The sequence below is a fragment of the Pocillopora damicornis genome, chromosome 8 (genome assembly GCF_964200805.1).
Source record: "Pocillopora damicornis chromosome 8, jaPocDami1.2, whole genome shotgun sequence".
NCBI classification, from domain to species: domain Eukaryota; kingdom Metazoa; phylum Cnidaria; class Anthozoa; order Scleractinia; family Pocilloporidae; genus Pocillopora; species Pocillopora damicornis.
Genome location: NC_142677.1, coordinates 1167471 through 1290000, shown reverse-complemented (window position 1 = coordinate 1290000; position 122530 = coordinate 1167471). Strand labels below are relative to the sequence as shown.

At 37.3% G+C, this 122530-nt stretch overlaps 20 protein-coding genes, 3 long non-coding RNA genes and 2 pseudogenes across 34 annotated transcripts in view; 11 read left to right on the top strand and 14 right to left on the bottom strand.

Annotated features, from left to right (window-relative positions):
- The window catches only part of LOC149040869 (uncharacterized), a 4794-nt gene extending 3958 nt beyond the window's left edge, over nt 1–836 (bottom strand). Inside the window, exon 1 of the long non-coding RNA XR_016179140.1 lies at nt 643–836. This is a non-coding gene — a long non-coding RNA (uncharacterized LOC149040869). The remainder of the gene's footprint in view (nt 1–642) is intronic.
- A 162-nt stretch (nt 837–998) lies between these two features.
- LOC149040868 (uncharacterized) lies at nt 999–9485 on the top strand. The gene is made up of 3 exons (XM_089180334.1): nt 999–1339; nt 5499–5871; nt 6735–9485. The coding sequence occupies exons 2-3, from the start codon at nt 5520–5522 to the stop codon at nt 7238–7240; spliced, it is 858 nt and encodes a 285-aa protein (XP_089036460.1). The 5' UTR covers nt 999–1339; nt 5499–5519; the 3' UTR covers nt 7241–9485.
- Nucleotides 8022–9488, bottom strand: LOC149040867 (uncharacterized; annotated as a pseudogene).
- Nucleotides 9489–10108: 620 nt separating this feature from the next.
- On the bottom strand, nt 10109–12391 carry LOC149040866 (uncharacterized). The gene is made up of 5 exons (XM_089180335.1): nt 12254–12391; nt 11690–11866; nt 11149–11208; nt 10448–10624; nt 10109–10226 (listed from the first exon to the last, which is right to left on the bottom strand). The coding sequence occupies exons 1-4, from the start codon at nt 12330–12332 to the stop codon at nt 10452–10454; spliced, it is 489 nt and encodes a 162-aa protein (XP_089036461.1). The 5' UTR covers nt 12333–12391; the 3' UTR covers nt 10109–10226; nt 10448–10451.
- Nucleotides 12270–23091, top strand: LOC149040863 (uncharacterized). Of its 2 annotated transcripts, none has more exons than XR_016179138.1 (2): nt 12270–12409; nt 22081–23091. It is a non-coding gene; the product is annotated as an uncharacterized LOC149040863 (long non-coding RNA). The 2 variants fall into 2 exon arrangements; XR_016179139.1 differs by lacking the exon at nt 22081–23091 and adding an exon at nt 13725–14449 and having other exon boundaries at nt 12271–12409.
- On the bottom strand, nt 17398–19091 carry LOC149040865 (uncharacterized; annotated as a pseudogene).
- Nucleotides 18985–21340, bottom strand: LOC149040864 (uncharacterized). Its single transcript, XM_089180336.1, has 5 exons — nt 21230–21340; nt 20665–20835; nt 20116–20175; nt 19324–19500; nt 18985–19102 (listed from the first exon to the last, which is right to left on the bottom strand). Exons 1-4 carry the CDS (start codon nt 21306–21308, stop codon nt 19328–19330), a joined length of 483 nt encoding a protein of 160 aa, XP_089036462.1. The 5' UTR covers nt 21309–21340; the 3' UTR covers nt 18985–19102; nt 19324–19327.
- A 2758-nt stretch (nt 23092–25849) lies between the features above and the next one.
- LOC149040862 (uncharacterized) lies at nt 25850–28505 on the top strand. Of its 3 annotated transcripts, XR_016179135.1 has the most exons (6): nt 25850–26033; nt 26587–26625; nt 26855–26893; nt 27149–27175; nt 27365–27441; nt 28359–28505. It is a non-coding gene; the product is annotated as an uncharacterized LOC149040862 (long non-coding RNA). The 3 variants fall into 3 exon arrangements; XR_016179136.1 differs by lacking the exon at nt 27149–27175 and having other exon boundaries at nt 25876–26033; XR_016179137.1 differs by lacking the exon at nt 26587–26625 and having other exon boundaries at nt 25895–26033.
- Nucleotides 28506–31701: 3196 nt separating this feature from the next.
- LOC113685832 (uncharacterized) lies at nt 31702–34141 on the top strand. Its single transcript, XM_027203394.2, has 5 exons — nt 31702–31860; nt 33005–33043; nt 33559–33600; nt 33785–33890; nt 34030–34141. The coding sequence occupies exons 1-4, from the start codon at nt 31773–31775 to the stop codon at nt 33874–33876; spliced, it is 261 nt and encodes an 86-aa protein (XP_027059195.2). The 5' UTR covers nt 31702–31772; the 3' UTR covers nt 33877–33890; nt 34030–34141.
- Nucleotides 34142–36111: 1970 nt separating this feature from the next.
- Nucleotides 36112–43492, top strand: LOC113685814 (uncharacterized). Of its 3 annotated transcripts, XR_016179134.1 has the most exons (12): nt 36112–36308; nt 37162–37415; nt 37919–38003; nt 38409–38459; nt 38764–38814; nt 39523–39588; nt 40069–40191; nt 40798–41060; nt 41487–41601; nt 41697–42037; nt 42250–42378; nt 42525–42664. XR_016179134.1 is itself a non-coding variant. In XM_089180331.1 (11 exons), the coding sequence occupies exons 1-11, from the start codon at nt 36248–36250 to the stop codon at nt 42711–42713; spliced, it is 1599 nt and encodes a 532-aa protein (XP_089036457.1). In that variant the 5' UTR covers nt 36114–36247; the 3' UTR covers nt 42714–43492. The 3 variants fall into 3 exon arrangements, 2 of the variants coding, with proteins under 2 accessions (XP_089036457.1, XP_089036458.1); XM_089180331.1 differs by lacking the exon at nt 42250–42378 and having other exon boundaries at nt 36114–36308; nt 42525–43492; XM_089180332.1 differs by lacking the exon at nt 42250–42378 and having other exon boundaries at nt 36115–36308; nt 37919–37997; nt 42525–43492.
- Nucleotides 43351–47407, top strand: LOC149040861 (uncharacterized). The gene is made up of 3 exons (XM_089214655.1): nt 43351–43359; nt 45127–45276; nt 45847–47407. Exons 1-3 carry the CDS (start codon nt 43351–43353, stop codon nt 46033–46035), a joined length of 348 nt encoding a protein of 115 aa, XP_089070781.1. The 3' UTR covers nt 46036–47407.
- A 2434-nt stretch (nt 47408–49841) lies between these two features.
- Nucleotides 49842–51769, bottom strand: LOC149040860 (uncharacterized). Its single transcript, XM_089214654.1, has 3 exons — nt 51428–51769; nt 50911–51324; nt 49842–50879 (listed from the first exon to the last, which is right to left on the bottom strand). The coding sequence occupies exons 1-3, from the start codon at nt 51767–51769 to the stop codon at nt 49842–49844; spliced, it is 1794 nt and encodes a 597-aa protein (XP_089070780.1).
- A 26-nt stretch (nt 51770–51795) lies between these two features.
- On the top strand, nt 51796–62431 carry LOC113685822 (von Willebrand factor A domain-containing protein 7-like). Its single transcript, XM_089214653.1, is given in 10 exon segments — nt 51796–51813; nt 54795–55717; nt 56944–57101; nt 57415–57519; nt 57994–58626; nt 58955–59179; nt 59451–60031; nt 60360–60533; nt 60536–61174; nt 61407–62431. Coding segments are annotated over 10 exon segments (3897 nt in total). The 3' UTR covers nt 61848–62431.
- Nucleotides 62185–68604, bottom strand: LOC149040859 (sodium/hydrogen exchanger 9B1-like). The gene is made up of 6 exons (XM_089179962.1): nt 68475–68604; nt 67684–67827; nt 64717–64792; nt 64038–64146; nt 62976–63532; nt 62185–62857 (listed from the first exon to the last, which is right to left on the bottom strand). The coding sequence occupies exons 2-5, from the start codon at nt 67728–67730 to the stop codon at nt 63378–63380; spliced, it is 387 nt and encodes a 128-aa protein (XP_089036088.1). The 5' UTR covers nt 67731–67827; nt 68475–68604; the 3' UTR covers nt 62185–62857; nt 62976–63377.
- LOC113685821 (uncharacterized) lies at nt 65611–67086 on the top strand. Its single transcript, XM_027203383.2, has 2 exons — nt 65611–65784; nt 66716–67086. The coding sequence occupies exons 1-2, from the start codon at nt 65715–65717 to the stop codon at nt 66979–66981; spliced, it is 336 nt and encodes a 111-aa protein (XP_027059184.2). The 5' UTR covers nt 65611–65714; the 3' UTR covers nt 66982–67086.
- On the top strand, nt 68451–76956 carry LOC113685812 (uncharacterized). Of its 2 annotated transcripts, none has more exons than XM_089179956.1 (9): nt 68451–69727; nt 71505–71662; nt 72029–72133; nt 72594–73220; nt 73536–73760; nt 74032–74612; nt 74974–75151; nt 75461–76092; nt 76355–76956. In XM_089179956.1, the coding sequence occupies exons 1-9, from the start codon at nt 68880–68882 to the stop codon at nt 76817–76819; spliced, it is 3819 nt and encodes a 1272-aa protein (XP_089036082.1). In that variant the 5' UTR covers nt 68451–68879; the 3' UTR covers nt 76820–76956. The 2 variants fall into 2 exon arrangements, with proteins under 2 accessions (XP_089036082.1, XP_089036083.1); XM_089179957.1 differs by lacking the exon at nt 68451–69727 and adding an exon at nt 70617–71408 and having other exon boundaries at nt 76355–76955.
- A 285-nt stretch (nt 76957–77241) lies between these two features.
- On the bottom strand, nt 77242–84651 carry LOC113685816 (sodium/hydrogen exchanger 9B2). Of its 2 annotated transcripts, XM_089179958.1 has the most exons (8): nt 83902–84651; nt 81430–81605; nt 81013–81119; nt 80500–80652; nt 79606–79714; nt 78902–79038; nt 78549–78629; nt 77242–78424 (listed from the first exon to the last, which is right to left on the bottom strand). In XM_089179958.1, exons 1-8 carry the CDS (start codon nt 84597–84599, stop codon nt 78239–78241), a joined length of 1647 nt encoding a protein of 548 aa, XP_089036084.1. In that variant the 5' UTR covers nt 84600–84651; the 3' UTR covers nt 77242–78238. The 2 variants fall into 2 exon arrangements, 1 of the variants encoding a protein (XP_089036084.1); XR_016179049.1 differs by lacking the exons at nt 77242–78424; nt 78549–78629 and adding an exon at nt 78642–78771 and having other exon boundaries at nt 78813–79038; nt 83902–84627.
- Nucleotides 84652–85444: 793 nt separating this feature from the next.
- LOC113685804 (uncharacterized) lies at nt 85445–88204 on the bottom strand. 2 transcript variants are annotated; one of them, XM_089179961.1, is made up of 3 exons: nt 88075–88204; nt 86446–86687; nt 85445–85805 (listed from the first exon to the last, which is right to left on the bottom strand). In XM_089179961.1, the coding sequence occupies exons 1-3, from the start codon at nt 88202–88204 to the stop codon at nt 85518–85520; spliced, it is 660 nt and encodes a 219-aa protein (XP_089036087.1). In that variant the 3' UTR covers nt 85445–85517. The 2 variants fall into 2 exon arrangements, with proteins under 2 accessions (XP_089036087.1, XP_027059164.1); XM_027203363.2 differs by lacking the exon at nt 88075–88204 and adding an exon at nt 87354–87617.
- Nucleotides 88205–88206: 2 nt separating this feature from the next.
- LOC113685803 (acetyl-coenzyme A transporter 1) lies at nt 88207–95233 on the top strand. Its single transcript, XM_027203361.2, has 6 exons — nt 88207–88806; nt 89458–89946; nt 91069–91210; nt 91604–91770; nt 92787–93008; nt 93386–95233. The coding sequence occupies exons 1-6, from the start codon at nt 88360–88362 to the stop codon at nt 93542–93544; spliced, it is 1626 nt and encodes a 541-aa protein (XP_027059162.2). The 5' UTR covers nt 88207–88359; the 3' UTR covers nt 93545–95233.
- Nucleotides 95234–97817: 2584 nt separating this feature from the next.
- On the top strand, nt 97818–102525 carry LOC113685825 (uncharacterized). Of its 2 annotated transcripts, XM_027203387.2 has the most exons (4): nt 97818–99940; nt 100935–100997; nt 101327–101416; nt 101556–102525. In XM_027203387.2, the coding sequence occupies exons 1-4, from the start codon at nt 98921–98923 to the stop codon at nt 101607–101609; spliced, it is 1227 nt and encodes a 408-aa protein (XP_027059188.2). In that variant the 5' UTR covers nt 97818–98920; the 3' UTR covers nt 101610–102525. The 2 variants fall into 2 exon arrangements, with proteins under 2 accessions (XP_027059188.2, XP_089070710.1); XM_089214584.1 differs by having other exon boundaries at nt 101327–102525.
- Nucleotides 102526–102664: 139 nt separating this feature from the next.
- Nucleotides 102665–103903, bottom strand: LOC113685820 (beta-2 adrenergic receptor-like). The gene has a single exon (XM_027203381.2). It carries the CDS (start codon nt 103792–103794, stop codon nt 102799–102801), a length of 996 nt encoding a protein of 331 aa, XP_027059182.2. The 5' UTR covers nt 103795–103903; the 3' UTR covers nt 102665–102798.
- Nucleotides 103904–103971: 68 nt separating this feature from the next.
- LOC113685807 (uncharacterized) lies at nt 103972–108459 on the bottom strand. The gene is made up of 4 exons (XM_027203366.2): nt 106826–108459; nt 106524–106583; nt 105459–105548; nt 103972–105355 (listed from the first exon to the last, which is right to left on the bottom strand). The coding sequence occupies exons 1-4, from the start codon at nt 107900–107902 to the stop codon at nt 105302–105304; spliced, it is 1281 nt and encodes a 426-aa protein (XP_027059167.2). The 5' UTR covers nt 107903–108459; the 3' UTR covers nt 103972–105301.
- Nucleotides 108460–109277: 818 nt separating this feature from the next.
- On the bottom strand, nt 109278–112060 carry LOC113685810 (uncharacterized). 2 transcript variants are annotated; one of them, XM_089179955.1, is made up of 5 exons: nt 110949–111070; nt 110543–110858; nt 110314–110373; nt 110101–110190; nt 109278–109974 (listed from the first exon to the last, which is right to left on the bottom strand). In XM_089179955.1, exons 2-5 carry the CDS (start codon nt 110819–110821, stop codon nt 109921–109923), a joined length of 483 nt encoding a protein of 160 aa, XP_089036081.1. In that variant the 5' UTR covers nt 110822–110858; nt 110949–111070; the 3' UTR covers nt 109278–109920. The 2 variants fall into 2 exon arrangements, with proteins under 2 accessions (XP_089036081.1, XP_027059172.2); XM_027203371.2 differs by having other exon boundaries at nt 110543–112060.
- A 933-nt stretch (nt 112061–112993) lies between these two features.
- On the bottom strand, nt 112994–116849 carry LOC113685831 (uncharacterized). 2 transcript variants are annotated; one of them, XM_027203393.2, is made up of 5 exons: nt 116614–116849; nt 114637–115760; nt 114416–114475; nt 113777–113866; nt 112994–113655 (listed from the first exon to the last, which is right to left on the bottom strand). In XM_027203393.2, exons 2-5 carry the CDS (start codon nt 115657–115659, stop codon nt 113602–113604), a joined length of 1227 nt encoding a protein of 408 aa, XP_027059194.2. In that variant the 5' UTR covers nt 115660–115760; nt 116614–116849; the 3' UTR covers nt 112994–113601. The 2 variants fall into 2 exon arrangements, with proteins under 2 accessions (XP_027059194.2, XP_089036061.1); XM_089179935.1 differs by lacking the exon at nt 116614–116849 and having other exon boundaries at nt 114637–115946.
- Nucleotides 116850–117334: 485 nt separating this feature from the next.
- Nucleotides 117335–120154, bottom strand: LOC113685819 (uncharacterized). Its single transcript, XM_027203380.2, has 4 exons — nt 119949–120154; nt 118995–119251; nt 118642–118750; nt 117335–118127 (listed from the first exon to the last, which is right to left on the bottom strand). The coding sequence occupies exons 1-4, from the start codon at nt 120016–120018 to the stop codon at nt 117478–117480; spliced, it is 1086 nt and encodes a 361-aa protein (XP_027059181.2). The 5' UTR covers nt 120019–120154; the 3' UTR covers nt 117335–117477.
- Between the last annotated feature and the right edge of the window lie 2376 nt (nt 120155–122530).

The following is a 122530-nucleotide window of genomic DNA, read 5'->3' as shown; positions in this document are numbered from 1 at the left end:
TACTTGACCGATACTTGACCGATACTTGACCGATACCTGACCGATACTTGACCGATACTTGACCGATACTTGACCGGCAGTTGATCGCTACATATCGGCCGATGCATCGGCCGACAGTCGGTCGATATATCGGTTGACCATCGGTCGACCATCGGTCGACTATCGGTCGACTATCGGTCGACTATCGACCGATAGTCGGTCGATTGTCGACCGATGGTCGACCGATGGTCAACCGATATATCGGTCGACTGTCGCCCGATATGTCGACCGAGTCCACCTATAGTACACATGATCCGATTCGCAAATCTTTGATAGCTCCTGTATTTATTTTGCTGTACTTTTTCTTTCTTGGTTCGATATGAAAAGGGTAAGAGAGTGGGATATTATCAATGCTGAATCGAAACAACACATCTGATTCTTTACCACCGACAACACTCTCTGAAATGATATTTGTGCGAATGTATATGTCATCGACAGATCTTGTTATGTCAGGCAAATTTTCACCATAGCTAGTTGATGTGACTATCTTTTTTGTAAAACCGAGGAGACTAGCAAAATTTCCGGTTTGCAGATCGACTTGAAAACCATTTTCTACCTCCATCAAAACTTTGAAAAGCGCTGGTATAAATCTTATTGTGATACCTGTCTTTGAATGTTTTGCTCCCTCGAGTACTCTCTGAACATAAGCGTTTAGTTCAGTGTATGAAAAATTTCCATCTGGGAGTTCAATGGTGTGCCACGTGGTACCCGAATCGTGACTATATTTCAGTGTGTTATTTTCAAATAATCTCTGTTTGCGTCAAGTCTCATCACAGGATTGAATGTTGTTGTGAAATCATGACTCGGTCCTTTATTAGAGTTCAAAGAGCTGAGATATATTGGTGTCTCCATCATGTAAAGCATTTCTGAATAAAGGCATTATATTGTTCTTTCGAAATTTTATTTTTTTTGAGGAGATGATCTAATATTTCTATCGCTTCATTTCTCAACTGAATACTCGAATTACCAGCATTGAAACTCCCTGTCAATTTAAACAATCTGTCTTTCAAATCTTTGAAATCAGAGAATATAGTTCCCCCTTGCCAGTTTGCTTTTTTCCAGACGATTTATGAAAAGGAATATTTGCGAGCTTGCTGAGATCTTTGAATATTTGTATTGCATTTGGTGAATAGTTTCCTTTGGGATTGTATCTCTTTGTCAACAGATCAACGATCCCTTTGTCACCCTGTCTTTCATAAACAACAACGCCGGTCGAAGGATCACTCGCTTCGACAACCATTTCATTTAGCCATCTTAAGGGATTTATCAAGAGACCACCGTACTGTCCTTTATCGATTTTGTAAGTATTTCGCTTCTTCTGTTTATATTTACGTTTTGTGTGACCCTTACCCTCTTGTGGGACAAACATCTTGTCACCCTCTGTGAGCGTATTTATGCGGTTTTTATATTTTACCAGCGTTTGAATTTGACGGTCAGTATCTTCTATTACATCGTTATTTTTTGTCTTATTCTTCGAAAGACCGGCCTTGACATGTTTTGCTCTCTTGATTCGATCATTCACATCATCTTCTAATTTATCAAGATCAAAGTCATCTTCAAGTATCTGTTTGAGTGCTTCCTTCGGTGTGGGAAAGCCGGTTTTTTGAATATAATTAAGTTCGTCTTGGCTAAAATCGTAGTGTGGATCAGGTACTTTTATTTTCGGTTTTGGTGGAGGTTCAAGAGCAGTGGGAGAATCGGGTGGACTTTCAAAAGCGTCGAGCTCTTTGAGAAGAGATAGATCTTCAATAAGAGCTTTTTGATTCTCATCCAATTTCTGAATTAATCTGTCTTCATTACGGAATCGCGCCCATTGAAAAGCGTCGCCCGAGAAAAGTGGGGTACCCATGATGCTTTGCGGGCGCAATGACCTAGGAATGAGGTTGCAAACGCTCACCGCCAACTTCGGTCGCTTTAGATCTGAATTGACAAATTCCCAAACGGGAGTTGTAAAATTTCGCTTTGCGTCCGTTTAGAGACAATGGAGATACAATTGGAGCAATTAGCATTGTTTCAAAGTGACGAAATGCTCTTTTCGTCGGTAAAGAGCGAGGGCCGCGTTTGCATATCAAAAGAGCGTGAAGTGTTCATCCGTAAGCTTATGAGCGTGAGCGTGCACCTACGTGGAGCGGGAATCTACAACGTATACTTAAGCTTTTCGAAAAGTAATTAGACTACCGACGTGTTATCTGAAACTGACGGCAATAATGGGCCAAAAAGGAAGGTAAAATTCCGCACAGCCCCACACTACATTATATGTTCAGTTCTTGGATAGAGTGACAAAAACAATACTTTACCATTGGGAAAACAGATTTGTTTTACGATAGTATGGGGCAGTACGGAAATTTTACTAAAAGGAATATTTCTGTGATGTTTTGCTTTCTTGGCGAAGTTGATGGTCGAACCTCGCAAATCTGCCGCATTTGAGTCTTAACACAAATTGAAAACCCGGCATTTGAAAGGTAATTTAATTTTACATCTGACCGATTTTTAAACAATATAACCTAATCAAGAAAACGCCACTAATTACGTCTATTCTTCTTCGATGAAAAGCGCTACGTTTCGGTTGTCTGCACGAGAAACAGTACTTTCGAACGTAATTTAGTGTTAACAACTGGGTTGAAAACGTAAATTAGCCACCGTAAAGAGTAAAAAAGCTGACGTTTCGAGCGTTAGCCCTTCGTCAGAGCGATTAGAGGAATTGTGGGTTGTGTATGGATTTATATGTAGAAAGTGGAGCTACGCCATTGGTGGGAATATGATGACGAAAAAACAGGAATAAATTAGTTGAATGAAAAGCGCTCGTTGATTCCGTGGGGATTAAGGGTGCCGATTTGAAATATAAATTTTTGTTCTAGTGTTTTACGGCTTTCCGAACTGCCTAGATGTAAGGAAAGGCCGCAAACTGCCATATGCTGTTTAGAATGATAAGGAAGATTAAAGTGTCTAGCAACTGGCTTGGATGCGTCCTTGTCATTTATTTCCACATCGCGAAGGTGTTCTCGGAATCGGTCACCCAGTCGTCTTCCTGTCTCGCCGATGTATAACTTATTGCAATAAGTGCAAGTTATGCAGTAAATAACATTGGCGGAGGTACACGTAAAGTGATCAATGATCTTAATGGATCTTTTGGGTCCCGATATTTTCTGTACGTTGTGAATGAAAGGACAAGTTTTGCATCGTGAGCGAGCGCATTTAAAAGTTCCAGATTGGTCATTGGTTTGAAATGAACTCCTGACTAAAAAGTTACCTATGTTTTTGTCACGTTTGAATGAAATAAGTGGGGGTTGCGAAAAGATAGTGCCAGTCTCTGAATCATTTTGGAGTAATTTAAAATTTTTAAGAATGATAGATTTAACTGCGTGGTTGTGAGGGTGAAATGTAAGAGTAAATGGAATGCGATCCGTGTTCTCCTTCTCGGCCGTTTGTAGTGCTGCCTGTCGATCGATTTGTTGGGCACGGTGGTAGCCCGCTTGAACGACAGAAACAGGATCAAGCGGGCTACCACCGTGCCCAACAAATCGATCGACAGGCAGCACTACAAACGGCCGAGAAGGAGAACACGGATCGCATTCCATTTACTCTTACATTTCACCCTCACAACCACGCAGTTAAATCTATCATTCTTAAAAATTTTAAATTACTCCAAAATGATTCAGAGACTGGCACTATCTTTTCGCAACCCCCACTTATTTCATTCAAACGTGACAAAAACATAGGTAACTTTTTAGTCAGGAGTTCATTTCAAACCAATGACCAATCTGGAACTTTTAAATGCGCTCGCTCACGATGCAAAACTTGTCCTTTCATTCACAACGTACAGAAAATATCGGGACCCAAAAGATCCATTAAGATCATTGATCACTTTACGTGTACCTCCGCCAATGTTATTTACTGCATAACTTGCACTTATTGCAATAAGTTATACATCGGCGAGACAGGAAGACGACTGGGTGACCGATTCCGAGAACACCTTCGCGATGTGGAAATAAATGACAAGGACGCATCCAAGCCAGTTGCTAGACACTTTAATCTTCCTTATCATTCTAAACAGCATATGGCAGTTTGCGGCCTTTCCTTACATCTAGGCAGTTCGGAAAGCCGTAAAACACTAGAACAAAAATTTATATTTCAAATCGGCACCCTTAATCCCCACGGAATCAACGAGCGCTTTTCATTCAACTAATTTATTCCTGTTTTTTCGTCATCATATTCCCACCAATGGCGTAGCTCCACTTTCTACATATAAATCCATACACAACCCACAATTCCTCTAATCGCTCTGACGAAGGGCTAACGCTCGAAACGTCAGCTTTTTTACTCTTTACGGTGGCTAATTTACGTTTTCAACCCAGTTGTTAACACTAAATTACCTTCTATACTCTCCCACCGACGCAGCACCACAGTTTCTTTAGAAACTTACCCTTTCAATACTTTCGAACACTGCGTACACGGGGGATTACATGATTGACAGTCGGATTGACAGGCCTACGTGAAGTTACGCATGCTCTCTTTCTCTTTTTTAGCTTATTTGCATTTTCCCGTGCGACGTTTTTCAATGGGCGCGATTCTGTAATGGTTTCTCATCTATTGTCTCTTTGACCTGTTTAACCTCGTCTACAATAGGTTTGAATTGTTCTTCGCGTTGGATAGCAAGACCTTGTTTGGCATCTTTATAATCTTGTATTTTCTTTCTGATTTCTTGCTTCATTCGACGGTTTTCCGATTTCAGGTCAATGTTTTTTTTAAATGCTGCAATATCCATATTTATATTAGCAAGCATTATTTTTGAAACGTGTTGTGAATAAATTATTTTGTCTGTCGTGTATTTTACACGCGGTGATGTGTGTGTTGCGAGAAACACGTGGTGGCACTTTACAAACAATAAAGTATCACGTGCAAGAAACATTCCAGAGCTCCCTATTAACCGAAGAGGTTGAAAAAAATTTTGAAGTCGGTTTCAACCTCCTCGGTTACTAGGGAGCTCTGGAATGTTTCTATTGTCTTGCACGTGATATTTTATTGTCTTTGGTTATGCAAATAAGATGATCACGTGAAACACGTTACATGCGAGACAGCCCTTCACGTCTTATGATTACATCATAGATTACATCATCAGACCGGTCTGATTGAAATTTGCATAAAACCGCAAGTCTTGAGTCACACAGTCACGCAATTGGGTTTGTCACAAAAGTCGCTCTGTCTGCCAATGATGATAAGCGAGTCATTCTACCAGACAGAGTGAACACACACGCAATCGGGTACTAATTCTCGAAAGTTCACAATAATTTAATAGTATATGCATGTGAAATATTGATAATGTTGTTTAAAGAGGTACTACTTATCGAATGTTTGCCATAAATTAATAGCTAAAATAAAAATGAGCCAGAAGCCGCCTTTCCCCTACTGCTGTAAAGTACGATGCTATATATATACTTATATTTCTATTAACTGTTCAGGACAGTGACCTAATTCCCCACATGGAGGGACGAGGAATAAGTGGAACAACCTTGGCGGCTGTGGCGTTTGAAGCTTCGGCGAGCTATGAACAAATTAGACCCACCTACCCATTGGAAACTGTAAGGTTCCTGTTGAAAAAACTCGGAATTCTAGAACACAACAAGATTGAAAATTATACCTTTACCAGAAATCTTCCGCTTACTGTTCTTGAATTAGGATCCGGCACAGGCAAGTTCACTCGAGTTATGTTTGAAATCTTAAGAGGCACCGGGACTCAAATAATCGCGAGTGATCCCACAGGTACAATGATACAGCAGTTCCAAAGAGTTTTACCCCGCATTGAAATTCTGCAGTGTCGTGCTGAGAATATTGGTAAGTCAGGTTTAATTCACTTTTGCGTCACCCTGAGAAATAGCTCAGACTATCTGTAATTGATTGCCTTGTAATAATGCATCAGAAGTAACCTACAGTACAAACTACTTTCAACGACTGACTCTGGAAAGCTGGTTCACTAACTTAGAACAGACGCCTCTCAACAGATGTCAACAATTACCAGCACCTTACAAACGACTCATTAACGACGTGAACAAACCGACAAACAGACCGACAAACAACAGACGGATCGAAACCGACCAATGACTGTTAACAAACTCTACATGAGTCTTCCAGCCAATCACATCACGGCTAAACAGACCAATCACGTTCAACAGACCAGACTTTATAACATCATCGACTGACAACTATTCCTTACTTGACTCTGAAGATGACTATCGCACAGATAGTCGAAACGTCAGTCACCAACAACAGTTCTTTTCAGAACTACACTCACCCGGACGATCACACTACACAAACTAATCTTTAATAATATTACGACAAAGTTAGCAAAGTGGAAAAAAAATGAAAGAAAATAGAAAAGTGAGAAATTAATGAATGACAAATAGCCATGAATTGGGCGTGAGTAAAGAGGCTATTTCATTATCATTATTATTATTATTATTGATAAATCCATTATTTTTTACTGAAACGCTGTCATAAAAACATGTTTTAAAGAGAAGCTTAAGGGAAAACTAAATAAAATGCAGCTCCGATCGCGACGAGTTAGTCTGGCACTAAAATTAAGTTTCCTTTCTCATTCTCCAGCGTCGGGATAACTTTGGAATGGTCTTTCAAGCTGCTATTTTGTGCTTGAATTTTTCGCATTTTGAAATTCCATTATACCTCTTTTGTCGATATAGCTCTCCCAGACTCGAGTGTTGATGCAATTGTAGCAGCGCATTGTTTTCACTGGTTCGCAAACGAAGAGGCTGTGAGAGATATTTGCAGAGTTCTAGTGCCTGGTGGTTCTCTGGGAATGATTTGGATCCTTCCTGATGAATCAGTGCCTTGGGTTAAAGAGTTGTTGACATTTTTTCGCCCGTTGGAAAATGGTTTCGAGCACACAACCTCAGAAGAAACCATGAATAAGATATTTCAAGTGGTCGGAAAACTGTTCACTGTCCAAAAGGATTCGACAACGAGGAAACACTGGCAGCTTACTTACGATGAATGTTACAATACACTGGCTTCTAAAGGTATTTTGCAAAGTAGCCCTGATGAGGTCAAAGATGGATTCAAGGTTTGGTTTGATAAAGTCATGCGCAAGCATTTTCCTGATATCAAAGAAAACGACTGGATCCCTTGTCCGTCGGTCACGTTGATCTGTTGGTGCAAGAAAAAGGAAATGATACAAAATTTAGAATGAACCTCCCGGTTCCTCTCTGATTTGCTTGATGCTTGCGAACTTTTTTATATGACCTCTAGCTCACTCGTATTAAAAGGTTTAATTAAGTCCTTTAGTCACCAAGTCCACGCCCTAAGGTCTTTCTTGTACTTTCCTAAAATGCTTTCGCGCACGAGGCATAACTTGTCACGACTCATAATGAGTTTAGATTTGGGGCCATTGTATTGAATTTTGGAACTTGGTCCCACTTTCGAGTTAGATTTAGTCATCATAAATTGAAGTGTATACCTATATCCATGCCATGATTGTCACACCCATTAAAATTGGCCGTATTACCTCATCATCACAGTCGAATCTCCAATTATCGCTTGGTTTCATTGTTGAGAGGGAGGGTGTGGAGGGATTCATTGACCTAGCTATTCGAGAAAGATTCCGGACACAGAGAACTTCAGTGGTAAACATGGTTGGTAGAAATATAAAGGATATTTACGTAAATATTGGCAAAATAAGGTATTTTGTCATGGTATCAATTTTCTATCACTAGGATTAATTCCCATTTGATTTGTATATTGTTTTGTCATTATCATCGCTATTTTCATTATCATTGTCGTTATAATTATTGTTGTCATTATCATTATGGTTATCATTACTTTAACGAGCTTTTCCAGATGATTTTACTCCACACTTCCTATATCCTACTTTCCCTTTTCCTCGAAAATAATAATTAAAAAGGAGTTAAATGGTGAGGATGTTGTGACTTTCGACAACAATATGAAATATACAGCATCATTCATGAATGAGCTTAGATGTCCCGCACACTGTTGTTATCTGTTAGGCCAATTGTCTCCTTTTTCTCTATATGTGCATTCTTGTTTCCATTTTGCTTCAGTATAATCATACAGTTAACAGCTTCCTCGTGAATATCAATGGATTCGTTGTATACATTGATCAAATCAACCGTATCAACATCACTAACATACTGGTCCACGTCAAAGTTGTCATAATCACGAAAATAGAATGCTCTCTTATACCTTGATATTTGTCGATCAAGCACTGGTAATAGAACGATCTGAGACATCAACCGGCGCAATGCCGGCATTCACACTCAAATTAGAATTTGCGTGAATGTGGTCAGTCAGAGTAGAATTATGATGAGCGAGCCTGGTTGGTTTTGTTATTAAAGGTAGTAGATTGTTAGAATAGAGCATCTTTAGGTACTCTTCAGATAATAAATGTTTACTATATTCCAGGAGATCTTTATTAAGATCCCCAAGAATGTGTATTTCATATTAAATTGCCTCTTTAAGCAAAGTTTGAAATTCAAAAGTAAAAGCTGGTAAATTACAAGTAGGATGGCGGAAAAAGGAACCAACAATTATATCAGGTCTCCCATTCCCTGACGTTATTTCTCACCAGGATGATTCATTCAATGGTATAGTAAACTTTAAATCAGGTCCATGAATGGCATTAGGATTTTTCGAGACATAGCCCAGAACCGCTAGTCTGTTTTAGTGGGTTGGTGTGGAAGAAATCATAGTTGAGGATATCAACATTTTTTACTGTCCGGTTTGATGGTCTCGTTTCGGTAAAAGCTAAGATATCAGGCTTGCGGTTGACAGAATGTAAAAAATCGTTCAATAGAGACAAATGCTTTGGAAGACTTCTGATATTACAATGAAACATAGATAGACACTTTCAAGTGGTATTATCCAAGAGTTGATTCAGATGAGTTAGGAAATAATAATTGGAACGTGGACAGTTAGGGATGTTATTAGAATCAATGTCACACCACCAGTTACCAATCACTGCTAATTTTTTTTTTTAATTTTTTTTTTAATAAAAACTAGTGAGCAGCACACAGCAGCAGATCTTGTCAACTTCGTTTATTATCCAACCGGTTTCGTCTGATCACACAGACTTCATCAGGGATTTAACAAGGTGAACAAAATTGAACTATGAATTTTCTGGACGTTTACAGTACAAATTGAGGTGAAAACTGCTAAAAACACCTACAGACAGGAAACGTTACGCAGATCTAGCGCAACAATTTGTAAAATGTTACGCAATTCCAGCGTAACAAGTAAGCAATGTTTATTTTTCATTTTTGGGGTTCACGTTAAATCGTGAGCCCCAAACGCCAAATTTAACACTCTTTACGGCTATCAGTTTACATTATCAACAAAGCTGATAAGGCCAAATGATCTAGTTCTACTCCTCACAGACGCAGCACCACTTTAGAAATTCACCCACTTTATTCACTTGTTATCATTATTGCTCATCGTTTAAGCACTTTTAAAAACTGCCACGGTATTTTATTGTTAAACGAGGGCCAGAGTAGTGCTCCATAAGCCTTTGAGTGATGCTCTATAAACCGATGAGTGATGCACCATAAACCGATGAGTGATGCACTCATCGAATATACAAAAGGATGATTAATACGATCTTTATTTTCAGGCGCCGCTTTATCCTGCCTTATTCCTTGGAGTTAAGAGCTTGTATAATAGTTATAATGAGGGATTAAATTCAACCCTGATAAAAATCACTCCAAACTATTTACGTTTCCCCAGCCTCGCGACTAACTCAAGCCTCTAGTTCAGTTTCATTTCTATTTTATCACGTACAAGAATGGACTGAAGATTTCTTATCTTATTTTCCGATCAAGTATCACAATGTTTAGTCATATATGACTTTTGTGGTTTTTGGAAACCTAGCATTATTTTCTTTCGCAGGAAAGTAGTGATAAAGCGTGCTGATAAACGTTTGGGACAAGATGAAAATATTCAAATCATTTATTTCAGAATTTAGTCAACTGTGATGTGGATTGTGTAGCTTGCGGTTTGCAGCGGATAAATAAATAAACAAAATGAAATAGAAAAGAGAACAAGGATGTCAATTGAACCAAAAAAGTTTATTAAACGCTTTTAAAGCTACAATTTCAGCTATGACTTTAAAGCAACTTTCTTAATCTTGTGTGAGTCTTGGTCCAGTCTAATCATTCTCGCCAAACCTGAAATAGAAAAAAAAAAGTGAGAAAGAGTCCTTCATAAAGTTACTTAAGTGAGTAATGAGGCCAGTTGGGACAAGCGTACTTATCTATAGCATGTCACAAGTAGTAGAGAGAACTCAACAAGGACGAGTACATGCATTTCTTGTTTAAAAGATGCCCTCAATTTTCTACGCGATTACAAGCTTGTAGCAATCCTTAATCGATATTTGTGAAAGACTCACCATTCTAACGACCGTAGGGGTAGTATGGGTAGCGGTAGCTGTAGCGGTAGCCGTAACCCTTTCCTTTTTTTGGGTAGTAACCCTTTCGGACACGATATTTCCGGTAGGCTTTACGGTAGCTTTTCTTAGGCTTTTTTCGGTACTTGCGGTAGCCTTTTCCTTTCCAATACAAATAACCTTAAAATAATTACGAAAAAAAATGCTTTAGACCATTATATCAAACTATGGATTATCGATCATAAAAATATCAGAATCAGACAAAGGGCCCATTCATTAACATTTCTCTCTATATTTTATAGGATAATTGTCTGATAATGTAATGATGTTGCTTTAGTTATATCTTAGCAAGATGGAAACAATAGCCTCTACTTGTCGTAAAAATATACAGGAATGTTTATCCTCTTATATAAAATTGCGTAAAATATAGGCTTTGTAACTATAATCCTTCAAACATTTGGCAGCGCGCGCCGAATGTTTTCTTTTGAGCGTTCTCCAATACGATTTTATGAACAAACAGATAATTCCCATTTTCTGCTATATCTTCTTGAATTAAAAACTATGGACTGCGTGATATCCTTGACTATGCCCAGTTTTAGCAGGGGATATTCGGCCACCTGACCGAATATCATTTTTGCGGGAGCAAGAACGTTTCATGGATCATAAATCAAAATGTAAGATCAAGAAATGTTGAATAACTTTACCATATTTCTTTTTTGACTTTCTTGGTACCGGTCTTGGATCCTCAGAAACTTCATCTTCACCTGATGGAACAAAAATCATAACATTTGGTTAGAAAGTGCTTTTCTCACTTCATTGATAGTTGTGTCACCATGTCCCACGTAATTGATCTTTTTTTCCAAAGAAGTAAATCACCCGGTAATCCCTATGATAAGACAAATTCAGACATTATATGGATCCTGTTGGTATAATCAGCGTAGTGAGCAATATTCTTTTCTTTGATTCTTATGTTATTAAAATAAAAACCTCACAAGAGTTGAGCTTTTGTTCCTTCCCATACTACATTTCATGCTAACTTTCAACTGTTGTCAACCAAAACCTGCTAAAAGAACTTTCTCGATGCAGAAAATAATCATTAAAATCACCCCTGTTTTATCCTAAACTGTTCTTTCACGAGTTTCTTCCCAATGAGAAGAAAAATTCCAAACTCTCGTCATTGACGTTATAACTTGAATCTCATCTCCGAAGTGGAGACAGAACTCGGTTAGCAGGATCAACACTTGCCTGTCTCTTCGTCTTCATCGTTCATTTCTTCTAATTCCTTAGCATCCCTCTCGTTTTCTTCATCTCTTAATTCGTCAAATGCTTCATCTTCATTTTCCAGCTCCTCATCATTCTCCTCGTCAAATTTATCAGAGGCAGTGTCGAAGTCTTCGTCATTCAGATCTCCAACTTCTTGTGCTATTTTAGGGGGAAAAGAAGGCAAAAAAAACTGGTTAAAGGTGAAAATCAAAGTAAAGTACGCTGGTTTTCATTTGAAAACAACCAGACCGGTAATTAAATGGAGAGAGTCTCGACACTTCCAAGGAGGGTTGCTTTCTTATCCACATTCGTGAGAACTGTATTGAAGATAATTCCTATGAGTATTCTATTCTTTTCTGGGAAAACTTTTTTTTAATCAGGCTTCAAAAAGTAACTAAGTAGCCTCTTAAAGTGACCTGTATCCTCACTCAGAGGAGCATCTAGGTAAGGAAAAAAAGAGTACTTAATAAAAGTAACACCATTGGACTGATGGAAAAAAGAATGGTCTGACAAAAAAATCATGCTCTTGTAATTTTGATCCAATACCTTCCCGCTTTTCCGCTAGGTAAGAGGCTGTACAGGCTCCTAAAAGGAAACAGCTGACCAACAAAAGTTTCATCTGCATGGCTGAAGCCGTTTTAACTCCGGGCAGAGAATGGCTCTGGTGACATCCTCATCGGTCCATTTATGGGTTTCATACAGGTGCCAATACTATAGAACCAAAACTCAATACATTACATTGCTTGCTTTGCACGTAATTTATTAGGGGAGGATTAAAAATAGGCAAATAGAAGTAATATTATATGGTGCAATGGATGATAAGGCAAAGGCATTGAGGTGTCGGAAATATGATTCTTAAAGCACTCTTAATATTCTAAGGCTAAAAATAGAGAGGTTGAGCTTGAAGTTAATGCGCACGGCAGACAATAAACTGCATCAAGAACAATTCTACGGGACAAAACTATGAAACAGAAGCCTTGGGGATCTGAATAATGTTGTGATACTAGTTGCTTCGCTTTTCGTTTTGATTATTTTTAAATCTCAGCCGAGAATCGAACTTCTAAATTAAGAACAGTTATATTTAGACTTACGAATACGTCAATTTCATGTTACATGGTTGGACAATTTACTCGTCTGATATTTTTTCATTTTTTTGTCTTGCGTAGATTTAATAATAGGGCCTCACTGATTAGCATCCTACCAAACCAAAAATTTCCCTTTTTTTCTTATGGGTTAAGCATGTAGTCAGGGCGAATGGCAAAAAGTCAACAGGAGAAACTAAAATAATTCTACGGAACAGCATCATTTAACAGAAGCTTCAATAAGTAGAATAATCAGATGTAGAGTTTTGATACGAGAGGACGCTCTTTCTGGGTACATTATTAAAATCTCAGAAAAGACTGAGCTTTCAAAATTCTAAAAAATTGTATTTAGAAATCAATATGTTAAATTGATGTTACATATTTTGGCAATTTGCTGGTCTAATATTTTTGATTTTATGTCCTGGATAGTTTCGATTACAAAGCTTCACCAAGTAGTACTTCGATGAAAATGACCTGCTGCTTAGATATTGCAGTTACATCATTAAAATTTGAACTCTTCCCCAATTAGAAAAAATGTAAAACTGTTGTCCATCAATAAGAAGATTGTTGAGAGGGCAACGTCTTAAAGAACAAATGATTGATTTTTAATGCTTGACAACGACGTAAGGAGCAAACAAATTAGTGGAAACCAAGTGCGTAAAATAAGATCTATCAATAGATTAGTACTTAGGTCTATACTGAATACATGTAACGATATTCCTGTTGATCACTGCTGTGTTGGGATATCAACAGTGAAATTGATCTGAAGAGCATGTAAATCTTTCTTTATACATAAAGAGAGGAAATTTTACCTTTTCTGACTAAAGTAATTTTAAGGAACCAAGGTTAAATTCAGTACAAAAGACTAATATTGGGGTATAAAAAAGAAAATGTATTTTGCAAATATTGATTCCTGTATTTTTGTTTTTCTTTAGAGAAAGAAAGACTGGACTGTCTACAGTATCACCATTTTTTGCTCTTTCTTAAACTCCTCCAAATATATCTAGAAACAGTCGTGCCCATCTTAATTGTATTCTAAATATTGACAAGTTCCGACAACCTTTTAACTTGACGATGATTTTGTGAGACTTTTACACCTTTAAAGCGTTGAAATTATTCAGAAAGTTTATTCTGCGCTGCCCTAAATGTTGTCTTAAAATCTTTACAATTTTTTAAAAGTCTTTGTAGGTATGTTTATTATAAATACGAGGAGGATATCTCTACTGATATTATTTATTGTAAATACTTGTAGAATATCTCTGCTGATATTATTTATTGTAAATACTAGGAGGATATCTCTACTGATATTATTAATTGCAAATGGGTGTGGAGGGATTCATTAACCTAACTATTCGAGAAAGATTCCGGACACAGAGAACTTCAGTGGTAAACACGGTTAGTACAAATATTAAGGATATTTAGGCAAATATTGGCAAAATAAGGTATTTTGTCATGGTATCAATTTTCTAGCACTAGGTTTAATTCCCATTTGATTTGAATATTGTTTTGTCATTATCATCGCTATTTTCATTATCATTGTCGTTATAATTATTGTTGTCATTATCATTATGGTTATCATTACTTCAACGAGCTTTTCCAGATGATTTTCCTCGACACTTCCTATATCCTACTTTGCCTTTTCCTTGAAAATAATAATAAATCAAAGTGCTCTGTGAGCAAACTCGTGAATTGACGCACAATTTTTTGGACTATGTTTATTGATATCTGGTTTAGGGAATTTTGTGGTTGATTGTCATATCTAGAGTACGAGCAGTAGTTCAGTGTTCGCAGCAAAGAAACAAAGTAACGTCGGGATAAGAAGGGGTTACAATTGAAATGATCATGCTATTACATTTGCCAAGGGTAAATGATGTCATGTGTTTTAAACGTATATCAATTTTGTTTCTGGTTCAAAAGAAAAGGCTGGAAGTAAATGTGGGTGAAAAGTGAAATTAACTGTCTATCATTGTAAATATTAGAAAACCAAGGCAACACTGTCTTAATGAAAACATGAACGATTTCCTCTTTAGCAAATGAGACAAACGGGAACGACTTTGAGTGATACTAGACCCTGTGAGCAGGATAACTGGGATACCTGGATGGTATTGGATCCTTGGAATCAAGTGTAGTGATACTACGGGTGTCGAACTAGTATACTGAAAAAGTGCCCTCAAGTCTGGCCAAGGGCATACACCTATTTCAAAACATAGGCATGCTATGCATGCAAGAGTTACTTTTTTGTAGGGTGGGTGGATTACTTGAAACATTGTGAGTGATGTCTACATTCTTACAAAAGGAGAGAAGAATATTAATGTAGGAAAGAACGAAAATGTCGAATTACCTCACTCACAGGTATTTTGTGGTAGATTATGTGTGTTTTGCGAATAAATGTAACCAAAAATAAACTGTATTGGTGCCACAGATACCTGTTAGTATAAAATGCAGACAGCAGACTGCAGACCGTATACAAAATATAGACTGCAGACTGCAGAGTGGGTACAAAATGCAGACTAAGACTCTGAAGAGTTTTTACGTCTAGTATATAATAACATGTCATCTTACAGCTTCCCGAGTTGGTTGGTGTGATGTCTGTACAGATTTTACCAACGTAATAAAAGTAAATGACGTAAATAACAGTGATGGTAGAGCAAGCTTAAAACGGCAGAAATCGCCAGAAAATACAACGGATACACAGGATATGAGTAAGTTTTATTGATTTTATGAGAATAATGTTCATATTTCGAAATATGCATCGTTGTAAATCGACCATACTTCGTTCCCTATACTATTCCTAATAACGTGCAGTTCCTCTCGTAACTTAACACCGAGTCACACAACGCGTGACGCGTTCATGAATTTATCGTTGACTTTTTCTCGAGACGTGACCTTGAGCTGCCTGTGACAAGACAATTGCGTAAACAATATTTAACATAATAACATTATACACAAAAAAACACAGGGTTTTGGATCACGTATTTATTAAAAAAGACTATCTATACAACTACAATGAAAACAAACATAAGATTCACCTTTCTGATCGTGAAATTAATACCATTCGTACTGGTATCGTAGCCACGTTCCTTGCCATCAGGTGAATCCAACATGTCGTCTTTCTTCACAAGCAGTTTGCATCCATTATAGTTATGTTCTTCAGTCTCACGGTAGTAGTGTTGTTCAATAGATTGCATAGAGTATATACAGTTTGGTTTCAGATTTCAGATTTTGCTTTTTACAACAAGTGAACGTTTTTCAACTAAGACATTGGCATACTTAGCATACAAGGCATTCAAGGCTTTCATGGCTTTCAAGCGTTCGTGACTCAATCCGTTCCAAAATTACCGCTCAATAACATCTTTCAGTGAGGATTAGCCGCGATTAATACGACTTGTATATGCGTCTGTAAGTATTTTGCGCGTTTGCGCCATAATGCTCCAGGAGATCGTAATCCAAATACGTTGATATACAAAACAAATTACCAAAAGGTTTTATAGGCAAAATCTCGTGATTCGTCATGTGACCCGGCCCTGTCTGTGCATGACAACGTCAATCATCATCAAGATAACATGCCTGATCAGCATGTGAACACCTCATTGGATCACAGTTAGTTGTCATGGTGTTGAGGGCCCAACTTCGGACCTCTACTATTGCGCAATTTTTCCATTTGGTGGCGGAGGAAAAAAAAAAGAAGACGACCAAAAAACAAAGGCATTTTATGACTGGGGTACCACAGGTATCCCAGTAATAATTAAGCCAAGACTACCACCGTCATTTTGGGTCTCCGCCTGGGTAGATTTTAGTTACGTGCTAGGCAACGTATAATCAAGAACAAGATAGAATTTCATTTCAGGCCTATTTATCAATTTTGTGGTGTATAACTTTCGCATTTTAGTACGTAATATTTATTTTGAACCTTCAAATTGTCTTGAAACTTAAAAGAAAATTGTTCTTTAAAAATTCACTGAAAATCGGTAGCTAAAATTGTTTGTTTAGGTGTTATTTGATTTTCGAGATAACTTGTAATTTCGTCACTCGCCGGCATCTTATGTTGCTTTACACAGGAAAAACACACGATACGAAACGTAATGATCGATTTTGTCCTCAACCTCACGCCATAACAGAAAAAGCTTTTGAACATCTATAAACTCCGAGCGCTTCGCAGTAAGTGATATTTTCAATGAATCTTTGGATTGTTTTCAAGTTCAAGGATTGTAAATTACAATTTTATGAAAAACGAAGGTTGTTCTGTTGTTTTAGTGTGAATCCTTGCATGCCTGCCAGTCGCCGGCGCCGCTTGTTGAAACTAAAACGAAAAAAAATACTCTTATTTTGGCTTCTTTTTCACCCCACCACTGTTCTTAGCAACAAAGGTCGCCATTTCGTTTGTGTATTGCTAGCCAAAAACTATAAAATGCACTCAAAAGCCTAAAATGGAAAAAAAAAGGTTAACAGGAATCGACCAATCGAGCGAGCGAGTGCCCTTCTCCACATCACATCTACAACTCGCCCTTGCGCATGCGCGCAATTCACGAGTTAAAAAGGAGTTAAATGGTGAGGATGTTGTCACTTTCAACAACAATATGAAAAATACAGCATCATTCATAAATGAGCTTAGATGTTCCGCATACCGTTGTTATCTGTCAGGCCAATTGTCTCCTTTTTCTTTATATGTGCATTCTTGTTTCCATTTTGCTTCAGTATACTCATACAGTTAACAGCTTCCTCGTGAATATCAATGGATTCATTGTATACATTGATCAAATCAACCGTATCAACATCTCTAACATACTGGTCCACATCAAAGTTGTCATAATCACGAAAATAGAATGCTCTCTTATACCTTGATATTTGTCGATCAAGCACTGGTAATAGAATGATCTGAGACATCAACCAGCGCAATGCCGGCATTCACACTCAAATTAGAATTTGCGTAAATGTGGTCAGTCAGAGTAGAAGTACGATGAGCGAGCCCGGTTGGTTTTGATATTAAAAGTAGTAGATTGTTAGAATGGAGCATATTTAGGTACTCTTCAGAAAATAAATGCTCACTATATTCCAGGAGATCTATATTAAGATCCCCAAGAATGTGTATCTCATACTAAATTGCCTCTTAAAGCAAAGTTTCAAATTCAAAAGTAAAAGCTGGTTAATTATAAGTAGGATGGCGGAAAAAGCAACCAACAATTATATTAGGTCTCCCATTCCCTGACGTTATTTCTCACCAGGATGATTCATTCAATGGTATAGTAAACTTTAAATCAGGTCCATGAATGGCATTAGGATTTTTCGAGACATAGCCCAGAACCGCTAGTCTGTTTTAGTGGGTTGGTGTGGAAGAAATCATAGTTGAGGATATCAACATTTTTTACTGTCCGGTTTGATAGTCTCGTTTAAGTAATAGCTAAGATATTAGGCTTGCGGTTGACAGAATGTAAAAACTCGTTCAATAAAGACAAATGCTTTGGAAGACTTTTGATATTGCAATAAAACATAGAGAGACACTTTGAAGTGTTATTATCTAAGAGTTGATTCAGCTGAGTTAGGAAATAATAATTGGAACGTGGACAATTAAGGATGTTATCAGAATCAATGTCATACCACCAGTTACCAATCACTGCTAATTTTTTTTTAAATTTTATTTTAGACTAGAGAGCGGCACACAGCAGCAGATCTTTATTTATCATTTACTTTATTATCAGGCTCAGCTTCATCCTGCCTTATTCCTTGGAGTTAAGAATTTGTATAATAGTTATAATGAGGGATTAAATTCAACCCTGATAAAAATCACTCGAAATTATTTACGTATCCCCAGCCTCGCAACTGACTCGAGCCTTTAGTTCAGTTTCATTTCTATTTTATCACCTACAAGTATGGACTGAAGATTTCTTATCTTATTTTCCGATCAAGTATCACAATATTTAGTCATATAGGACTTTTGTGGTTTGTGGAAACCTAGCATTATTTTCTTTCATTCATGTTGTATTATGTGCTTGTTGTTCGACAAATGAATGCCACTAAAGGTTGAAACCGCTGGAAAGTAGTGATAAAGCGTGCTGATAAACGTTTAGGACAAGATGAAAATATTCAAATCATTTATTTCAGAATTAAGTCAACTGTGATGTGGATTATGTAGCTTACGGTTTGCAGCAGATAAATAAATCCATAAACAAAATGAAATAAAAAAAGAGAACAAGGATGTCAATTGAACCAAAAAGATTTATTTAACGCTTTTAAAGCTACACTTTCATCTATGACTTTAAAGCAACTTTCTTAATCTTGTGTGAGTCTTGGTCCAGTCTAATCATTCTCGCCAAACCTGAAATAGAGAAAACAGAGTGAGAAAGAGTCCTTTATATAGTTACTTAAGTGAGTAATGAGGCCAGTTGAGACAAGCGTACTTATCTATGGCATGTCACAAGTAGTAGAGAGAACTCAACAAGGACTAGCATATGTATTTCTTGTTTAAAAGATGCCCTCAATTTTCTACGCGATTACAAGCTTGTAGCAATCCCTAATCGATATTTGTGAAAGACTCACCATTCTAACGACCGTAGGGGTAGTATGGGTAGCGGTAGCTGTAGCGGTAGCCGTAACCCTTTCCTTTTTTTGGGTAGTAACCCTTTCGGACACGATATTTCCGGTAGGCTTTACGGTAGCTTTTCTTAGGCTTTTTTCGGTACTTGCGGTAGCCTTTTCCTTTCCAATACAAATAACCTTAAAATAATTACGAAAAAAAATGCTTTAGACCATTATATCAAACGATGGATTATCGAACATAAAAATCTCAGAATCAGACAAAGGGCCCATTCATCAACATTTCTCTCCATATTTTACAAGATAATTGTCTGATATCATAATGATGTTGCTTTAATTATATCTTAGCAAGATGGAAACTATAGCCTCTACTTGGCGTAAAAATATACAGGAATGTTTATCCTCGTACATTCTCTGTTCCAAGATGCGAACAGTTTCCGAGAGCGAAGCTCGAGGAAACCTGATAGCTTAGAGGAACAGATAATGTCCAAACATACGAGTATATTTTTGCGTAAAATATAGGCTTTGTAACTATTATCTTTCAAACATTTGGCAGCGCGCGCCGAATGCTTCTTTTGAGCGTTCTCCAGTACGATTTTATGAACAAACAGATAATTCCCATTTTCTGCTATATCTTCTTGAATTAAAAGCTATCGGTTGCGTGATATCCTTGACTATGCCCAGTTTTAGCAGGGGATATTCGGCCACCTGACCGAATATCAATTGTGCGGGAGCAAGAACGCTTCATGGATCAAAAATCAAAATATAAGATCAAGAAATGTTGAATAACTTTACCATATTTCTTTTTTGACTTTCTTGGTACCGGTCTTGGATCCTCAGAAACTTCATCTTCACCTGATGGAACAAAAATCATAACATCTGGTTTGAGAGTGCTTTTCTCACAGTTTACTTCATTGATAATTGTGTCATCATGTCCCACGTAATTGATCTTTTTTTCCAAAGAAGTAAATCACCCGGTAATCCCTATGATAAGACAAATTCAGACATTATATGGATCCTGTTGGTATAATCAGCGTAGTGAGCAATATTCTTCTCTTTGTTTCTTATGTGCGATTAAAATAAAAACCTGGCAAGAGTTGAGCTTTTGTTCCTTCCCATACTACATTTCATGCTAACTTTCAACTGTTGTCAACCAAAACCTGCTAAAAGAACTTTCTCGATGCAGAAAATGATCATTAAAATCACCCCTGTTTATCCTAAACTGTTCTTTCACGAGTTTCTTCCCAATGAGAAGAAAAATTCCAAACTCTCGTCATTGACATTATAACTTGAATCTCATCTCCGAAGTGGAGACAGAACTCGGTTAGCAGGATCAACACTTACCTGTCTCTTCGTCTTCATCGTTCATTTCTTCTAATTCCTTAGCATCCCTCTCGTTTTCTTCATCTCTTAATTCGTCAAATGCTTCATCTTCATTTTCCGGCTCCTCATCATACTCCCCGTCAAATTTATCAGAGGCAGTCCCGAAGTCTTCGTCATTCAGATCTTCTTGGGCTATTTTATGGGAAAAAGAAGGCAAAAAAAACTGATTATAGGTGAAAATCAAAGTAGAGTACGCTGGTTTTCATTTGAAAACAACCAGACCGGTAATTAAATGGAGAGAGTCTCGGCACTTTCTAGGAGACTTAGAGTTGCCTTCTTATCCACATTCGTGAGGACTGTATCGAAGATAATTCCTATGAGTATTCTTTTCTTTTCTGGGAAAACTTTTTTTTAATCAGGCTTCGAAAAGTAACTAATTAGCTTCTTAAAGTGACCTGTATCCTCAGTCAGAGGAGCATCTAGGGAAGGAAAAAAAGAGTACTTAATAAAAGTAACACCATTGGACTAATGGAAAAAGGAATGGCCTGACAAAAATAATCATGCTCTCGTAATTTTGATCCAATACCTTCCCGCTTTTCCGTTAGGTAAGAGGCTGTACAGGCTCCTAAAAGGAAACAGCTGACCAACAAAAGTTTCATCTGCATGGCTGAAGCCGTTTTAACTCCGGGCAGAGAATGGCTCTGGTGGCATCCTCATCGGTCCATTTATGGGTTTCATACAGGTGCCAATACTATAGAACCAAAACTCAATACATTACATTGCTTGCTTTGCACGTAATTTATTAGAGGAGGATTAAAAATAGGCAAATAGAAGTAATATTATATGGTGCAATGGATGATAAGGCAAAGGCATTGAGGTGTCGGAAATATGATTCTTCAAGCACTCTTAATATTATAAGGCTAAAAATAGAGAGGTTGAGCTTGAAGTTAATGCGCACGGCAGACAATAAACTGCATCAAGAACAATTCTACGGAACAACACTATGCAACAGAAGCCTTGAGGATCTGAATAATGTTGTGATACTAGTTGCTTCTCTTTTTGTTTTGATTATTTTTAAAGCTCAGCCGAAAATCGAACTTCTAAATTAAGAACAGTTGTATTTAGACTTACGAATACGTCAATCTCATGTTACATGGTTGGACAATTTACTTCTATTAATAGATTAGTACTTAGGTCTATACTGAATACATGTAACGATATTCCTGTTGATCACTGCTGTGTTGGGATATCAACAGTGAAATTGATCTGAAGAGCAGGTAAATCTTTCTTTATACATAAAGAGAGGAAATTTTACCTTTTCTGACTGAAGTAATTTTAAGGAACCAAGGTTAAATTCAGTACAAAAGACTAGTATTGAGTATGAAAAATAAAATGTATTTTGCAAATATTGATTCCTGTATTTTTGTTTTTCTTTAGAAAAAAAAAAGACTGGACTGTTTACAGTACCACCATTTTTTGCTCTTTCTTAAACTTCTCCAAATATATCTAGAAACAGTCGTGCCCATCTTAATTGTATTCTAAATATTGGCAAGTTCCGACAACCTTTTAATTTGACGATGATTTTGTGAGACTTTTATACCTTTAAAGCGTTGAAACTATTCAGAAAGTTTATGCGCTGCCCTAAATGTTGTCTTAAAATCTTTACAATTTTTTTAAAGTCTTTTTAGGTATGTTTATTGAAAATACTAGGAGGATATCTCCACTGATATTATTTATTGTAAATACTAGTAGGATATCTCTGCTGATATTATTTATTGTAAAATACTAGGAGGATATCTCTACTGATATTATTTATTGTAAATACTAGTAGGATATCTCTGCTGATATTATTTATTGTAAAATACTAGGAGGATATCTCTACTGATATTATTTATTGCAAGTACTGGGAGGATATCTCTATTGATACCATTTATTGTAAATACTAGGAGGTATCTCTACTGATATTATTTATTGTAAATACCAGGAGGATATCTCTACTGATATTATTTATTGTAAATACTAGGAGGATATCTTTACTGATATTATATATTGTAAATACTAGAAAGATATCTCTACTGATATTATTTATAGCAATTAGTAGGAGGATATCTCTACCGATATTATTTTTACTCAAGCAACGACAGTGTTTTTGTTTTGTGGGTGTCTGACACCTTGGGGATTTTTTTTTCAGAGCTAGAATGCATTGTCGTTTTTTTTCCCTTGCTACATCGTCGAAGTTCGAAAATTTGCTTTTAATTTGATGCAGATTGTAATAGAAGTCCATAAGGAAGCGCTGTAAGGTTTCTCTCCTTGTGAGTGAGTCAAAATTATCAGAATAGATGAACTCAGTGTTGTTAACAATTGCTTATTGATTTAAATGCTTTAAACTGACGTGCGCCTAAAACAAACTAGTGGACTCTAAGTGCTGAATAAATCAATAAGGAAAACTGTCCTTGAAAATCATGTTTTGGTCGAAGAAAAAGTAGTCGCTCTCAAAACAACGGAAACAATGTTTCTTTTCATTATTCTGCTAGATTAGGGAATGGCCCACTAAATATAACAAAACGAAATTAAATCATTGCCAGAAAGGCTAACCTCAATGCTGTTAGGAATTGCTTATTGATTTAAGTGGTTTCTAGTAACGTGAGCCCAAAACAATTAATTTGACTTTAAGGGCTAAATAGATCATCATCTGGGCTACCTGTCCTTGAAATTATTTTTTTGGTCGAATAAGCATTAGCCGATCACAAAAGCACAGAAATAACTACTTCTAAGCTTTTCTTTTTTTATTTTCCGTCTATTTATTTCGCAAGACTAGAAACTGGCCTGCAGAAGGTAACAAAACCAAATTCTAGCGCTTCAGGGAACGACCGATTTTATCACGATTGCAACGTGTCATACTTAACTAAAGACATAGCATACTACAGTGGATATTGATCATCTTCCTTTAATGTAGGTAATTTAGTGTTAACAGCTGGGTTGAAAACGTAAATTAGCCACCGTAAAGGGGAAAAAAAGCTGACGTTTCGAGCGTTAGCCCTTCGTCAGAGCGATAGACGACTTCGAAACGTCAGCTTTTTTACCCTTTACGGTGGCTAATTTACCTGCTATACTCTCCCACCGACCCAGCACCACAGTTTCTTTAGAAACTTACCCCTTTATTACTTTAATGCATGTGTCTTTTGCAGAATAAGTATATTGTGTTAAAATTTAGACGCAATATTAGCCTGTGAGCGAGATGTGTAAGATACTACAGACTTTAAAAAAGCCTTGGAAGTAGGGACCATTCGTAACCATCACGAAGAAGAGAGGGTAGTAGAGCTTGTTACGAAAAAAGAGCAATCAGGATGAAGAAATTCGAATATTTTAAATTTCAGATTTCATCAGGATGGCGCGCGCGCCAACATTGATTATTACTATTTTTTTTTTTCCTTTCAAAATTTTCCTGTTTTCTATCCATGTGGTTTGAGTCGATTTCTTCAAGTTGTATTAGACTTAGACGTGTCCCTGATCCATTTAGACAAAACTGTGTGAAGTTTGGTTAGGTTCAGTTTTGAGATGGAGATCTTGTTGTGTTACTTGCTGGCAAGTCACAAATCATCTGTACATATTCCCAATATCCGCAGAAAGCAGAAACTAAATTTAGACTACACTTAATTCTAAAAGAGTATTTCTCAATGTCCCCATGCTTTCAGCACAAAGAGAGTGTTCAATGAGCCCTTAATAATGCAATGCAAGATGACTTAACATGTGGGAGGATTCCCAAAACTGTCAAGTGTCACATCTTGAATCGAAGCTATACCATCATGTCATTTGTTACCAGAATACGTGTCTATATGGATTTCCATATTATGAATGGACTTAGTTCATATCGCTCTCTTGTTGATAAGCATTTTATTTCGGCATTGTCCATAAACTCTACCCAATTGGGCAATGATCAATAAATTTCTCTATAAAATCCATGGGAAACTACACGTTAAAAGCCAAATAGATTTTTTGCGTTCTGAAAAGTTATGAAGAGAACCGTATATGTAGAATGATCCTTTTTAAATATGTTTGTACAGCCTTGAGTTCAACGTAAACATCCATCGGTGGATCCGTGACAAACGTTTCGAGATCAGTTTATCGGAAAATTGAATATCGAAAGTTCTTGACGATAATCGTGTCATTTCCAGTCACTTCGTAAAATAAAGTGATTGACGAATAAAAAGATAAATTGATAAATAGAGATAGTGGTAAATATCACCCATAAAACGTACCATCATCCTTCCTTATCGATGGACCAGCTGCTCAGCAGCCTGTGTTTGCTTAGTTTTTTCTCATAGAACGGTTCACTCGTTTTTCCCAAGGCAAGAACAAAATACATCTTCCTTTTCTCGTTTAAAATATTTGGAGCTAAAATCGAGCCAGCCGTTTTCCCTTAGGGGAATTTCTGGATAAGGAAGGTTAAAAGCTAATATTTATTTGCAAAATTTTGCTTGCAATTCTAAAAATTAAAGTCAAACATTAAGTCAGAAAATTTAAACGGTACAGAAAAGATGTCTAACGATTTTAACGTTTAATTTATCCACATGGGCACTAATCTTTTTTATTTTTTTTCCAGCCTTTTGACCTTATTAGTTGTTATTTAATTTTATCATATTTCATTGCATCTTATTATATTTTCTCTTTTGTTTGGTTGTGTTTTTCTGGGGTAAGGGGGGATTAGGGTAAATTATTAAGATCCTTTACTCTATCTAGTCCTTTTCTTTTTCATTTGAATATGACATCGAGCTGATATCGAAGCGTTAGACGATTCTCCTAATTGTGAGGAAATTCTGAATGAAAAAAGAAAAAAAGAAAAAAGGAAAAAGAAACCTCAAAGGCAAGTGTCCGTTATGATGCCACGAGATAATAGTCAAATAAACAACTAATGGCTAGAGCAGTTGATTAAACATTTGATAAAAAACCGTCGTCAACTTGATTTATCTAGATATCTGATTCATCGCCATGACTCGTGAAATGAACTAGATATATTAAAACTTTAGAACAACTAAGACTATGAGCTTCATTTAAGTTTTTGAGGCGTAAAAGCATCTCTTCTCGTCTTTATTAGATAATGCCGGGGAGGTCGATCTGGCGACTCATTACGGACTCCAGCAGTTGTTCAAACGCACGCACAAAATTAAAAGCATTACGTTAAGGCACCTTAATTATTTGTGTCATTCAACTGCCACTTAGAATCCATGAGATGATATATAAAAAAGTCAAATAAGGGAGTAAACTTAATTCGTGTTTTGTCTTAACTTCGAGGCGCATCAAAATGTTTCTGAGACTTTGTCTTGTTGTCTTTTTGCTTTCGGTTACTTACGCAAGGCCCTACCTAACAGAAGAACAGCAGGAAGTTAGAGGTTAGTTACTGTTTAGAAGCTGCAAACTAAGAGAATATTATGTGGTTGGGTAGGGCGATATTATTTTGCCTTTTATAACGACTACGAAAACGACGTGCTTCGCTGTTGAGAGAACAGTGCCCTAAACCTTATCAAAAAAACTCCCTGAGAAGTGCATGCAAATGAAATTTCATTGAACTGCGCGGGATTTTCTTTACCCAATTCCTAATTACTTTTTCGACGTGTTAAAAGTGTTAATTCCCGTATAATGCAAAAAGATCAGCAAAATAACCCGGTGCATGAGGGACATGAACAACAAAGGCAACAACATTAATAGAAGGAATGACAACAACAGTAACTGTAAGTACCTCCGTCTTTTTTGTAATTGACCAAAGCCGTTTTTTTGGCACTTGGACCTCAATTTGAGTAAACGAAGGTCCTTGAAAGATAAAAAATGTAAGTTGGTTACTCCCCACGCAATGAACTTCGAGGCTAACTGATTATCATAATTTTCATGATCATTCTCCTTCTCTGCCTTCTAATTTGTCTCATCTGCTTTGGTTTATGCTGGAAGATCCGGAAGAGGACCTTAATGATGAATACATGGAAAATGGTAAACATCAAAATTATAATGAAAGTAAAAAAATAGGTAGTAGCGTAATAGTGTTTAAATTAGATCCCTTTCGCTGAGCATAAAGAGCTGTCAATATGTGTGATAAGGCATACACGTCCGCCGGAACTTTTAGTACAGCTGCACATTGTCACGTTTCACTTTCACCCTCTATTTTCAATGTTTCTTTTTATAATTTGTTTTGATTTTTTTTTTTACTTCCTACTCGAAGATCAGGAGGATGAAATCGGCGATGATTACAAGGAATTTGGTATGAGTAAAAATAACTTCCTTATCGTATAAATTTATTTTTTATTCATGTATTACAGGCCAAGGATAACTATCACTCCAAGTTAAAAAATGGCAACGGCAAAATATAACTGCAATCTGTTTATTACAGGTGGATAGGTTCTGCGCGTGTTGCAACACTCTCTCATTCCCAGTCAAATACGGACAGAATTACCTCCGCGCCTCTGCATCTTTGCTGATTGTAAGACTAAATGTTTTTTGTCTTTCCCCTCTCTAGAATTGGCAGACCCGGCGCGTACAAGTGGTATGTAGACAAGAGTTACAAATTGTTTGAAAGAAATAACCGACTAAACCAGATAGTTGGAAAAATCTGTTCAACCACCCATTAGCACACGGACACTTTGCGCTTGCTCCCTTGGTTGAATTTATTTCCTTAGTTCAATTTAGTGTTTGTGTAACAATTCATACCGAATGTGTTCCTTTATTTCGGTAGAAGGAGAAAGGGACGAGCCTGATGAAACGTTAACCAAGAAAACAACACTGCACAAGATAGACGAGGCTCCTATAATTGTAGGTTTCAGCAGCAGTAGCCCTATTTTTTTTAAAATTGAACATTTTTCTTCTTCTTCTCGTGTTTTCGTTTTGTTTAGTTTTTTTTTGTTATATATATATATATATATATATATATATATATCTGTATAAATATATATATATATATATATATATATATATATATCTGTCTGAGGAGCGCTTAGGCGCGAATCTCAGAGTCACAGAGAATCGATGCGTCCTCTTTAATTCTTATGTATACTTAGCTCAGCTACCACAGCATTGAGCACTTTATGCCAAGGTAGACTCTACCCTCACATTCATTTATATACATACATACATACATACTTACATATATATATATATATATATATATATATATATATATATGTTCATTTATTTATTTATTCATTTATTTATAAATGAATATAAATGAATTACAAGTAGACCAAATGACTCAGTTGAAAGGTGCGAATTCATATATCAATTTATTAAAATTTACCTTACAAATTAAGATAAACGTAAGGTTTCATGGGCCCAGTGATTCAGTTCGAAGAAGTATTTCATACCAGCATCAGAAAATCCGTTTCATTAAAGCTTTTAACAGCGAATACCTTCCACGTAATGGGACGCTTTGTAATCAATCTTTATCCATATATATTATGTAGCACTTACTGTCACCAATGTTAATATATACCTTTTTATTTACTTAATGGAATTGTGATCGAGCTCAAAATGTCAGTATAAGTGAGTAGTTTCCCTTGCCATCTTAGCGCGGATAAATGTGAGGGAAGATTATGTAAGAACACGAGGATGATTGAGAAAATTGGAAACCTTATTGGCAGATCGAAGCTGGAACTTACGATTTATAATGTGTACAGTTGTGTTATATGAACTCAATGATTAATTTTTGATTTTTTTTTTCTATGCAATAACAGCAACTGCAGCCATAACTGAGCAAGGCAACTAAAAGGCAATTGGGAGCATAATAATAAAGTTATAAATAAAATAATGAAAGAATAAAAAAGATAAAGGATTGGTCAATTGATTATGTTATTGATTAAATAAAGAGAAACAAAACATTGGCCGATATCTCTTGTTATTATATACTCAACAAAATATCGCGTTTCTGATTGGTCAATGATGAATGCATAAATAGGTTATAGAGTGCAATAGAGGTTATAGAGTGCAATACGGAGAAGTTTCCATGGAAACACCGATGGAGTAATTTTGTCGAGAATATAATAAATAAAAAATCGTATGAACCTGCTCGTGCATTTCGTGATTTATGGTCACTCGTGATGTTTTGAAAGTTCTCAAATTGCACTCGCCTACGGCTCGTGCAATTTTGAGAACTTTCAAAACATCACTCGTGCCCATAAATCACGAAATGCACTCGCGTTCATACGATTTCCTATACTTATAGTTGTGTTTCGGTCGCTATTTTTTTCCAGTTCAACTAGTTCAACTTTCCTTTTAAATCACAAGGTCTTCTCTGATTGATATGAATTATTCTAAGTTCATGGATTACAGTGTCTCTTGAATTTTTCTCGAACGTCCACTTGGTTCAGATATTTTCGCACCGCACTTATCCACAGAACCTAAAGGTAGGCAAGTACAAAAGCACAGGTTCACGTTCATCAACAGCAGTAGTGGAAGAAAATGAGATCTGGTGAGATAACGAACGGGAAATAACTTTTCAGCTCATTTTTCTTCCGCAACTTTTGAATATGTCGCGGTAACAATGGTCTATTGGTTCCTTGCTGATTCGCTTTAATTCCTTAAGAGCCGTGAAAATTTTATTTCAACCTATTTAAATAGTATAAAGCACTCTAAAAGTGCAAAACGAAGTAGTGGGTTACATCTTAGACTCAAATATTAAGGCACTCAATAAAAACAACAACACAGAAACAACGCTATTGCCATCGGCATACATATACATGTACCGAGCTGTAAAAGCAAGTCAGCATAACTAAAATTAGTTACCGCGCTCCTTTGTTAATCTTAGGTGGTCTATATTTATCCATTAATGAAAATCTCCGTACCCTGGAGAGTCACCGAGAAGCCAAATTACGAAAGTTAATGTTTGTCAGTAGCTCCGTTTTACGCAACCCTTAAGAGTACATTAATCTAAAGAATAAATATTCTAGGGCATTGCGTGAGCTTCGATGATCCTGTGGGTTTAAAAGTAATGCATAGCACCAATTGAAAAGAGCTATAGAATCAGCACACTGTTATAAAACACGAACGTGTAAATACAGGTACAAAGGATCTTTTTTTTGGGGGGGGGGAGATCAGATGTTTACTAAATTTCATCAGTAACTGAATCCCTCATGATTTGTTATTTATTCCTTTATTTATTTCTTTAAAAAAAACCTTAAACTGTTGCACAAAGGACAATAATACAAGAAAACTGCAAAGGCATGAAACTAATTTTAATCCCAAATCTACCTATATATCTTGTTTATCTGCCGCAAACAATATTATACACCCTACTTGGGCGTGCGTGATTTCATCGGAATTAAATTTCCGATACAATCTTTCAAAATTACAATATTAGCCTTTCTGTAGGTTAAAGATATCCAGTACTCTATGATGAATATGCAAGAAAGGGCTGAATCTATCACGAATGTGCGAGGAAAAGGAACACATTGTCATGTGAATGATCTGCTGGGATGAAGGAGTTGGAAAAGAATGGATTTTAAAACACTCTTCTTTTCAAAATTTTGAAATGAATCCTTTTATGGAATTTTTTTTCCGTGACACCCTTGCCTACTGTATCAGTTCACATAGTGATATTATCAATAATTATGTTACTAAAAGACAATCACATTTTTTTGTTGTTCCTGTTTCTGTTTTTTTGTTCTTTTTTGTTCTTTTTTGTTCTTGTTCTACCTTAGATGGTAGCTAGGTCATGTTTATAAAACAGAATATCGTAATTATTTTTCGCGAGCCACTGAGCATACAAAGTGTATTAACTAAGGCATCACGTTCCAATACTTAAAGAGATGATAATCTAACATCGACAAAAAATGCTCGTGCATTAGATTGAAACCAAATCGGCACCAAAGACATCATTATTTGCATGCTAAAACTTGCATGTTGGGTGTCCTCTTCTTTCATGAATTGATTTTGCACGTTTCATTCTTTCGGTAGACCTAACCTGATCACAACATGATCCAATTCATTTGCTGAGCACATTAAGAGCAATATAAGGTTTAGAAGCTTAGCCGTATGCATGAATGGGTGTGGAGGCAAAGATGAATCGATATTTTTAAATCTGTCTATGTCAACCATTAAGCCTTCATAAGGATTAGTTAGAATATGACTGACGCGTATTTTGGTATAAATTATGCACATTGTCCACAAATTGAATGTGGAATGTTGTAGATTCAGAAATAATTCAGAAATAAGTAAATGGATGAACTAAAATGAATGCAAAGCAACCCAAAAATTTCAATTTTCCCTGCTTCCAGTTTTCCTGTAATAGATCTCATCTTTGATTATCTCATATAAAAGAAACTGTTTGATTTGGTAACACCTCGCACAATGGCTGTAATGTTACTCCAGGACTCAAATCACTATTGCTATTGCGAGATAGCATTCGGTCCATGTTGTTAAATTCAAGGGCAAACAGTCGCTACAAAAACGAAATTTGGCTGCAATACTCGTTCGATTATGCAGCCTATATCAGTTATATCGGCCAAGAGATGGTGAAGAAAAGTGCTGTTCTGCAAAAACACAAATTTCCCAGTCCCTCTAAGCGAGCATTAATTATGATGCTTTTTGTTTAGATATTCACATGGAACTTTTTTCTTTTCTTTCATCTTATTTTAGTTCGTCGTCTTTTAAATTTTCATTAAAGTATTTTAACTTCATCGTTGGAAAATTTTGATTGTTGCTTCTGGAACTTCTGAATAAGAAAAAGAATTCGTCACTCGATGTGGATATTAAGAGATATTGGCCAAATGAATAACTAAATGACCCCATCAGTTGTTCAATCAGTTAAGAAATTACCTCGGACCTAATTTCTTTTAAGTAATACAATTCACTTCTTTGAACCCCAAAGCAGATGAAACAGCTTCATTAGGAAATTTTACGAATAACTTTATATATTTGAAGTTATGCTCTTCTTATCTCTTTGTGGAACGTGGCCAGATACATCGATAAGATAACTAAAACATGGCTCTTACAGTTGTTCAAATACGGACACAAGGTCAAGAGCATCACCATATCAGGTTTAATTTATTTGCATCATTCAGTTTTAAGAGCCGCTCGGTGTTATATAAAGAAGTTTTTGTAGGGCTTCTGTCCATTGGCGTGCACGAACAAACGTAGACCGAGACAGCAGAATGTATCTGAAACTTGGCTTTCTTCTTGTTTTGTTCTCCATCGTCTTTGCGAAGACCTACTTTGAGAGGGAGGATGGAAAATTAAGAGGTTAGTTTCTATTTCACAGCATGAAACAAATTGTTTTGTCATAATACTTGACCTTTTCTAGTAAATCTAACTTCGACTTGTTACATGTCGTCAGCGAGTGCAACGCCCACAACGATCTCTCCTAAAAGTTTCCGTTGGTTGTTTTACCATTTTAATTTGCACTACTGAGTTTCTTTCCCAGGGCTTTTTCATAACGCTTCGCTGCATTGAAAAAAGTAGCTAATCCCAATGGCAAAACATGCATTGGGATTAATTTTCCGCATCTGTGCAGGAATCAGAAGATAACAAAGACTACAACAATAATAGTAACGATAATAATGATGGCAAACATTTTTTTCAAGTCACCAATATCGTAGGTTTTTGACGCATAAACCATCTTTTGAATGACCTGTTCATGGCTATTTTTGGGAAGATAAGAAGTAAGATGAAAGAAAAAATGGTTGCTGATGCTCCGGCTGGGTTTTAAGATACTTCTCGTTTCATCACATTCTCCGTTTGAGCCAGAGAGCATAAGCTTAATTATAAAAATGGAAAGCATTTATATTCATTTATAATTTGCAAGTGATTGAGACTGGAGGAGACCATTTAAGGGAAACAGTCACGATTTACGCCAGGGGGAACGCGGGGGACCGTCTTATTTTGTAGGGGATCACATGCTTTTCAGGGAGAACGGACGAGGTCAATCTTCGCCAACACAATATAAAGGGAGTGCCAAAGGAAATTGACTGCCGATGAACCGCCAATGAAAGGAGATCAGAATAATATTACAGAGCCTTATAAGGGGATTAGGTAAATGGGTTATATTGACACAAACAAAATCCTCCAATAAATATCGACCCCTTACAAAATGGAATTCGTCCGTATAGTTGCTAGAAATCTATTGTTGCTGATGATATGTATTGTTGTTGTACTATTACTGAGTAACGTGATTATAGTGTTAAATATTGTGTTGTCAATGATGTGGCATTTTACGATTGGACATACAACGAATAAACGTGCACATGGACTTCAAGTAAAAGTTAATGAATGACCCGCTTAATTTTTATGAACTTGAAACTTTATCTAAAACATGATTTTGTGAGTTTTCTGCCTTTTTTAATTCTGATTAATTGTTCATAATCATCAATTTTTTCCCCATTGGAAGATCCGGAAGAGGAACTCAGAGATAACTTCATAAAAACTGGTAAGAATCAACATAATTTTTATTACTAAGAAAATTTTGCAATTTTACTTTGTTGAGATTTCTCTGATCTGTCACGAATAACAAACAAGTTAGACCTCCCCCCCTCCCAGAAAAAAAATATATATAAGGGTGCACTAAATTCCACGACGGACCCCTTTTAAAATAAATTCTGTGTAAAGTAATACTGCATTCACATCATCAGAAATAGTACTGATAAAGTGTGTTTTCCATAGCTTCAAGTAGTCACTAACTTTTTTCTTTAGATTGGTTAACTGTGAACTCAACAAACGTCGCTTTAAGAAGCTTCTTTGAAGAGAAAAGTTTTCATTGGGTTTAAAACATACTCAAGCTTTAGTGGATATAGCTGAACGGATGGTTAATTTAAGTTTCACAATCCGTTTTTAGTCTCAGGCAAACACAACTACTCCATCACCGCCTCTCCATCTTTCCACTCCTCGTCCCGAAACATGAAATATTATCTTTACAAACAGATGTTTTATGACTTTTTCCTCTAGAATTGGAAGACCCGGGGCGATATAGATATAGATATCGAGCTCGTAAGTAAAGTGTAAAGGCAGATTAAATTGCATGCATCTGCTCTGTTTTCCTTTTTATTTCCACTTTTGTTTGCTTTTTTTTTTTTTTTTTTGCTTTTGTTTGTTTGTTTTTGCTTATGTTCTTTTTTGCTTCGTTTAATTTGTTTTGATTCATTCGTTTTCTTTCTTTCGAAAATCTTTTCAGGACGTCTCGGTTGTTTCAAAGGCAAACGCAAAATATGTAGCAGATACTATACAGATAACAATACATTGAGGTGGTCCTGCAGATGTGTATAAATATGGATTTGAAGGTATAAATATGGATTTGAAAGAACAAATATGATTTAAAGAATTTGGAACTGATTTGGGGAAAGTGAACCTATAAATATAAGTCTATTAAGCACAATTGTCTTTATCTAAGCTCACAGAACTCCTTTTGTTCATTTCTAGGGATACTCGGAACGCAGGTACTTAACAGAACGAGTCGAAGAAAAGCCAATTGGGGAATAATTAAAGATCAACTTATGAATGAAACAATAAACGAACGAGTCGATCAACTGAATTGTTGTGGATAAATGATTCTTGAAAATAAAAGAAACTAACCAGTGGCTAACAAGTGTTCGAAAATGTATGGTACAGACCCACTGCAACATAGAATCTATCTGTTTATTGTTACAAAAAAGGAAAAATGTTGTTAGCGGTGACGTCATCTATGCGTCTGTCCTCTTTTATAACATATATAGGAACCAATCAAAACCATTCAACTCATTATATAACATTTCAATATATCGCCCTGTGGTGGACGTCTCCGTGGACTTTTCGTCAATGAAACGATATCAAACAACGGGTTTGTTTTGTTTTGTTTTGTTTTTTTACATTATACGCGTTATCAGGAAGATTTTCCGCCTTGCAAAACAATAAAGCGAGATGCAATGACGACTGCCTTATTAGACGGTAGCTTGAAAACAGTGACGAAAAACAGACAAGAACAAAAGCAGAAATGATGCAGAAATGATGCGTAGCAAACTGCATAGGTAAGAAAACATTCCCAAAATTTCAAACGATATAAAAAAAAGCACGTCACCAGTTACCACTTTTTCCTTCTCAAACTTGGATCTAAGAATTCATAAACGCACTGGGCAGCGGTAAGTACCCAGTTGAGTACAATTAAAACGATCATGGCAGAACCTAACGTTGACCACTCTATCAATGCGTGGGTTTTGGCATTTTTCCACTTATTCCATGCAGTCTAGGAAAGCAGATAGCACATGCTAGATGTTGAATAAAGAATAATCGAAACTACTTTCACTAAATTTTTTTTTATAAATATTTCTCTCTAATAACACGAAAAATGAAGAAAATTTTGTATATTTACCACGATTATTTTAGATTTTGGTAAGAAATACTCTGAACGACAGTATGTACCCATAGACAACAAATTCGCGTATCGGGCAACACACAAACCAATCATAACTTGCGTCATATGTCAAGTTGAAATTTGAGGCAAGCCTCAGCACCGGGTGAAAAGAACCATTCAGCTTCGAGTCCTGGTAAATCTGACAGAAAAATACCGAAATGCTTAAAATATGAGAATCCTTAAAAAAAGATTTTAAAGAGGAGGAGTTATTGTGCTGCCTCTAAGAGTCCCTCCTTATTGAGAATATAACTCTTTTTCCTAATAAAGTAGTTGAGTTTGTAGGATTGTTGTGTTCTTTCTGTCGATTAAATTGCACCGTAACAATATAAAACGCATTAAGAAAAAGACGCACGCCACTGCCTATAGAAAACTGGCTGTTTTGGAAACCTCAGAATAATTAGACTCTGCAACGTTTCAAAATTATCGTTTCTAGATGGATTTGTCCTTTCTCCAGTACATCCTCATCATAAAATAGACCATACTGCCTGCCAACACAGTTTGCAGCATAGCAGTAAAGTATAACCTGTACGAGACAAATGTAAATAAAACATAAGAACTCCATTGTAGACACGTTTATGCCTTTCGGCTTTGTTTATTTAAGTTTGAGCTGTTATACACCGCGTCTTTTGTGAAGAATTGTTTTTTTTTGCCATCACAGATTAAGACTGACAAGTACTTGTAATAGAGATATCTGCTATGAGAGCGAAATGGTACGAATTCCTATAAGGACAGATTTACTAAGCGCGACTTTATTGTAACCTGCTATTTTCATTTAATTTTTATTCATGATCAAAGTGAAACCATTGCAATATTTAATCTTTTAGTAGTTGTCATCTTTTTCGTCATGTTTGCAAACCACGTGGTAAAACTCATGCGCTAAAAGCAAATTAGATCAAATTCGATTTGGGGAAAACCTCCTGATATATCGCACAAAAGAGCGAAGAGCTCCAACAGGGATTTCACGGGAGAGACCATTTCTTATTTATAGCCAGTGCCAAGGCAATACAATTTTTATATTCATATTTCAATAAACTAAATCAAAAATTAAATGTTGTAACACATATTGCATATTAAGAGGACACCACCATCTTATTAATCTATTGTGTATGGTAGTTTGTCACTATAGCAGCGTTTTTTCATTGGTAAATGAAAATGCAATTTGATACAAAGAAAAAGTGTTTTAAAACAAAGTCTTTGAATTAAGCAGGTAGAATTGTTCTCAAGACTGGTCGACGTGCTTTCTTTCTCAAGATGTGTCGCCTCATTTTTATTCTACAGCTATACTTTTGCATAAAGACTGTAGCTCAAGACGGTATGATGCGCTTCAAATATTTAACCAACTTTTGTGTTGAGTCGAAATACAGCTTAAATTCGTATTTATACACGTTAGGTAATCGGAGTTTTAGGAGTTGTTTTCGCAGAGAACCCGGCTTTAATCATGGGAAATGTTTGACATCAGTTAGGGATTATCTTTGAACAGATATTTTAAGACTGAATATCATCGCTGTGGAAGCAGAGATCGTCAACAGAAGATAATCTATGATGACGCACGTGTCCTTTCCACAAACAAGAACTTTTACTCGTTTCAGGAAAAGAAACTCATAACTTAACTGCCCTTAGTTTTAACAGTTGCAGTCACATATCAAGCTACTACCACTTCTACTTTCTTTTTCTTGCTTTTACGCTTTCATTATTTTCTTGATATTGAGAGTATACACATTGCTTCTTCAGTTAAAAATCATGTAGAGAATGCATTTGGGTTTTTTTTTTGTATATGTGTGTGTGTGTGTGTGTGTTTGAGAAGAAAAAATTTAACCGACAATAGCTGAACATCATCTTAGTTTGCAAAAGATGTTAAGTTTGAAATTGCGACGGTCAATCTTCAAAAGTATTGATTAGCGTGAGATAAAAATGTAATGAACATGTGCCCCGATTTTATATACTTCCACAGCTTGAAAGAGCCACTACAAATAACTTAATTTTTGGCTATTGTTTGTGTATTTTTTAATTTTTCTTAATCTATGTTTTGTTTATATAGATATATTACTAGTTTGGTTTGTTTTGCTTTCTTTTGCTATGATTTGTTCTGTTTTGTTTTTTTTTTTTTTTATTTTTCATGAAAATAAGGGGGTGTGAAAAATATCAAAATTCGCGAATCTTTGCAGGTGATTGTCGTATTCTGGAATTTAAGCCGGATTTGAAAGATTTTTCTTTGCAAGGTTTCGTTATCAAGAGCTTCGAGGTACAAAGAGAAAGCGACTGTAAAGCGAGGTGCTTTCAGGAACACAACTGTGTTTCTCTCAATATTGGTCCCTCGGGAAACAATGGAGCTTATTTGTGTGAACTGAGTGATTCTGATCATGAGATGCACTCTGAGGCGCTCAAGCCAAAAGATGGCTTCACCTATCACTCGACTGAGGTTAGTTTCACAAGCAAGATGGGAAATAATTCTTCCAGCCTTATTTTGCATAGAAAATTTATTGAACGCGTTCGATATGATATAATGGAATCAATATATAGCGCGTTTGCTATCATTATTCATGTAATATATATATATATATATATATATGTGTGTGTGTTTTTTTCTCATATTTTTCACTTTAGCATAAACTTCTTTCTATCCATTCGTATGCATCGTATCGTATGTAGCTTGCCGGACTTTAGAGCACTTTACAGGTCATGTAAGGAAATTTGCGAAGCTCAGCGTAAGACCTCAGTAATTTGTTATGACAAATGGAGCAAACACATGACAAACAAGTACTTCGAATTCGAACAAAGCAGTGGTCATCGCAGGTTAGCTAAGATCTAAGCGATTGCAGAGTAGAAACCTGTGGGGGAAAAAAAATCAGGCTTAGACGGGATTCGAGCCTATTCCTCCCAGAAACTGATTGGTTGCTGCATGGTTGTATTTTAAATTTTTAGAACGCTTGTGTGAAGAATCCCTGCCTTCTTCATCAGTATTGTCAAAATGGCTTCACGGATAAAGGCTACCGGTGTGTAGGTAAAGGTAACATGACTCAGCTATTCTTAATCCAGTAAAAGGTGGACGGTAAGGCTGCCGAAGCAGAGCACTTAACGATTTATTTTTGGCAAAAGATGGCGGAAATGTTAAAACGAAATAGAGGAAGCTTGTGCTTGATAACATTGCATCCTACATAAAAAACACGTTGAATAACAACAATATCGATAGAGAATATAAAGAGCTTTTTTGTATCGAGTGTTACGGAAAAGCAGTCTAGGAATATTTTTTCTTCAATTGCCATTTTTATCTACCTTTGCCTTAGATTTAATTTTTTTTTTTCGGTGACATGCTCGGTTAAAAACATTTTCATGAAAATAATAATCATAATAATAATGATAAAGAAGTTTCCTCCAACAGGTTCACCAGTTATTCCTCATTCTTTTTTTCCAGAGTTGCCCAATTCAACTCCAAATGAGCCAAAAACCTCTACAAACCCTATTGGTAATAGAACTAACTGTTTTCTATATCTTTGTTATTTTACTGAATGTGAAACTTATTTCTCCTCGGGATGTTTCAATTTAGTGGCATTCAATAGATAAAGCAAATACGGGCGACGTTGTCGCCTGAAAAGGATTGGGAATAAATATAAAAATGGTTATGTTTCATAATGGAACTGACAACATCAAGATGCAACTATAGTATTCATAGCAAGGGCGTATTTATCACGATAAATAAACGAAATAATTTGTTACGAAATCAAGCGACTTCTTTCTTTCTTTTTCTTTCTTTCTTTTTTTTTTTCTAGAGTTGCCCAGTACAACTCCACATAAGGCAGATACCTCCACGAAAATGAACGGTAATACAGATTCTCTGTCAATAAATATTTAAGCAAATATTTTGAATTGCATGTAGCCTCGCTTTTCCGCATAAAAAAAATCGATCAATTTTCATTTCCCCCGAAGAAGTCCCAATGCCCTCCATAAAACATTTACAAGCTGCCTGTTGTAAAAATAACCACATTTATCATGTCACTTGTATCATAACACTTTTGTCGCTCCTTTTGTTAAAGAATGAATTGACAGCATGCAGCAATTAACAACCAGCAGATTACGAACTCCAGATTTCTATTGCTTGATAGTTGACGAGAAATAAAGACCCAACTAAGCTGCCGGCTTGTTTGACACTTTGTTTACTCAATCAGTCGAATTATGTATCACCAATGTATTATTTTCCTTTCATCTAGAAACTCCAAGTCCAAATTTCTATTTGAGCAACCGGTTATATTTAACCCTTCCAGTTTGAAGCCAGACAATTTGAAGGAGATATTTTCAATTCACCCTTTGCTGCTTATTCCTTTTAAAGTCTTCCAGTTCGCTTGAAACCCTGCCAAAAACTATCTCCACGAAGCCAACTGGTAATACCATCAAAGTTCTCTTGCACACACTGAAAAATAATGAACTCTCAATCCCACTTTTGTTTCTTCTGTCTTTTTATTTGTCAATCTATTCCTTCCTTTGTTTCTTTTACTTTATTTTCTCTCATTGACTTTTTTTTTTTTGTCCAGTGTTACCACCAACGGTATCAAGTACTGCTGCTTCGCCTACCATATTCGTTGGTAAATTAAAAACAGGTATTACATTTTTTGTCAATGTTGCTCATAAAAATTGAATTTAGGATGAATGCACCTTGCACCAACAGTGTAGTATTGCCTCTTTGGGCTGTTTTGTGGGTCTGCATGTGGGTCTCACTATAGTCAAGCCTCCTCTTATGCGTAGAAAATTAATCCTAAAATGGACATTTTTCGGTCCTTTTTTGTTAAAAAAGAAAGAGATGCAGGACCCCCTTGCAATACCATATATTGGGAGGTGGGTTTTGAGAAATTTGAGTTAGTCACGATAGAATTTACCTGATCACCCCTGAAGGCTCTGCTATAGTCTTAAGATTCCCCCCCCCCTGCCCATTAGCAATTTATTGGCAGTTAACTGACTTATCCTCACTCCGCTTCCCTGAAAAACATGTAGTTCCCCCAAAAATGATCCCACACCCCCACTTACCCCCCACCTCCTCCCTAGCGATAAATGTTTCCTGACCTGACGACTTTCCTTTGAAGATATGAACCGGTGCACTAATGACAGCAAAGTATGTGGTGTGAATGCGAGGTGCATAAAGACTGATCACTCTTATGGCTGCACCTGCAAAGAAGGAGTCACGAGAGCTGGAGGGTTTTGTTCAGGTAAATTGATTCTAAAGCATCAAAAATGTGCTTCAAATGCCACCAAATGGTTACTTACTTCTTTGAAAAACTAGAAGATAATGGATTAGAATAAGAAGTACGAGGGACTTAAAGTAAAATCAATTTTTGACGTAAACATAGAGAATTTGAAGGGGAAAAATTCTTGATTTCGCTATATTTGGCAAATGGCGAAGATGCTTGCTGATAAGTGGGTAGAAATGCTTTTTAAGTTTTCTTTTGTCTTAGAATTAATTTGCTTATCTTACATTTTCTAAATTATTGTCAGATGACAAAATATTACTAGATCTGCGTCAGATCATATTCATATTAATAGAACGATTTTAACTGTTTATAGAAGACAATAGTCTGACGAAATATCACTACATTTACGTCTCTACAAAACATCTCCACGCAACGAACAAAAAAAAAAACACCTACAACTAGACAAAATAAAAACGTTATCTACCAAGATCGATTCTTAAAGAGAAAAGTTGTGCCCTCTGGTGCTCGAGGCTTGGGATATAGTTCTATCTAGGACGACCTTCCCCTTGACAAGTGACACATATTCCACTGTGAATATAAACCAGATATTCAATGCTTAAACAGATGACGAATGTCGCACCATTATTTTCCAAACACCAATACACAACAAAGTCATAGAGGGCAATGTCATCAGAACTGAAGAGGTTTCACATCAGGGGAGCTGTAATGAAATGTGTTATATGGAACCTAGCTGTGTGTCCATGAACTTTGGACCCAAGGTGGGAGGAAACTTCACCTGCGAATTGAATCAGGATCATTCTTCGGAGGGAGACCAAAGCCCGCCTGTTCCACAAAGTAAAAATGGTCACATTTATCTCGCTATTGAGGTAAGATGGGCGATTTCTTAGTCAGCTTTTTCCTTCTTTTAAAGTGAGTAAGTTTCTCAATAAACTGTGGTGCTGTGTCGGTGGAGGAGGAGGCCTGGTAATACAAGATAAATTTCCCTCTAGAGCTGACGGTTGTAGCGTAAGTACATCGTGAGAGCAAAGGGCAAAAAATTCACACATTTGCAATGCTTTTACGAAAGACTAACGCTCCTAAACATCAGCATTAACAACAGATTATCCAGTAATTCCCATCTAAAATTACTCGCGCAAGGGATTAGGAGAAAAGGATTATAACGGTTTTCTATCGGGTACGATGATTCGAAGGCATATGCTTGGTATTGGTATGATTTGACTCTTTAAGAATTTCGAAAGTCCAAGGATGATAACAAAATAATTAAAGGGATAATCCATTTTGTCTTCAAACAGAATCCCTGCAGCAGCAATCCATGTTCAAACAATGGCACGTGTCAAGCTGGATACACTGATAAAGGGTTTCGCTGCAAATGTCCTTCAGGGTTCACTGGAGCACACTGCAATAAAGGTAGATACAGAACTGTAAAGGGGAATTTATGATATCGAATGATAGTCGTAGAGTATTCTGAGGGATAAAAATTTCCTCTTTTTCTTTCTCACCAGCTTGCAGCTTTGACTTTGAAGATGGAATCGGTGGATGGGAAATGACAGGCGCAGCTTTCATTCACCAACCAACATTTGGTGACAATCCAGCAGCACGCAACAGAGAAAGCGCCCAGCAGCAAGGGGACTGGTGGATAGGGGGGGTGGAGTATCGACCCAGTGAGAGCGATACCGCAGGACGGCACAACCCAGCAGGATGGCAGAAATCAGCTCGTGGCGATCTTCTCCAGGGAACTCTCATTTCTCCTTGTTTCCGTATCGTTGGCAGAGATATCTCGTTTCTCATCGGTGGAGGATGTTCCATCAGTGATATTCGTGCGGAGCTTATTGTCGACAACCAGGTGAGATTACTTACTTTGACCATCATGTTTCATTTGATTCTTTTGAAACAGCCTGGGTAGATTTTTTAAATAATCAGAGATTTGGCCTTTCAAAATTGCGAAACCATTTTGAGCTTCGTGATATCCATGAGATTTGTTTAGGTTTGCAAGACACTATTTGAAAGGAAAAACTATATGTTAAAAAATGAAAAGCCAAACGTTTTCGACATTAGATCATCATCAGGATAAATGATGGTTTCCGTGAAAATAACTCATTCTGAGTTTCCTCAAGAGAGGCTCCACGAGGGAACCGAGCTCGCGTCTGGCGCACATTGAACATTGCAATCAGCACATTCAATACGGTAATGTCTTGATTTCATTGATGTCTTGATTCTAATAATAGGTTGCTCTTAATTTGAATAAATGTATGATACGGTCATGACAGTTATATCAGTATTCATCGAAACAAAGGTTTAAAACTGTTTGCTATGTTTGTGGTTACATGCAGGTTGTCAGAAATGAGACAGGCAACTGTTCCGAGACAATGTACCGTAAGAGCTGGGATGTAAAAGAATTCATCGGACAATACGCGCAAGTCAGACTAGTTGATAAGAGATCTGGTGGTTGGGGTCACATTAATTTTGATGACCTTAAAGGAGATATCATTTGTCCTCACCATTTAGGGGAAAACAACTGAAGGGAAAGTAAGGGCACAAAGGATAAGCGTTTTTCAGGTTTTTGCAGATAGTCACCTTGTGACTATACAGTAAGGTTTAACAGCTTTTGATGTTGCATGCTTCTTTTGAGGAGCACTTGCTTTGTGTTAGCATCGATAGGCACACTCACTCTGTTTATAGCAACAGTAGAAAAGTATTATAAAACAATTTTATGCGCGTGGCAAACAATGTTACACATATCATCCACTTATTATAGTGTATTACCGCGACATTTTTAAAAAATGAAAGTCTTTTGCTGTAGATGCTAGCAATCATATCTTAGAATGCTTCTTTTTTGTTGCTGAAATATCTGTTGAAGCTATGAATACTCAATATATTCTCTTTGAAAAGTCCATAGCTGTAAAAACTCCCGGTAGATTTTGTTCAGGATTATAGATTGAAGTAATTCGAGTAAGCTTCCAAAGGCGGTTTTTCAAAATTGCCAAACTTATACTACATTTTTTAAGTGCAATCCATTGCAATCAGCACACGCACCATATAAGAACTGATTGCGACACACAAAATTCCTTTCAATACATTTATGCTACCTACGTCAGTGTCGATGGAAACAAGGGTATAAAATTTTTTGTGCTTGTCATTACGTTAAGGTTGTCAGAAATGAGACAGGTAACTGTTCGGAGACTATGTACCGTTAGAGCTGGAACGTAGAAGAGTTCATTGGTCGACACGTCCAAGTCACACTAGTTATGTTAATGTAGCATGTATTGGGTAGCATTTTGCATTAATAAAACGAGGTTATTCATTTGTTCTTAGTCTTGGAAACCTCGCAAGATCTTGTATCGGACCATTTTGATTTTTTGCATTTTGTTACTTTTACCTTCCTCTCTGTTGCACTCAGTTCAACCAATGAATTCTTGTACAGCTGTGAGTCTCTTCCTTGTAAGCAAAACTCTTGGATCAAAGTTGCTAAATTGTAAATACTAGAATTTTAAATGTTTCGATGGGACGAGAGCCTACTTCCAGTTAGTAATATCTTACGAAACGTGATTTTAGCTCATACTGGCGGGAGTCAAAAAAACCTGACATAAGTGTTACAGAGAAGCACAATTCCGAAATAAAGAGAAAAAAAATTGTTTGGTCTACAGAGTTGGAAACAAACTGTCATTTGGGTAATGAAGTTGATTCGATTAAAACGTCTCCAAAAGTTCACATAATCGAGAGAACTCTATTACATTTTCTTGTTTGCCTCCTTGGAAGCGTTCATATTTGGGTCTTGTAGTTCTTAATATTCGGTAAGTTATACCGTAGCATATTGTAAGAACTGATCACTTATCCCCTGAAAAGCTATCAGTACTTCATTATATATTAGCCTTCCAAATTTTCACAAATGAAAAGATATTTAATTCTATCTTTTTAGCGCAAGTATCATTTTAGAATGTGTACATCACAGTTTGGTCAATCGATTTTAACCATGGAAATACAACATTGTAATTTTCATTTTAAATCTTAGTGAGGAATATTTACTTGAAACGTGCATGCACAGAGTGTGCTATGAGTGAGGCAATTAGAATACAGAAACTTTATTCCTAATAAAAATACACTCCAAAACATCGAAACTTAGGACTTGTATTCTTCTGTTTCATAATTTCATCCCTTTACAATGAATTTTTTCCAAACCTCACTCCATTGATAGCTTTGCTTCGGAATTGGAAAAAATACAATAAAACGATGGGTAAACCAAATGATGTCTTCGTGACCTGGACCATGTAAAGACATTTTTTAGCGTCCGTTTTTTTATGTCGTCTTAAAAGAAGAAAGACCCGCCATTACACTATATATAAGCTCAAGTCGTTCTGTCAAGTGAGTTATAATATACGTGAAAAAGTTACGCGCTTCTGATTGGCTAAAGAGGAGTCCAATTTTTTTTTTTATGTAAACCGGAGCAACGTTGTAAAACGTGTGCAAATTACAAACAGAGCGCGCACTATCCAAATTTCGTCTGCTTGATTTTTTTAAATGCATTTTTGAATTATATAAGCAGGCGGGAATTTTTAACAACACGAGAAAAGTGCGGAGGAGCACGAGCCGAAGGCTAGAGCCTCTCGCACTTCTCGAGTGCTTATATAACTCAACAATGCTTTAGGAGTTTTTTTTTATTTCTTTTAAAAGAATGCCTCGTGAATTGCGCGCGCTCGTACCGATGACGTAGGTTGCGTGCATATTAGAGTGTTTTAGCAAGAGGACGGGAACGTCATTTCAGAACGGGAAAGCGCGCGGATAGTCTGGACACGACTCTATTTAGACATCCGGTGTTGGCGTTGCCGTTCTCCCCAACAAGTTCAGGACGTCATTACCCTGGTTTTCCCGTCGCGATCAAAACGTTGGGATTTGCGTAAATTTTGCGCTTATAAACGAGATAATGCTGTTTGAAAGAAAGGATGGCAGCACCCAGCTGATGCCGACCCACCCCAAGGAACTCTCATTTCTCCTTGTTTCCGTATAGTTGGCAGAGATATCTCGTTTCTCATCGGTGGAGGATGTACCATAAGTGATATTCGTGCGGAACTTATTGTCAAAACCCAGGTGAGATTATCACTTTGACCATTATGTTTCCTTTGATTCTTTTGAAACAACCTGGGTAGATTTATAAACGTATCAGATATTTGGTCTTTCAAAATTGCGAAACTATTTTAAGGTTCGTGATATCCATGAGATTCGTTTCGGTTTACAATAAGCTATTTACAAGGAAAAAACATATTTAAAAAAAAAGCCAAATGTTTTCGACTCTTGGTCATCATCAGAGTAAATGATTGTGACCCTAAAAACGATCTATAGCTAGTGCCGAAAACGTCTGGTTTTTACTTTTTAAATATATTTTTGCCTTTTCGATGGCTCATTTTGAATTTCCTCGAGAGAGGTTCCAAGAGGGAACCAACCTCGCGCCTGGCACATTTTAGTTGTCTTTGGTTGTCTTTAGTTGAAACAAATGTTATTTTTTTTCTTTGGTGCAAAGCTATCAGCACATTTAATGCCATAATATATTGTTTCAATAAAAAAGCGTCTGCTCCTTATTTGAAATAATCATTATAAATATGTCGGCATTCATCAAAACAAAGGTTTAAAACTGTTTGATATGTTTGCTGTTACATATAGGTTGTCAGAACAGAAACAGGCAGTTGTAGCGAGACAATGTACCGTAAGAGCTGGGACGTAAAAGAATTCATCGGTCAATACGCCCAAGTCAGACTAGTTGATGAGAGAGATTGTTGTTGGGGTCACATCCACTTTGATGACCTGAAGGGAGATATTATTTGTCCTCACAATTCAGACGAAAACAACTGAAGGGAAAGTAACGGCACAAAGGATAAGCGTTTTTCAGGTTTTTACAGATAGTTGCCTTGTGACTGTACAGTAAGGTTTCATAGCTTTTGATATAGTATTGTTCTTTAGAACTTGCTTCGTGCTTGCTTAGATAGGCACACTCACTCTTTTTATAGGAACAGTAGAAAAGTGTCATGAAACAATTTTATGAGCGTGGCAAAAGATGCTATAATCATGACATCTACTTGTTACATTGGATTACCGCAACAAAATGCTTTAGATGCTAGAAATCATATTGCATTAGAATGCTTCCTTTTTTCTTGATATTTCTGTTGAAGGTCTTTTTGAACACTCAATATTCACTTTGAAAAATACAAGCTGTAAAAATTCCTACTGTTTTTGTTCAGGATTACATTTTCGAGTAGGTTTCCAAAACAGACTTTAAATTGTGCAATAGTTTTCCCTAGTTAAAAAAAAATAGTATCGAAGTTGCAGGAATCAAGTTATTGAAACAGCCAAGGTAGATAAATAAACGTATTTGAGATTTGGTTTTCCAAAATTGCCAAACTTACACTGCATTTCAGTAAGTGCAATCCATTGCAATTAGCACACGCAATGCCATATTATTACTGTTTGTAACTCAAAACATTCCTTTCAATACAGTCATGCTACCTATGTCAGCATTGATCGAAACAGGGGTATAAAGGTTTTTGTGTTTATTACGTTAAGGTTGTCAGAAATGAGACAGGTAACTGTTCGTAAGCTATGTACCGTAAGAGCTGGAACGTAGAAGAGTTCATTGGTCAACATGCCTAGCTCAGACCAGTTGATAAGAGATCTGCCTCATTTGAACTTTTAAGCACTTCCTCCAACTTTTTGAAAATGTTTCCTAAAACGGTTTGGGGGGGGGGGGCAGTGGGTAGTCAGATTGTGCGAACTAGGCTCCAAGTCCTTTAAGCACTTAGTATTTGTATGTAAAGAAGTTATTAGTATTAATATCATTCTGTTTATATGCAATTTAGTAGAGCCAGCAAGTTGTGCACCAGGTGAAATAGCGAAGTGTTCCAACATATCAAATTCATCTGCCACTTAAAAGATGAGACGGATTCGCTGACTGTAAGATATCTTGAAAACTGCAAAGGCAGAGATGAACTGGCTATGATATCGTGACAGATTTATGGATGAGCAGATAACTTTTATCTGAGTGTAAGGTGATAAGTGTAGTGTTGTTTATAATGCTATACTAGCCACAGGCGGCCTAAGCTCCAGCTGTCAGATGATCATCTTGCGAAATTATTTATGGTAAAATTATAAGAGTTTGTATGGGAATATTTACGACCGCTCTAAAAATAAACAAAATAAGTCAAATTCAATAAAAATACCTCACCTTACTTCTACAGGGCATTGCTTGCTATCTGACCGCTTACTAGGTTGAAGGGAACCCATGTAGCGAGTTATCCATTTCGAAGTTTTTTAGTTACATAAGAAAAGCCTAAGGCTGCACACTCCAGTCTGAACGCCCGATCCGAGAAGCGAGAACTCCAAGCTCAAATGACCGGTGGCCACAAATCCAAAGCAGCATCCAAGCACATATATTGTAGTTTCATTTCAACTCACTACAAATTCAATCTCCCAGTTAAACCGTCGCTAAGCCGCAGTTTGCTTAAAGAATTTCCAGTTTTGGCGTTTCTAGTGGCCCGCGTACACATTCACCTTGACACACGACCATTGAAACTGACGACAACACCCGTGGTTCTAAAACTATTTGCTCATGCCAAATGAGGGTGTACAGGAGTTTCTGATTGGTTATTTACTATTATAGAGAGAGGTAAAGGCTGGAGCACTTCTTATTAAACATTTTTACCAGTGCAGCCTTTGAATTAAGCGTTCAGGACAGATTTATTATGCGCGTCTCGCGATGATTTTATTGTATCCTACCAATTGCATTTATAGTGAACCTCTGCTTTACGACCACCTCGTTAATATGACCACCTTATTATTGCAACTACTATTTTACGGCCCGGCAAAATGTGCATACATTTTCTTATAAAAAACACCCCGTTAATGCGACCAACGACCACTTTTTTAATTCCCAACGTGCATATTTATTTTGTTTTTAACCTCGTCAATACGACCACTAATACGGATAAGCGGCAACAGAAAAGGATTTCAGCGATTATGATGATAACGGCGTTCAAGGGCCTGTTTTACTACCGAAACTGGGATCTTATGGACAGGCGCTAGCTAGTTTGGAGGATATTCTGTGTTTTTTCAGTCTGAGGGAAACTCTAAAACATCAAATGAACTCGCGAAAGTGATTAGTCAGGTGCAGATTTTTTACCAAATCATCTTCATAAATGAAACTGAAGCCCGCTCCATGCACGTCATCTTGGTTTTGTAAATACGTGCGGCAGTTCGTTCCCGTTTGTTTGGTTTCAGTCGCTCATGTTTAAATGGTTCTGTTTTAATTTAAGTATATTTTATTATTGAAATGCAATGTAAATTCTTGAGAACAGTTGTTTGAAGGTGAAACTTTGATACGCTTGGAATACAAGTCATCATCAACACGCCGGCTATAAAAAATGACCCTACCCTGGCAATACGACCACCCCGTTAATACGACCACTTTATTTTGGCCCGTTGTTGGTGGTATTAACAGGGTTCTACTGTAATTGTTACTCATGATCAAAGTAAAACCATTGTAATATTTAATTTTTAGTAGTTGGTATCTTCTTTGTCATATATATAAACTATATGCTATGAAGCGAATTTGACCGTAGAGGTCAAATTAGATTTGGGCAAAACCTACTGAGAGAGCGAAGAGCTCCTGCTGGATTCCACGGGAGAAATCATTTCTTTTTTATAGGCAGTGCCAAGGCATAACAATTTTTCTATTCAGATCTCAACAAACTATATCAGAAGTAAATGATATAACATATACTGCATATTTAGAGGAGACCACGATCTTATCAATCTATTGTGTCTGATAGTTTGTCGCTATAAAAGCTTTTTTTTTTTCATTATTAGTTGAAATGCAATTTGATATAAAGAAACATGCTTTCAAAGCAAAGCCATTGAATGAAGCAGATATAGTTGTTCTCGAGACTGGTACACTGTTTCCCTTCTCAAGATGTCTCGCTTCATTTTTGTTCTGTGTGGCTCAAGACGGTATGATATGCTTTGGATGTTCAACAGACATTGTGTGTTGAGTCGAAGACGGTCCAAACTGGTGTCTGTGCATGTTGCGTAATCGGGGTTTTAGGGATGTCTTAAAGCAAGGAGAGCCACTTGCTCCCATAGACCACATTGCTACCGTCTGCTGTGCCTTACCTAATTTATCAGACTCAATTGTAAGCTGATGATGATTTATACAGTCTATATAAATATATGTATAGATATGACTTTGAATTATCTTTTAAAAATATTTTCATATTAATCAATTTTTGATGTTATTTTTATTATACTATTAATTTGTTTAAATATAATTCAAAGTTATATTGGTCGACCTGAATTAGTATCAAGCACTTTGTATGTATTTTTAATTGTATTATTATATTGTATATACATGTATATATTCATCTTTAAAAAGAGAAGACTTTTCTGGATTCTAATATATTTATTTTTTATGATAGATGTAGTAGCATTTTAATTTAGTACAATAAGTTAGAATAATATATAAAAATTAATAATTGCAATAAATATATTAGAATCCAGAAAAGTCTGCTCTTGTTAAGTTAATATGCCTTGAAAATTAAAACAATGATTGTAGATTAAGCACTATATTACAAAAATAATCAGAGCACTACATTATTTACATAATCAATTATTTACATATATTTACATGTCTTTATGGCTTGCTGAAACAGAGGGCACAACCATTTATCCTGTGGGATCTCTTTCAGCTGCACACAACTAGGATGATACCATTTAATTTTGCAGTTCATATTGTCACATCGTATCAGAGTACTGTCTTCAATCAGTTGCTGGCAAATACACCAATAGGCGTCATCATCATCTGAAGATGGAAGGTTCTTTGAACATGGAACAAGAGCTCTTGTGTACCACTTTCCCATTATTTCTGGAAGAATTCCATTAACAAAAAATTCCCTTGCTTCTCTTGTTGCAATAGTCCAAAAGTCAGGATCTGGTGCTATCCTTTCAACAAATAGCCCTTTAGTTGTCCAAACAATAAAGTCACAAAATTCAACATCACAGATGTGCAATTGAGCTTGTACTTGATAGTAGTAGGCATGCTTTTTGTCCAATGTAATACAAGCATTCCCGGCAGATTGTTTCAAACATAAATTTTTAATTGTAGCAGCTGCATCAAGAGGATGGACATCACGTGCTTTGTAGGGGCACTTTACTTCGCAAATGCCTGATCCACAACACTTGCAACTAACCATGCCATCTGGTGATGCCCCCATAAAAGGCCACTGTAGATTTACGTGGAAACCACTGTCTGACAAAGTAAAGTCTTCGTGATTTGCTTCCATTTCCCCCACATATGCCTTTCTTGCCACATCCTCATATTTCATGCCCCATTTAGTTGCATCATTTGAGAACTTATGAAGCTCTGGGTAGCAAATACTTTTAATTAAACTTTGTGATGGCTTTTCAACTTTTGTGTGGCACACAGACTTTAGCTTACTGGCTGTGATTCGCCCGGCTCTTTGCTGATACCATATCCTTGAATTTGATTTTTCTCTGGTAGAACTTTCAATCAGTAAGCATTGTTCCTTGTTTATGTCAATGGTAATTTCCTTTCCCTTTGACAGCAAGCTTTCAAAGCCTAATTTCATGTACTCTTCCTTAAAAAACTGTTCAGTCAACGGATTTGGGAGAGCTTCCTCTTGAGCCACAAACAATTCATCGTATGGTTCAATAAGCGACAGGCAGGCTTGCCTTCACACTTGCTAATGTTAAAAAAAAATTGTTTTGTTCCTCTGTTGTGGGTCTTATTCCCCTGTTTTTGTTCACAGGAAGGTCCCTTAATGTCATTGGAACCTTTCCTTTGTCAGTGAGGAGAGCATGTTTTTGTTTAGCAGATGACAAGTCCATTTCTGACACAGGTAAATATGGTATTTCCTTCACATGACATGGCATTAGCCATTTGTTTTCTGATCCGGTACAGGTCACGTTCTGCATTCTTGCGTCTGTTTCACAAGCAAACAGCATAGCACCAATGTGAGAACACGCTTCACTCAGACCAGCCATACAATCGCAGTGACCAGTTAGCACAGTTCCATTTTTTTCTGCTAAAATCCATGCCTTTAAAGGAGTGTCGCGAGCTCTTTGAGAATGATTTACCTGACAATAAGAAAAGGTAACTGTTATTAGCTTTATCTTCACAAAACAAGTCATAATAATGCATGGTTTCTATTACCACAGTGTACGTTTTCGGTTAGCTTACCCTTGCAAAAACAACTACTTTGTCTTCACTAACTTCTTTCATCTGCAGCACATTAACCCAGCCAGATACAAAAAAATTAAATGCATCCATTGATTTGTATGCCTTCATCTGTTGATTGGTAGCCCACGATGTTTGCAAGACTAAATAGTTCACAATGTCCGGATATTCAACCCGAGGAATCATTGCAAAATCTTCAGAAAAATCAGACTTTTTCAGCGCATAAGGATCAAAGCCAATCTCATTTACTTTCTCGCAATATCTGTGTTTTGTTGGACCATCCAACGAGAAGAAATATTCGGAAAATTGAATGTTAGTGCTGAAAGCATTTAGCTTAGACGCCATTTCGTTAATGTGTTTACACCACCAGCATGGCGGACGGCAATGACGTAAGTAAGTTTACTCACGTGTTTGCAATCGAAGAATAGGAGTGCAAAAACCTTTTTCGAATTTTTTTGTGAAAACGTATTTTAGAGTTTGCAATGTCACGCCGACTCGGTAAGATGTTTATTTGGTGATGGCGTTATTTATTTAACAGCAAAATGTAATCGTTTTACCCGAAACCGATAGCAGGCAACAACAAGAACGGCTTCTCTTCATTTCTTTCAAAAAATAGCTGCTACACTCTTTCATTCAAAAAATTTCAAACCTGATAAAAACATCTGACGACAGTGCGTGACTGTCGACTCATTTCATCGATGCTTTGTTTTGATACGAATTATTTAGATCTAAGCACATAATGGGTTTCATGATTTCCGAAACTTCTTTCGTTCGATTAGTATATTCCTGAGAGGTAAACTAAAGTAATGTACAAGAACAAATATGGGTTCTCATTGAAAGTGTTTCTGATCCGCGGTCAAAATTCAATATGCAGGAATTCGAAGCCTACGTCACGCACCACTCCGCTAAAAAAAAATCTGTTGGGAATATAAATAAGAAATTTTCTCTCTCGTTCAGCCTTAACATTTTTCACAGAGATTTTGAGAGTATTTATTTGCCATGGCCTAAAAAAGAAAACTCTTCGACTTCCTCTTTTCTACCGCGAAAATCCGATTTTCGCGGGAAAAAAGCTTTTCAGCTGGCAATTGTTTGCGAAGACAAGATTTATTTTTATAGTCGATTTCTTATTATCATCTGTAACTTTGCACATCGCTTGAAGTGATGTGATTATTATTCTACAGTGCATTTTAGAAACCATCATCCATCGTGGCTCTTTCATTGAATAATTTTTTGTAGCTCTCTCAGTTTCAGAGGAGTTTGAGTCTCCAATTACTGGAAATAATAATAATAATATTTAATACTTATATTGCGCTTTTTCTATAAAAATACTCAAAAGCGCATTACAATATTATTAAAAACTAAATTAAAACCAGTAAAATTACTCGGTAAAATTACAATATTACAATATTAACATTACAATATTAAAAAAATAAAAATAATAAAAATAAAAAATAAATAAATAAATAAATAAATAAATAATCTAACTAAAAGCCTTTTTAAAATAAATGTTTTAACAGAGCGTTTAAAAGAGTCGATTGATGTTTCCTGTCTAATTGGCAGAGGAAGACTGTTCCATAAAAAGGGGGCAGCCATCGATAACGCGCGATCTCCCAAGGTCTTCTTCGTTCTTAGCTGAGGTCTTTCTAACAATATACCATTATTGTTACGGCGTAGTTGGTAACGTGAGACCGGTAAGACAGAGACAAGATCCCTAAGATAGCTAGGCGCAACACCGTGAAGAATCTTAAATGTAACAAGGAGAATCTTAAAATCTACGCGCAAGCGCACTGGTAGCCAGTGGAGTTCTCTTAGCAAAGGAGTAACGTGACAATACTTTGGTGCACAGTAAACCAATCGAGCACTGGCATTCATGACTCTTTGAAGTTTCTTAATTAGATACTCAGGAGCACCGTACAATAAACCATTACAGTAGTCAAGCCTGCTTGTGATGAACGCGTGAACAAGCCTCACGGTGGACTCACGAGACAAATACTTCCTAATGTGCCGGATATTGTACAAATAATAAAACGCGCTAGCACAAGTTTTGGAAAGAGTCTGGCAGCGTGGAGAAATTTGGCCGCGACTCAAATACTTCTCTCTCCTTCGCTAACATGAATGCAATGCATTTTTTTCTAGGATTACGTATCTTCAAAACAAAACGGGGAAAGGATATCAATTAAACATTGCCTTTTTCTTCCTTTCAAAGGATTAAGCCTGGCAATTTCCAATTCTGCATTTCCAAAACTACTAGCGCAAGGGAATGCAAGTTATCCAAGCATGAAAAAATTTTACCATATTCCATCTTTGGCACTCTTCACCGCTGCCGTTTTCATCTGTCGCTTGCTCGTAAACTTACGTCCAGCTTCACAAGAAGCTGTAATTGGGAAGAATTTGACGTACTTCGACTTACTTGGCTGTTTGTTTGTATTTTTTCTCGGTTAAACTTCAATTTAATCGAACCTGTCGAAAATAAACGTTTTTGTGTACATTATCATCGAGAAGAAATCCTAATTACGTCTCTCACAACACCGTAAGCCCGCGCTGTACTTCGTGGAAGAGTGAAAAACAAAGAAAACTTTGTTGGTAAACACATTTTTTGAACAGAAATGAAGTTCACTGACAACTTGAACCCGAGAAAACTTCAAATATGTGACATTTATTGCCTAAAAAGCCATGTACGAAGAAATACTGAATTCTGAATTTTTGGTCATAATGGCGGCCGTTCAAAAAAAGGTTGAGCTTGAACTTTCTTTGGAGAAGAGTACGTTTCCTCGCGATAAATAAGGACATTTGCTGTCAGATGCGATTATTAACCGTGCAATGTACGACTATTAAATCTAAAAGCCAGTCAAACACGACTATTAATGAGTTTGTACGCGATTAATAGTCGTACTTACCACGATTATTATTCGTGATAGAAGACGCTTTCAGACTATTAATCGCTAGAAATGCCATTTGCGATTAATAGTCTTACTTTAGGGACTTTTGAGCCAAATAATCGTAAAATTTGCACTCCGGAAATTAAAAAACACTCCGGAAGTTAATAAACACCTGTTGTGAGCTATATTATTGCAGTCGCTGCGCGCTGGACAATAATGTCTGTGAAATTTACATTTTTGGTCGCTGTCCACACGGTCGGTCTAGCCAAAAATGATTTTTGGCTTGTGGCGACGCAGAAAAAGAGAATTGGAGAAGAGCTTAATTATTTTTGAAATATATGTCCTTTCCGCTTTTCATGGGCAAAAAATTAAAGAAAACTTTTTTCCGACGGAAAGTCAAAAGACCCGCTCACAGGGAGAGCGGCAGTTAAGTCATTTACTGTTTTGAGTTCTTTGCATTTGATTAGTCCCTTGTTTATTTACTATTAAAGAGAGAGATAAAGGCTGAAGCACTTCTTATTAGACATTATAAGCCTTCCACTGTAGCCTTCAAACCAAGCGTTCATCCCAGCTGGAATTATGCAATTTTTTGCTGCGTGTGTGTTTTTTTGGCGCCTTTCCTATCTTTTACTGTCCATGCATTTCTCCCGAGAATTAGCTTGGCAGAAGAAAACCCAGACACAAAGGATCACACTTTGATCACAAGAAATGGGTTGCTAAAGACAGCTATTTACTTTTTCTTCGACAACCCACAGTATTTGAAGGATGAATCTTCGACTGATTTTCTTCACGGTGTCCTATCTGAATTAGGAGAGGAACCGACTGCAGGTAAAGATGCTATGAACACCATCTCTTCGCAAATCAAGTTCATCAATGCCATCAACGCGATTCAGAGCGGTAACGCAGAAGTGGATTCATTTAACAGGAAGGCAGAGGAACACTTTGATGGCGAGCAGTTCCAACAAGGCGCAAAGCGCCTCATCCGATTGCGCCAAGAGCTGATAACATCCCTTCTGAAGGGTGATAAGCTAAAACATGCTAGAAACTTGGCAGGTTCCGCGCTGCACACTTTACAAGATTTCTACAGCCGCTCAAACTGGATAGAACTTGGCAATTCGGTTCCATTAAATATTTTGGGTCAACCTGGAAGCGAGATTTCGAAAGAATTTCTTGGAGGACCGAACGAAGCAACATGCAGAGGCTGTCTCTCAGACCAAGGCAGAAATGATAAATGTGCGACAAATCTGATCACAGGAAAACTTACAAGCGGATATCGGTCAGGACAAGACGTAAAGAAACCGATAAACAAAGAAAAGTGTAGTCATGGTGGAAAGACAGATGACAGCCGTTTTCTATCTGCGACAGGTGGAATTAACAAAGATTCTACGTCGATAGAGGAATCACCCCATGCAAGGTATGAGACCTTTTATAGAGAAATAAATAAATGCCATTTACTATCAATAGAGTTCTGTAGTTCCTGTAGTACAATCGCATAAACTAACACATTGGGCTTAGGTGAAGATCCTTAGAATAAACTCGTAAGATTCATTTTCTTTATTAAAGAAGTTTCTACAGACGTAGAAGAAGGTATCTTTATGCAATTTGGTCGAAAACAAAGTGAAAGTGCTCTGCGAACAAAACTTCTGGGTGCTTTGTTAGCGACCATTTTAAGCACGACAGTTGGTAAACGATATTGAAAGATCATTATCATAAGTAGGACCGGAAGACGTCTGTTCAGCAGGACGGACAGTTGACGCATGACGTAATACAATATAAAAACCACAGGCCTTTGTTATTTGCAGCTGCTTGAGAGTACATGCAAAAAAAGGGTCAAATCAGAAAAGACCTTTAATTTATCTTCGACGAAGTGTGAAGTGAGCTTATGTAAACAAAAGAATTGGTGGAAAACCGTCTGAGTAAAAAACCGAATCGAAAATAACATCCTTCCAAGCTGAGAGGAGTAAAAGAGGAGAAATGTTTAGGTGATACTTGAGGTCTTTCATCTCAGTTTCATCACTTCAGCACCATAGCAGTGGAGCAACACTAATGTAATACTGTAATTATTACTATCGATAAATGTTATAGCTCAGCCCAAACATCACTGGGGTCAAGAAAGATAGATTATTATTCAAGGAAACGAACCCCAGATAAAATATAACCAGCTGTGAGAGAACAGTGAGCGATTTAGCTTTGTAAGAAATAATTCACGCGTTAGGCAAGAGTAATTAAATAATTTTCGTCGATTATTTGAGTGAGCAAACTACCAAACAGGTAGATTTTAAATCAGTCATTGGGCAAATAGGTACGAGCATGATATAGTGCTCGCTTAGAGAAATCATATGTAAAAAACACCAGACCCTCAAATTGTTTTAGTTGATACGTCACCTCTTGGCTCCAGATACTTCGTGGATGGGCAGTATGCAGTGCTAAAGACGCTTCTCTAATATGAAGCTACTTTAAGCAAGGCTATCTCTTGAGTTCTCTTTAGCATTGTGGTTAAACATCCAAGCTCAATCCGAAGGAATGGGCTCAATTCTTTATATAGTACTCAGACTGTTTTTATCTTGTTACGCTCGTGTCAAAATATGTAATTATTTTCTTCAATTTACGGCATACGATCTTTATTTCTCTTAAATGTAGCCTTCATAAAGTCGCGGCTGATCTGGCCTTCGAAGCAACCCATCTTTTTCTAAGCGACATCCGTACGACGGTTGGTGACGACATCTTTGCCAAGTTTCTCAACCTGAATTCAGACGAGAGCATGGCTTTGGTAATCGATGTATCAGGCAGCATGAGCGGTGAGTCCTTGAATAACTGGGGGGGGGGGGGGGGGGGGGGTTCGAGTATGTTATGAAATGGTATAAGTGAACCCTAGTTTGCAATGTCATTTGCTAAGATTATTTTGCTTAATCAATCGTTGTATTTCTCCATGAACTATTTCTTCTCTCAAAATGACACGGTGAGTCTAGGTCAGTGTATGTAATGCAAAGGACCTGGTAAATTAACTCTTCACAAAGTATGCGCGTAACTTTGCAAAATCCTATTATTTGCACAAGTGGTAAGATCGTCGCAATAGTTACATAAAGTATTTCTTTAAATCTTTTAAAATAGATGAAATCGAGGACGTCAAGAAACTCTCTATTGGCTTCGTTCGCAAAACTCTGAAAAAGAAAGGAGCATCCTTCACGTACATACTTGTGCCGTTCAGCGATCCAGGTAAGTTGCGGTCGAGACAAGTGAGTCACAATCGGCACTCTTCACGTTAATGTGGCCTTTAAACCCTGAGTAATACACCACCTCCTGAATGGGATGCTAATCAATCTTAAGAAACCCATTTCCCTAATATTTCGTAAGTTTTTTTGGGAGTGTTCGTTGGTACTCTGGAAATACCTCTGAGTGGAGACAGGCGTGTCAAAATACCTTTCACGCCCAAGTCCCGACACAATAAACCAGGACAGTGTTCGACCTCTGGCCGGAAAATGCCTACAGTTTAATAAGCTAAGAGAGGGTTTTCCGCAAACCAACCACGCTGAGGGACTTAATGAGTTAATAAAGCTTTAAACAACGCGCTATTTTACTCAATTGGACTCATAATGATAAGGGTTGACTTTATGAATTTAACTTGGTCTACGATTTGCTATGGAGAATTATAGATATCAATGTGTTATTAGCTCATACTTTCTTTCACAGAGGTTGGCCCTGTCACAGTGACAAACGACGCCCATCAAGTGATCAACGCGGTAAAAAAATTAACTGCAAGCGGAGGAGGAGACTGTCCGGAGCTGGGAATGACTGGTCTCTATCAGGCTCTTCTCCACTCCCTACCTGAAAGTGTGATCTATTACATTTCGGATGCTGACGCGAAAGACTCCCAGCGTGAAAATGAGGTCAGGTCCCTTGCGAAAGACAAAAAAGTTAAAATATCTTTCATTCTGACTGGTCAGTGTGGCCGAGGCAGGCGCAGACGGGATTTTTCACAAAGTTATATTCAGGACTTAGCAGTCGTTCCCAAAGAGATTCATCGAGTGAGGAGAAATGCTCAAGTTCAAGCACTTTACCAGGCTCTCGCTACTGAGACAGGGGGGCAAGTCCTGGAAACTAGTAAAGCTCAATTAGCTGATGTTGTCAAGGTGATCGATCCTGCTGGTTCATCAAACTCATCCGTGGCTCTGCAAGACGTTGGATTGCTAAACATCAAGGAAACTTCAGCACGGTACTTTAGCGGAGTTGTTTATATTGTTGATATCGATAGCACACTAAAGAGTTTAGTTCTCACACTAACGGCTGCTGGATCGCCAGATTTACATGTAACTAATGTTGAAGGTAAGGGGACAGAAAATAATGGCTATAACATGAAAAAAGTATGGCTAATGTCATCATTATTGTTGCTATCGTAATCCTTATTCCCTCCTATCATTCCCGTCATCTTTACTTTTATCAATGCCAGTATAGTAATGATGATGAAGAGGATGGTGATGTTAGTGCAGGGACATAGTCGAGCGTGCACGTAAAAGCCACTTGAAAAAATCCTTATTCATTCATGCATTTAGGAAAGAGGAAAGATAATTTCAGGTTTTTAAGCCCAGCTTGTCCATGAATGCAATCATTTGGCTTATTTAATATTCAGTAATACTCTTTGTTTTTCTTGAAGGAAATTCAGGAATGCAGGAACAAATCATTAGCTCCTCTAGTAAGCTTCTAATAAAAAAGATCACCAACTTGAACAGCGGCTCACTGAAGCTTATTGTCAGCTGTCAGGCTCCCTATACATTGCAAGCTACTGGTTCCAGTCCAATAGACTTTACATACCAGCTTCTGGACGTAGAGGACGAGGAACGAGGAAGCACAAGACGAGTGCTTGGAAATCCTCTGAGAGGTAAGACAATCAGAGAAACCAATTAGAAGAATGTAAATCACACGCTTTCGCGTCGATAACCTTTAAGATTTCTATAACTGAATTGAAAAATTCTCTTTGAATTAGCCTCCGGGAGGACCTTTCTTCAGGATAAGTTAATGCGAAATATTTGTTGAAACCTCAATTGAAATGATAACTCGCTGTCTGACGATCAAGCTTTCACGGCCAAGGGAAAATTTGAACTCATATTTGGTAGGGAAAAAGCCAAGTCCTTTTGTTCTCTCCATTACAGGTCAAACTTTGCTTCTTACATTGGACTTCGTTGGTCAAGAAATCAAAGAAGTGACCAATTTAACTCTTGTTGGAATTGGAGGAACAAGCCTGGAAACCTTCAACATAACACAAGGAATAGGATTCTACCAGGATTTCTATTACGTCAAATTCATACCATCGGTGGACAGGTTTAGAATTAAATTGACAGGTTTTGACACAGCAGGAGCCAAATTTCAGCGGGTGAAACCAACTTTATTTACTCTTGGTGACGTCAAACTGTCCCAAAACGTCCACAGTAGTAACAGTTCAAACGCCTTTTTTCCAGGGGGATCTTTAGAGTTGGAAATCAGCGTTACAAACACTGGAGATTTTCAGCAATTGTATTTCAATGCTTCAGATGATCTGAACTTTTTCAGAAGTATCAACCCATCCCAACGAAGCTTAGGAAAGAATGATTCGGTTCTCCTTCGAGTTTCTCTGGCAGCTCCGAGTGACGCAAAGTATGGTGTCACCAGCACTGTCACGGTATTCGTATCTCAGGACTCGGGTTTTACTCAACTCGTGAATTTCATGGTCTTATTTGTTACTGTTGCTTCAAAGGTGAGTGAAACGGAAGAAAAGGTTTCAAAGTTTAAGGTTAAAGGTATTTTACGAGAAGAACATAATCAGAAAACTCTTTCAGTGGAAAATACACCTCATTATTTATCCACATCATTATTACCTGGTCCTAAGTCATCATCATTACAACTGCTATTATCATTATTACCATCGTCATTAATACACTGGACTCCTCGTTGAGTGAGTCATTATCTTCTATTGATTAGTTGCTATGTAAGGGAAACGTTGACAAATGTCAGTGTGGGGCAGTATCAAAGAAAAACGTAGAATTAACTTTCATTCATGCGACACCATTATTTGACATCAACAGGCCCCAGACCTCTCCCCACCATTATGTAATATAACGAGTCAGAGTGGATCATGCGCAGGAGTTTATGGAAGACCTGAGTGTGTGTCCAGCACGTGGGTTGTCACGTTCAATGACTCCGGAGAAGGGCTTTTGTCTATTACGTCACGAGAAAACCGTGATGGAACTCTTCAAGGTAAGTGGAGTCATTCCTCTACTTTTTGGGAGCTGCTAACACGCCCATCTCAGCATCATTCACATCCAGCTGTTGCCATCCAAAGGTCATCTTCGTCGGAGTGGATCTTGTTGGAAACATGGGAACTTGTTCTGTAAGCCTCGTCCCTGACATCGTATCATTTAGAGTCAATGCAAACACCTCCGAAGTGACTCTTTACCCAGGAGAAACCATAAAAGTACCTTTCACACTCGTCAACCTTGGCTCCGAAGGGTCCTTTTTATTTCAAGTGACCAAGACGTCCTCGCTCATAAGTTACGTCATCCCCTTCAGCCTCGCTCTGAATACAAACGCAAGTACCGCCGGTCACATGGTTATTGCTTCGCGTGGTAACACTAGCGAGGCAAAGACAATAAGCGTGAGGGCTGTTGCACAGTCAGATACTGTGAATGTTAAAGAGGTGAAACTCTTTGATGTTAAGGTTTTTGTCACACCACGGGGACAACGAATAAAAAGTACACCTGGAACATCAACGGCAGCGCTCGAATACGTCCAGTTACAGTCAAATGTTCCCACTCAGAAATTGTCTTTGAAAACTGGACAAATTTTAAAGCTTAACTTTACAGTTATGAATTTGGCAGCGGCTGAAACCTTCACCTTCAATGTAAGTATATAATAATTGGTGATAATAACAATTAGTCAAAGACAACTTTAAAATCATGTGTGACAATTGCTGCCAGGAAACACGAATTACAATGCCTTGACCAAAGACTTCCTTTCCCTCCATAGAAGCACTGCTTGTCTGAACATATCATTCAAAGCTTGTCCAAAGTTTTAAGAAATGAATCCCACCACGATTGCTCCTGTTTAATCAGTTTGTTGCTTTCTATTTCTAGGTGCTGACATCACAACCTCGTATAAATGGCAATATTGTACCGTCGCGAACATTTATGGATCATCAACAAACTAATTCCTTTCTATTAATCCTTTCATCTGAGCCCAACACCCCTCTTGGCATTGTCACGCAAGTCAATGTCACAGCCACGCTTGCGTCACACAATGCCGAAGTAAAAAAGTTAGTCGTTTTTTCGTTGACTGTGACAACCGACCAAAAGACTTTATCAAAAGATAAAGAATCGGGGGAGAAGAGCCGAGAGAAAGATGATGAAATGAAAATTTGGCAAATTCTTTTAATTACGTTAGCGATTCTATTCATTACCTTTTTGGTAATATTGGGAGTAAGTCGCAGGTATTGTCGCGGAAGAGGCCCAAAAACCACACAGTCAACGATGCAAATGTCAACCTTGAACGATGTGATTGCAAATACGAAAACCTGAATCTAACGCTAAGAAATCCTCCAATACATGATCCGATCTTGTAATCGCTGAGCATATTCATAGCAAGCTGACTGTGCATCACAGTCAATAAGTATGACAGGACACTTGTCTGATTGACATGGAGTTGCGATCTCATCCATTGAGTGCATTATCGTATATTTTATTCTGTTCATCTGTTTATTTTTTCAACAAAGTTTAAAATACACTTTACTTTGATTTATGTTCACAGGGCCACAACTTTACTTTTCGCTTTCGTTTTCCCTCTTGTTCTCTCTCGTTTCTTGATTTTGTTGTTTTTGTTTTCTTTTTTCACTTTTGGTTTTGGTTTTGCTTTCGCTTTTGATTTTTTTGTTTTATGTTTGTTTTCTGCTGATTAGTTAATAACTTAGAATGGTTTGTTTTATGATCGCCTAAAACTTTTTTTAGTTTTTCATTTAGTGGTAGTCAGTCGTGTTCGACACTATGCTGAAGAATAAGAAGTATAGTAGATATATTTAAGATCAGTAAGTTACATGCTTATGGTCAAAGGCTTGTAATAGTAGCGCATTATTTCAATAAACTGTTTAATAAATACATTTAATTCACGCCGCTGACTTGATTTCTAAATACATAAATCTGCGTAAATGTGCACTTACTTATCTAGGCTTTTGGAAATTTAACTTGACATTTTCGATGTCAATTGCGACTGAGAAATAATTATTTCGGGACAAAGCGGATAATCTTTTCCTCTGTCATTTCGGTAAGTTAAAAATACACATCTATGGTTCAGTAATCTTTACCTTTGCTTCGCTCGATATTGTAAAAAAAGATAAAATATAATAATCTTACACGGTGCTTTCTATAATTCGACTTTCCCTCCTTTCATGGGATCCAGAAGGTTTCTGTCGGACACCATCGACCTCCACTTCTTGAGGGAGACTGCGCTATAACATTCGCGGTCCTTCCAAAACGATTCTAATGACGCCTCAGGGTGAGGCGATGAGAATAACCAGAACAGCAATGGTCAGAATCTATCATAACAAATATACAAACAGTGGAAGTATCTTTTAGCTTGAAGATTAATGGGTTCCTTCTAACATGAAATCCATAATCATAAAAGAATTCGTGCACTCTGAGAAAGCAACTCACCTGTATTCCAAACCCCTCTTCAATTTGCCCTGTAAAGCCCTTCTGTCGAGCTAAGTCCAGCGAAACAGAGCCAATGGCAGCCTAAATTAAGCACATGGTTCAATGAATAATTTGAACATTCCATAGATTCCTGCCTTCCTCCAACCTTCCCCCTCCCCTCTCTCTCCCACACTCTCTCCCTCCTTATCTCCCAACCACCATCTCTCCTTTCTCTTCCTACCTCAGCCTTCACCTATCCTCCATCTCTCCTTCCTTTGCTACCTCTGCCTTCACCTATCCTCCATCCCTTCCTTTTTTGGTTCCCTCCTTCTTTATTTTTTCTATGCTTGTTTTCTCCCCCCATGCCTCCTTTCTAAAGGAACTATCGTAATCTGCCAAATTTAATATCTGTTGATGTTCTCTTTATTCTTTGCAAACCTGACACGTAACTTTTGGTGACCACGCTATGGCAATAAACAGTCTCTCCTTCAAATTGAGGTCATTACCGAGCAAGCCAAGATAAGTGGTGAAGAGCCGTATAACCAGACTAACAACCAAACTTGCAATACCCGTTGGTACTAGGAAAAAAAGGGAAAAAATCATTTCTTAGGGTTAGACCCATTGAGATGTTCAGCTGAGTATTCAGTAACTCATACGGCAATCAGCCAATACTGACACTTTTCGTCGACTGAACCCATCAGCAGGCAGGGAAGGGGACTTACAAAAATGTCTGATTCTGCAATGAAGATAAGTCTTTCGCCATGTAACAAGTAAAAATCATCAACTCACTAGACTAATACCACCACCAAGTAACACCTAATAATTTGATAATACAAATTATTAATATTAATAACTTTATTTGTTACTCCCTCGAGGGGTCTTTCAATAGCCAATGTAAAGAAATATTCAAAAAATCAAAATAGACAAAAATTAGCTTAGAGCCATTGGAGACACAAGGTGAAACAGTTGGCTTTTGAGAGAGTAAAGACAAGGAGTTGACCTTAGAGGGATTGGGAACAAAATTAATACAGGTTGTAGCTTCGTGTCCAACATCCTGCCTGTTATTCCACTGTAATAACTCACCGAAAACCTTACTGTTCATGTACTCTACACTGACTTCAGCTCCCACAAGGCCAAACAGAAGTGGTTCAAACACGTGCCACACTAGAGACATCACCATGGCTACATGGGCCTATAAATGTACACAAACTTAAAAAGAAGAATCCATCATCCCGTGTACAATAATTAATAAAAATTATTCTCCTTCAAATAAATTTTTTTTTCTGAAGGAAAAAATAGGGTAGTCCACTAATAATGGCAATAGGGCTGAGTGGACTTCAAATCGATCTATAATCATACGAGTGAGATACAATATTGAACGACTGCGAAGTGGGAGTCTGATTTATTAATCGCGAGTATGATTACAGACAGAATTGGACGACATGAAGTCCTTTTACCAATTAATCAAAACTATAACAAAATTTGAGAAAGAAACTAGGTAAAACTAGACATTGACTTTATGTTTTTACACAATAATATAACAGTTAACACGGCGAAATGGGAGACAGCAGCACATGCACATGAAGTGTTCTGTCCACTTACACAGGCATCAGTGACTTGTTAACTGTCCCTGTAGCTGTCCTATTACACTGTCGAATTAAAACATGGCGCGTACACTGTCCTATTAGTGCTCAAATCGGGCTGGTGATAACCAATCACGTTTGAGTTTTAGACGTTTCTAACGGCCCGCGTACACATTCACCTTGACACACGACCGTTGAAGACCAGCTTGGTAACCCTGCCTCCTTTGCATACTGAGCCCCGCTGTTACTTGGCACCTGTGTATATAAAACAATTTGCTCATGCCAAGTGACAGTGCACGGGAGTTTCTGACCGGTTATTTGCTATTAAAGAAAAAGAGGCTGAATAAATTTGTTGTTTTTCAAATACATCCTCATCACAAATAGAATTTACTGCCTGCCAACATAGTTTGTAGCATGGCACTAAGGACACTGAAGTATTACGTGTACGTGACAAACATTTAAATGTAACATAAGAACTCCATTGTAGATACGTTTATACTTTACATTGTTAAAAAAGGTTTGAGTTTTTATACATCACGTCTTATGTGTAAAAATTGTTTTTTGTTTGTTTTTTTTTTTTTGTGCCTCCACAGATTTAGACCGACAAGTACATGTAATAGAGATACCTGCTATGGAAGCGAAATAGTAGGAATTTCTATAAGGACAGATCTTATAACCGCGACTCGCGATGATTTTATCGTACCCCACCAAATGCATTTACTTGTTATTCATGATCAAAGTAAAACCATTGCAATATTTAGTAGTTAGTATCTTCTTTGTCATGTATACAAACCACGTGGTAGAACTACATGCACTGAAACGAATTTGACCCTAGAGGTCAAATTAGATTTGAGCAAAACCTCCCGATTGGGATTCCACGGAAGAAGCCATTTCTTATTCACAGGCAATGCCAAGGCAATACAATTTTTCTATTCAGATCTCAACAAACTATATCAAAAATAAATGATGTAACACATATTGCATATTTAGAGGGGACCACGATCTTATCAATCTATTGTGTCTGATAGTTTGTCGCCAAAACAGCATTTATTTCATTGGTATTTCATTGGTAGATGAAAATGCAATTTGATATAAAGAAAAATGTTTTTAAAACAACGTCTTTGAATGAAGCAGATACAGTTGTTCTCGAGACCGGTAATCTGTTTTCCTTCTCAAGATGTCTCGCTTCATTTTTATTCTACAGCTATACTTTTGCATAATTCTTTCAAAGGCTGTGGCTCAAGACGGTATGATATGCTTTAGATGTTCAACAAACTTGTGTATTGAATCGAAATACGCTCCAAACTGGTGTCTATACATGTTACGTAATCGGGGTTTTAGGAATGTCTTTCCTAGAGAAAACAGCTTTAATCATGGGAAATGTTTGATATCAGTTACGGAATAGCTTCTAGCGGAGTTTTAATTTAAGACTGAAAATCATTGCTGTAAAAGCAGAGATCGTTAGCAGAGGATATTCTATGATGACGCACGCGGCCTTTTCACAAACAGGAACATTTACTCCTTTCAGGAAAAGAAACTCATAACTTTACTGCCCATAGTTTTAACAATTGTAGTCACATATCAAGCTACTACCATTGCTACTTTCTTTTTCTTGTTTACAATTTTTTATTATTTTCTTGATGTTCAGCGTATACACTCATTGCTTCTTCGGTTATAAATTACGTGGAGAATGCATTTCAGTTATTTTTTTGGTGTGTGTTTGGAAAGAGCAAATTGAACCGAATATAGCTGAACACAATTGAAATGGCGCCGGTCAATCTCAAAAGGCTCTAATTAATGAGCGTGAGATAAAAATGTTATGAACATCTGCCCCGATGTTATATCCTTTTATCCGCACCGCTTGAAAGAGCCACCACCATGAATACATGATTACGCTGTAACTTCTCCCACCAACAGTGTTTTTTAATTGCTAAGTCTTAATTATAACTTAATTTTTTGTTTTTGTATTTTTTTGTGTGTCATGTTTTGTTGATATATCTAGATATAGATATCTCATTATTTCAGCTTCTTTTGCTTTTTTGGGGGCGTGTGGAAAATATATCAAAAGTCACGTATCTTTACCTGATATTACCCTGCTATTGAAATCTCTATCTCTAGACCAAAACCGTGCATGAACTTGATAATTTTATTCTTTTTTGTTATTTTAATACTAAACAGGTGAAGAAAGTCGAGCCATTGTTTTCAAAGAACCAATACGGAATAAAGTCATGGAGGGGCACTTAATCAGGCTTGTAGAGGTACCCCACCAAGGGAGCTGTAATGTGCTATGCTATATGGAGCCCAATTGTGTGTCCATAAATTTGGGGCCTTCGCAAGGAGGCAACTACATTTGTGAGTTGAACAGTGCTTCAGACGAAAGTCCAGGCTCATCCGATCTTCAGAGTAAACAAGATTATATCCATCTAAGCATCGGGGTAAAGTGACTTATTTCAGACAGCGGACAATTATTGTGCGCGATAATTTTGTCGGATTTCTTCTTAAGCTAGCCTTGCAATCCTTGTATTGAATTAAGGTAATTCCTTAATTTTGCATCGCGCATCACGAGAAACTTTTTGACCCGATTTCGTATGAAATTGAATGATTTTTCCACAGATTATATATTTCATTGTTCCATAAGTCCTATTGACTCTCTACCTATCGCTCAAAAGTTTCTTTTTAAACTTTCGTTTAAAAATTACCGCAAAATGTACCGTGAACCGATAGAATAGAGCACGTGATTAGTACCAATACGGGAATGGATGGGGTGATATTGGCCCATCATATTTCTTTGGTGACCAATCTTTTGTATGGTAGTTCTCGATACAGAGATAGGTAGTGAACACTTAAGGAAAATTAGGAATCACCTAAGCAAGGTAAAATACCGAAGTAACGTACACCAGTGGTGTTCTCTGTTCAGTGTTAAAAAAGGGAAAAATCAAAGAACCCGTGGCTAACAAGAGTGGGAGCCATTCTTAATAAATCAACTACTACTTAACCTGACAAAATATCCAGTAACTCGATTAATCGATTTTCTGGTTTAATGATTGACAAAGTGTAACTGATTCTAATATTCAATTGATCTAAAAGCCTAAGGAAGTTATCACTCCAGCAAGACAGTGTTCCTTTTAGAATAAGTAATAACTAACCATGGATATTTATAATACGCAGTCATTTTTTCTTGATCAGAATCCATGCACCAGTAGTCCCTGTTTCAACAATGGCACTTGTCAAGCTGGATACACTGATAAAGGATTTCGTTGTAAATGTCCTTCAGGGTTTACCGGCACATACTGTTAGAAAGGTAATTGAATACAAAACTGTAAAATAGACTCCATACTACATGATAATCAAGAAGCATAAAAGTTTCATACATATTTGATATTTTTGTTGTTACTTGTAGGTTGTCAGAGCAGAAACAGGCAACCGTAACGAGACAATGTTCCGTAAGAGCTGAGACGTAAAGGAATTCATTGGTCAATACGCCCAAGTCAGACTAGTTGATAAGAGTTCTGGTGATTGGGGTCACATCAAAATTGATGAACTTAAAGGGGATATCATTTTTCCTCACTATTTAGACGAAAACAACTGAAGGGAAAGCAAGGGCACAAAGGATAAGCGCTTTTCAGGTTTTCACTTACAGATAGTTACCTTTGGTTTGTTTGTGTCAGCCAAACAAGCGCACCGCACACAAAATGAAATAGAACAAAAAAAAAATAACAAGACTGAAACCTAGAAATTTAAAGAAACCGGAAACAATAACAATAACTAAAAATGTAAACAAAACATTAAACAGCATTTAAACCCTTAAAACGCTTTATAAATCGTTAGAAAGCATTCACACCCATACAGTAAACCAAGAAGAAAGAAAGACACGTAAGAACCGAGCAAAAATTGGACACAAACAAAGGAAATAAACAAACATTTAAACCATTTTTACCTGAATGAACCTTATTTTATGACGTAAGAATGGCACCGTTGACTACAAATTTTCTAAACCTGAATAATGCAATAAAATGAACTTAATCCAATTCTGCTGTTTTCATTGTAAATTTTCCCTCATATAATCAATTGCAATCTCGACATTTCGAAAAGTTTCCGTGCAACAGGTATGTGTCACGTTACTTTCTACACAGACCTGCTGTTTACATGACATTGCAAAATTTAGTTTCAGATGCCACGACTATTAAGTCATTTCCTGTATAGAGTTCTTAGCATTTGAATGATCCCCTCTCATTAATTACCCGACAATCTTTAGTCGTACCATTTACAGGAGTTTAAAACTGAAGCACTACTTACAATTCTTAGACATTTTTACCAGTGCAGCCTTTGAACCCAAGTTTTCATGACAGCTGGAAGTATGCAAATTTTTGCCGCGTGTTTTATTTTAGCGTCTTTCCTATCTTTTACGGTCCATGCATTTCTTCCAAGGATTAACTCAGCAAAACAAAAATCAGAAACAAAGGATCACATTTTGATAACAAGAAATGGGTTAATTAAGACAGTTATACACTTTTTCTTCGACAACTCCCAGTATTTGAAGAACGAATCTTTGACTGGTTTTCTTCAAGGTGTCCTATCTGAATTAGGAGAGGAACCGACTGCAGGTAAAGATGCTATGAACACCATCTCTTCGCAAATCAAGTTCATCAATGCCATCAACGAGATTCAGAGCGCTAACGTTGAAGTGGATCCCTTAAACAGGAAGGCAGAGGAACATTTTGATGGCGAGCAGTTCCAAAAAGGCGCAAAGCGCCTCATCCGATTGCGCCAAGAGCTGATAACTTCCCTTCTGAAGGGTGATAAGCTAAAACATGCTCGGAACTTGGCAGGTTCTGCGCTGCACACTTTACAAGATTTCTACAGCCGCTCAAACTGGATAGAGCTTGGCAATTCGGTTCCATTTGATGTTTTGGGTCAACCAGGAAACGAGATTTCGGAAATATTCGTTGCAGGACCGAATGAAGCAACATGCACGAGCTGTCTCTCAGACCAAGACAGAAATGATAAATGTGGGACAAATCTGATCACAGGAAAACTTACGAGCGGATATCGGTCAGGACAAGACGTAAGGAAACCGGTAAACAAAGGAAAGTGTAGCCACGGTGGAGGGACAGACGACAGTCGTTTTCAGTCTGCGACGGGAGGAATTAACAAAGATTCAACGTCGATAAAGGAATCGCCCCATGCAAGGTATGAGACCTTTGACAAAGAAAAAAATGCCATGTATTAGCAATTTCGTGCTGTAGTTCTTGTAGCACGATCGCATAAAATAATGCATTCGGCTAAGGTGAAGATCGTAGTAGTGTAATTTGATCGTCCGGGTGAGTGTAGGTGAAGGTGAAGATCCTTAAAAAAAAAAAAACTCACAAGATTCATTTTCTTTTATTAGAGAAGTTCCTATAGACGTAGAAGAACGTATCTGTATGCAATTTGGTCGAAATGAAAGTGAAAGTGCACTACCAAGTTAACGAAACTTCCGGGTGCTTTGTCAGCGACTATTTTGAGCACAACAGTTGGTAAACGATAACAAAAGATCATTGCTATAATTAGGACCGGAAGAAGTCCGTTTCAGCAAGACGGGCAATTGACATAATATAATATCTTAAAAACGAGCCTTTGTTATCAGCCGCTACTTGAAAGTACAAATACTGAAAAAGGGTCAAATTAGAGAAGACTTTAAGTTTATCTTCGGCGAAGTGTGAAATGAGCTTATCTAATGAAAAGCATCGGTGGAAAACCGTCTGACGTCGAAAAGACATCCTTTAAGGCTGAGAGGGGTGAAAGAGGAAAGATGTTTATATAAAACCTGATGTCTTCCATCTCAGTTTCGCCATGCCGTATAAAATCAAAGAAGGGGTCTTGTTTAACCATACAGTTTATCAACACTACATAACAATGATGATACTATATAATAATCACCAGCCTTTGTTTATAAGTAATTACTTAACACAACAAACCCCACGGGGATTTACCAGAAGTGTCAAATTGGCATATATTGTAATTCTATTTTTGGTGATATTTCTAATGTGCTTTTGTAAACAAAGCAAATAAAAAAAGAAACCACGAAAAGATTTCATGCGTCTTGCGAGGAGAGACGTGTTCGTGATCTCAGAGCTCTTTCATCTCAGTTTCATCATGGAACGTTGAACATCGAGTCCATGAACAGGAAGCGAAAAATTTGATTTTTTCACTCGAGGAACTGATCTTTCCTAATCGTTCGCACAAATATACAGCTGGCTCATTCGAGTACGAATCGGTTCACAGAGCAGGAGAAGTTTATACGCTTTTATGAATACAATTAGAGTGCTGTGAAGCAAAACTAGTGTAATGCTAAAATTTATATTACGAATATAGTACGAAAATGCAATGGCTCAGCCCAAACATCACTGGGGCCAAGAAACAATAAATTACACAAGGAAACGAACTCAAAATGAAATTTAACCAACTGTGAGCTTAAAGAACAATGCGTTATTTAGCTTTGTAAGAAATAATTCAAGTGTTAGACTTGGGTAATGAAAGAATTTTCATTTAATATTTAAGTGAGAAGACTACGAAAAGAGGTAAATTTTTAAATCAGTCTTTAAGGAAAGAAGTGCGAGCATGATTTAGTGCTCGCTTAGAGGAATCAAATGTAAAACACCAGACCCTCGGATTGTTTTCGTTGATGCGTCACGTCTCTGCTCCAGAGCATTATTGGTAACATCTACGACAAGCAACCTGCGTACTTCTTGGATGGGCAGTATTTAGTACTAAGACGCTTCTCTAATATGAACCTACTTTTAGCAAGGCTATCCCTTGAATTCTCTGCAGCATTGTGGTTAAACATTCAAGCTAAATCTTGAGGACTGCATGGGGCACCTTTCTTTGTATGGTATTCATATTTTCTCTATCTTGTCACGCTCGTTTCAAAACATGTAAGCATTTTCTTTAATTTGACGCGCACGATCTTGATTTCTCTTAAATGTAGCCTTCATAAAGTCGCGGCTGATCTGGCCCTCGAAGCAACTTATCTTTTTCTAAGCGACGTCCGTTCGACGGTTGGCGAGGACATCTTTGCCAAGTTTCTCAACTTGAAGTCAGACGAGAGCATGGCTTTGGTAATTGATGTATCAGGCAGCATGAGCGGTGAGTCCTTTGAGCTTTGCGATTAAATTACTGAAGGAAAAAAAATGGGAGGGTGGGAAAGTACGGGGGGGGGGGACCTTCGAGTTCGTTATGTGAAATGATATAAGTAAACCTTGGTTTGCAATGTCATTTGTTAGGGTTATTTTGCTTGTTCAATGATTGTATTTCTCTATGAACTATTTGTTTTCTCTAAAAAATGACACGGTGAGTCTAGGTCAAATTATTTATAAGTGTATGTAATACAAAGGCCCTGGTTAATTAATTCTTTGCGAAGTGTGCGCTCAACTTCGCAAAATCATTTTATTTGTACAAGTGGTAAGATCGCCACAATAATTACATAAAGCATTTTTAAACCTTTCAAAATAGATGAAATCGAGGAAGTCAAGAGAGTCTCAATTGAATTCGTTCGCAACACTCTGGAAAAGGAAGGAGTATCCTTCACGTACATACTTGTGCCGTTTAGCGATCCAGGTAAGTCTGCGCTTGAGACAAGTGAGCTACACAATCGGCGCTCTTTCCGTTTCTGTGACCTTTAAACCTTGTGTATATTACAACACCTCTTGGATGGGACGCTAATCAATCTTATGAGACCCACTCCCACCCTTGCCTCCAAAATATTTCGTCAGTTATCTGTGAGTGTCCCCTGGTACCCTGGAATACCCTGGAGAGGCATGTCAAAATATGTTTCTCGTCCGAGTCTTAACACAATAAACCAGGAAAATGCTCGAACTCTTGCCGGAAAATGTTTACAGTTTAATAAAAGAAGGTCGTCCGTAAATCAACTATACTGAGGGACTTTAGAAGTTGATAAACTTTAAACAACATGCTGTTTTACTTGGACTCACAAAGATGAGGGCTGACTCCATGAATTTAGCTTGGTCTACGATTCGCTATGGAGAGATGTGTTATTAGCTCATATTTTCTCCCACAGAGGTTGGCCCTGTCACCGTGACAAACGACCCCTATCAAGTGATCAACGCGGTAAAAAATTTAACTGCAAACGGAGGCGGAGATTGTCCGGAGCTGGGAATGACTGGTCTTTATCAGGCTCTTCTCCACTGCCTACCTGAAAGTGTGATCTACTACTTTTCGGATGCAGATGTGAAAGACTTCCAGCGTGAAAATGAGGTCATGTCCCTTGCGAAGGACAAAAAAGTTAAAATATCTTTCATTCTAACTGGTCAGTGTAGCCGACGCAGACGGGATTTGTCAGCGAGTCGTATCCAGGACGTAGCGGTCGTCCGCAAAGAGATTCAGCGAGTAAGGAGAAATGCTCAAGGTCAGGCACTTTACCAGGCTCTCGCCACTGAAACAGGGGGACAAGTCCTAAGAACTAGTAAGGCTCAAGTAGCTGATGTTGTCAAGGTGATCGATCCTGCTGGTTCATCAAACTCATCCGTGGCTCTGCAAGAAGTTGAATTGCTAAACATTAAAGAAACTTCAGCACGTTACTTTAGCAGAGTTGTTTATATTGTTGATATCGACAGCACACTAAAGAGTTTAGTTCTCATACTAACAGCTGCTGGATCACCAAATTTACAAGTAACTAGTGTTGAAGGTAATGGAGCAGAAAAGAATGGTTTTAACATGAAAAAAGTGTGACTAATGTCATCATTATTATGATCTTCATCATCCTTATTCACGGCTATCATTACTGTCATCTTACCATAGTAATGATGATGAAAATGATGGTGATGGTAGTGCAGGGGTATAGAGAGCGTGCACGAAAAAGCCTCTTTAAAAGAAAAAAAACCTCATTCATTCATGTATGAAGGAGAGAGGTAATTTGATTTGATTTGTAATGCCAACAAGTCTAAGAATGTAATCAACTAGCCTATGTAATATTCAGTAATAATCTTTGTTTTTCTTGAAGGAAATTCAGGAATGCAGGAAAATATCATCAGCTCCTCTAGTGAGCTTCTAATAAAAGAGATCGCCAATTTCAACAGCGGCTCACTGAAGCTTACCGTCAGCTGTCAGGGTCCCTATACATTGCAAGCTACTGGTTCCAGTTCAATCGACTTTACATACCAGCTTTTGGACGTAGAGGACGAGGAACGAGGAAACACAAGGCGAGTGCTTGGAAATCCTCTAAGAGGTAAGACAGTCACAGAAACCAATCAGAAGAATGCAAATCACACGCTTGCGTATCGATAACCTTCCAGATTTTTATAACTGAATTGATAAATTCTCTTTCAAACAGCCTTCAGGAAGGCCCTTCCTCAGGATAAGTTAATGCGAAGTATTTGTTGAAACCATAATTGAAATGATAACTCGCTGCCTGACAATCAAGCTTTCACGGCCAAGGGCAAGTTTGAACTTATTTTTGGCAGGAAAAAAGCCAAGTCCTTTTGTTCACTCCATTACAGGTCAAACTTTGCTTCTTACATTGAACTTCGTTGGTCAAGAAATTGACGAAGTGACCAATTTAACTCTTGTTGGCATTGACGGAACAAGCTTGGAAACCTTCAACATAACACAAGGAGAAGGGTTCTACCAGGATTTCTATTACGTCAAATTTATTCCATCGGTAGACAGGTTTAGAATTAAAGTGACAGGTTTTGACACAACAGGAGCCAAATTTCAGCGGGTGAAGCCAACTTTATTTACTCTTGGTGACGTCAAACTGTCCCAAAACGTCCACAGTAGTAACAGTTCAAACGCCATTTTCCCAGGAGAATCTTCGGAGTTGGAAATCAGCGTTGTAAACACTGGAGATTTTCAGCAATTGTATTTCAATGCTTCAGATGATCTGAACTTTTTCAGAAGTATTAACCCATCCCAACGAAGCTTAGGAAAGAATGATTCGCTTCTCCTTCGAGTTTTTCTAGCAGCTCCGAGTGACGCAAAATATGGTGTCACCAGCACTGTCACAGTATTCGTATCTCAGGATTCGGGGTTCACTCAACTCGTGAATTTCATGGTCTTATTTGTTACTGTTGCTTCAAAGGTGAGCGAAATTAAAGAAAAGTTTGCAAAGTTCAAAGGTTAAAGGCATTTTGCGAGAAGAAACATAATCAGAAAACTCTTTCAATGGAAGATGCACGTTTAATAGATTTCTTCTCCTTGGAAGCTATTATTATTTATCACTACCGTTATCACCTGGTCCTAAGTCATCATCACCATCACCATTATCACAACTGCTATCATTATCATCATCATTAATACACTAAGCTCCTTGTTGAGTCGTTTTCTTCCATTGATTCGTCGTTATGTAAGCGAAATGGTGACAAATGTCAATGTGAGGAAATATCAAAGAAAAACACAGACCTAACTTTCATTCATGTGCCACCGTTATTTGACATCAACAGGCCCCAGATCTCTCCCCACCATTATGTAATGTAACGAGCCAGAGTGGGTCATGCGCAGGGGTATACGGAAGACCTGAGTGTGTTTCCAGCACGTGGGTTGCGCATGTCACGTTCAACGACTCCGGAGAAGGGCTTTTGTCTATTACGTCACGAGAAAATCGTAATGGAACTCTCAAAGGTAAATGAAGTCATTCCTCTGTTTTTTTTTTTTTTTTTGAGTGTCTAATAATCTCAAATGAAAGTTATTCTTAAGTCACGCAGGAAAATTCTACAAGGAACCGAAAATTTGCGACTTCCTAGAAGGATTCTGCCAAGACTTCCGATCCAATCTCTCAAAACAGATAGTGATCAACTGGTAAAAATCGCCTAGAATAACATTTCTTTTATTACTTTCCATACGCAGATAAAAAATTTATTTTCCGGGATTGATATTTGCGCAATGCAAATCAATAATTTTTATCACTAATATTACTTTATTTTCGTTCAGTGGCTGCTTTCAACCAGGGAGCTGCTAATACGCCGATTTCAGCATCATTCACATCCAGCTGTTGCCATCCAAAGGTCATCTTCGTCGGAGTAGATCTCGTTGGAAACATGGGAACTTGCTCTGTAAGCCTCGTTCCAGACATCGTGTCATTTAGAGTCCATCCAAACACCTCCGATGTGACTCTGTACCCAGGAGAAACCATAAAGGTACCTTTCACACTCGTCAACCTTGGCTCCAAAGGGTCCTTTTTGTTTCGAGTGACTAAGACGTCCTCGCTCATAAGTTACGTCATCCCCTTCAGCCTCTCTCTGAAAACAAACGCAAGTACTACAGGTCACGTGGTTATTGCTTCACGTTTTAACACCAGTGAGGTGAAGACAATAAGCGTGAGGGCTATTGCACAGTCAGATGCTGTAAATGTTAAAGAGGTGAACCTGTTTAATGTTACGGTTTTTGTCACGCCACGGGGACAACGAATAACAAGTACGCCTGGAACATCAACGGCAGCGCTCAAATACATCCGGTTACAGGCAAATGTTCCCACTCATGACTTGTCTTTGGAAACTGGAGAAAGTTCAAAGTTCAATTTTACAGTTATGAATTTGGCTACGGCTGAAACTTTCACCTTCCATGTAAGTATATAGTAATTGGTAATAAATGACAATCAATCAAAGCCAATTTTAAAATCATGTTTGACAATTGCCGGGAAACATGAAATATAATCTGGACAAAAGACTTCCTTTCATTCCATAGAGGCACTGCTTATCCGTTACCTTTTTTTTAGTAACATCCCTACTTGGTGAACATATCACTCAAAGCTTGTCCATAGTTTTGGAGTGATGAATACCACCACGATTGCTCCTATTTAATCAGTTTGTTGCTTTCTATTCCCAGGTGCTGACATCACAACCTCGTATAAATGGTAATGTTGAACCGTCTCCAATATTTATGGATCATCAACAAACTACTTCATTTCTATTAACCCTTTCATCTGAGCCCAACACCCCTCTTGGCATCGTCACGCAAGTCAATATCACAGCAACGCCTGCGTCACAAAATGCCGATGTTAAAACGTTAGTCGTTTTCTCGTTGACTGTGACAATCGATCGAAATACCTCATCAAAAGATAAAGAATCGGGGGAGAAGAGCCGAGAGAAAGATGATGGAATGAAAAAATGGCAAATTCTTTTAATTTTCGGGACGGCTACGTTAGCGATTCTACTCATTACCTTTTCGGTAATACTGGGAGTAAGTCGCAGGTATTGTCGTAGAGGAAGGCCTGAAAACCACCCAGTAAATAATGCGAATATCAACTTAGGCCATGAACCTGACGATGTGATCGCCAGTACTTACACCTAACTCTAACGCCAAGAAATCATCCAATACATGGCTCGATCTTGTAATCGCTGAGCATACTCTGGAAAGCAGGTAATTTAGTGTTAACAACTGGGTTGAAAACGTAAATTAGCCACCGTAGAGGGTAAAAAAGATGACGTTTCGAGCGTTAGCCCTTCGTCATCGCTCTGACGAAGGGCTAACGCTCGAAACGTCAGTTTTTTTACCCTCTACGATGGCTAATTTACGTTTTCAACCCATTTGTGAACACTAAATTACCTGCTATACTCTCCCACCGACGCAGCATCACAGTTTCTTTAGAAACCTACCCCTTCATTCATACTCTGGAAAGTTGACTGTGCATCACAGTCAATTAGTATAGAAGGACACTTTCCGTCTGATTGACACGGAGTTGAGATCTCATCCATTGCGAGCATTATCGTATATTTTATTCTGTTCATCTTTTATTTTTTCATCAAAGTATAAAATACACTTTACTTTGATTTACCCACGTTCTCAGAGCCACAACTTTAACTTTCGCTGTTCGTTTTCCTTAAGGTTTAATTTTGTTTATTTCTTTACTTTTCTGTTTTGTTTTGTTTTGTTTTTTTTCTTTTTCGCGTTTGGTCTCACTTATGATTTGTTTCTGTTTAATGTTTGTTTTCCACCGATTAGTTAATAACATGGTTTGTTTTATTGTTTCCAACAACTTTTCAGTTTTTCATTTAGTGTTAGTCAGTCGTGTGTGACTCTCTGCTGTAGAATAAGAAACATAGTGGACATTGAAGATCACTAAGTTATATGCTACTGGTCAAATGCTTGTAACAGTAGCGCATTATCCTAATAAACTATTTTATTATATACTCAACAAAATATCGCGTTTCTGATTGGTCAATGATGAATGCATAAATAGGTTATAGAGTGCAATAGAGGTTATAGAGTGCAATACGGAGAAGTTGCCATGGAAACACCGATGGAGTAATTTTGTCGAGAATATAATAAATAAAAAATCGTATGAACCTGCTCGTGCATTTCGTGATTTATGGTCACTCGTGATGTTTTGAAAGTTCTCAAATTACACTCGCCTACGGCTCGTGCAATTTTGAGAACTTTCAAAACATCACTCGTGCCCATAAATCACGAAATGCACTCGCGTTCATACGATTTCCTATACTAATGAATGCATTTAATGAAAGCCGCTGACTTTATTTCTAATTATTTAAATCTGCGTGAATGCACTAGTACTTTTCTAAGCTTTTTGCAAGTTTAACTTGGCATTTTCGTTGTCAATTGCGACTGTACAATAATTATTTCATAGCAAAACTGATAATCTTTTCTTTTATCATTTCGGTAAGTTAAAAATATACAACTATAGTTCAGTACTCTTCAGATTTGCTTCGCTAAGTAGTCTGTTCTCGAAATCGTAAAAAAAAAATAATAATATTACACGGTGCTTTCTATACATCGACTTTCCCTCCTTTCATGGGATCCGGAAGATTTCTGTAGAACACCATCGACCTCAACTTCTTGAGGGAGACTGCGCTCTAACATTCGCGGTCCTGCCAAAACGATTCCAATGGCGCCGATGGGTGAGGTGATAAGAATAACCAGAACAGCAATGGTCAGAATCTATCATAACAAATATACAAACAATGGAAGTATCTTTTAGCTTGAAGATTAATAGGTTCCTTCCAACATCAAATCCATAAACATAATCATAAAAGAATTCGTGCACTCTAAGAAAGCAACTCACCTGTATTCCAAACTCCTCTTCAATTTGCCCTGTGAAGCCCTTCTGTCGAGCTAAGTCCAGCGAAACAGAACCAATGGCGGCCTAAATTTCGCACACGGTTCAACAAATAATTAGAACATTCAATAGATTCGTTCCGTCCTTTAACCTTCCCCTTCCCCTCCCCTCTCTCTCCCACACCCCTCCCTCCTTATCTCCCTACCTCCATCTCTCCTTCCCTTGCTACCTCTGCCTCCACCTATCCTCCATCTCTCCTTCCCTTGCTACCTCTGCCTTCAGCACGCCTCCTTTCTAAAGGAACTCCCGTACTCGGCCAGATTTAATACCTGTTGATATCCTGTTTATTTTTTACATACCTGAACCGTAGCTTTTGGTGACCACGCTATGGCAATAAACAGTCTCTCCTTCAAACTGAGGTCATTACCAAGCAAGCCAAGATAAGTGGCGAAGAGCCGTATAACCAGGCTAACAACCAAACTTGCAATACCCGTTCCTGCCAGGAAAAAAAAAGGTAAAAAATCATTTTTAGGGTTAGGCCAATTGAGATGATCAGCTGACTGTATTCAGTAACTCATACGACAATGAGCCAATACTGACACTTTTTTATCAACTGAACTCATCGGCAATTTGATTCATTCAGGACTGTATACCTCCTGTTTAATTATGACATAATAATAATAATCATAACGTTAGTGTTTGACTCTGGAATACAAAAAAGTCTATCGCCATGCGACAAGTAAAAATCACCAACTCTCTAGAATAATACCACCACCAAGTGATACCTAATAATTTGATAATAAAAATAACCAACAATAATAACTTTATTTGTTACTTCTTCGAGGGGTCTTTCCCTAGCCAATGTAAAGAAATATTAAAAAAAAAGAAATAGACAAAAATTTTGTCATAGCCCTTGCAGGCACAACGTGAAACAGTTGGGTTTTGACAAAGATAAGGAGTTGACCTTGGGGGGGACTGGGAAAAAATCCAGATTGAAGGTGAGCAAAAACCATACTAAAGTTTCAACACCCTGCCTGTAGATTATTCCATTGTAATAACTCACCAACAACCTTACTGTTCATGTATTCTACACTGACTTCAGCCCCCACAAGGCCAAACAGTAGTGGTTCAAACACTTGCCATACTAGAGACATCATCAGGGCTACAGGGACCTACAAATGAAAATAAAGCTTAAAATAAGGATCTATTATCCCATGTCTAATTATTAATAAGAATTGTTTCATGACTCCTTCAAAATGAACTTATTTTTTCTAAAGGAAAAAATATGGGAGTCCTTTTCATTGAAAAAATCAATGCCATCCATAATGGTAATGGGACCAAGAGGAGTCCAATTGGGTCTGTAATCAATAATACGAGTGATTAGCAATGCCCTATTAGTGTTCAAATTGGGCTGGCAATAACCAATCAAATTCAAGAATTTTGTTATTAATGGTTCTGATTCATATAATAATAAAGTAAGTCAAGTTAACCCAACCCTTTACACATTTATTTTTTTGTGAAAGGAATTTCATTTGATGAACAGATAAATATTAAGTAAATCAATGATCCTCACAGGCAAGCTGAAATTTGAGCAGAAGAAGCCTTCAATGGTACTCAGACTTTGACAGGATTTGCACCCCTGCCTCCCAGATAGTAGTTGGTGCTACCACCAACTGAGCTGTGAAGCCACACATTGTATGGAAGCTGGGCACATTTAGAGGGTGCATTGAGGTTGACAATGAGGTTTCCTATGATTTTGGAATTTACTTTCAACTGACCTGCAGCTTCTAGGTTTAAGATAGAGATGTGTATTTCAATCATCTACTCAAGATGTATTCAAGAAGACAGGATAGACTGGCTGGTACACTTGATACCTTACAAAGTCCACATTTCATTTTTCAAACCATTTACCTTCCCATCAATTCTAGGCAGTGTTAGTTGACAAACAGTAATGTACCTTCCCCTGCTGTGTCCAGCCATAAGCAGCAACAGTTGACATGGTTAGGACCCCAAGAGCCCCAGCACCAGAGAACTTTGCCACATTACTTCCAAATACTGATAACAGTGAAAGTGACAGCAGAATCACTACTCTGTTTTGAGCCAAGTTAGTCTAAGGAAACAAATGCAGAGATGGTAAAGGAAATCAGTTACAAATTAAAACAGCTAGGCATTTATCAAAAAGCAGTGTGGTGTATTCAGTGATGGTACACCTTGAAAGTCAGCAAAATTGCAACAAACTTAGTAATACATACTTAAACAAACTAGGCCAAGTCATCAGAAAATGTTTAAATTGTGAAAAAAAGAAAAAGGGGATAAAAAGGCTGTCAACACATCTGCTTTAAATACTATTTTTTCATCCAAATCAGAGCTTAACCACAAAACAAACACAGAAAGAAATAACAACACTGGTAGTTTACAATAATTCAAAAAAAATTTGAATTTTCCATTTAAGCTCTTCATTACTGTTTACCTCATTCTCATTAGGAAAATACCAGCAAATTAAACCAGCAAGGCATCCAAGAATTATTCCCAGAGCCAACTCTATTGGTCCTCGGAATATGCTGAATACAAGATTACCTTAAACATAATGAAATACGAACTGAGTAAACTGTGAGAGTAAAGTCAATCAACATGCCTTGAAGTAAAGAAAGATCCTTGCAGGAGAGATAAATTGAATAAATTAAAAACATAGGCTTTGAGGGGCCCAGTCCAACCCATCCCTCCCAGATACTAGTTAGACAGTTAGGTCTCCTACAGCTGTGAAGTGACCTGTAGGGAGTGAGGCAAATTTTACAAGGTTATTCATTACTATAAAGGACTCTGAATTTCAATTAATTAAAACCTGAAAACCCACAACTGATCTGACTAAACAGATCATTATATTTACCTGAGCCAAATGCTATTCCTAAGCAGATCCCAAATGCACTTATGCAAAGGACATTGTCAAAGGAAGCAGCAGCCATGACAAGGGTTGGTATTCCTTTCTTGACTCCATAATGCTGCTCTTGTAGCTCTAACAAACAAGGTATTACAACAGCAAGAGAAACAGCTGCTTGAACAAATCTAAAAAATGAAAGTAGTGCAGGAGCCTCTTATGAAAAGGTATCTCTTTTTGAACCTGGAAGAAAAGTGTTTTACAGCACTGTTCAATCAGAGTGTGCAAGAAAGATAACTGTGGCAACCTTTCTTTCTTTTTTTTTTTCTTTTTTTTTCTTTTTTCCTTTATCAAATGGAATCCATTGGTGCTTCAAGAAAGAAAATGAAGATGCCATCTTTGCCCAATGATTCTTGCTCTGAGCCCTTGGAGAGTGAGGATGCAAATGATGTGTTTCAGGGACAAGGATATGGGCTTACTGATCTAGAGAGATTCTCCTTGATGCTCTCTGAAGGACATGTTTGTAAAGAAGGTGTGAATTTACTTGGTTCTGTGTAACCAACTTAAAGAGCTCTTTTAGAGGTTTTCATTTCAATTCCCAAAAACACTTATTTTGTACCTCAGGATGTATTAGTTCAATTAATCTGTAATTTTCAGGGCTGTATCCTCTCATTGAGTTGAGTTGGATAAGCAGACAATTTCTCCATAAGTTGAATTTTAAGAAAGTTATTGCGAACTCACCTAATAATTTTGGTGAACTTTGGACGGGTACTGTGCCCATAACATAGATGACTCCCAAAATTCCCCACCTCATCCAAGAGAATGACCCTAGTACTTTGTTTCGACACTAAAAGTACTTGATTTCATGCAATCTTAGTACAGTTATCTTTTCTCAAGTATACCTAGGTTTTTCACACCATGAGGTTGACAGATTGATCTGGTGTCAAAATAACAAATTAGTTTAGGGCAACATATTAGTTATATTCATTGTCTGTGATTCCTAAGCTTTCCTTTGGTTTATAAGTTTATATGGTTCAGAAATATAGTTATTGAGGTAATCTTGTTTGAAAAGAGTGTCTTTTTTCATGTTTACCCCCTCCTTAAGACTAGTCTGAGTCTGATCATAATCTAGTCCTAGACAAGTTAAACACATATATTTTGGTCCTCTTATCTTTGAGTTGCACTGTAGCTAGATTTTTTGGAAAATGAAAATCTCAATACTAACTTAAAATCTGAAAGGAAAATTTTTTCTCTCAGCAGAAGTAGTCCTACCAAAAGAGGATGGGTAATTCTCATTTAGCAATACAAAAAAGTTTTATCATCATTTTTTTAGGTTTGGTTCAGTTTTTCTTTTTAACTTACTATGAGGTTTTTTCTTATGGCCAGAAACCTATTGTCACCTGTGTTGTTTACACCAAGTGAGCATTTAATCCGACCTCTACATCCATTCTTTAATAGTTAACATCTTTGGTGGTTTAGATCATGCTTCATCCCATAAACTTTTCTTTAAGTATGCTTATTTTCTTGTCAAAAGTTTGAAGGTGCCATAACATTCTTGCCAAGATCTTCAACAATCTTCCATTTCCTTGCCAGGATCTTCAAGGATCACTGACATTCTTGTCAAGATCTTTTAGGATCTTCAAATCTCTTGCCCAGATCTTTAATTTGCTTGTCAAAATCTTCAAGGAACCTACTTTTTCTTGACAAGATCTTCAAAGATCTTTCAATTTCCTGCCAAGATCTTTAAGGGTCTTTTATTTTCTTTCCAAGATTTTTAACTTTCTTGCCAAGATTCAGGATCTTGGCAGGAAAGTAAAAGATCCTTGAAGATCTTGGCAGAAAATGAGAGATCCTCAAAGATCTTAACAAGAATTCAGAAGATCCTCAAAGAATTTTCCAAGATCTTTATAGAATCTTCAAAGTTCTTGTAAAGATCTTTGAAGATCCAGAAAAGATCTTCAAGGATCTTGACAGGAAAACGAAAAATCCTTCAAGATCTTAGCAAGAAAATGAAAGATCCTTTAAGATCTTGCCAAGACCTTTGAAGATCCTTGAAGATCTTGGAGAGAAAATGAAAGATCCTCGAAGATCTTAGCAAGAAAATGAAAGATCCTTGAAGATTTTGGCAAGAAAATCAAGGATCCTTGAAGATCTTGGCAAGAAAATGAAAGATTCTTGAAGATCTTGGCCAAAAAAATGAAGGATCCTTGAAGATCTTGACAAGAATTTTGAAGATCTTCAGAGATCTTCCAAAGATCCATGTGAAGATCTTCGAAGGTCCTCATGAAGATCCTGTAAGATCCTTAAAGATCTTTGAAAGATTTTCACTAGGGTTGGTTAGCATGACACAAAACTTGATGGAAGGACATGGAAGAAAAGTGGAGCTTTAAAAATGGGAGGGGGAGTTGATAAGGAGTTGGTGTGAGTAGGTGAACTAATCGACTTTGTAATTCTTTAGCAAGAGAATTAAAGGCATGTACATACCCAAGTTGAAAAGCCCAAAGCCATTTCATGTCTAAGAGAAGATGCACGAGTACGGCAGCCATAACAGCTTCTAGTATACAAGGGAGAAATGCTAATCTAGCTAGAGTAAACTTCAGTCTTCTCAATGCAGCTGTGTTTAACCCGAGTCCTGAACGAACAAGTATCACAACTAAAGCCATACTTCGTAAGGTAGAGGACCAGCGTTTGTCGATGTGGCGAGCCATGTCTACACCGCGCACGTTTCGCAGAAGAAATCCAGCCGCGAGCATGCCCAGCAATGGAGGAAGGTGAAGAAAGGGAATTTTATTAACGACGAATCCACACAAACTTGCCGCAACGATCACTATAAATATCCCGAAAATGTTTCCACCAGGTAAAGCATCGGCACCAATAATGGACCATAGCACTGCCCAAATCAAAACAACTATGAGCCCTCGTGTCAAAACCCGTCCGAAAAATCGGCTTGGAGGTAAAACGAGTCCTGCTGAAACAAGTCGCTTTTTTAATTTTTCCATGTGAGTTGTTGACGCTGTTTCATCGATCGAGGATTGTTGGGCAGCTGATTCATCATTTGTATTCCCAGATTTTGAATCCATATCTTTTCCCCACATACACTGAATTAACGTTGATCTGGTGTGAAAGAAGTAATTCACTATAATTATGTTATTTGCTGCCCCAATGTGTTTTCTTTCGAGCATCGTTTAGCCAGGCGCTCTCTATTCCGTCCCAGTTCTCTGCTGAATAAAAGTTTTCGCTGTGCACAGGACACAGAACAATGCACATGAGATGTCCACAGGACACCCGAATCGACCGCCAGCGACTAAGAAAGAATTCCCTGTTAAAATGCTATTACAATAATAGCGATTACAATAAAATGAAAAAAAAGTGATGAGAATATCATTTATTAGTTCATCCAATACCAAATTATCAGAACATGATAAGAATTATACATGGCAGACAGGAGAATTCTCTATGAGACCTGTTAGAAACAGTTCTACTGCCAGACAAAAAAAGTTCTTTGGCGCTTAAAAGAACTTCTAATTTTGTCTGCATATTACTTATAAACTCAGCTCTTAAAATTGGTGGAGATAACACTCTAATTGTGTAATTCCAGTTAAACTCCTGTCAAATAAACACCTTCCAAAGGTGACCTAAGCATAAAGATCCTATTAAACTAATTCTGCCCACTCTTTTGTTATAGTCATAACAAAAGCTAAGAGTGTTCAAAACTAGGTCGAAAATGCACTGTAGTGGACCATACACTTGTAGTACTCTTGGGCACTCTTCGATTTTGTGACAAAATTGGGAGCGATTTTGGGACTTAATTAGGGAGACGTTTCACGATACAATTTCAAGCAAAAAAATGTTTTTTGGAAGACTTTTTTCAACTGAAATGTGCTTTGTAAATCGCATTCGGGAATTTTCGTTATTTCTAGCAAGTTCATGGTCCAATCTCGTTCCTAGAGGTCCCTTAATGCCTTGCGGGCAGGATTAGGGAGCGAATACAAACAATCGATAAAAATAACCAATGGATCCCATCAAATCTTTGAGAAATATAGTCTTTATTGACGCAAAAGAGATAAAATACTCTGTATTGTACAGCAATTGACAAATCTTCAACTACATTTGCACGATCGTCGACGTTTCTTCGGAATAGCTGTCTTCTGCTCTTCTGTAGTTTGAAGATTTATGACATACTTATCCACCCTTTCCTCGACAATATCCACCTGCAGATCACGTTCTCCATGCACTCTATTTCGTCTTCGCCTTTCCAGTTCTTTGACCAACATTTCTTTTGCTATCTTCCTGAACAACAGCTCTACATTATATCCGGTAAGAGCACTAGTCTCCACATAGGGCACACGAAATAATTCCGCTACAGAACTGGCACAGTCGTAAGAAATCTGTGAAAGAGAATTTAATAGCGTAAGGCGCTGATTTCAAAAGAGAAGCCTAACTTTTTACACTGGTCTTTACTACGATTTTAATGAGTCGGATAACGAAATTCATCCTTCTGTATGATTAAATACAAATTAAGTAAAAGAAATAAACGATTTTACTTTTCAGAATTTTGTTTATTTGTTATTGTTATCACTATGAGGGACATTGAAGCGTATTTTTCAGGCTAAAATGGAGATTTTGGCGGGCCATACACTCGCACGTTTGCGTGATTCTCGAGACTAGTTTTTTGGCTTTCTCTTTTTTTTTTTTTTTAATTTTTGTTCCTCTATGCCTTTCAAAGTGATAATACTTGCAATACGATTTACGTCCTTAGCCACAAATATTTTTTGGGCTCTTTTTTAGAATCATTTAAACTTAGCATTAAACTTAGCATTAAAAATTTAGCCTAAAACACAATTATGACCGCAAACAAAAACTCTATTGTGTTATTGATATTATTATTATCATCACTATTTTTGTTCTCATTATTATTATTATTATTATTATTATTATTACTATCAATCCATTGCCTTTCTACGTGAAATCTCATGCTCAATTCCTCCTCTGATGCAAAATCGTGGTAAAATTTTGAATAGAACCTACCTGCCGATTAGTTTTGTCATCCACTTTATTTCCCACCAGAACAATCAACGAATCCTTTGTTTGACCACATTTTTCTTTCAGTGCCAGCTCAATCCAATCGGGCACATTGTCCAATGAGCCGCAATTCGTCACATCAAAACAGACCAAGATCACATGACAGTCACGGAGATAAGAAGGTATGAGACAACGAAAACGCTCTTGGCCAGCGGTATCCCAGATTTGCAGACGGACAGCAATTCCATCTGAAATTTCGAGAAATAACTTTTACCATTGTAATGGCTCAAGGTGTCCAAAATGTTATTTTCTAGCCAAGATATTACAAAAATTTGCTATTGTTTGCTTTTGACATATACCGAGAGCTACTGTCTTGTGTGGCTGTTTAAAATTCTGGTGAGATGAATAGGTTCTGACTTCCTAGAGACAGGAAGCATATACATTACATTTCAAAGTTTGCACGTGCGCAGATATTTGACAAGTGTGTCTTTTCGGCTGTATACACATCTGGGCAAAAAAAATTAGTGCTGGCCTTTCCTTCACTCGCCCGGTTAGTCTTCATTATTGAAATAAAGCAGAAGGTTGAAGAGTTTGTTTCTAATGGGAATTCTTTTAGTGTTGGAACCAATACAGTTAATAAAGAAGCGAGCGTCACAAAATTAACAACTCCCCTCCCCCTCTCCTCCTACGCAACCCACTCTCCTGTTCGTCCCTCTTCGAAAGTAGCGGTCTTAAAAAAATATCGCATGAAACAAGCTTCTGTCCTTGCGAAAAGAATATGCTTACTTTGGACTACAGAGGGCCGCTCCTGGCTGATCATGTAAATGAATCCACTTTTACAGAAAATTTATTAAGTTCAGCCCTTGGAAGTACTCAAATCAAAATTAATATTTACACTATTAAAATCTGTTCACCTAGATAGCATGTCTTCGTGAAAAAATCTATTCCAATGGTTGGCAGATATTTGTCTTCGTATCCTTTGTAAACGAACTTCCACACCAAGGCTGACTTTCCCACACCTTGATCACCCAAAACAACCACTTTGAACTTGCTGATATTGTCAGATGGGGAGTCTGAGTCGAAATGGCGTCTCGTTTGCATCTTCCCTCACACTTCTCTCATATGGTATAGTTCTTTATGACGTCACACAGAGTGTGAAGCGTGCGCTTGAGGCACGCGCATAAAGACTGGCACAAGTCATGCGTCCTATAGTTATAGCGATTGCGCACGAAGATCAGTTTTGGCCGGTCACGTCCCAATCTCCCACGGAAAATTTCAAAGGAAAACCACCCGATTCACTCGTAATTAACCGCTTACATGTGGATTTAATTAGTATCAAATGACCACTTGTATGCGTTAATTTGATACTAATTAAATCCGCATGTAAGTGGTTAATTACGAGCGAATCGAGTGGGAAAACATGAGAAAAGATCATTGTCACGCACATTTTCAAAAAAAAGAAAAAAGAGATAAAACAGTTCATCGAAATCTGCAAAAAGGAAAAGAATTTAGGGAAAGGAAGATTTCAGACTTTTTGGACACAAACCTTACTTTAATAACGAGTGTCCTTTTTATTAGCCACTACTTTTGACAAAGATGCAAATCCTTGGTAACAAGTGTTTCAGACTAGCTCACCTGTTATCCACGGACTCCGAAAATTGCTTATTCGCCTCAAGCTTTTCAGCTGAGAAAACTTCCTGGAGAGACTGAGCACGATAATGACCTGAAGTACAGCGGATACCTTTCCATTTGTCACGTGCCTCATTTATGACACACTTAGTTTCATCTTCGTCTGTGAACTCGCCACGTTTGGTTACTGGTGCTTCAGAGTTTCTTTTGTACATATGATAATTTCTAAATACAGATAAGAACAGTTCAACAAGGGATATTGCTAAACCAACTACATGAAAGACTTCAAATATGATGACCAGATCTCGATCCGCTGATGCTGCTAAAAGAAGCGTTAGTTCTTCAACAAACGAGGAAGAACTTGAACGAAACAACAGCCATGTAGACTTTCGCTCAACGACAAACGGTGTGGACAAAAAGACAGCTGGCGAGAAAAACATGAAAACTCATCAGGCAAGCCTTAAGGGAGACAGAGGGAATATAGCCGTTCTTACGTTTCTGTATGTTCTTCAAGGAATCCCTCTAGGGCTGGCCGGCGCTATGCCGATGTTGCTTCAAACACGAAAAGTCGCGTACAAAGATCAGGCAACGTTTAGTTTCGTATTTTGGCCTTTTAGCATGAAGTTGTTGTGGGCGCCTATCGTAGACACTCTTTACTTTTCGCGATTTGGCCGAAGGAAATCATGGCTTGTTCCTGTGCAATATTTGTTAGGAATTTTTATGCTCGTACTTTCAAAGGTAAGTTTCTTATGATTGGACGCGCGTTCATGCGGGTACTTATTAATTAAATGCCTAGTCATTCTGCTGATGATACAACCTGTACAGAAATTTGTTTCAAACTTTGCTTGTTGATTGTTCTTCTTAAAGATAATTAAATTTGGAATGAAACCAGAAGATCTCCTCGCCCAATCCTGGGGATGGTGTCTTGCTGTGCTTAAGGAATTTGTCTTTCTCTGTCTCATCACCGAATTTGAGATTTACTTATTAGCTGATCCTAGCATTATTCAGGATGAATGTCACATATGAACCTAGAAATCTATAACCTGGCTCACCACAGAGTTTTCTGTGGCTCAGATTACAGGTTCAGTTCCTCATGGGGAACCAGAGTTTTTTACTTGTCTCATGCTCATTTCAAAACGAAAAACATCTGGGCAAGATTTCCATTAACCTTCATACATCATTATGCTTACAGTTCGTGAATGAAATAAACTGTGGCATAAACATTACATTCGGATTTTCCCCTTAGGAGTACAGCTTTGTTTTAGTATAGTATGGAGTTGTAGTGGAATCTCCCTAACATCTTTCTTTATTTCATAGTACCAAGTTTAAAATATACCTTCTCTCTTATACTATTTGCCCACAAAAACTTCAATATTTGCTTTTTTTCAGCACATAAATGAACTGTTGGGTGAAAGTAGTGAAGAAGGGCCAAGTATCATCTTTTTAACAGGGATTTTCTTTTGTTTGAATTTCCTTGCTGCAACTCAAGATATTGCAGTGGATGGTTGGGCACTGACAATGTTGTCCAGGGAAAATGTTGGCTGGGCATCAACTTGCAACACAGTTGGCCAAACAGCAGGATTCTTTATGGGGAATGTTGTATTCTTAGCTCTTAGCTCTGCTGACTTCAGTAACAGATATCTTCGATCACAACCATCATCAGATGGAGTTGTCACCTTTTCAGGATTTTTTTATTTCTGGGGAATTGTTTTTTTAATCACCACAACACTAGTTGGGTTGCTGAAACGGGAAAAGTCTGAACAAGAGCTCCATGGAGAAGAGTCTGTGGAAGGAGTAGTTGATGGGTATAAAACATTGGGCAAAATTTTGCGCTGTCCCAGTATTTTGAAATTGATCGTTATCTTGCTAACATTTAAGGTAAGATTTATTATCCACTAACACCTTAACATCAGTATGTACATTCTCCATATCATTCTTCAGGCAATTCCTAAGGTGCTGACAAGGAGAATGTGTTAAACAATCCTGAGCCTGTATAGTTGGTGATCATGTACTAAATTCCTGTGACCTTAATGTGTAAATCAGGCATAATATTATATGTAGAATTTAGGAGCTAGTCACTCTTGGTATTCATGTTTCAGGGTTATCATTAGAAGCCAGGAGTTGGCACAAACCTGCTGGCTGTCAGACCATTTTTACTTTGTGAATTGTGACAGAAAAGAAATATATTTTTTAACTATTTTTAGCATCAATGTCTGCCAAAAAAGTGTTACTCAAATATGTCCCAGAATGCTAGAAAACATGGCTAAGAGAGTTTCGATTTTCATATTTCGTGGGGATAGCATGCCCCTGGGTCTCCCTAGAACTTGCAAAACACGTTGCTTGCATAATCTAACTCAATTGAGCCTTCTAGTGTTTAGTTCAGATCATACATTTTCTAAAGACAAGCCTGCACTTTCTCTTACAATGGAACCCCACAGTGCACTGGAAAATGTTTTCTTTTTCTTTGATTTTTTAGTATCTAATGACAGATGTATTGTTTTGCATACTTTATGGTTACAAAGTACATTTATAAAATAAAAATTGATACTGTTCTATTCATTTTTTTTTTCCAGAAAAATAGAAAGCACCACTCTATTAATGTTTTTTTTGTTTCGCAATGAAATTTGGGGTAGAAGTGGATACATTCTGATAAGGGCTATTCTTGTATTCATCTTCTTTATATTTGTGCTGTATCTGTGTTTATTCTTCTTTTGTCTTTTGTAATTGCTCAATTTTCAGTTTGTTTTTTTATCAGACTAATTTTGCTTAATACATACATGCATAAGTAAGTTACAGTAACCTTTTATCTCCACCAACATTTCTACTCTGCCAATGATCAGTTACTCTTCTACCTTGAAACTGTGAATATAATATTATTAGGGGTGCCCATTATATAAAAGCCCTGTGGTTTCTCATGTTTAGGATGTGGAATACATTAGTAGATTCTATGTACTGGGAAAATACTTGACTTAAATTCATGTGCAAATTCTTGACATTCAGGTAGGCTTCTCTGCAGCTGACTCTGTGACTGGCCTCAAGCTGATTGAAGCTGGAGTTCCCAAAGAGAATCTAGCTCTTCTTGCTATTCCCATGGTTCCAATACAGATTTTATTGCCACTTTATATCAGCAGATATACAGCAGGTTGGTAAATATGAATGTGACTCTTCAAAAAAATGTGCAGATGACAATACTTACAGGCATGTTCATAAATGCATGATACTTGATGTTTATTAATTTGATTATTTTGAGATGAATGCATACATATCAATTAAGTAATAACAGTTTAATTGTAAACAGTTTTCGTTGTATTGAGGGAGATCTCAAAATTAGTAACAGCTGATATGAAAACTAAAGGAAAACATGCCCCATAGGGAATAGGAAAATATGAAGAGAACAGTGTGGAGAATTTGCATTCTGATGTAAGAGTGTGAAGGGTTAATGGTTCATTCTGATGGAGGGGGGGGGGGAGGGGGCAGGTGGGGTCTGAAATTGTTGTGTTCTTTCTTTTGTGAGAATCTCTGTTTCTCTTCACAGGTCCGCGTCCTCTTGATTTGGGTCTTAAGGCCTTTCCTTATAGACTGCTTATGGGTGTGGTCATCATGATGTGTGTCTGGTGGGCCAATGTTGTGCGTGGGCCTGGGGAGGAATTCTTTCCGTTATACTTTTACTTAACAATTCTGCTGGTGTATGCAATCCATCAGGTACTTTTCATCACTGTTTGTTTTCATGAATTTTCTTTAAGAAACCTTTGATCATTTATGACGCACTCTAAAGAAAAAGGGGCTATCATTGGAGGTACTTCGTGTACTACACAGGATTTTTCCATGGAGCAAGTACGGGTGATAAAACATTTTTAAATGTTTCTTTGAGTACTGGTGTTATAGAGAATTTGTTTTTCCTTTGGGCGAGAAGTGGGTGAAGCTACTCATCCACACAAGTTGGAACTTACATTAGGCTCTTTCAACATATGTTCTTACTGCGAGGGTATTCAAAGTCTCGTGTATACACGTGTATGCTGTTTAAGTTGCTTGTTTGACAGCAAACATGCAAACTATCTCGGTATGTCAAGTTGATTTCGTTTTATTAACTGAATTACATGTAGCCACTGCAAATACTTCATAAAGCTGACGTTTCGGGCCTTAATGTCAACTTTTGTTAGCCCATTCGCTCTGGCAAAGGGCTAACGCTCGAAACATTATCTTTAGATACTCTTGACGGTTATCACTTTACATCATCATCTCAGTTGTCTTTTAATAACCCCCCCTCCCCCCCCCTCCCTTCACTGATGCAGCACCACAGTTTCTGCAGAAACTTACATGTACCTTCTTTATTTATATATCTGCTTGTCGCGTGATGGCGTTGAAATATTGACGTCGTTATATGTCACTTATCTCTGATGAGGGGAGTAAGTTTTTAAAGAAACTGTGGTGCTCCGTCGTTGGGAGAGTATAGCGGGGTAATTAAGTACTAACAATAGAGTTGATAACGTAAATTGACCACCCTTAAGAGCTTGAAAGCTGACGTTTCGATCGTTCGCCCTTCGTCAATTGTTCTGACAAAGCGCTAGCGATCGAAACGTCAGTTTTCAAACTCTTAACGGAGGCCGATTTACGTGATGTTATCAACTCAGTTGACAATAATAAATTACGCTGTATCTCTGATGAGCCTTAGTCTCCTATTCTGAGCTCTCCTCCTTTTCCTCTTGGACCGCCAACAGGTGTCCCTGTATTGTATGTTTGTGGCCTTCATGGCTTTCCACGCCCGCATCAGCGACCCGCGGGTTGGAGGGACGTACCTAACACTTCTTAACACGGTGACGAACCTGGGAGGAAACTGGTGCCAGACTCTGGCACTGTGGTTGGTGGATGGGCTTACCTGGACAAACTGTATTGGTGCTTCTGTACCGGGACTCCACTGTAGCGGCAAGACAAATGCAAAGGTATGGGGAAACATCCCGCGAATATTTCTCCATTAGATACATTTTATGATGTCGCATTTTCTACCGAAAAGTTTGAGATACTTTGCAGTGCATGTAGCAACTAGGGAAAACCAGATTTACTTTTCCAGACATACCGTTATCAGCATCACTCTCTGAAAAACGAGCAAGTATGGTCTCTCATGATTGTTTAAATAATTCCAATCTGAGACGTATAGTTGACGTATAGTTGTTTATGAGCGACACATGACACAAATTTATACTTCAGCCTCTAGCCACCTTTGAGAAGTTGCTCACAGGTCGTGCCTCTTACACAATGAACAGCAAACAAATATAAGTGTGGTATTGAGTGTTTTGTTTTGTTCCTCCTCTTTTTGTAGGATTGTACGAATGCTGGAGGCGTTTGCCAAACTGTGGTTGACGGCTATTACGTAGAGTCCATCGTTTGTGTCGTCATTGGTATTGTATGGTTGAGATGGAAAGGTCAGAAGACAAGATCTCTGCAAAATTTACCTGAATCAGCTTGGAGATATCAGTAAAATATGGAAAGCAACGAGCTGTATGCATAAACCTTAGGTTTAACTTTGTTCAATACACCTTCTATTTAAGTGTATAACATTTTGGGAAAATACGGAATATTTTCAAGAACTACCGGAAGCTAACGAAGAAATATAGTTGGTAGCAATTGAAACCATGCGCAATATTAATGTAGTGGAAAATTTATTTACACTTCTTTGTTACATAATGATACACTGAAACTTTAAGATAAAAGGAAGAAGGTGTTGAATGTTACCAATATCAAAATATTAAACGCACAATACTACATTTAAATATAAATTAAATGCGACTACAGACATATATGCACGATTTAAATTGATAATTCAGCTGAGTCATATCTGCTTGTGCTCGGGCTCTGGCAGTGGTTAATTCTGGGCTCTCGCTTCATACGATTTCCGAACTTATTTCAATTGGAAATTTCATGGGGCATATGAAAGATGTCATTCCCTCTTTACTCTGTTTTCATATGCTTTTCTTATGATGTTTCAAAGGATTTATACGTCCAAAAATTCGGACTCACGCATGCGCTCTACAGTCTCAACGGTGTTAAGTGACTTATGCCGAACGACCCTGAATATTTCAGTACCCGGTTGTCCTATGAAGCGATTGAGTTAAGTAAATGTATTCGTAAAGAAGATCATCATATGCAAACCTTGAAATATGGTCATTACGAATTATACGCAACTAGTAATTTTGAAATGACCCGTTAAATACAACGTACTGTAACATATGCGTTTGCTACCAATCTCTGGCGCAAACCATTTTTGGCTATTTTACATTCCGTTAGACTAGCCATAGTAAAAAAACAAGGAGAGGGAGGAGATTATGAGAATTGTAACCCCAAGTGCCACATAGGACTAAACATACTGTTGCCCCGAGCAATACTTTTGTTTAAGATCGTTGACGAAGTAGATAAACATAGTCTAAATCCTGTGTGGTTCTGAAGAAATAAATGGATTTCCAGATTTCTTTATCAGTGAATTATTTTAGGTGATTAAGTGACTTTCCTGCGTTTGCAAGCAGCTATCTACACAACAGTCAAGCGTTTGGCTAAATTTAAGATGGTCTCGAACTCGGTTTTAACTTAGCAACGGCGAAAGTTTTTCTAAATAACTGGCCTATTGTTGGTTTAAGTATATCTCAATATTATGTACATTTACATGGCATGCAATACGTTACTTACAGCTGTACAATACTTTTATCACTACGCCTACTTTCATTATTTATTGCAATGAAAAATTGTTGCTTTAAACGATCTTGATTTAGAGGGACTTAAACCAGTAGCATCACACACACCTGATTAGGAATTATTTTTGCTATGATGATAAACATAAAAAATTTCTTCATATTTCCTTTTATTTAGTACCCTCTAGCTAACTAGGGACGCTGTTATCATCTTAATAAGATACATGAAAAAATTACTCAGTTCTAATTGGTTACGGTGAATATATTTTTCAGGTAATTCAGTGCAGAAGAGGGTTAATTCGGTGCAAAGAAGTAACAAACCAGGTTGAACAATTCCTTGAACTGTTTAGCCGGACTCTGAACTTTTTTGCGCCTTTAAGATGTGAAAATATCATTGTAGATTATTGTTTTGATCGTACGCTGTTGTTTTGACCGAACGCACAAATGTCACTCGCAGGGTTTAAATAAATAATTTTTTTCACTCGATGCGCGGGCTTTACTTCTGCATAATTATGATAAGCTATCTCTTATTTTATCATGTCTATCATTGATACGTAATCACAATTTTTCTCGTACAATTTGGAATAAATAAGCACTTGTAATTATTTTCAAAGACCACAAATTGCACTCGCCCTACGGGCTCGTGCAATTTTGCTAGTCTTAAAAAAAAATTTTAATTTAAAGCATACCTGAGTAAATCACATGTAAAATGTTATGAATCTCAAATAAGTAGCAGCATAGAAGAAGAGGAGAAGTTGAACTAATGTCAATCTTTTTTTTTTCTCGAATGTCTGACTCTTTTCGAACCAAACGGTCTTATGTTGTCAAAATAACGTCCCCGTCATGTTAAACTGCTCATTCAGGTAGAGATAAAAATACGAAAACAGTTGTTCATTCAACGTGTATAATGAAGAGAAGTGAATGTAAAAGTAACTCCATGCGAATTTCTGCGTATTTAAGGAGAAGCTCAGATGTTAAAATGGAAAATAACTAAATATCCATTAATCTTATCAGTATAATGAAATAATGAAACATTTAAAATATCCTTAGATAAGGGAAACGCTTTAACATTTCACTGAAGATAACGTCCTTGTTGATTTTAAGTTATACGTTACCGTACCTGTAACTTTTCTCTCATAGCGAAAATATTCCACAGAAAGGAATTAAACTGATTCGCAATCAACAAAACTACTCCAGCATATTTTTTTCGGTTTGTGCTCACCAGTTTCGTGGAACTGAAAAACAACTTTGCTTGTAATGAATATCCTTGGAGAAACATTTCATGGAAAAGTTTTGGCGTGGTATTCTTGCGTCCGAACTTTTCTTTACCAGCCTTCATCAAAGATGAAACTAACTTGTGGTGTTTAAAAGATGAGCTGACCAGCTTCGTAGAACTGAAAAACGACTGTGCATGTAATGGAAATCCTTGCAAAAACTCTAAATGGAAGATTTCTGGCATGGCATTCTTGCGACCTAACTATTCCTTTAGCGGCCTACCTCAAGTGTGAATTAAGCTTTTGGTGTTAATCAGATATGCCGTGCCTCCTTTCAGGACGATCTGAAGCGAAAATCCATATCAATGCGAGTACTTAACAACTGCTGACCTTCCCTTCCCTCAACCTAACATATACCCTAATTTCTCATCATCTGACTGTCATTGAGTTAGGGGAGGGGTAGGTGGGCACTTGCTCAGGTACTGAGATTGGTCTGTAAGTCCTCTGCCTAAGCCTGTTGCCTACGTCTTAATAGATACCGTCTAACTAGCTATGCCTTTTGACTTATGTGGCTATTCATGAAAAGCAAATCTTGTTATGCAGAGAAGGTGTGCCTGTTCAGATAAGTTTTGAATTCGCTTAAGACTTCTAAGTAAGGCAGACAAGAAGTTGTAATCTCAGACAAGACGATCTCATAACTGATTCCCCTTTCAAATGATCCCGACACTCTTGATAATACAGTACTCCTCTATGTAGGTAATAGACAGACGAAAGGTGACAACCTACCTTCAAATGCTCTTTGGTATCGGAGACTTTGACATATTGTAAGATGTTGCAAAAGTTATGAATCTACAGAGGGAGAAAAACTGAGAATTTCAAAATGTTTGTCCCTTTTCAAAAGGGGTGTATTTGCTATCTGCCTACTGTTAAGAAGATATCAAGTCAGAACACCTCTCGAGCAGTTTGCCAAGGCATCATTGATAAAGGTGTTTACATGGAGTGAAGAAATAGGCTGAAGAACTTGGCCTTCAAGCTTGTGAATCTATGGCAACCACATTGTGCTAGACTGGCTTTCTTTTGTAATGATCTTACCCTGAGGTAATAATAATAATTATTATTATAATAATGATAATGATAATGATAATGATAGTGATAGTTTATAAAAAATTGATAAAAAAACTGTTCGAGTACAACTTGGCAGGTGAATTGCTTGAAAAGAGAAGTTTTTTTAACCTATCACAATCGAGGTAATTCTTTTAATATTTCTATTGCTTCCCAAATGCCTTCTGTTTTGACTGCATAAACAAAGAATAAACATACTGAAGAGTAGCAACGCCAATATCCTTCCCTGATAGTGATTTTTTAAGCACCATGATAGCAAACATCACACTGCTTCGAACTATCTTTTTACACTTGCCGCAACTGGAAATGATATCCATTGAAATTTTGCAATATCAGAATACTACAACTGCATTTAGAAACTTTGATGCTATCCCTGGTTCACTTGAAGCAAATGAGAGCGATTTTTAGTTACAACAACCGTATCATCAAGCTTTCACTCATTTACACTGTGTTGACCATATTTATTTAGTTTACATATATTTAATTCAGCATACGCCGTAAGATACTAAAAAAATAAGTATGCTGCGGCTGCCATATTACTCTAGGGAAGTCGATGAAACAGATATCATTCCTTTATTTTTACCTGTGCCTGTTAGTTACTACCAGTTAAGCTAAGGAGCTTAACGTGCAAGGATCGAAGCTAATTTTAGTGGGTTGATCATTCCTTGAAATGTTTGGGTTTTTCTCAACAGTGATTCAAGACTTCATTATAATATCACAGTTTTGTTCAATTGCCACTAAGTGCAACATGCAAAAATGCAGCAAAAATGTTTCCAAGCAATTTCCAAAGACACATGCAAAAAGCGCTTAGTTACGTGAAGAGTAAATAATCAAAAAGTGAGTCATGTAAAATTAACAGATACAAAAAAAAAGGTCTTACGTTCAATAATTATAACTAACAAATAAACAAAAAGCTGGCTTAGACCAGCTTCTAAGGGTAGCTTGATGATTCATCTCAAAACGACCGATCTTTCACCTTTATCCACTTTAGTTTTTTTCTTACTTATGAGCCCGATCTGGGTGCCCCACAGTTAGCTTTCAATTCTCAGTTACAACGGTATTATCATCTGAACCAGAAGTCTCGTTAAGAATAAAATGTAAATTTTTGTGAAAATGAAATCAACTTGAACTGGAGGTCTCAGCATGACCTAAACTTTAAGGTAGGAACCAAAATTAATGGGATTTACCACGCCACAAAGATTATTAAAATTTTTGAAATGTTTTGCCTTTAGTAAATCACTTCACCCGGAGGTTTGTTAAGGCCTCATATGATGCGAAATCAATAAGGCGCCCAAGCACATTGCCTTCTTAAAATTTTCATGAATTATCTCCCGTGGAAGATAGCATTATTTAATGGTGCTTCTGAAATGCAATTTGTCCTTTGCGAAATGAACGTCTTGTTGTGAGGAGATGTGGTGGACGTTTGAAAGAAGATAGCTCTGAATGGTTGATTGGTGCTCCGTAATTAGTACTTAAAAAAAAGTTGCAGAATAAATAGCTGGTTTAATTGACAGAAGAAATGGATCATACTGCTCATTCCGAGTGAATCAAGACACAGAACCTTTTAATCACTATTGACTCACTGCTTTAATGTAAACATGAGTAATGTAGATTTGCAGCTGTTGGATTTGAAAAAAAATAATAAGTTAAACAAAGTGCTACATGAAACTAAAATTGTCGTGTTTTTGTGAGAGAAAGGGAGAAAAAGGAAAGCATTCTTAGATGTCCAAGCTTTTTTGAGAATAGTCATCTAGCTTACATTTCTTTTAGTATAAAGTCAACTAGTTCGTCGACTTTATTGAAAAATAGGCTCATCGTTTTCTGTCGTCTCGAACAATGCTGCATGTAAATAACTCTCACCTTCAAGATATACCTTCCGAACAATCACAAGAAAACGAAACTGGATTGAGCGAGTCTAGAAATGCGTCCGGAGATCACCATCCTCGCCGTAAAGAAATAGCTTCAAGGCTTCGACCCATTATATATTTGATGAAATTAACCGGAGAGTGCTCTCAGGATGTTTTGGTGCTAAACGAGATACCCGCAACTGGTTCGCGCCTCTTTTCTCGTCTGTACCGCGGAATTGTAACTCTTGGTCAGTGGGGTGTCGTGGTGCAGTGCGTTACAACTGTTTTCTTTGAAGGTTTTGCAGATTTGAAGAGATTTTATTTTGTGTTGATCTTCTCCATCTGGGCTCTACAATGTGCAGTAGTTGCAACAATATGTCTATATGTTTTCCCAAACAGGCAAACAGAGTCATCCCGTTTTTCGCAATTCTTAAGCAGCTTGTGCAGTGCAGAAATTAATGAAAGAAGGTCAAAGAAATGTAAGGTGAACTTGATATTGGCTTTAGTCACTTTCTTTGCTATTTTCAACACCCTCTTCGTTATTTCTTTAGACCTCATGTATGGCTCGATAATCTCTTTTCGTCCTTGGAACGGATTTCTGGTTTATCGCTTGAACTTCTTTGCGTTTATCTTCTGCAGTTGCTTTTCATGGGCACTGCCATTTTCGTTGTTTTACGTATCTTGCGATCTGCTGCTTGGAATTTTTGAGGATTTGGAGACCAAAGTAAAAGCAGGCGATCCTGATGCCTCCGATATCAGATGGATTCGGCAGGAACATCGAAAACTTTGTGTGCGGGTTGATCTCGCAAATAAAGTTTTTTCTCATCTTCTTTTGGCGGCAGTGGGCTTAGATGTTCCTTTGATGTGTTTCAACTCTCACCAGCTGGTGAAATCGAACGCATCTACGAGTTCAGACTTTACGTATCTTGTCTCACTTTTGTACTGGTCTGTTTGTGTGGTTGTTAAGTTAGCTTTTATCCTTTTGGCAGGAGTTAGAGTCAACGAAAAGGTAAGATTTTTCCTGTTGCATCGTTGGTTTTCAACACTTTTTTTTTTATCCTTATCAAGTAAACTAAGCAGGGCTCCAACCTTAAAACAGCTTTGCGACAGAGTTTTTTGTCTGTGTCAAGATTTCGACATCTGTCCGGTGGCAATTTCTAATGTGCTCAGTTTGTTTACAAAAGAGCCTGTTAAAATGCTTCATCTAAGCTGAATCTGTATCGCAAGGGATTTCATGGCAAAATTTCGTAGATTTCTGCCTCCTTGATAAAAAAAATAAAAATAAATAAATTATATATATATATATATATATATATATATGTCTAGGTTAAACAACTTTACTAACGATTCCAAGAAATTTAACATTGCTTCATGTAAAAACAGTCAATCTAGACGACACAGCATGTCTTAAAATTAATTGATTCTAGCTTAAATCTATACGAGAAATGTTCCTTTTGTAAAAATCCTAGCAGGAAACGTCGAAGGAGTGAACTAATCTATCATATTTACATGCAAATTATTCTTTTTTGTGCGTTTCTGTCCCTTTTTTCTTCTTAAAACAGGAATGACGACACGAATAATGATGACAGATTGTTCCTCCCTCTCCTGGGCAAAATGATACGAAATTTATTTGAGATAGTTTGCTACAAATATGCATTGCTGAACATCCCTTTTTTGCCTAAATGGTTGCTTTTCAATGTTCAATATTTTCCAATCTTTATCTTTCTCTTCTCTCTTGTAAATACGCGCGCCCTGCCAACTTATGATTAGACTATGATCCAAAGTTAAGACGAACATTGCCTTTCTTATGTTAAACGTATTTGTAACTTTGGAAGAGTAGTTTCAATTTTGAATCTGTAGTTTATAATGACAATTACAGGCCACCATAGAGAGGATTGTGAAGAAGGTAAACTAAGGAAACAAGAATTTATTTAAGGCCTAATTTCAACACTGTCGAAATAGTATCATAATTAGCTACCTTCATCCTCTCTTCTTCCCTGAAGATTCACAGCTTTTATGACATCTTACAAAGTTTCACTGTTCCTGACAACAAGGGTCACTTAGAGGTAAGACGTTCTTAGTGTTTTGGAGAAATTTGATGTTTAGGAGAGCCATTTGAGTCACCAAACCGATAGAGGCCAACTAAGTTGTGAACAAAAAAAAACCGTTAGCTGACAAACTCGTGTAGACGTGCGCTGTAAAATTGGTAGAATCCTTGCTACCCTTCGCAAATGAACACTGCGAAATATTTAAATTTAGCCCGTTTACTTTGGCTTGAAGGGCTGTGGTCACGTTCTCCATATTTTATTGCAAAATCGGAGAGGTATTTTCTTCTTGATTCATTGGTATTTTATTTATCTTTTTTTTTTTTTTTTTTACCATTTATTATTTTTAGCTTTTACATTTCATGATGCATCTTCGGGGAGAGCCCATTGGATTGTCCATTGGTGGATTGGTGGTGATCGACAAGTCCCTGGCTATCTCGGTATTTCACTTGGTTTCTCTTCACGGTTATGCCATCGATTTTACCTCGGTTGTTGTTATTTCTTTGCTTTTGATTTTATTTTTATCCATCTAATTACTTGAAATCTAACCCAAAGTCACCTTCTCTCATCTCCTTGCAGCTCGTAGGAATAATCATCTCCTACTTCGCAGTATTGATAACATTGCCAAGTTGAAGAAGAGAAAGGACATGACCAGACGTGAAGCGGATGCATTTTCTACTCTTACTGTTTCTTTTGCTTTAGTTTTCATATCATTCATGGAATTCTAAAGAGTTTTGAGTCAACACTCATGAATTATCAAAGGAACATTTTATCCAGCTATACCAGTGATGTCTTTACCAGTAGTTCCCATACCTTGAAGTAATTAAAGAGCCTAGTCGTATATATACCCTTGCTGCATAGCTCAAGTTATTTATTGGTGAAAACTTCCTTGTAATACTTAAATGACTTATGTCGGAAACTTTGTTGATTCTGCTGTAAGCAGTTGATGGAGATGTATGCTATCGCTCTAATCTGTCACCCTTTAAGGAGAATAACAGTTTTGGTGTATGCAAATGTACGCTTGTTCCTTATATAATTCAATTTAGTTTTAACCTCCAACAATGGAATCCCTAGTAAACCTTAATTATTATGTCACGGATAGATCCTCAAATGCCAACTGTAAATAAAGAAACTGTAGATAGCTTTTTCTAAGCCTTACATTATAAGACTCCTCTTATTCCAGGATATTTATATAGTCGTTTCTATTTATAATCTGCGGTTAAACTGACTTATTTCATACTTGCCGATAAGTGAAGACGTGTATATAACTACTTTCTCTAGAACTATGGTAAGAAAAATCATCTTTTTGGAGCTAAGAAAAATGTAAACTACGTGAAAATGCAAATTCTTTTTCCTTTTAGTCCCAATTTGTTTTATCATAATATTGATGAAAGCCAAGCTAATTTATTCAATGCTGTTGGTGAGTCGTGGAGAGTTTCAAAAGTCACAGATCATATCATTATGAGCAACTATTACGAGCAACAGTTACAAAAGTTAAAAGCTTAAACTTTCAACTCTTTGAAAAGGAATAAAAGAAAGCTTTATCGCATAACCTTTTTAGTGAAAAACGCACTTTTATTGAAATTTTTTCTATCCAAATACCTGGCTGAGAGCCGCACGCGATGGAAGTGAAAAAGGCCCGAAGGAGCTGCATGGTCCCTGAGATGCGGGCTGAAATAGCTCTTTAATGGAAACTTTTATATATTGAAATGCTTATTGACTAATTTAGGTTGTCAATGCTCGTGCTTTTCGACACCATGGTGGCGGAATCGCTGAAATTGATATCCTTGTACCTTTGTTTACTATTTTACCTTTCGCCATCTTAGTTGATGTTTATGGGGCGTACAATATTTCTTTTCTTAATGTGAAGGCACTCTTGTAACGATCGTCGAAATTTTGGCACCCGCCAAGCATACATAAAAGGGTTCGCAAACGAAGATAAGTAAAGGAAAGTATGACTTATTAAGTCAAACCTTCGGAAAGCCATAGTATCCTGACAACTACAGAAATTTAACAGCTGAATCTTAATATAAAAGGGCAAAAAAGAAGCACAGAACAACTTCAAAATGACAAACGAAGTCAGCGCCATTTTCCGCTCTCTCTCAAGGGCATGCCGTAGAGTTATTGTAGAGAGCGATGTTGTTAAACGTTGAAGTTCGTATCTTCTTGCGGAGAGTGAACAAAAAATTCGACAATAAACAAACAGCAAGACAAACACGGGAATTGTGAAATGTGTGTGGGAGAACACCAATAAAATGACTGCCCAGATTTGTCCTGCCAAAGGATAGAACGCAGTCAACGTCGTGGCCATTACCCAGCTAACAAAGATGTATGTGTGGACTTTTCGTCCTGTTATTCGCTCGTTGTAATGGAAAGGATCGGTGACTGCTATGTAACGGTCAAGCGCCATCGCAATAACTGTCCATATGCCGTTGATAATGGATGCCCCTCCTGCGACGTTTATAGCTAAGTTAATCCAAGAAGGTTGGATCTCGTCTTTATACATGAAACATCCAACCAAGCCACGGCCATAACCAATAATAAGTCCGACAAATAAGTCACTTAGAGATAAGTTTGCAATTAAATAGGTGGCGGGTGTTCGAAGACATCTCACAGGATCTAATTTAATGGTGGTGAGAAGAAGAAGATTTCCAAAAACGGTAGGAGTCGCTAAAATGAAGTCTGCAATTGTCAAAGCAAGGAGGTAAGATTTGTACTCAAAATTAACCATTGCTGTTTTCAGAATACTCTGACTTCTTTGAGGAGCAGCTTTGAGGAGCAGCAATATCCGACAGTAACAAGAAAACCTATCACTCATTTGACCGAGAAACCTGGATTAGCATTTATGTTTAGTCACCTGGTTCAGAAAATGAGTGTGTTAATAAAGACGAACTTTCTGTAAAATCCTTTCTCTTGTGGGCACCAAATAGCAATGATAAATGACAAGAAAAAATAAAATTAAAGGTAGAATAAAATGCAATGAACGATGAAGAAGCACTGTTCCATACTTATATTTCCCTTAATACCCAATACACTTTATTCCTCTGGGAAAAAAACACAACTATTTACTTAAGTTTTAATTAAATGTCAATACGCTGTCCGCTTTTATTTCCTTTGCTTGTATGTTATTGTACATACTTCCCTAACAAATTAGGTTTTCCTTTTCCTAAACGCCACGAACTTACTTGTTACTTTGTTCAAAATTCCTTTCAATAATTTAGCCTTTTTCGCATAAGATTTATCGATTTCTTTCAAATGTCCAAACAGGAAGTTTTGTGTTCTTAGACAGGTTGCATAAACATCATTTTTTGATGTTAGAATTATTAATCTAGCTTAAGTCGATCTTACTGGTTATCGTTAAAGAAACAGTCTCTTCTTTAGCAATATCAGTCGAATGACTGGCTTTATTGGACAAAAGAGTTCTGAACTTATCTGCACTTTTGTCAAGTTGAAGCAACATTTTTTGCATTAGGAAAAGGCGCATGTCAATTGAACCAGCATTTATTTGCATAACTCTCGATATCAGATATGCATACTTGCAAACCCTTCTTGCATTTACATTGAATACAAACTGGCCACCTCAAAAAATTTGGATAAAAGGAAAAGTTAATATCTTAAACGCATGTCAAAAAAAGCCTTTCTGTACCAAAAACTGTTTTACGAAATACTCTCATCCTTTAAGAGCTAAATAACTGCTCCTTTCAGTAGAAAGACTACGCTTACAACGGGAAAGCTAATCATACTTGGAAATATTTTTAAACGAGTAATATGACCACTAGAATAAAAGTTTCGGTTACGACTTTCTTCCTTTCAATTCGAATTACACAAATTTACAATCTGGAATCTCTCCTTTCCGCTCCATCTATATTGAGCACTTGCTGGTTGCTCTATCCTATCTATACCTTCAGGCAATTAACCATTAAAATATGCGCCTATATAGTCTACGGCGTACATCTTTAAACCACTAATATAAAACCAGGTAATTCCATTTTTCATCTTTCTTTCTTTCTTTACTTTTTTTTTCTGCTCAGCTAAGGAAATTATGGCTCAAAATTTTTGACAGTGCTGCTGATTTTTTGTTTATCCAGCTGGTCCAATCTAGGGCACTGTCCCTCAGTTTCAGCCTTAGAGCTTCGACAAGGACGAATAATGTGTCGTTGATTTTCCGAGTACTGTCTCGTTCTATAAGTCATCTACACACTACCTAACATAATAAGCTACAGCTGAGGATACCAATCTATCTCTAAAAAACATTAACTTAAGTCGCATAACCGTTTACAGACTGATAAACCAGTGGTATTATTGACGTAGCTCCATGATTGCTGTTAATTCGGCAGAGACAACATAACAGCGAAGTAAGAAATGATCACTCCGGCGATCTGTCAAAAAATTAAAATAGTAATAAATTGCAAAATTAGCAGATTTTAACCAAAATTGTAACTCTTCGCGTAAATCAAGCTGCCTTTCCCGGAATAGACCTACCGTCAAAGACAAGGACTTGGTGATGACCACAAGACCACCAATTGACAAACCCTGTGGGTCTCCCTGAAGATCAAGCATAAACATCACCAACTGAAAATAGATAAGAATCGATAAATATAAATTTTTGAATCCATAGGAAAAACTAAGTCACCATTTTTTATTATTATTATTGTTATTTAAACCGCCGCCTGGTTAGCTCATGTCGTAGGGAGCACCGGACTGCCGTATGGGAGTTCGAAGGCTCAAGCCTAAGGCCGAACGACTCAGTGTCCTAAAATGACTAAGGAGAATGTGCTGTCTTCGCTATGGTTAGTTATTTTAGTCTTCTCGAAGATGGACGAAAAACCGTAGGCCCCGTCTCCTGCATTTTATACGCACTGGTTAGAAGAGCATATTTAAGAACCCGTGCATTTCTCGCAAAGATTAGGGAACGCATCTCCTGGTATTGTGGTCTGGCCTTAATTCTGAAAATGGAGGCATCTCCAAAAAATTTCCTTCAAAAATTGTGAACTGCTCAATGCAGTCTGGCCAAGGTCCCCGCAAAGTATTGTAAAGCGCTATGAGCCGATCAATTTGGCGCTATAGAAATTCTTCATTATTGTTATTGTAATTATTATTACTACTAGAATTATTTTAAAGATAATAGAAAGAGAAATAAAACATTTCAGTTCACCCTCCCTGGAGTAAAAGTGGATGACGAAATTTATAGGGAGAATTAATGGTTTTTAGACTGAGAAGAGGAGCTAGAAAACATAATAATACCGTGAAGAGATAGGGGGCCATGTTGAATCAGCCTGTCACCTGTATTTACAACTGCTTCTACTCCCAAACTTACTTTATCTAAATGGCAGCTAATAATTTGCTCTCTTGTAGATCGAAGAGCCTTCTACACGAGCACAACACATTATGACACCAGCTTTAAAAAGATTTCTTGAATTTATTTCACAGCTTATTTTTCCTGGGCGGCTTTCATTGCGAATATTTATTTCAATAAAAATATATGAGGAGATTAATCTAAGTTAAGAAAAGGAAAAGTTTCTCTTAATCGCGCAAATATGCAATTACCTTTCCTTCGTCTTCTTTTGAAACAGGAACTGTTCGCAAAATCTTTTGAAAACTGTGAATCTGAAGCATATTGGAATAAAAATAACATTATCAAATATTGAAATTAAAGAAAAACAAATAAGAACTATACAAGACAATAACAAAGTCAACAGGCCCTACATTGTAATCAATTCAAAAGGTGGAAGTACTTTAAGTGGAACATATGTTTTGCATTTAATGAGAGATGGATGTAAAAGAATAATAAAATTATCCTAGGAAAATAGGATAAAAAAAACAAATAATGATTCAAAATGTACACGTACCCCTTCGCTCACTTTGGATCCAAACAGCATGATAATTGTTAAAACACAAACTGACGCAATGAGCCAGAAAAAGTTATTTCCCATGAACAAATATTTCTTTTCCTCAGTTTTCCCAGGTGAATGAACAGCGAGGTACAAATTGAAGCAAATCAAAGGAATGTATAGAGACACCATTCCGAGAAGTAGAGGAGAAAACATCGCAGCGGCCAGTTCCACAACCTCGCACAGTTGGTGATGCTCCACCTTAAAAGAAGCTAGTTGCACTGTTGTTGAGTGCAATGACTGCTGTTTCATCCGCTTACTCAAATCATCAAACAGTTCCGCCAGTATGAGACACGTAATACAGAAAAGGAGTACTGGAAGCAACCACGAACCAACAGCTATTATCAGAAAGATGACGGAAACTATGGCAAAGACAGGTGATTCGCTTAAAGGCTTAAAGTCGGCAAGTTTCATATCAAGCTTTAGATATGTCATCAACGATCCCACAGTAGCACTAGCAAATACAAGGAAAAACGCAATTATGCCATTTCTTGATTTGACTGTTACCTTTTCCAACGTAGCATGACTCTTATTGTCGATTAAACCACGAACGAAGTACTGAAAACGTGATTTTCTTGTTCTTGTTACTGGTGACACAATCAGGGTAATTGTTGCATTCAGTGCTCCCAAAAGACACCATAAGCAGAACATTAAAGAAACATAGATCCTCTCAGGGACAAAAAAGCAACTGAGAAAAGCCAAAAAGAAATTGAACCAAAGGCCAGTAGCTACCAGACCACAATACATGAGTGAAACATACGCTCTCCTCGACAAACGACCAGAATCATCTGTCAAAGATTTCAGAGTGTTATCCCCGTAGTATATTCCGAACAATTTCATCAGCTTGAGTATAGGCCTGAAGATGTCACTGATTGCCTTAAACAGATGTTCGTTCACATTTTTTGCCTCGGGAGGCGAACCAGTCAAGTTTGAAACTTCCTTCACGGTAGCTTGTTGCTCAGAATTGGAATAGGACATTCCGATATCTAAAGGTACTGTACATTCGTTTGGAGATACTCTAGTAGGCATAATCATCAGAAGATTGATTCTCACTTAGTTTACAAGGAAACTTGATTATTACTTTTAGTTCTCAGCTATCGTCTTTTAAATTTGTTTCCAGTGATGTCGCTCAATTTGAATTTGAGGAGATCCGTATTCATATTCAAATCGGAAAATACCCACTGTGATCAAAATGACATTTCTTTTTAATTAAAAAACAGTCTTAAATCAAACAAAAAAACTAATTACATTTCAAATCATGAGAAGGTGAGAAGGTGAGAGAAGCTAGACAAAAAACCACGCCTAGGTGTTGGTAATTCATTGTCAAAATAATGGAGTTCGAGAAGCTACCAGTTGTTCAAGCTTGGAGTGAGACTCATAACTAATAATTTTAGCAGGCAAATAAATAATGTATTTTCTCTCCAAACATTTACTTAGCTTTTTTTCCCGTCTCGCTACCTTATTACAAATTCAGATAAAGCAAGAGAAAATTTGTTTGAATATTAAGCGCGAGGTACAAAAAGAGTTAACGACAGATAGACGAAAATCCTTGAAGCAGTGTGAAGCAAAGTATGGTTATCATAGTTCTAGTCTGTGTAACGTTGCTTTAAAACTTCAATACATTATCCTTTAACCTTTAAGACTGAAATTTCATGCTCGTCTAACGGTTTATAGTAACAACATTTTGATTATAACAAATAGACCGACAAACAAATGAAGCAATCAGGTTTATTGTGATCTCCTCGATCTTTTGGGATGCAATCAAGAAAGGGCATTAGCAGAAATTAACGAGGTGTGAGGCACTTGTTTGATGAGTTCTCAGGAAAATGATGAAGTTGATAATTAAAATTTCGTACCAACTCTGCATGGTATGACTCTTTATTTTTGTTTTTTGCTTTTTGTTTTTTGTTTTCTCTTTTTGCTCGGGTATGATTTTAAACTTTTACAATTTCGTAATTAATTTTCTATATTCATATCGATATTGTTTCCTCTCTTCTAGTATGTAAATGATTTACGCGATCAGTAGAGAAAAAGTAATCCTAACGTGTGGTCATGACAATTAAATTTTGATTTTTTTTTTTTTTCTGCAGCCACAGTAACAGTGCCTAAACTCTTTTCGTGAAAAAATTCCCCTCCCAAGGCTTTAACTTAAAGACTATTGGTAAAGTGAGTCAATTTTTGGACAAAGGACATCTTGACACTGAAAACATGCTGGTTTTTGATCTTCATTTCCACTGAAAACGAGCCAAGAAAAAAATCAATGAGGGAAACCTGACATTATCTATGAATTTTTTTTATGTCCCACTGTGATAGAATTGTTATTTGTATGACATAGTATCTCACAACCAAAACAATAAAATTATAAACTTAAAATCAAACTAAAAACTAAAATCCCATCACATTTTCCTAGTTTTTAATGAATTTTATTGATATTTTATTAGCTGTTTCAATCAAGATGGGTTTTTAGTTAGCAGGTTTACAATTTTAAACTAATGAAAACGTAATGATTATAATAATTCTCTCACGAAATACCTTCTATCAAGTAAGACTTACTTGGCCCCCTATAAAAAAAGTACTGATATCATTACATTAGAGACACAGCTACTAATATCACGCAAAATAGAACTTTTCATTACAGCGCCAAAATGCTAAATGTGTTGAAAATACTTTTTCTCTACCAACAGAAATACTATCTACATGGTGTTCACTAAACCTATCATGGGATATCTAAAATATTTACATCATTCGCTACACAATGTAAGAGTTATTAAATTTGGAAGTACGTTCTTTTTTCTTTAATCACAATTTCCTTCGGTTATTGGAAAAGTGCCTCGTCAGAAAAAATTATAACTTAAGGACGAGCTCCAAAATAGCAATTACACTGGAGGTTATAGTTTCCACCCACATGGAACAAAACAATAATTAAATTTTACTTCAACATGATCAAAATTTTCAGTACTTGTGATTACTTTTCGATGGAAGTCTGAGAATCGACACATCTTTTAATGTATTTTGCATTTCTAAAGAACTAAACAGTGTCATATCTTTAAAGGTCAACGCGGTAAAGATAAGAGAACTGCAAAGTAGGACACTATTACCCCAGCAATCTGAAATGAGAAGTAGATTAGTACGGTGAAATTTTACAGAATGTTTAGGCGTTCAGTTAAATTAAGTCACAACTCAATCATAAGCTAATGGAAACTGGATATGATGAAGATAATGCATTAGCTTACCGCTAAGGACGTGGACTTGGTTATGACAAGCAGTCCTCCAATTGATAAACCCTTCGGTTCTCCTTGAAGGTCGAGTAAAAACAACAGTACCTGGAAAAGATGGGAGAGGAAGGATGAGAGTTTTGAAAAGGATTGGAAAGGCTGTACACAAGAGTGTTGCCTTTGATTCGCGCAAGTGTTTTGGAAAAAAAGCGTTAAAAAAATAGAAGTTACCTTAGCTTCCTCCGCTGCAGAGACGGGCATAGTTTGCAAAATGCTCTGAAAACTGTGAATCTGAAAGACAAATGTTAAATTATGAAATTTAAGTACATGCACAAGAGCATAATAAAAAAACACAAAAAACGAAAGGTCTACACCCACCATCTCTATTAGGATAAAACTTCAAATCCAAAATGTTTCACAAATAGGATAATCAATAAAAGACATGTTTCCCCTAACAAACCTTTTCGTTGACTTTAGATCCAAAGAACAGGACAGTTGCTAAGATTCCTGCCGCAACAAAACACCAGGAAAGAGTGGTAGCAAGGGCCATTAACTTCATATCCTCTCGGAAAATGACGGAGTTGTAAAAACTGATGCACAACATTGGGATGTATAACGCCACAACCCCGAGAAGGAGTGGAGCGAGCATCTTGTCGGCAAGTTCGACCACCTTGCATAACCTGTGATGTTCCATTTTTAAAGATGTAAAGTTCGCTGAGAGCGGAGGTAGTGATGACATTCTCTTATAAAGCCCATCAAAACATTTTAGAAGGATTCTACAGGTTAGATAGAAGAAATACATCGAAAGTAACCAAACAGCACTCCCAGTAAATAGAGAGAACTGCGCAATCACTCGAAAGCCATACCACTCATTCCAAGGCTTACAACAAGCAAGGCCAAAGTTCAATTTCTGATCACTAACAATAGAAAACGTAACAGTTTCCACATAAAGTAAACAGAGAACTATGAAGCCTTTTCTCGACTTTTTCTTCACTGAATTTAAATTAATACCTCTGCTGTTTTCAAATAAGCTCAGAAGATATTGTTGGAATCGTGACTTTTTGCCAATAGCCAGAGGAAGAACAATCAATGAGGTTATTCCACAAATAACTATTAAAAGGTTGCCAAGAGTAAACATCAAAAACACGAATACTGCCCCTGAAGCAAAAATCCCGGAGACAGCCATAACGAAGTTTAAACATAAAAGGGATATCATCAGACCACAATACATTTTCGAGCATATATTCCTTCCTTGTCGACTGGTCGGCGTGCATTCCAAGTGTTTTAAATTGGTTTGTCCATAGTACGCTCCGAAAAGCTTCAACAACTTCAGCACAGGGCTGTATAATTCGTTTAATGACTTTAAAATCTGCTCGTTGCCAGTTGCGTCTTCAGGGATTGAAACGACGAACGATGATACACTCTTTTGACGAGAATGGAGGGACTCCGACATCTCCTTTGTTATTGATACTTGAGACAGCATATTTTTGTTATTTGAAGGAATTTCGGTCTAAAATGCGGTCCATTCCAAACTAAGATAACCACTGGTGCTTTCCAAAACGCATCAGAATACACAGCTAATGCAATGTCCCAACATGCCTTGAGCAAGCTGCAGTGTTTTCAATCGCATTATAGAAGAAACGGAAGAAATTATTGATTGACGCCCAGAATTGGAAAATTTGAAAGCAAAACAAGGACGTTCAGTTCCCGAAATGGCGCCACCGAGGCTGAAGTTCACTTCAGCTGTGTATACGTAGTCCGGGTTGAACCGGGCGAAATACGGCAGAAATTCTACACGAAAAAACGACCCATTATTGACTAAATTCTCTCACTTGTTACTAGGGCCGCGTTAACCAAGTCGAAACGAACTGTTGACTCGACAGTTCTAGAATAATTGGAAATGCGTTTGAATTCACTGCCCACTATTTCATTATAACTGGTTGCTCGCTTTATTGATAGTAGTTGGCCTTGTTTGTTTATAAAAATGATGTTAAAATTACTTCAGTCAGGCATGTTGCTTATTTGCATTTTTCTGGCGTGAATTTGTTCCTTTGAGACTAAGTCATGATGTCCTCTGTATTTCTTCCCCAGGAATGTTTCGTGTCAGAACTTTTAACGTCATATCGAAAGGCATCGGCTTTTAACATAGAGGGGAAGTAATTTTTTCTAATTATTTTCTTCTTCCTCCTAAAAGATATTTGGAAGTAAAGTGATCTATAATTTAATAGCTCTTGCTCTGAATATTAAACATCGGTGCCGTTTGCTCTTTGCACGTTTATTTACGCGTAACAAACAAAATTAAAGTGCGTAGCTCTCTTGTGTGTTGTTCAAAGGAAATTAATCCCAGCCTGTTAAGGGCTCATGTGTTTTCGGCGATATTTGGCTAGGAGATGACAACGCAAATAACCAAATAATAATTTCAGCGTAAAAGAGTTTTCGACAATGGGCAATATATTTCAGGCAGAATTGTTCCAGAAAAATTAATTTGATCAAATTTCCATATCGTTCGTTCTTGATTTAAACATTTCCCTACGAATATCGTACCGTTAGCTTCCGAAATGAGGAGGGAACTGTCATGATGCGTGCGTGGTTAAGTGGCAATTCTTTAATGAACGATTAAATGTTTCGTTTTAAACGCGCTCGAACTCAGTATTTAATCAAGAGAAATATTGCGGTTGACACAAAGGCGCATGACAGAACAACTACCACGAGAAAGATAGGGAACTGCCAAACTTTAAACAAAGTAAAGCAAACAATGAAAAAGAATTGATATCAGCTTTTTGCAGAGACACAACAGTTCATTGCACAATTTTGTAACACACTTTGTTAAATGTATATCGTGCTTAGAAAGCAAAAAAACGAAAGGATAAAAAATAATGAATTGTAGTTAACTAAAGAAAAATACATCACATTTTCCCAGTTTTGAGAGAATTTTATCGATTAAGACGTGAATTTTCTTAATCAACATGGTTTTTAAGCAACTTTTACAAATATCAATGTGAACTGATAAAAAAATTAAACACTAAGCAATCTCTAAAGAAATTGTATCATTTGTTATAAGCCTAGTAATATTACTACCAAAAACCGGTTCTTATTACGGCGCCATAATATTACAAATTTTTACAATCCTTTGTCAGTACAACCTACAAAACTATTATCATGGCTTACAATAAACCTATCAAGGGCTATCTGAGCATAATTATAAGGATTTGCATCAGTCACTAAATAAGACTAATTATTAAATTTTTACATATTTCATTTCTATATCACAATATTTTCATATAAATGAAAAGCATGTTCCAGAGCACAAGTCATAACTTTACAACAACCTTTGAAATGGCAAGTCTACTGAAGGCTGCATTGCTACCAAAAAGGATAAAATGTCACAAGGCTTCTCCTTGACATCAATTTTGACCTCGAGAAAACCAACAATTTCAGTGATAGAGACTAGCCCTCGATTGAAATCTGAGAACCATCTCTGTCATTGACATAACTAAACGATGTTATATCTTTCAAACGTCAACGCGGCAAAGATAGAAGAACTGTGAAGTAGGAGACTATCATTCCAGCAATCTGAAATAGAACAGTATCAGACAGTGAAATTTCGCAAAATGTGTAGGGGTTTCATTAAGTTCAATCTCAATTCAATCATAAGCGAGAAGAAACTAGACAAGATGAAGATCACAAGTCTTACCGCCAAGGATGTGGACTTGGTTATGACCAGCAATCCTCCAATTGATAAACCTTTCGGTTCTCCTTGAAGGTCGAGTAAAAACAGCAATACCTGGAAATGTTCAGAAAGGAAGAAAGCTTTAGGAATTGCTAAAAGCGTGGGAAAGGCTTTCGATAACATTTGTTGCCTTTGATTTGCGTGAAGCATTTTGCGAAACAGGAAATGGGGGTTAGGGCCTCTTCATATGAGCCCGGTAACCGGGCTGGCCCGGTTACCGGGACGAATTTTGTCGTCTGTTCATATGGGAAATTTCAGCCCGGTTACCGGGATGAAAAAGAGTCGAAAAGGGCGCGAAACGTGGACTGAGGCCCTGGGAACGAGTTTGAGCATGCGTAGTTGAAAAATTTTCATCCCGGTAACCGGGCTGGAGTGTTCATATGGGAAAATATTTCATCCCGGTTACCGAGATCTCGGTTTCTACAACCGAGATCTCGGTTACCGGGCTGGCCCGCCTTCTCATATGAACACATCGAAATTTTTACAAAGGAAATAGGAGTGAGGCGAGATCTCGGTAACCGGGCTAGCCCGGTCAACCGGGCTCATATGAAGAGGCCCTAAGAATATGGTAATAAATACATAGATAGAGAAAATGAGAGTTACCTTTGCTTCCTCTGCTGTCGAGACGGGAAGCGTTTGCAAAATCTTTTGAAAACTGTGAATCTAAAAAAAAGAATCTGAGGAATACTAAGTGTATATAAATAGGAACATAATAAATATACTACACCAACCGACGGTACAACAACAAAAATGCAAACTGGTAAATCAAAAACGTTTAAAAGGCAGATCGATCAATGAACTGATATGAAATTTTCCCGGCACACCTTTTCGCTGACTTTAGATCCAAAGAACAGGACAATTGCTAAGACGCCTGCTGCAATAAAGCACCAGGAAATATCAGCAGCAAGGGCCATCAACTTCAAATCCTCTCGGAAAATGACAGAGTTGTAAAAACTGATGCACAGCATTGGGATGTACAACGCCACAACCCCGAGAAGGAGTGGGGCGAGCATCTTGTCGGCAAGTTCGACTACTTCGCATAACTTGTGATGTTCCATTTTTAAAGATGGAAAGTCTGCTGAGAGCGGAGGTAATGATGACATTCTTTTATAAAGCCCATCGAAACATTCTACTAGGATTCTACAGGTTAGATAGAAGAAATACATCGAAAGCAACCACACTGCACTGCCAATAATTGTAGACAACTGCGCAATCACTCGAAAGCCAAACCACTCACTCCAAGGCTTACAACAAGTAAGGTCAAGGTCCAACTTTTGATCACCGATAACGGTAAACGTAACAATAGGTACATAAAGTAAACAGATAACTATGAAGCCTTTTCTCGACTTTTTCCTCACAAAATTAAAATTGATACCTTTGCTGTTTGTGATTAGGCGACGAAGGTATTGTTCGAATCGACATCTTCTGGGAGTAGTTAAAGGAAGGAAAGCTAATGAGGTTATTCCACAGATAACTATCATAAGTTTTATAAGAGCAAACATCAAAAAGACAAATTCTGCCCCTGAAGTAAAAATCCCAGAGACAGCCATAACGCAGTCTAAGCATAAAAGGGATATCATCAGACCACAATATATCTTCGAAAATATTTGTTTTCCACGCCGACTGGTTGGCATGCATTCCAAATGTTTTAAATTGGTTTGTCCATAGTACGCCCCGAAAAGCTTCAACAACTTTAGCGCAGGGCTGTATATTTCGTTCAATTTCTTTAAAATCAGCTGGTTGCCATTTGCGTCGTCAGGGATTGAAACGACGAACGTATCTGCTTTGTTTTGGCGAGAATGGAGTGACTCAGACGCCATGTTTCTAGGTGATACTTGAGAGGACATATGCCTGTGATTTGAAGGGAGTTTCGTCCAAAATATAATGCAGTTTGTCTTGAGTTTTTGGTGGCGGATCCAACAACAATCCCCAGTGCGTTTACTATGTTCTGTTTGTTGAATAAAAGGTTGTTATTTCAAATGCATTAGTAAACACAGCCGAATGGCAAAGTGCAATTTTCGAGCACGCGCACAGCGGGCCGCAAACGACGAACAGCGGGCTGTTACTGCACCGATAAACAGCCCAATGAGAGGAAGGCCAGTGATGACGCAGAATCGCGGAAAAACCGCTCTTTAACAGCGCTTACTTTGATAAATGACTTTACCTTTATTTATATTAAGCAATGAAAATGACGACATACTGTCCACAGGATAAGAAGGAAACGAAGAAGGATTAGTTTAAACAATGTAAAATTATACAGATATAAAACAGCGAAGAAGTTAAAATTAACAATGATGACATGATGCAATTCCTGGAGATGGGCCACAAACAAACCAGTAATCAAACATTGATGACATTTTCTTTTATCCACATTAAATTACACGTTATTGAAGAACTTAAAATGCATAAACATTTTTTTCTTGGGAAGTTAAAATAAATTTAATCCCAACTTGCTCAGTTTTAATGTGCTTTCTAGGATTTTTGAAAGGGAAAGCAAACAAAGTTAATTAAATTTCACATGCTGAGTTAAAATACAAACTACTGATTCTGTCAAGAGCCGAAAAGAGTTTTTGATCGAGAGAAATTTGTTGAAGGTGGATATTTTCGGGGAAGACATGATTTATAATTATTCTCGCTGCCAATACAAAAACTTTAATATACAAAGAAACAACATTTACTTAAGTCAATCTCCACGAGGGTTAGAAATACTAGTTTTGAAGGTTATGCTTGGATAACTGTGCGATGACTTATATATACTTCAGCTGTAATATTTCTCACGTCTAATTAATTTCAATAACTACCTGTTCTTCCTATAGACCGGATTTTATGTGATGCTGGAACAAACTTTGAGTCTCTTTGTCTTAACTCGTCGGGATAGCTATTCCTCTTGAGATGAATGAAAATATAACGCAAGAGCACATTTCTCAAGAAGACATATGAATAATTATGGAAGAATGGCAGCAGTAACCCAAAATTTTTCACATGCAAATTTTCAGAACATTTTCATTAACGAATTCTTTTGTGTGTGTTTCTAAACAGCCTGTTCTGGCAAAGAGCCTGTTTTGCAAAGTGCCTGTTCTGGCAAAGAGCCTGCTCTGGCAAAGAGCCTGCTCTGGCAAAGAGCTTGCTCTGGCATCTTCTTAAAACTCTTTGCCTGAAGCATATTCTTGACACAAAGATGACTCAAATCATTTACGAACAACAGAGCAGGGACACTGACAACTTTTTTCGGTGTATGTTATCGTTGTTGTATTCTTTTGGTCTGTTTGTTTGTGGTTTTTTTTTAATTTTCTACAATGTTTCTTTTTTTTTTTGTTTTTGTATTTTTTTTCTTACTTGTGTTAAGTCTTCTTGGCTCTCTTTTCCGTTTTTTCTCCCCTCCTTTTTGTCTGTTAGTTTATTTATTTTGTTTTGGTTATTTTTTGCTCTTTCGTTTTGTTTTGTTTTGTTTTTGGTTTTGTTTCCTGTTTTCTTTTCTTTCGCGCTAGTTCACCTCGTAACTTCGTTTTGCTTCTTATGTGTGTTCACTTTTTTCTTTTTATATTTGTAGACTCATTTTTTTTTTTAGTGTTTTGGCTTTGTTTTTAAATGTTTATTTTCAATTAGTTGTTCTTTTGTTTTGTTTTATTTTGTCTTGAGAAACTAAAAACTGATGCGTTTACCATTCAACGCACGAAAATAGTTCCATAAGGGTTTTTTACTCCTTCAATCTGATTAGCTTTAGAAGTTCCACATGGATCGTGGATGGGTGCCATGGAACCTGTACAGATATCGAAGAAATAAACCAAACTCCGTACACCCCTGTCAGTTCTCAGCTTTACACCACATTCGTTAATTCCAATTATAGCTGGCACAACATCAGCACATTTTTGAGTCCAACCGTTTATCATTCTGCAGGTAATATCTCCTTTAAGTCTTTCAACCAAACTACCTTCAGCCGGCATGCACGCAATCCAGTTATTGATGTTGGATTTGATAAGAAATTCACTTCCCAATAATTTCCAAAGACTGAAATTCATAGCTCCAAAATCTGTCTCACTTAGAGGCACCTTCGTCAAAGACGAGGTTTGCGACACGAAAGGCCAGTTGGGGATTGGAGTTACGGCATTGGTGTCACTCAGGAAATTGTTGTAATCAGTGAAAGTATAGCTGTAAACAAGAGTCCAGCCGCCGCCATCAGTTTCCATATCACAATACGCTTGGAAAGCATTTGGGTTATCCTCATCTGGGTTAATCCAGTAAACATCTGTTGGATAACTAGGTATTAGGCGCTTAACCTCCTTGCAAGATTTAACGACGGTAGTGTTTTTCATGCCTAGGAGAAACAGGAGAATGCAGCATATGTTAGTGCGATTTTGCTTTATTTACTGACTGCTTGTTTGTGGCTTGGCGTTTGGTACATTGCTTCATAAGCATACTTTTCACGTCCTAAAGTAAACTTTCATTCAATAGTTAGATCACTGTCTCATAAAGGGATCGCATCTCAGGGCTTACTTAAAACTCTGTACATTAGCTAAGGTGCTGACGTAAAGAATTTTTTACCGATCAAGAGCTTCTTTATCTGGTGATCATTTCATTTATTATTGTAACCTAAATGTGTGATTAAGCGGTAATATCGTAAGGGCAAATTGGATGAAAATCCTTCTTGGGGGTCAACGGGTTAAGGGATTTGCTGATGGGGGCTGATTGATCGATCGATCGATTGATGAGGTCTAACGTGATCACGCGTTCGATATTTGGTGATCTATCGATATACCGTTTAAATGATTGGATATTTTATTATTTTTTTGTTTGTTTGTTTGAAAAAATTGTAACAAGTGTAATCAAACCTTCACAATTCCCTTGAGTTACTCCAGGCTTACAAAAGCATCTTTCTCTATTGGAACTGTCCCGTTGGCAAACAGCATACGAAGGGCAGAAAACATCACCACACATTTCCTGTCAAAAACCACACGAGGAAAAGAGTTCGTCCTCTGTTCTTCCTCTCTGTCTCACTGCGCTCTATTTTTATTTCCTAGTCTTAAGGACAGCTAGGTTAAGCAAAAGCAGACTATACAATGTAAAGCCCACTGAGATAAAATACAATGTTAGATTTCATTCCTGACAAACAGAGTTCCAAACTTTACTCTTCAGCCCTCGTCCTCTGTTCGCAAAATTGATTTGAAGAAATGATGATATTTACCTGAGCTGTTTGATACACGAACCCGTCTCGAGGTTGTAAATCATCTGGGTGGGATGATGCATCTACGTCGTTCAGTTCACAAGTGAAGCCATGTACTCTGGCCAAGGAGGGACCATAGTTGTAAGAGAAGCAAGTCTTCTCCATGTAACATTTCAGCCGGCAATGCTCCTCGTCTTCAACTTTGAAATCCACAATCACGTGGTTTGAAAGTGCAACACCAGATTTAGCATTTGTAAATCGGAGACTTCTACAAATATCTTGAAAAATGAAAGAATGCAATTATCATTGGAAAAATGATGCTTTAAGGGTAAGTTTCCCACAAATACTGCAGTCTGTGTGATGTTCTCCCGTGGGAAAGAAAAAAATGTAAAAATGAAAGAAAATGCAGAAAAGAAAAATGTAAATGAAGTTCACGTGACCAAGTGACAACATGAACAGTCGAGTTGCCACGACAACGTCAAAGGAATTCAATTCCTAATTAACATATTTGATGAGGATCTTTACCGTCATTAACTACAAGAGTATCTTTATTTGTTTCTTCTTAATTTCCCATTGAGGGATTTTAATTTGTCAAGGTTGATTGCTGGTCGTTGCAATTCGTGTGGCTATGCACAAATGCCGTATATTTTAAAGAAACTTTTAGACTAAATAAGCCCTAAACTCCACCATTTAAAGACGGACATGAGAGAACTGTCTCTGGACCTTTTACTTGGTTTGCCTTTATAGAAACAAATACCATAAAACAAACCAAAAATTGCACAAATTCACTAAAATGAATATAAATCATAATTTTAGAAGTTCAAAATTTTCTCAAATACTTATAATTACTTGATGCAACAGTAGTTTCTAGGAGGCTATTTCGCCTATCGCATCGCCACTCGACTAGTGTTCTGATCACTTCTCTTACATTTGGACATCATCGCAAGAGCTACATAAGTGTACAAAGTGACATACCACTCACGAAACCATATTTTGGCAATAACCAAAGAAGTAGTGATACCAGAAAGACCTCTTTCAACGCCATCAGGAAAGAATTGTCGTTAAGAGTCTTAAGAGAAACTATATCATAGCTGTTACCATTAACCGGGTAGTGACACCTTTCATGGCAGAATTTTGACAATTTCTATTTCAGTGTTACAGTGAAGATGAAAGGTGTGTTGATGGGGTCAGAGTCATAATGAATGTTATAATTACATCATTAGTTACTATGGCTATTGGATAGCAATCAAAACTAAGCTATCAATAATTTATTACTTCTAGCGAAATTGCTCATTTGTATACGTATAGGACGTCCTTTCAATTGAATACTAATTAAAAACTCTCCTTTTTATTTATTTATTTTTTTTCGTTTTCGTTAATGATATGACTTTTGTTTGAACATCTGCTAGAACTTAGCCTCAATCCGCTTTGGAGTTGACTGCTGTTCTTCTCCCTATGAATTATCAATGTGACAACATTCAGTTGAGCTGTCAACTCAAAAACACCATACATAATGACGCACCCTTATACCGAATCCCTATGAATCTCGTTCAATCTCATTTGGGCATATCTTAGAGCAATTTAATTTCTTTCACACAGCTCTTTCGGCAATGAATTTCATCTCATAATCTTTTGTTTCTTTAATTTGAGAGATATAGTCCAGCTAAGACAATTAAATCAGAAATATCAAAATCACGAAAAGCGTGTCAGCAGAAAGTTAAGGAATATCTCTCAGTGAATGTCATCTTTATTCCCAAGTTTTAGGTGGGGAGTATTCGATCAGGCTTCGCGTTTCTCGAATTCAGGGGATACGTAGGGATTTCGTTTTTGTAGCATGCATTGGAGTATGTAAATTTGCCGATTCTCTCAAACCTCCCGCGGTATCTAAGCATGTATTGTCTTTCTTTCTTCTACCTTATCCTCTAACTAGAAAACCGGACAAGTTCTTCGAAAAACACTGAAATACCACCAAGGCCCAACGAAGACAAGAGTTCTGATCCCCAATTAGAAGTTTTAGCCCACCCGGCTGTCAATGGTATCTTTTACATCTGCGAATCCGCTTAATTGTTTGCAAAACTTCGCAATACGAGTATTTTCTTTTCTTTTTTGAGGCAGATCCAGTGACAAGCAACTGACTGCTGATTTCACCCCTCTTGGTTAAGGCTTCGTTGGAAAAAATTCTGTATGCCTTTTCTTAGGCACGATGGTAGGAAAATCAGTTATGGTCGATGGATTCCGTTGGGGAGTCGTTCCATCGGTCATGGAACTTAGCAGTTTTTCAGTGAATTTTCTGAGTTCTCATTTTAGATGAATTAACAAAAACGATTCATTGAGGCATTAGCAGGTAGAGAAATGTTGCTTAGAGCTTGTGAGACTCCAAGAACCGTTCATGAGTCTCTTAGTCGACAACTTTAAATATTTCCAGAGAAGTCTTTTATCTATCATACCAAGAAATTAACAACAAAGTGAGGATTATTTTGACTTTCAGACAAAATTATTTGATAGTAGCTATCAGAAGGATTATGAATGTATGCTCAAACCCCATAAAGAGCTTTTCCTCCATAACTTAGGAAAAAAACTGGCTCCCCGTTGATAAAGAGTTTTCTGTGCGTCCATCGATAAGCTTATAATACCTCTGACTTATAAAATTACAAAGTTGATCAATATTGCCTATATATTCCTCTAAAGGATATGTCATTATTAGACTAGTTTCAATCGAGATTAATCAGCGGTCTTTTTTAATGCACATTTTGACACCACCGTAGGAGTAACAGCTTATGTATAATTCCGGCAAATCCGTAAAGATAAATATCACACCGGCTGTCATGTCTGATCTGCTAATGGGCAATATTCATACCTGGGCCACCAAATAAGAGTGTTACCCGACAGAAATATATCTTTAGTTTCTAAATCATTAAATTTGTCGTATGAGATTCTCCGTTTTACAACCATCTTTATATTTTACTGAGGAAATTTTGGACTCTGCCTCAATTTTTAACGTTCGTAAACCGCTGTGCAAGACTCTTTTAACAATTAAAACTCCCCAGCGATGCTGTTCGTCATTCCAATGTAGAAACGGCGGTTGTTAAAAATAATTCTTCAATCCAAGAGTTAAAATTCTGTGTCTTCGATAACAAGAACCTTAAACGTGCTATTGTCGATCGTATACTCCTCTACCGTTAATTCCTCTTGTTTGTGAAGAATTTGCAACAAAACGTTGACCATTTCGAATTTCGATGTTGTTCGCCTCAGTCCGGCTTCCGCCAAAGCCTTTTTCTCCTTGAGTTTTTGTTCCTCTTCACTGTCCAGGTAATTTGTTTTGCTCTTTCTCAGGGCACACTCTGTTTCTTGAAGGATTTTATCCAGATTTGTTTGGACTCTTGATATAGCATCGTGTTGGGCCTTTGAATTTTCCATAGCAACCTTCAGGATTAACTGTTACTCAATTGAACGAGATCTAATTGCTGTAATTGTTTGGTAATCGAGTCCTCGTCGTTGAAAGATGTCTCTTTTCTCCTTTTTTCCCAACGTCTTTGTCTACTGTTCTGTATCAGGCT

Excerpts from the sequence above, each read along its gene's own strand:
- LOC149040868 (XM_089180334.1), top strand. The coding sequence starts at position 5,520 with ATGGAGGGACGAGGAATAAGTGGAACAACCTTGGCGGCTGTGGCGTTT. Across the intron at positions 5,872-6,734 it reads GTGTCGTGCTGAGAATATTG|CTCTCCCAGACTCGAGTGTT; the intron begins GTAAGTCAGGTT and ends TTGTCGATATAG.
- LOC149040866 (XM_089180335.1), bottom strand. The coding sequence starts at position 12,332 with ATGCAGATGAAACTTTTGTTGGTCAGCTGTTTCCTTTTAGGAGCCTGT. Across the intron at positions 11,867-12,253 it reads CCTAGCGGAAAAGCGGGAAG|CACAAGAAGTTGGAGATCTG; the intron begins GTATTGGATCAA and ends CCCCTAAAATAG. Across the intron at positions 10,625-11,148 it reads AAAGTCAAAAAAGAAATATG|GTTATTTGTATTGGAAAGGA; the intron begins GTAAAGTTATTC and ends AATTATTTTAAG.
- LOC149040864 (XM_089180336.1), bottom strand. The coding sequence starts at position 21,308 with ATGCAGATGAAACTTTTGTTGGTCAGCTGTTTCCTTTTAGGAGCCTGT. Across the intron at positions 20,836-21,229 it reads CCTAACGGAAAAGCGGGAAG|CCCAAGAAGATCTGAATGAC; the intron begins GTATTGGATCAA and ends CCCATAAAATAG. Across the intron at positions 19,501-20,115 it reads AAAGTCAAAAAAGAAATATG|GTTATTTGTATTGGAAAGGA; the intron begins GTAAAGTTATTC and ends AATTATTTTAAG.
- LOC113685832 (XM_027203394.2), top strand. The coding sequence starts at position 31,773 with ATGTATCTGAAACTTGGCTTTCTTCTTGTTTTGTTCTCCATCGTCTTT. Across the intron at positions 31,861-33,004 it reads GGAGGATGGAAAATTAAGAG|ATCCGGAAGAGGAACTCAGA; the intron begins GTTAGTTTCTAT and ends CCCCATTGGAAG. Across the intron at positions 33,044-33,558 it reads AGATAACTTCATAAAAACTG|AATTGGAAGACCCGGGGCGA; the intron begins GTAAGAATCAAC and ends TTTTTCCTCTAG.
- LOC113685814 (XM_089180331.1), top strand. The coding sequence starts at position 36,248 with ATGTGTCGCCTCATTTTTATTCTACAGCTATACTTTTGCATAAAGACT. Across the intron at positions 37,416-37,918 it reads TCACCTATCACTCGACTGAG|AACGCTTGTGTGAAGAATCC; the intron begins GTTAGTTTCACA and ends TTAAATTTTTAG. Across the intron at positions 40,192-40,797 it reads AGCTGGAGGGTTTTGTTCAG|ATGACGAATGTCGCACCATT; the intron begins GTAAATTGATTC and ends ATGCTTAAACAG.
- LOC149040861 (XM_089214655.1), top strand. Across the intron at positions 45,277-45,846 it reads AACTTATTGTCAAAACCCAG|GTTGTCAGAACAGAAACAGG; the intron begins GTGAGATTATCA and ends TGTTACATATAG.
- LOC149040860 (XM_089214654.1), bottom strand. The coding sequence starts at position 51,769 with ATGGCGTCTAAGCTAAATGCTTTCAGCACTAACATTCAATTTTCCGAA. Across the intron at positions 51,325-51,427 it reads AAGTAGTTGTTTTTGCAAGG|GTAAATCATTCTCAAAGAGC; the intron begins GTAAGCTAACCG and ends TCTTATTGTCAG. Across the intron at positions 50,880-50,910 it reads CAAGTGTGAAGGCAAGCCTG|TTTGTGGCTCAAGAGGAAGC; the intron begins CCTGTCGCTTAT and ends TACGATGAATTG.
- LOC113685821 (XM_027203383.2), top strand. The coding sequence starts at position 65,715 with ATGTCTCGCTTCATTTTTATTCTACAGCTATACTTTTGCATAATTCTT. Across the intron at positions 65,785-66,715 it reads AAAGGCTGTGGCTCAAGACG|GTGAAGAAAGTCGAGCCATT; the intron begins GTATGATATGCT and ends AATACTAAACAG.
- LOC149040859 (XM_089179962.1), bottom strand. The coding sequence starts at position 67,730 with ATGGATTCTGATCAAGAAAAAATGACTGCGTATTATAAATATCCATG. Across the intron at positions 64,793-67,683 it reads GCGTATTATAAATATCCATG|GTGCCAAGTAACAGCGGGGC; the intron begins GTTAGTTATTAC and ends TTATATACACAG. Across the intron at positions 63,533-64,037 it reads CATGAACAGTAAGGTTTTCG|TACCAACGGGTATTGCAAGT; the intron begins GTGAGTTATTAC and ends TTTTTTTCCTAG.
- LOC113685812 (XM_089179956.1), top strand. The coding sequence starts at position 68,880 with ATGACAGCTGGAAGTATGCAAATTTTTGCCGCGTGTTTTATTTTAGCG. Across the intron at positions 74,613-74,973 it reads TTGTTACTGTTGCTTCAAAG|GCCCCAGATCTCTCCCCACC; the intron begins GTGAGCGAAATT and ends TGACATCAACAG. Across the intron at positions 75,152-75,460 it reads TCGTAATGGAACTCTCAAAG|TGGCTGCTTTCAACCAGGGA; the intron begins GTAAATGAAGTC and ends ATTTTCGTTCAG.
- LOC113685816 (XM_089179958.1), bottom strand. The coding sequence starts at position 84,599 with ATGCTCGAAAGAAAACACATTGGGGCAGCAAATAACATAATTATAGTG. Across the intron at positions 81,120-81,429 it reads AGGAATAGCATTTGGCTCAG|GTAATCTTGTATTCAGCATA; the intron begins GTAAATATAATG and ends ATTATGTTTAAG. Across the intron at positions 79,039-79,605 it reads CATGAACAGTAAGGTTGTTG|GAACGGGTATTGCAAGTTTG; the intron begins GTGAGTTATTAC and ends TTTTCCTGGCAG.
- LOC113685804 (XM_027203363.2), bottom strand. The coding sequence starts at position 87,540 with ATGCAAACGAGACGCCATTTCGACTCAGACTCCCCATCTGACAATATC. Across the intron at positions 86,688-87,353 it reads CACGAAGACATGCTATCTAG|ATGGAATTGCTGTCCGTCTG; the intron begins GTGAACAGATTT and ends TCGAAATTTCAG. Across the intron at positions 85,806-86,445 it reads ATGACAAAACTAATCGGCAG|ATTTCTTACGACTGTGCCAG; the intron begins GTAGGTTCTATT and ends TCTCTTTCACAG.
- LOC113685803 (XM_027203361.2), top strand. The coding sequence starts at position 88,360 with ATGATGACCAGATCTCGATCCGCTGATGCTGCTAAAAGAAGCGTTAGT. Across the intron at positions 88,807-89,457 it reads TTATGCTCGTACTTTCAAAG|CACATAAATGAACTGTTGGG; the intron begins GTAAGTTTCTTA and ends GCTTTTTTTCAG. Across the intron at positions 93,009-93,385 it reads GCGGCAAGACAAATGCAAAG|GATTGTACGAATGCTGGAGG; the intron begins GTATGGGGAAAC and ends CTCTTTTTGTAG.
- LOC113685825 (XM_089214584.1), top strand. The coding sequence starts at position 98,921 with ATGCTGCATGTAAATAACTCTCACCTTCAAGATATACCTTCCGAACAA. Across the intron at positions 99,941-100,934 it reads GAGTTAGAGTCAACGAAAAG|ATTCACAGCTTTTATGACAT; the intron begins GTAAGATTTTTC and ends TCTTCCCTGAAG. Across the intron at positions 100,998-101,326 it reads ACAACAAGGGTCACTTAGAG|CTTTTACATTTCATGATGCA; the intron begins GTAAGACGTTCT and ends TATTATTTTTAG.
- LOC113685820 (XM_027203381.2), bottom strand. The coding sequence starts at position 103,794 with ATGAGTGATAGGTTTTCTTGTTACTGTCGGATATTGCTGCTCCTCAAA.
- LOC113685807 (XM_027203366.2), bottom strand. The coding sequence starts at position 107,902 with ATGATTATGCCTACTAGAGTATCTCCAAACGAATGTACAGTACCTTTA. Across the intron at positions 106,584-106,825 it reads GATCCAAAGTGAGCGAAGGG|ATTCACAGTTTTCAAAAGAT; the intron begins GTACGTGTACAT and ends AATATGCTTCAG. Across the intron at positions 105,356-105,458 it reads CCAAGTCCTTGTCTTTGACG|ATCGCCGGAGTGATCATTTC; the intron begins GTAGGTCTATTC and ends ATTTTTTGACAG.
- LOC113685810 (XM_027203371.2), bottom strand. The coding sequence starts at position 111,565 with ATGCTGTCTCAAGTATCAATAACAAAGGAGATGTCGGAGTCCCTCCAT. Across the intron at positions 110,191-110,313 it reads CTGCAGCGGAGGAAGCTAAG|GTACTGTTGTTTTTACTCGA; the intron begins GTAACTTCTATT and ends CATCTTTTCCAG. Across the intron at positions 109,975-110,100 it reads CCAAGTCCACGTCCTTAGCG|ATTGCTGGGGTAATAGTGTC; the intron begins GTAAGCTAATGC and ends TTCTCATTTCAG.
- LOC113685831 (XM_027203393.2), bottom strand. The coding sequence starts at position 115,659 with ATGTCCTCTCAAGTATCACCTAGAAACATGGCGTCTGAGTCACTCCAT. Across the intron at positions 114,476-114,636 it reads GATCTAAAGTCAGCGAAAAG|ATTCACAGTTTTCAAAAGAT; the intron begins GTGTGCCGGGAA and ends TCTTTTTTTTAG. Across the intron at positions 113,867-114,415 it reads CGACAGCAGAGGAAGCAAAG|GTATTGCTGTTTTTACTCGA; the intron begins GTAACTCTCATT and ends GAACATTTCCAG.
- LOC113685819 (XM_027203380.2), bottom strand. The coding sequence starts at position 120,018 with ATGGCGTTGAAAGAGGTCTTTCTGGTATCACTACTTCTTTGGTTATTG. Across the intron at positions 119,252-119,948 it reads AAAATATGGTTTCGTGAGTG|ATATTTGTAGAAGTCTCCGA; the intron begins GTATGTCACTTT and ends TCATTTTTCAAG. Across the intron at positions 118,751-118,994 it reads TCGTGTATCAAACAGCTCAG|GAAATGTGTGGTGATGTTTT; the intron begins GTAAATATCATC and ends GGTTTTTGACAG.